This window comes from Zea mays, chromosome 10 (genome assembly GCF_902167145.1).
Source record: "Zea mays cultivar B73 chromosome 10, Zm-B73-REFERENCE-NAM-5.0, whole genome shotgun sequence".
Lineage (NCBI taxonomy): Eukaryota > Viridiplantae > Streptophyta > Magnoliopsida > Poales > Poaceae > Zea > Zea mays.
In genome coordinates, this window is record NC_050105.1 from 65,520,773 (window position 1) to 65,664,951 (window position 144,179).

Below are 144,179 nucleotides of genomic sequence, written 5' to 3' on the forward strand. Positions count from 1 at the left end.
CCGTTTCGCTCCTTCCCATTTTCAAAGCAGTATAACGACTGGTGTCTGTCACGCGTGTAAACAAAAACCTAAGTTGTCATGGGTGTTGCATCATGTTGAAGCATATTTCTTTTTGTCTGATGCTGTGTTTAATCGCACGTCCGTCTCGCCTCGATTCGGATTTTGATTCGCAATTGGATTCCAATCAGTGGTCGCATGTGTTGTGGGCTTCTGTCTCGGCCCACGACCCAGCCCAGCCCGACCTAGCCTAGCGCCTGTAACACCCCGGAATCCACAAACACCCCAGAATGCTACTAAACTACACCTCTAACATTCGTATATAAAATTTTGACAGCATCTCCTTTGAAAATTGTATAAACTGGAAAGCAACAAAGTATAAATAGATATCATGATAAGAAAACATAATCGACATTAATAATCTGCTAGCAATGGGAAGACAACCATAACGGCATGAACTAAATTAACCAGTGCGCACAACTAGTTAGAAACAAACATCCTTTGTCAAAAAGCTTCTAATTAAATCATGACTGCGCCTACGCAGCGTTATTATGAGAGTGAAGGTGGATGTGCTGCTACTTCCCACTTCCCTTGACGAGCAACAAGCACCTGCATTGAGTAATGCAAGAGTGAGATGAAACATCTCAGCAAGCGAATTGTTTTGACAAGATATTTAAATCACAAATTGAATTAATCAACATTTTAAAAGAATCACAATTAAGATCAGAAATACTTGTAGATATAGAACTTAGTAGTCCCAATATAACCAATACCATCTCATTTCCTCGAACAACCACAATAGGTTCTATAACACTTCCCTGCGTCAACAACACCTGCAAATTTCACTTCACTGTATGCATAGGAATGCAATGTGTAGGTACTCTGTCTTTATACCTCTGAGGGTATAAAACCACATCATCTGCAAATATCACTTCAATGAATGCATATGAATGCAATGCATATGTCCTCTGCCTTCATACCTCTAAGGGTATGAAGCCGCATCGTACCCCTCCTCGGGCAACGTACGATGCTAAATTGTACCGGTACGGTCGGACCATAGGTCACGACAAAACTTCAGATGCAAATGAGTCATGCAATGTATATGGCATGCTACATTTATCAATAAACTTCACTTCCTTCAGATACAACACAAACCTCAAATAATACTTCATTTACCTTCAGATACAATACCAACCTCAAATAATACTTCATTTACCTTCAGGGGTGTGAATTAATCTCATGAGTCATACTCGAATCATAATCATCATCAATATATGATTGAGCATCAGTACAATGCAAGCAAGTAAAGCATCACCATAGAGTCCAATTATGAAAGAATCCAATACTTCTGAATATTAGATTGTAGACAATAGAAATAACAGGTCAGAACGGAAGCAACCACCGCTACATTCACTTGCCTTCAACGAAGAAGAAGAAATGTACTAGGCATGATCTGGAGTGTAGCCACCTGCTAGCGGGCATAAAACTTAGTACAAATATTTCACAAACATTTGCCAACAATCAATAAATCGCTCCTACACTTGAAACCAAGACCTGGTGGTAAGCCTCCCACCCTGAACCACATGCCATACAGCAGTAGCGCTGTTTGTTAATTTTGTATCTTTAAAATTATAACAGTGGTGATATCAAACAAATAATCTAGGAGTATCTACACAAAATACCCTACAACTTTGGTATTCAATGGATAATTAAATTCTGCCATCTATAAGTTCTAAAACATCTGACAAGATAACTGACTGAATCTGCTTCAGACAGCAGCGTAGTTAACTTGAAAATTCGATATCTCACAAACCACTGAACCAAAAATCATGAAATTCTACTGGAAGTAAGTACTTTAATCCCTCTACAGAAATCTCCATAGTTGGAACAGCCAATTCGGCCATTTACCTGATGAAACCTACCAGTGAACAGACCCGCTCATTTTGGTCAGGCAAACAGAAACAGCCACAGTAAAACAAACATAACTGGAGTTTCATAATTCATATGAATGCACTTTTTAACAATATGGAAAGCTTACGAAATTATCTACAACTTTTATTACAAACCCAAGGTTGAATTCTGTTTATAAAATTGCCTAAATCTTAAGAGAACAGATTCTGCACAGAATTATGAGACAGAAAAACTGCTATAATAAAACTGCAATAACTTTCTGATCTAATGTCCGATTGAGGTGTTCTTTGCGGCCACGGAAAGATCTACAAATTATCTACGGCTCATATATAGACTTTTTATTTTTTTGAGGCCACTAAGACTATGGAAAACAGGAATGAACAGAAACGGTCGAATCTGCCATTCCGCAGAAAACTAAATTCGAGATCAAAACCTAACCCCACATCTAATCCAACCTCTAATCCTTTAATCCCCATGATCCACAACCTCCAAAAGCACATAATTACAGGGAGGAACAAGGATTTCAACATACCTAGGGTTTTCCCCAAGAAAATCTTCAATAAGAGATGGGGAAGAACATCTCCTTGATCCTCTCTTCCTCTTCAATTCAACGTGCCCCTCCTCTTCTCGATCCTTGCTGCGTGGGGGGGATCTAGAGGGAGGAGGGAGCCATGGAGAGGGTAGGGGGCGGCTGCCAATGGGGAGGAGAGCAAGAGAGGGAGGGGGCGGCTGCAACCCAATTGGGGAGAAGGAGAGGGGGGCGGCTAGGGTTGGGGAGGAGAGGGGGGGCTCCCATCCACCGGATCGAGATCAATGGCCCAAACTCGCTCTCCCCTTTGAGCTCCCAACCCCAGCGGAAAAAAATGCCAAAAGATCTACTGTTTTCTGAGGAATGCCTCCTAAAACTCTAAACCCCAATGCCACAGAACATCAAAGAAAAGAGAAAAATAAGTTTAACTTCTTTTAAGAAAATTGGGGTATCACACTCTACCCCCCTTAAAAAGAATTCGTCCTCGAATTCGACCACTCCACAATACATCCAAGGTACCCCATATAGCAGCACCATGCAAAACATGGGTCCATTATTGGTCTTAATTAACATAAGAACTTCTACATCGACTAATTATCTAAGGAAACTACAGCACCTAACATCAAGCAAGAACCAACATGTAATGAAGCTCAAACCAAGTCATAGATGCAATCAACACTACGATTTCACAACATCGAATTTGGATGCAGCCATACATCAGTATCAATGTCTTAAAACGACACTCTTTTATGAAGGGGTAATACGCACTAAGCACAACCTTTATCAACTTTAACAATTAATTTTAATTCAATGGTGAAACATCCACACCAGATGAATGTATAAGAAGATCAAACACCTCTCCTCACAGCACCACGAAACAAGTAGTTCTATTGAAACAAAACTCCTAATCTTCCTAAACCTTGTTCTTGCCATAATGAAAAGATAATCATGTAATCTGACATACATTGCACCCCACCAAAAGGGAGAAAATCTACAGAACTAATGGGGCAAATAAGCCAACAAGAAGCCAATAACATCTTGCGCGGCACAGTTCATTGAAGAAATGCCAAAAACTCTACATAGAGCACGGACAGCCCAACAACAACACAATACTTGCTTAACCAATGTCACTATACTTCATTCAACATCTCAACTAAGAAAAATATCCAACTAGTATGGTTAACCTACACATAATATAAGTCTTCATCTACTGTAGTTTCAGAAACTTACATTTCATTCTATCATATGATGCACTCAAAGTACCAGACCTAAAGGGTCAATACTAACCCCGTAATCCTTCACACATTTGGCAAACATCTCAAGCTTATGTAAAAACCACATCATTTAGGAATAGGTGACTAACCACACACTACCAACTCTAGGCTAGGCAATGACTTCATTCAAACCAATAAATAAGTGGTCCAACAATGGCTCCACAAACATGCATCGGGGAGAGAACCATCAGATCCTCAACGTATTAATACATAATCAATGGATCAAGAAAATCAAAGATTTTATTCTACAATTAGCATGACTAACATGCAACCACTTTAAACCACATCTAGGCTTTGTGTGTACTAAAACACACGATAGAAGAGAGACATGTAAGCCATTCTGGCTATGTAAAGACTTCCCCCAAAATCCATATAAAAGTACCAATATTCATTTCTTTCAGAACTGGTTTCTCGACATAAACAATCATTCTTTGCAAAGATAGATGGAGCTATCCACCAACCGCCCAACAAATTAAATTCAAATTAATGGTTACCTTGTAACCCAAAACATGCAATTCACACTCCTCTTAAAAACATCCTCAATCAAGCATATATAACAATATTATTGTAATAAAACTCAACCATGAAAAACATGTTGAAAACAACATAGGCATACCTGTATATCACCAGCATAATAGCAACTTCAATCTCACAAAAGACCAGCGATATCAATCGCATTAATAAAACAATATCAAAATTTAGAAATGAATTATATCAGGCATTAAGTCATAAACACTTACCATATCACCGTAAAGGATTAGGGAGGGTGAAATTATTTCATCTGCACTATAAAGACATTAACATATATCAAAGATATTTGAACCCATACCCTTCCTATATGTGCAAGTGTATCAAATTTATCTTCAAATTGCCAAGAATCTAAAGCCTATGCTTTGATACCAACTGTAACACCCCGGAATCCACAAACACCCCAGAATGCTACTAAACTACACCTCTAACATTCGTATATAAAATTTTGACAGCATCTCCTTTGAAAATTGTATAAACTGGGAAGCAACAAAGTATAAATAGATATCATGATGAGAAAACATAATCGACATTAATAATCTGCTAGCAATGGGAAGACAACCATAACGGCATGAACTAAATTAACCAGTGCGCACAACTAGTTAGAAACAAACATCCTTTGTCAAAAAGCTTCTAATTAAATCATGATTGCGCCTACGCAGCGTTATTATGAGAGTGAAGGTGGATGTGCTGCTACTTCCCACTTCCCTTGACGAGCAACAAGCACCTGCATTGAGTAATGCAAGAGTGAGATGAAACATCTCAGCAAGCGAATTGTTTTGACAAGATATTTAAACCACAAATTGAATTAATCAACACTTTAAAAGAATCACAATTAAGATCAGAAATACTTGTAGATATAGAACTTAGTAGTCCCAATATAACCAATACCATCTCATTTCCTCGAACAACCACAATAGGTTCTATAACACTTCCCTGCGTCAACAACACCTGCAAATTTCACTTCACTGTATGCATAGGAATGCAATGTGTAGGTACTCTGTCTTTATACCTCTGAGGGTATAAAACCACATCATCTGCAAATATCACTTCAATGAATGCATATGAATGCAATGCATATGTCCTCTGCCTTCATACCTCTAAGGGTATGAAGCCGCATCGTACCCCTCCTCGGGCAACGTACGATGCTAAATTGTACCGGTACGGTCGGACCATAGGTCACGACAAAACTTCAGATGCAAATGAGTCATGCAATGTATATGGCATGCTACATTTATCAATAAACTTCACTTCCTTTAGATACAACACAAACCTCAAATAATACTTCATTTACCTTCAGGGGTGTGAATTAATCTCATGAGTCATACTCGAATCATAATCATCATCAATATATGATTGAGCATCAGTACAATGCAAGAAAGTAAAGCATCACCATAGAGTCCAATTATGAAAGAATCCAATACTTCTGAATATTAGATTGTAGACAATAGAAATAACAGGTCAGAACGGAAGCAACCACCGCTACATTCACTTGCCTTCAACGAAGAAGAAGAAATGTACTAGGCATGATCTGGAGTGTAGCCACCTGCTAGCGGGCATAAAACTTAGTAGAAATATTTCACAAACATTTGCCAACAATCAATAAATCGCTCCTACACTTGAAACCAAGACCTGGTGGTAAGCCTCCCACCCTGAACCACATGCCATACAGCAGTAGCGTTGTTTGTTAATTTTGTATCTTTAAAATTATAACAGTGGTGATATCAAACAAATAATCTAGGAGTATCTACACAAATACCCTACAACTTTGGTATTCAATGGATAATTAAATTCTGCCATTTATAAGTTCTAAAACATCTGACAATATAACTGACTGAATCTGCTTCAGACAGCAGCGTAGTTAACTTGAAAATTCGATATCTCACAAACCACTAAACCAAAAATCATGAAATTCTACTGGAAGTAAGAAATTTAATCCCTCTACAGAAATCTCCATAGTTGGAAGAGCCAATTCGGCCATTTACCTGATGAAACCTACCAGTGAACAGACCCGCTCATTTTGGTCAGGCAAACAGAAACAGCCACAGTAAAACAAACATAACTGGAGTTTCATAATTCATATGAATGCACGTTTTAACAATCTGGAAAGCTTATGAAATTATCTACAACTTTTATTACAAACCCAAGGTTGAATTCTGTTTATAAAATTGCCTAAATCTTAAGAGAACAGATTCTGCACAGAATTATGAGACAGAAAAACTGCTATAATAAAACTGCAATAACTTTCTGATCTAATGTCCGATTAAGGTGTTCTTCACGGCCACGGAAAGATCTACAAATTATCTACGACTCATATATAGACTTTTTATTTTTTTGAGGCCAGTAAGACTACGGAAAACAGGAATGAACAGAAACGGTCGAATCTGCCATTCCGCAGAAAACTAAATTCGAGATCAAAACCTAACCCCACATCTAATCCAACCTCTAATCCTTTAATCCCCATGATCCACAACCTCCAAAAGCACATAATTACAGGGAGGAACAAGGATTTCAACATACCTAGGGTTTTCCCCAAGAAAATCTTCAAGAAGAGATGGGGAAGAACATCTCCTTGATCCTCTCTTCCTCTTCAATTCAACGTGCCCCTCCTCTTCTCGATCCTTGCTGCGTGGGGGGGGATCTAGAGGGAGGAGGGAGCCATGGAGAGGGTAGGGGGCGGCTGCCAATGGGGAGGAGAGCAAGAGAGGGAGGGGGCGGCTGCAACCCAATTGGGGAGAAGGAGAGGGGGGCGGCTAGGGTTGGGGAGGAGAGGGGGGGCTCCCATCCACCGGATCGAGGTCAATGGCCCAAACTCGCTCTCCCCTTTGAGCTCCCAACCCCAGCGGAAAAAATGCCAAAAGATCTACTGTTTTCTGAGGAATGCCTCCTAAAACTCTAAACCCCAATGCCACAGAACATCAAAGAAAAGAGAAAAATAAGTTTAACTTCTTTTAAGAAAATTAGGGTATCACAGCGCCCCCCATGCGTGCCCCCCTCCCTATCTCCCTCTCATTTGATTTCCCCACGCAGTAACTCCCTCTCCCTTTCTTCCACCTATCTCTCCCACTTCGTGCCCTAGCTGATCCGGTGATGGTTATCACAAGATTTTGGATCCCTAAGGTGAGCTCCCCTCTCCCTCTCTCTCTCCCTCTCTCTCTCTCTCTCCCTCTCCCTCTCCCTCCCTTTTCCCCCTCCCCGCGTGTCCCTGGCCCCCTGCACGACCTCAGCCCCGGTGGTGCGGCCCCGGCTTCCCTGGCGGTGCGGCCCCTAGCCCCCCCTCGCGGCGCGGCCCCAGCTCCCTATGGCGCACCCAGCCTCCCCCGCGGTGCAGCCCCAGCCCCCCACGCGTGCGTCCTCGGCCTCCTCGACAGCGCGGCCCTAGCCCCCTAGAGCGCATGGCCCTTGCCCTCCCGGCGCGCGGCCCCGGCCTCCCCGGCACGCGGCCCATGGCCCTCTAGGCGGCGTGGCTTCTGGCCCCGGTGCGTGCGGCCTCTGGCCCTTGACAGCGCGGCCCCTCGCGGCTCGCCCAGCGCGTTCCCGCGCGCGCAGCCCCAGTGCGCGCGGTGATCAAGTTTCGATTTAATTAGTTTTGAAGTTGGTTTAATTAACGTGCTGCGTCGCACTTCGTCGCGCGATGAATTAGTTTAATTTCAGATTTATTAGTGTGTTGTGTCGCACGCTTGGTCGCGCGACGATTCAGTTTAATTTTAGATTATCTAGTGTGCTGTGTCGCGTGCTTCGTCGCGCGGCGATTTATTTAATTTCAGATTTTATTAATGTGTTGTCGCGTGCTTCGTTGCGCGACGATTCAATTTAAGTTTAGGATATTTAATGTGTGACGTTGCGCGTTTAGTCACGCGACATCATGTTCTAATTTCAGTTTAAGTGGCGTATGCTGTCGTGCGCTTCGTCGTGCGACGCTTGACGTTATTTTCTATAATTAATTCAAGTGTCTCATTGCACGCTTCATCGCGCGACGATTCGTTTTAATTCAGTTCAGTTTAAGTGTTGGGTCGTGCGCTTCGCCGCGCGACGACTCAATTTATTCTCAGTTTAGTTCGTATGTGCCGTCATGCGTTTTGTTGCGCGACAATCCTTTTAAACTTACTTTGAATTGTTGATAATAATTAAACATGTAGCATGACTTTATCCTATGCATAACGCGATTGCCAAATTAATACTATTATGCTTAGACGAGTACTTTAATCTATAATCGTCTAACGTGATCGCTCTTCGACCCTAACCTCGGTCGTTGCTTTCTCTTTCTCGCTTAGTCGTAGGTGCGAGCCCTGCGCTGAGCGTCTGCTTATTTGTTATATTCTACTGCATGGTCTACTGTTCTTTTCGTATTAAATTTATGGAATGTATGTTTGAACTCGTATAGATAACGGTCAGTTGGCGGAGACCGAAGGAGTTGCAGGTGAAGACCCTGAGCAGCAGCTGGTTGGTGAAGGCAAGTGTCCCTTGACCTATCTATGTCCTACTCATTTCATAATTCACTTCCCGCATTTACATAGTTTATACCTAAGGATTGACTAGCCTTTGTTTATCTTGTCCTTGTTTACCTATTTGGGATGGGTTATTTTGGTTTAGCTTTATGCTAGTGCTTTACATTAATCAATGAACATGATGAGATTATCTATGATACGTTGTTTTCCCTTTTGATTATGATGATGATACTTGTGGCATTTAAGGGGACTCGAGTAGTTTCTCGAGTGCCTCTTCGTAAGGACTGGTTCATTGGATGACCGCCTGAGAAAACAGTGCAACCATGAGGGTGGAATGGGACGCCCTTAGCTGAATAATTAGAGGAACTGAGGTGTAGTTCGCTTCGCCGTCGTGGCGTCAATGGGGCTCGGTGTATGCGGCTCGCTCTGCCAAGGGTGGGTTGCCCCTTGGGGAGGAGTGCGATACATTTAGGAAACCTAACGGGCAGCTATAGCCTCAGGGAATCTTTGTAAAGGCTACGTAGTGAAACCCTGCCTGTTCACCTTGGTAGTGTTTAAGGGTTTGATCTGCTCAAGGCAAGATGGAATCACGGCTTGTGGGTAAAGTGCGCAACCTCTGCAGAGTGTTATGAAACTGATATATCAGCCATGCTCTCGGTTATGAGCGGCCAAGGGAGCTCCATTGATTAGAGATACTTTGATCAGAGATGTTTGGTTTTCAGGTGGTGACGAGGATGATGGTTTGATTATGCTTATGGTAAAGTTTCTGGTATTCTTTCCGTTTGGAAAGGGTACTTTTGGGTTAACAACTTGGATAAATGCTAAAACCTGGCTCTCTACTAGTAATAATAACTTGACCAACTAAAAGTAATCGCTGGACTTTAACCCCACATAAAGCTAGTCCACTACAGCCAGACAAGACAATTGTTGAGTATGTTGATCTGTACTCACCCTTGATTTACACACCAACCCCCCTAGGTTGTCCACATTGCAACCACTGCTCAAGAGAAGATGAAGTCGTGGAGGAAGACTTCCAGGAGTTCCAAGAGTATGATGAGTTCTAGGCGTGGGTTAGTGGCATACCCCTAGTCGGCTGCCTATGAAGGTCGTGTGTATCTACGTTTCTTTCCGCACTTTGATAACTGTTAATGACTATGTGGATGTCTCGGACATCATGATGTAATCGACTATTACCCTCTTTTATGTTATTATTTGAGCACTGTGTGATGATGTCCAGTTATGTAACTGCTGTGTACGTGAATTGCTGATCCTGGCACGTACATGGTTCGCATTTGGTTTGCCTTCTAAAACCGGGTGTGACAAATACCCACCAATGAAGCTCAAGCCGTGACCTCTATACGGTCGACTGAAGAGACTAAGAGGATTAATCTGGGGTTCTCTGATGAGCGCAGGACTGCCATCATCAGTTCTAGCCTTTATGATAAATAGGAAAGCGCGCTTGTCTGATTCCTGTAAGATAACCAAAACGTATTCGCATGGCAACCTGCGGATATGCTGGGAGTCCTGAGAGAACTGGTCGAGCACAAATTGAAGGTGTATCCTCAAGCAAGGCCGATTCGACAGAAGCTACGTCGTTTCGCGCCTCACAAAAGGGAAGCCATTCGCGCCGAGTTAGCCCGCTTAGTGTCAGCAGGGTTCATTAGGGAAGTACTGCACCCTAAGTGGCTAGCGAATCCTGTTCTTGTACTAAAAATAATAAAGTTGATTGGCGCATGTGCATCGACTATATTGATCTAAACAATCGTTGTCCGAAGAATCCCTTTGGGCTCCCTAGAATAGATCAGGTAGTTGACTCGAATGCTGGCTATTCTATGTTCTCCTTCCTAGACTGCTACTCCGGATATCATCAGACCAGTCTGGCAAAAGAAGATGAGGAGAAGACTACTTTCATCACCCCATTTGGAGCTTTCTGCTATACCTCCATGTCGTTCAGCCTCAAGAACGCTAGAGCGACTTACCAGAGAGCCATCCAAACATGCTTAGTCGATCACTTGGGCAAGCGGGTGGAAGCCTACGTCGATGATGTGGTTATCAAGACAGAAAACTCAGAAAACTTCATCGAAGATTTGCAGCTGGTCTTCAACAGCCTGAGGCGCTACCGGTGGAAGCTGAACCCAGAAAAGTGTGTTTTCGGAGTACCAGCCGAGAAACTGCTTGGATTCATTGTCAGCCACCAAGGAATTGAAGCGAATCTGGAGAAGATCGAGGCCATCATGATAATGGAAGCGCCACGGTCACAGAAAAAGGTGCAAAGGCTTACTAGATGCATGGCAGCTCTGAGCAGGTTCATATCAAGGCTAGGCGAGAAAGGGATGGCATTTTATAAATTACTCAAGAAGGTGGACAAGTTGCAGTGGACCACAAGGGCACAGGAGGCTCTAAAGGCACTGAAGAAGTTCTTGACCACACCACCAGTACTCAACCGCCGCGCCAAGCTGAAAGTCGCCTAGAGGGGGGTGGATAGGCGGAATCTGAAATTTATAAACTAAAGCACACGCTACAAGCCAGGGTTAGCGTTAGAATTAAATCCGAGTTCGAAAGAGAGGGAAAACAAATCAACCAAGAAATAAAGCGGATGAACACGGTGATTTGTTTTACCGAGGTTCGGTTCCAAAGAACCTAGTCCCCGTTGAGGTGGTCACCAAGACCGGGTCTCTTTCAACCCTTTCCCTCTATCAAACGGTCACCTAGACCGAGTGAGCTTTCTCCTTAATCAAATGGGTCACTTAGACCCCACAAGGACCACCACAACCTTGGTGTCTCTTGCTTTGATTACAAGTCACTTAGAGAACAAGGATGAGGAAGAAGAAAGCGATCCAAGAACAAGAGCTCAAAGAACACGAACAAAAACTCTCTCTCTCTAGTCACTAGAAGTTTGGAGTGAATTTGGGACATGGAGAGGCTTTGATTCTTTTGAATTGTGTCTTGTATTGATTGCACTAGCTCTTGTATTGAATGAGATGTCTGAAAAACTTGGATACATGGAGTGGTGGTGGTTCGGGGGTATTTATAGCCCTCAACCACCACATAGCCGTTGGGGAGGCTGTCTATCGATGGGCGCACCGGACAGTCCGGTGCGCCAGCCACGTCACCCAACTGTTAGGGTTCTGACGGTTTCGACCGTTGGAGCTCTGACTTCTTGGGGCACCGGACAGTCCGGTGCCTCACCAGACATGCACTGTTCACTGTCCGGTGCGACTTCTAGCGCTGCTCTGACTCTACGCGAACTGTTCGTGCACTGTTCACGTTGCAGGCGACCGTTGGAGTTGACTGTTGCGCTCGATAGCCGTTGCTCCGGTGGCACACCGGACAGTCCAATGAATTATAACGGAGCAGCTCTCCATAAACCCGAAGGTGGCAAGTTTGAGTCGATCGCCCCTGGTGCAGCGGACACTGTCCGGTGGCACACCGGACAGTCCGATGCGCCAGACCAGGGTTCTCTTCGGTTTCTTTTTGCTTCTTTCTTTTGAACCCTAACTTGATCTTTTTATTGGTTTGTGTTGAACCTTTGGCACCTGTAGAATATATGATCTAGAGCAAACTAGTTAGTCCAATTATTTGTGTTGGGTATTCAACCACCAAAATCATTTAGGAAAAGGTTAAAGCCTATTTCCCTTTCAATCTCCCCCTTTTTCGTGATTGATGCCAGCACAAACCAAAGCAAATATATAAGTGCAGAATTGAACTAATTTATAAAATGTAAGTGCAAAGATTGTTTGGAATTAAACCAATATATACTTTTACTAGATATGCATGGATTGCTTTCTTTTATTTAACATTTTGGACCACATTTGCACCACTTGTTTTGTTTTTGCAAATTCTTTTGGAAAATCTTTTTAAAGTCTTTTTGCAAATAGTCAAAGGTATATGAATATGATTTCGAGAAGCATTTTCAAGATTTGAATTTTCTCCCCCTGTTTCAAATGCTTTTCCTTTGTCTTAAACAAAACTCCCCTTGAATAAATTCTCCTCTTAGTTTTCAAGAGGGTTTTAATAGATACCAACTGGAACTTATACTTTAGATACTAGTTTTGAAATTATACCAATTTGGAATATATCAAACAAGATACCAATTGAAAACTTAATTTCGAAAATTTTGAAATTTTGGGTGGTGATGTGGTCCTTTTGCTTTGGGCTAATACTCTCTCCCCCTTTGGCATCGCCAAAAACGGAGACTTTGCGAGCCCTTTTTACTTTCTCCCCCATTGGTACAGGTAAACGAGTGAAAGATTATACCAAAGTGAGAGTGATGTGGAGTGATGGCGAAGGGTAAATGATACCGGTAGAGTGGAGTGGAAGCCTTGTCTTCGCCGAAGACTCCATTTCCCTTTCAATCTACGACTTAGTATACAAATACACTTGAAAACACATTAGTCATAGTCATGAAAGAGATATGATCAAAAGTATATAAATGAGCTATGTGTGCAAAGTGTCAATCAAAGTTCCGAGAATCAATTAAATTTAGCTCATTCCTAAGTTTGGCAAAGGTTTTCTCATCTAATAGTTTGGTAAAGATATCAGCTAATTGATCTTTGGTGCTAACATAAGCAATCTCGATATCCCCCCTTTGTTGGTGATCCCTCAAAAAGTGATACTGAATGGCTATGTGTTTAGTGTGGCTGTGTTCAATGGGATTTTCCGCCATGCGGATTGCACTCTCATTATCACATAGAAGAGGGACTTTGCTCAGTTTGTAGCCATAGTCCCTGAGGGTTTGCCTCATCCAAAGCAATTGCGCGCAACAATGACCTGCGGCAATATACTCGGCTTCGGCGGTAGAAAGAGCTACTGAGTTTTGTTTCTTTGAAGCCCAAGACACCAGGGATCTCCCTAGAAACTGACAAGTCCCTGATGTGCTCTTCCTATCAATTTTACACCCTACCCAATCGGCATCTGAATATCCTATTAAATCAAAGGTGGATCCCTTGGGGTACCAAAGACCAAACTTAGGAGTATAAACTAAATATCTCATGATTCTTTTCACGGCCCTAAGGTGAACTTCCTTAGGATCGGCTTGGAACCTTGCACACATGCATACGGAAAGCATAATATCCGGTCGAGATGCACATAAATAGAGTAAGGATCCTATCATCGACCGGTATACCTTTTGATCTACGGATTTACCTCCTGTGTCGAGGTCGAGATGCCCATTAGTTCCCATGGGTGTCTTGATGGGCTTGGCATCCTTCATTCCAAACTTGGTAAGTATGTCTTGAATGTACTTTGTTTGGCTGATGAAGGTGCCTTCTTGGAGTTGCTTGACTTGAAATCCTAGAAAGTACTTCAACTCCCCCATCATAGACATCTCGAATTTTGAATCATGATCCTACTAAACTCTTCACATGTAGATTTGTTAGTAGACCCAAATATGATATCATCAACATAAATTTGGCATACAAACAAATCCTTTGCAATTGTTTTAGTAAAGAGTGTAGGATCGGCTTTTCCGATTTTGAAGCCATTAGTTATAAGGAAATCTCTCAGGCATTCATACCATGCTCTTGGGGCTTGCTTGAGCCCATAAAGCGCCTTTGAGAGTTTATAAACATGGTTAGGGTACTCACTATCTTCAAAGCCGGGAGGTTGCTCAACATAGACCTCTTCCTTGGTTGGTCCATTGAGGAAGGCACTTTTCACGTCCATTTGATAAAGCTTAAAGCCATGGTAAGTAGCATAGGCAAGTAATATATGAATTGACTCAAGCTTAGCTACGAGTGCATAGGTTTCACCGAAATCCAAACCTTCGACTTGTGAATACCCCTTGGCCACAAGTCGAGCCTTGTTCCTTGTCACCACACCATGCTCATCTTGCTTGTTGCGGAATACCCATTTGGTACCTACAACATTTTGATTAGGACGTGGAACCAAGTGCCATACCTCATTCCTCATGAAGTTGTTGAGCTCCTCTTGCATTGCCAACACCCAATCCGAATCTTTTAGTGCATCCTCCACCCTGTATGGCTCAATAGAGGACACAAAAGAGTAATGTTCACAAAAATGAGCAACTCGAGATCGAGTGGTTACCCCCTTATGAATATCGCCGAGGATGAATTTCACGGGTGATCTCTTTGAATCGCTTGATGGACTCTTGGGTGTGGCGGTCTTTGATCCTGTTCTTCTTGATCATCTTCCTTGTCTTGATCATTGGCATCTCCCCTTGATCATTGTCCTCCTCTTGAGGTGACTCATCTTCTTGATCTTCTTCTTCTTTGTCTTGAGCCTGATCCTTATCTTGAGTTGGTGGAGATGCTTGATTTGAAGATGATGATTGATCTTGTGCTTGTGGAAGCTCTTTGGATTCCTTAGGACACACATCCCCAATTGACATGTTCCTTAGCGCAACGCACGGAGCCTCTTCATCATCTAGTTCATCAAGATCAACTTGCTCTACTTGAGAGCCATTAGTCTCATCAAACACAATGTCACAAGAAACCTCAACTAATCCTGTGGATTTGTTGAAGACTCTATATGCCCTTGTGTTTGAGTCATAACCAAGTAAAAAGCCTTCTACAGCCTTAGGAGCAAATTTAGATTTTCTACCTCTTTTAATAAGAATAAAACATTTGCTACCAAAGACTATAAAATATGAAACATTGGGCTTTTTACCGGTGAGGAGTTCATAAGATGTCTTCTTGAGGATTCGATGAAGATATAACCGGTTGATAGAGTAGCAAGCAGTGTTGATTGCTTCCGCCCAAAACTGGTCCGGTGTCTTGTACTCATCAAGCATGTCCTTGCCATGTCTAGTAGAGTTCTATTCTTCCTCTCCACTACACCATTTTGTTGAGGTGTGTAGGGAGAAGAGAACTCATGCTTGATGCCCTCCTCCTCAAGAAAGGCTTCTATTTGTGAGTTCTTGAACTCCGTCCCATTGTCGCTTCTTATCTTCTTGATTCTTAATCCGAACTCATTTTGAGCCCGTCTCAAGAATCCCTTTAAAGTCTCTTGGGTTTGTGATTTTTCCTGTAAAAAGAACACCCAAGTGAAGCGAGGATAATCATCCACAATTACAAGACAGTACTTACTCCTGTCGATGCTTATGTAAGCTATCGGGCTGAATAAATCCATGTGGAGTAACTCCAGTGGCCTTTCCGTTGTCATGATGTTTTTGTGTGGATGATGGGTTCCAACTTGCTTTCATGCTTGGCATGCACTACAAACCCTGTCTTTCTTAAAATTAACATTTGTTAGTCCCAAAATGTGCTCTCCCTTTAGAAGCTTGTGAAGATTCTTCATCCCAACATGGGCTAGTCGGCGATGCTAGATCCAACCCATATTAGTCTTAGCAATTAAGCAAGTATCGAGTTCAGCTCTATTAAAATCAACTAAGTATAGCTGACCCTCTAATATTCCCTTAAAAGCTACTGAATCATCACTTCTTCTAAAGACAGTAACACCTATATCTGTAAAAAGATAGTTGTAGCCCATTTTGCATAATTGAGATACTGCAAGCAAGTTATAATCTAAAGAATCTACAAGAAAAACATTGGAAATAGAATGGTCACGTGATATAGCAATTTTACCAAGTCCTTTGACCAAACCTTGATTTCCATCCCCGAATGTAATAGCTCGTTGGGGATCTTCGTTTTTCTCATAGGAGGAGAACATGCTTTTCTCCCTAGTCATGTGGTTTGTGCACCCACTATCAATAATCCAACTTGAGCCCCCGGATGCATAAACCTGCAAAACAATTTAGGCCTTGTTCTTAGGTACCCAAACGGTCTTGGGTCCTTTCACATTAGAAACAAGCACCTTGGGTACCCAAACACAAGTCCTGGAGCCCTTGTGTTTGCCCCCAACATATTTGGCAACTATTTTGCCTGATTTGTTAGTAAGCACATATGAAGCATCAAAGGTCTTAAATGAAACATTAGGTTTATTTGATGCAGTAGGAGTTTTCTTTTTAGGCAATTTAACATGGGTTGATTGCCTAGAGCTAGAAGCCTCATTTTTATACATAAAAGCATGATGTGAAACATTATAAGGTTTCCTAGCATGAATTCTCCTAATCTTATGCTCAGGATAACCAGCAGGATATAAAATGTAACCCTCGTTATCCTGAGCCATGGGAGCCTTGCCCTTAACAAATCTAGACAATTTCTTAGGGCCATTAAGCTTGACATTGCTTCCCTGTTGGAAACCAATGCCATCCTTAATGCCAGGGCATCTCCCACTATAGAGCATGCTTCTAGCAAATTTAAATTTTTCATTCTCTATCTCATGCTCATTAATTTTAGCAGTTAGTTTAGCTATGTGATCATTTTGTTGTTTAATTAAAGCAAGGTGATCATGGATAGCATCAACATTTACATCTCTACATCTAGTACAAATAGAGACATGACTAACAGTAGATGTAGAGGGTTTGCAAGCATTTAATTCATCAACCTTAGCATGTAAAATAGCATTCTCATTTCTAAGATTGGAAATAGCATCATTGCAAACATTTAAATCTTTAGCCTTACAAATTAATCTTGCATTCTCAGTTTTAAGGCTAGAAATTGATTCATTCAATTTATCAATCTTAGCAATTAAACTAGCATTTTCATTTTTAAGATTGGCAATTGAATCGTCACAAACATTTAACTTCTCAACCTTAGCAATCAAATTAGCATTCTCAATTCTAAGGTTGGAGACAGTGTCATGACAAATGCTAAGCTCCCTAGTCAAATTTTCATTTTTCTCTATCTCCTGAGCATAAGCATTCTTTATCTTAACATGCTTTTTGTTTTCCTTTATAAGGAATTCCTCTTGGATATACAAGAGTTCATCCTTCTCATGAATAGCACCTATCAATTCATTTAGTTTTTCCTTTTGTTGCATGCTAAGGTTGGCAAAAAGACTAAGCAAATCATCCCCATCTTCACTAGAGCTACCCTCGTCACTAGATGTTGTATATTTAGTGGAGGCTCTAGATTTTACCTTCTTCTTTTTGTCGTCCTTTGCCATGAGACACTTGTGGCCGACATTGGGGAAGAGGAGGCCCTTGTTGACGGCGATGTTGGCGGCATCCTCGTCGGAGGATGCGTCGGTGGAGCTCTCGTCGGAGTCCCATTCCCGACATACGTGGGCATCACCGCCCTTCTTCTTGTAGTACTTATTCTTTTCCTTCCTCTTTCCCTTCTTCTCGTCGCCCCGTTCATTTTGCAATAAAGTGAACGGGCTTACCACACTTGTAGCACACCTTCTTGGAACGGGGTTTGTAGTCTCTCCCCTTCCTTTGCTTGAGGATTTGGCGAAAGCTCTTGATGATGAGCGCCATTTCCTCGTTGTCGAGCTTGGAGGCGTCGATGGGGAGCCTACTTGATGTAGACTCTTCTTTCTTCTCCTCCGTTGCTTTGAATGCGATGGGTTGCACCTCGGGTGTGGAGGTGCTGCCTTGCTCAACGATTTGTTTGGAACCTTTGATCATCAACTCAAAGCTCACAAACTTTCCTATAACTTCCTCGAGAGACATTAGCTTATATCTAGGATCACCACGAATTAATTGAACTTGTGTAGGATTACAAAAAACAAGTGATCTTAGAATAACCTTAACCATTTTATGGTCATCCCATTTGGTGCTGCCAAGGTTGCGCACTTGGTTCACCAAGGTCTTGAGCCGGTTGTACATGGCTTGTGGCTCCTCTCCTTGGTTGAGGATGAATCGATCGAGCTCCCCCTCGATTGTCTCCCGCTTGGTGATCTTGGTGACCTCATCCCCTTCGTGTGCGGTCTTTAGCATGTCCCAAATCTCCTTGGCACTCTTCAACCCTTGCACCTTATTATACTCCTCTCGACATAGAGAGGCGAGGAGTATAGTAGTGGCTTGGGAGTTGAAGTGCCGGATTTGGGTGACCTCGTCCGAGTCGTAGCCTTCATCCCCCACGGATGGTACCTGCGCTCCAAACTCAACAATGTCCCAAATGCTAGCATGGAGTGAGGTTAGATGATGCCTCATTTTATCACTCCACATACAATAATCTTCACCGTAAAAAACTGGTGGTTTGCCTAATGGGACGGAAAGTAAAGGAGTGCGTTTAGAAATGCGGGGGTAGCGTAGGGGGATCTTACTAAACTTCTTGCGCTCATAGCGCTTAGAAGTGACGGATGGAGCGTCAGAGTCGGAGGTGGATGGAGACGAAGAGTCGGTCTCATAGTAGACCACTTTCTTCATATTCTTCTTTTTGTCGCCACTCCGATGCGACTTGACGCGGGGAGGTGATTCCTCCCTTCCCTTGGCGTCGAACTCCCTTGATGGAGCCTTCCCATTGCTTGTGCCCGTTTCCATCTCCCTCTTGGCGGATCATCCCAACATCACTTCGAGTGGTTAAACTCTAAATGAATTACCAGGCTCTGATACCAATTGAAAGTCGCCTAGAGGGGGGTGGATAGGCGGAATCCAAAATTTACAAACTTAAGCACACGCTACAAGCCAGGGTTAGCGTTAGAACTAAATCCGAGTCCGAAAGAGAGGGAAAACAAATCAACCAAGAAATAAAGCGGATGAACAAGGTGATTTGTTTTACCGAGGTTCGGTTCCAAAGAACCTAGTCCCCGTTGAGGTGGTCACCAAGACTGGGTCTCTTTCAACCCTTTCCCTCTCTCAAACGGTCACCTAGACCGAGTGAGCTTTCTCCTTAATCAAACGGGTCACTTAGACCCCACAAGGACCACCACAACCTTGGTGTCTCTTGTTTTGATTACAAGTCACTTAGAGAACAAGAATGAGGAAGAAGAAAGCGATCGAAGAACAAGAGCTCAAAGAACACGAACAAAAACTCTCTCTCTAGTCACTAGAAGTTTGGAGTGAATTTGGGACTTGGAGAGGCTTTGATTCTTTTGAATTGTGTCTTGTATTGATTGCACTAGCTCTTGTATTGAATGAGATGTCTAAAAAACTTGGATACTTGGAGTGGTGGTGGTTGGGGGGTATTTATAGCCCTCAACCACCACATAGCCGTTGGGGATGTTGTCTGTCGATGGGCGGACAGTCCGGTGCGCCACCGGACACTGTTCGGTGCGCCAGCCACGTCACCCAATCATTAGGGTTTCGACGGTTTCGACGGTTGGAGCTCTGACTTCTTGGGGCACTGGATAGTCCGGTGCCGCACCGGACAGGCACTGTTCACTGTCCGGTGCGCCTTCTGGCGCTGCTCTAACTCTGCACGAACCGTCCGCGCACTGTTCACGTTGCAGGCGACCGTTGGAGTTGACCGTTGCGTTCGATAGCCGTTGCTCCGTTGGCACACAGGACAGTCCGGTGGCACACCGGACAGTCCGATGAATTATAGCGAAGCATCTCTCCAGAAACCCGAAGGTGGCAAGTTTGAGTCGATCGCCCCTGGTGCATCGGACACTGTCCGGTGGCACACTGGACAGTCCGGTGTGCCAGACCAGGGTTATCTTCGGTTTCTTTTTGCTCCTTTCTTTTGAACCCTAACTTGATCTTTTTATTGGTTTGTGCTGAACCTTTGGCACTTGTAGAATATATGATCTAAAGCAAACAAGTTAGTCCAATTATTTGTGTTGGGCATTCAACCACCAAAATCATTTAGGAAAAGGTTAAACACTATTTTCCTTTCACAGCTATGCCTGGTCAGCCGGCAGAAGATCTGCTCCTATATATCTCCTGCATGACTCACGTGATAAGCATCGCGTTAGTAGTCAAGCAGGCGGAGGAAGGACATGCATACCCGGTGCAGCATCTAGTTTACTTCATCAGCGAAGTCCTCGGGCCCTCAAAAATAAGGTATCCTCAAGTACAGAAGCTGTTGTATGTGGTACTTCTAACCGCTCGCAAGCTTCTGCACTATTTTGATGACCACAAAGTCATAGTAGTCACATGATTTTCGATAGGTGACATTCTCCATAATAAAGAAGCTATTGGAAGGATAGCCAAGTGGGCATGTGAACTCGGGGCTCATGACATAGAGTTCCGGCCCCGCACGGTGATAAAAACTCAGGCACTGGTCGACTTCATATTAGAATGGACTGAGCACCAGGACCCAGATAGCCCAGAAGATGCTGAAGTGTGGAGAATGTACTTTGATGGCTCGCTGAAGCTGCAAGGAGCAGGTGCAGGGATTCTTTTTATTGCTCCCGGAGGTGAACAACTTAAGTACGCACTCTAGTTGTTGTTTCCAGCATCAAATAATGCAGCAGAGTATGAAGCAGTGGTCCATGGGCTGAACATCGCGGTATCGCTCGGCATCAAGAAGCTGATGGTATATGGCGACTTGCTGGTGGTCATAAGCCAAATAAACAAAGATTGGGACTGCTCGACCGACTCAATGGGAAAATATTGTGTAGCTGTGCGAAAACTAGAAGACAAGTTCGAAGGGTTGGAATTCCATCACATGAAAAGGGATCGCAATGCAGCAGCAAATGCATTGTCAAAGCTGGGATCCAGTCGGGCCCAAGCTCCACCTGGGATCTTCGTCCAAGAAATATCACAGCCAAGCATCATCACGGACCAAATGGAAGAATGCAACACCTTGAGTTAGCCAGAGACAGACCCCAACGACTGGAGAGAGCCTATCATTAGTACATAAAAAATGAAGAAGAGTCGGATGACAAGGCTGCGGTAGAGCGCATTGCAAGGCAGTCAGCCCACTATACCATCATAGGGGGCTTGCTGTACAGAAGAGGCACAGGAGAAGTCTTCATGAAATGCATCCACTCGGCCACCAGGAGACAGTTATTAGTTGAAATTCATGCTGGGCAGTGTGGTGTGCATGCCGCATCAAGTACTTTGGTAGGAAAGGCTTTCAGATCCGGTTTCTACTAGCCAACTGCGAAGAGTGACGCTGCCGAGTTAGTCCAGAAGTGCGTGGCGTGCCAATTCTTGTCGAAGCAACAACACTTGCCCGCGGAGCAGCTGCAGACCATTCCTGTAACCTGGTCGTTTGGATGTTGGGGCCTGGACATGATCAGACCTTTCAAGAAAGCTCAAGGAGGTTATATTCATGTACTGGTTGCCATTGACAAATTCACAAAATGGATAGAGTACAAGCCAATTGCTTCCTTGACCTCAGCAAAAGTAGTGGAGTTTATCCAGGAGATAATGTTGAGGTGCGGAATACCGAATAGTATCATCACTGACCTGAGATCCAACTTCACCAGCTCGGAGTTCTTCGATTTCTGCGAGCAAATAAGCATCTAGATTAAGTACGCATCAGTGGCACATCCAAGAGCTAATGGCCAGGTGGAAAGAGCCAACGGTATGAAACTGGATGCACTCAGAAAAAAGGTATTCGACAAGAGCGAAAAGCTTGCAGGGAAGTGGATCAGAGAGCTGCCATACGTGGTCTAGAGCCTGCGAACTCATCCCAGCCAAGCTCTACATGGAAATACCCCATTCTTCATGGTGTATGGGTCGGAGGCAGTGCTGCCTGCTGATATGATCTTTGGGGCACCTAGGCTGACCTTTGAAAGCATAGCTAAGGCAGAAGCAACCAGGCTAGAAGACATTGATGTGCTGGAGGAGGAACGATTGAACATGGTAATTCAGTCGCTAGGTACCAGTAGACCTTGAGGCGCTACCACGACAAAGTTGTGCGGCATTGATCCTTTGTAGTGGGAGACTTGGTCCTCCGCCGAGTGCTAACGGGGGAGGGACGACACAAGATGTCACCACCATGGGAAGGACCATTCATCATAGCAGAATTCACATGGCCGGGATCCTATCGGCTTACTCAAATGGATGGCACAGAAGTGGGGAACTCATGGAATATTTAGCACCTCAGAAAGTTCTACCCTTAGCGATGCCTCAAAAGTCTCGAAGGAAAGTTGTACTATGTAACTAGAAGGTTTCATCATCAATAAAGCTTTCATTTTCCAAAGGTGTTCAAACTCTTGATTGACAACTGACTTAGATTGGGCTCGACTCGAAATCGACATGACATGACTTAGGGTGATCACTATGCCCTACTAATGGAGCAATCGGCTTAAGTCGGAAATGCCTTAAGTCGGTCTGACATGCTCACGCTTACTTGACTTAGGGTGATCACTATGCCCTACTAACGGAGCAATCGATTTAAGTTGGAAATGCCTTAAGTCGGTGCGACATGCTCACGCTTACTTGACTTAGGGTGATCACTATGCCCTACTAACGGAGCAATCGGCTTAAGTCGGAAACGCCTTAAGTCGGTGCGACATGCTCATGCTTACTTGACTTAGGGTGATCACTATGCCCTACTAACGGAGCAATCGACTTAAGCCAGAAATGCCTTAAGTCGGTGCGACATGCTCACGCTTACTTGACTTAGGGTGATCACTATGCCCTACTAACAGAGCAATCGACTTAAGTCGGAAACGCCTTAAGTCGGTGCGACATGCTCACGCTCACATGATTTAGGGTGATCACTATACCCTAGTAGCAAAATAGTCAACTCAAATCGAGTGTACTTTGAAAAAAGAAATATTTCGCATATAGTGCAAGGGGTGTTTTTCGGCACCCTACCTGCGGAACAATCGGTTCAAACATAACTGTTGTGCACATACAGAACTCACATTACACTTTTTTCTCTAAAAGATGCTAACTCAATAAAACAAGTGTCTTTCAGGCAAGTCATTGCGCTGAATTATCCCTGCAGGCGGCATCTTTTGCAGGAGCAATAGAGGAAGATGGACGGCTTGCGGCGTCAGGCGCGGCCATGACATCAGTGATGATATCATCATGCACCATGACACCGGGTCTCCTCATCAAGATCCGCCCAGCGCGAACGTGCTTATCCATGGCCTTGTCGCGCTGAGCCTTCAAGATGACACAGTCATCCTCCAAGGCCTTGACAGTGAGACGGGCGGCCTCCAGCTCCTGCATGACAAGCTTCTTGGAAGCACGCAGCTCCTTGATGGTGGAATCCTTGGTGGACAACAACTTGCCGAGTCGAGAGACTTCATCCTGAAACACCCGCAGTTCATCGCGATGATGGTCCAAGTCAGCATAGTAAAGCGATGGCTCCTCTCCAGGATGGTCAAGGAGTTACTAGCATCACGATACAGCCTGTCTAGATCACAAGATGCAACGAGTGCTTGTTCCTCCTCCTGCAAGCAAGAACAACACTAAACATTGAAGCAAGGAGAGCAAAGCAGAAGCAGCCAAGGAAATTTACCTCGTGTGCCATCTTCTCAGAGTCGAGTTGTGCATTCAGAAAGGAGTTTAGGGAGCGAGCACCGTCCAGGAAAGCAGAAGTTTCAATTAAGTCGGCCTGGCTCTGAGAATACTTCTCTTCAATATCAGAGCACCGCCGAGCCAAATCTGATAAAGCAGGAGAAGAAGAGCGCAAGACTTAGAATAAGCTGAGTAAAGAAAGCAAATAAGGAAACTGTGGGTTCACTAACCAATATTTGACGCCTTCAGGTCATCTATTTGTTTTTGGAGCAGTAGAGGGTTCCACTGCATCAGAGACGAAACTAGATCGGGGACGGGAGCACCGTAGGATCTCAGTTGGGCAGATACACCACCAAGAACATCCTATGATCACGAAAAGATAAGCAAAAAAGGTAGTTTGCCAGTAAGAACAGTAAAAAGCAAAAGTTGACTCACCTGAAGATTGGAGAGGAACAGAGGAAGACCGAAAGCAGGAAGAGTTGATATATTACTTGATGAAGGGAGATCGGCAGCAACGATATCAAAGGCGCGACTCGAAGGAACTTGGGCCCCATCAGCAGGTGGCAGGCTCCTAGCGTGTGGTTCACTAGCCTCTAAAGAGGCCAGACCAGCGAGAGACGTAGAAAGATGTGTCACCACAGCCTCCTCAGACCGGACTGGTGGCGATCCAACGTGGACGTCCATAGAAGCAGCAGAGGGGGAGCCTGCTCCAACACCCTTGGGGGCTGGGCCCTCCACAGCAGCCACCTCTAGGGCTAAAGATTCCTCAGCCACGTCCATAGGAGCCGGGTGACTCGGATCAGTGTTCTCGCGAGGAAGACCGCCCTCTAAGGTCGACGAGGCACGGTAAACTACCCGGGTTATCTCTTGCCCGACAAAATCATGCGACAGAAGACCATCATCTAGGACCTCTGAATAGATAGTGGGATTGTCAGCTTCAGGAGGCTCTGATAGAATGTCTTCAGGGATGACCTCTTCCATCACTTGGTCAAAATCAGATATTGACAACCCTTGAAGGCTGACAAGAGCTGACAAGGCTTGCGCGGGAATATCGCTGCCCTTGTGGTGACAACTATTCTTGCGGATCAGCGGAATTTCTTCTTCTTCCTCCTCTTCTTCCTCATCAAGCACACCGCCAGCAGCCTGAGCATCATCACAACCTCCAGAATTGTCCTCGGGGAAGGCGCTCGCCGGGCCATCGCCAAGGAATAATGTGGAAGGGCTAGCGTCTTGTTCCAGGCATGACAACCAACGGATTCGCATTTTCTTCTTTGTCTCCTCGACAGGTGCAGATGGGTGGTTCACTCGGCGTGAATGTTTCCGACGGGCACCCTCGGGTTTCTGGATTTCCTCGTCTTCGCTAAACTCTTGCCCAGTCGCAACTGCCATCGGCTCAGTGCGGGCAGAGTCAGATGATTCTCCGGCCAGCATACTAAGTACAACATCCATTTAATCATCATCGGTACTAGATGGCATCTCGAAGTGAGTTTGCTTCTCAGCCTTGGGAAGATCTCGAAGGGGAGCAATCAAGGCCTCAATATCCTCTGGGAGGGCCGCACTCTATGGCCCGGGCTACCATATTGAGCAGGAGGATTGGAGACAAAGTCAGAGAAGGGACTATGCGGAGGCAGATTCCATGCAGAGTAAGATAAGGGAGCACCAGCATTCGAAACCCTGCCCCTCAGTATCATGTCAAGTTGGCTTAGCATGTCTTCATTGGGAATTTGCCTGTTAGTGACTCGGGTAGAATCGTTGATGCTAGTGTACAAATAAGTAGGGTAGACTCTTTCCTTCAAAGGTTGAATGTTCTTAAAGACAAAGTCGACAACCATGTCTTCAGCAGTCAGGCCTCTGTCCTTCAGTGAGCAAATTTCAGCAAGCAGCACCTTAGCTTCGGCTGCCTCTGAATAAGTAGGGTACTCCACCCAACTGGGCGTGCGAACATCGAGCTGCCTTCCTGATCGAGGGGGAGGTATTTATTGTGATTCTCCATGTTGAACCACTCGAGGCGCCATCCCTTGATGCTGTCCTTGAGGGGAATGTCAATGTATTCCACTTTCCTCCCACGGCGAAGTTCCAAACTTGCGCCACCGATGAGCTGATGTTGTCCTCCAGCCATGCGGGTCGACAGTGGTCAAGATACCTCCAGAGTCCAAAATGGGGGAGAATTCCAAGAAAAGCCTCGCACAGGTGTACGAAAATGGCAACTTGAAGAATAGAGTTAGGGTTTAAATGTGTAAGATTTAAATCATAGAAGTCGAGGAGACTGCGAAAAAAGGGAGAAATGAGAAGAGCAAGTCCGCGGATAAGGAACGGTATATAAACAACGGATTCGTGGGTGTCCTTTGTCGGAACAGTGACCCCGCGCCAGATTCGCCAAGAACACAGTCCTTTCGGTGGCAAAACCCCAGCCTCAACAAGATGCAAAAGATCTGATTCAGAAATTATGGACATGTGATTACCAGCGAATGGAAGCTGGCTATTGGGATCGATGGGTGGAATGACCGGAACAATGGTGCTCTGTCTCTTCCGCTTGGGAGCCATCGCAATCTCTCGGGCGGAACGAGCGGGCTCAAGAATTCGGAAAGCGGAGAAGCGCTAGAGGAAAAAGTAAGAGTTAGGGTTCAGAACTCAAGAAGGCACGTTGACATGAGTATAAGTTGGCTCCTTGGGTCAGGTATTACATCTAAAGTGCCACATCACAACTCGGAAAACTAAAGACCACAATCGTCACTCGGGCATTACCTCTAAAATGCCATCACTGTCAAGCGCACGGACAAACTTTCAAACGCACAAATGAAAAGCAAGCAGCGATGATTATGTGGAGTAACTTCATCCTTCATTCGTAATAGGGGAAGTAATACAAACTCGAAGCCGACTCATTATGAGTCAGCCTCTTCTACCCTTGTCACTACATTACACTACATTACATTACCCTACTACTTACACTACACTACGCTACTAACTAACACTACCTTATTCTACTGCTACTTACTACTACTACTATCTACCTATCCATATTAATATTTAAACCATTGACATTATGCCACTGGCCTTGCCGTCGCCGTCGTCGCCCTCGCCACTACTACAGCCGTCGCCTCTGCCGCCGTCATCATCGCCACTGCCGCCGTTGCCCTTGTCGCCACCGCTGCCGTCACCGTCGCCCTGCTGCTGTCGCCCTTGCTGCCGCCATCCCTGCTGTCGTCGCCCCTGCCGCCATCGCCCTTGCCACCGTCGTCGTTGATGTCGTCAGCATCGCCCTTGCTGTCGCCGCTGCTGCCATCACCGTCACCCTTGCTGCTGTCGCTCACGCCGTCGTTGTCGCCACTACTGTCGTCGCCCTCGTCATCACCATCGTCGTCGCTCCACTCCTCGGAGGAGTCGGAGGAGTCCACCTCATCCGAGGAGACCCCCGACTCATCCGACCCACCGAGCCCGACACGCTCGATGGAGCGCCAGTATGCCCGGGCCGTGGTGGATAGCCCCATGGAGTCATCCGAGTCCTCGGATGACACTAGGGGAGAAGCCGGAGCGGGCGAACGATCAGACTCGGAGGAGGCCTCCTTCGAGTACTCCGAGTCACCGAAGTCCTCTGAGGGAGGACTCGGAGCGCGCTTGTGCTTGCCGTCGGTGCGGCGAGGCCAGCCACTACCCCTCCTACCCCTGCCCCATGGTTGGTTGGAAAGGGAGGGAAGGACGAAGAAGAAGAAAGCAGATGATCAAAGAACGAGTGAAGAGAACAGCCGGGGCAAGCAGGCTATTTATAAAGGCCGGGGTGATCGTCCACTTGCTACCACGCTCGCCGAACAGTCGCAAGAATTCAATAAGCATATCAAGCCGCCTAAAATGAGTCAGGCAACAGGCGCCGCTTCGCATAACACGACACCAGTTGGACCTAAGTCAACTACTCAGGCAAATGATTACACCTCTCGGTCACATCAAGTTACTACTCCAGGATAGAGCGGTAAACACTTTGCATACCAAGACACCCCTTGGGCACACCCATTTGGTGTGTCGCTCATAATTTTCAAAGATTTTCTGAAGAAGACATATCCACAAAATATACGCAATGAATGTACCACGACAAAAGGAGGTGATCAGCTGAGATGGAAGGAAGTCCAAATGTAACTACTGAAGCGCAAGTCTAATCAACAGAAGCATTGAAGCACAGAGCGAGGTGATGTCCAGCTTAGAACCATCTGCCTCAACTAGCCAGACGTCTAATCTATCACTAATCAAATTGATTTCAGACCTAACAAGGCATGGACAGATGGCATCGTTTGAATTTCTAGAGTACAAGAGAAAGACCTTTGAATGGATTCTTTCTAAAATCCACTCAAAGCTCGGGGGCTACACCCATTGGGTGCACCTTTGGTGCACCCAATAGATTTTTAGTCCCATAAAGATAAAATGCTGATTTCTAAAGCATAAAATGAAGACCTTTGAATGGATTGTTTTCAAAATCCACTCAAAGCTCGGGGGCTACACCCATTGGGTGCATCTTCAGTGCACCCAATAGGTTTTTAGTCCCATGAAGACAAAATGCTGATTTCTAAAGCATAAAATGAAGACCTTTGAATGGATTATTTCTAAAATCCACTCAAAGCTCGGGGGCTACACTCATTCGGTGCACCCAATAGATTCTTAGTCTGATGAAAACAAAATGCTGATTTCTAAAGCATAAAATGAAGACCTTTGGATGGATTATTTCTAAAATCTACTCAAAGCTCAGAGGCTACACCCATTGGATGCACCTTCGGTGCACCCAATAGATTTTTAGTCCCATGAAGACGAAATGCTGATTTCTCAAGCATAAAATGAAGACCTTTGAATGGATTGCTTTCAAAATCCACTCAAAGCTCGGGGGCTAAACCCAATGGGTGCACCTTCGGTGCACCCATCAGCGGAACAAAAATCAGGCCACATAACAAACCCATAAGCCGGACCAAGAATCTTTGGGCTGATTATTTTAAAATCAACTCAAAGATTGGGGCTTTTGGGGGACAGATATCCCCCAGGTCCACTAGAAGGCAAGAAGGCCTCGCGCGGGGCCACGGACCAGTTACCCCGCAAGGCCATCCCTTCATGGGCCAAACTAGAGCTGCTAGCAGAATGGGCCGACTTGAGAGGGCAACGGACTCAAGCCCAAACAATTTGTCGGCTCGTGTGCTATCCACAGAAACCACCCGACTTTCCCGCGCATGGCGTCCTCAAATATCGGGGCAGATTGGGGATAAGTCGGCAAGATTGTAGAGAGATCAGTTCAGTCGGTTCACTATTATTTAGGAGACATATGATCCTCATGTACGTATGGAGTGCCCCACGGTCGTGTATATAAGGCCCAGGGGGTACCCCATCATTTCCATCAAGCATCTACCTATCTCATTAGCTTTTCTCCATCCAGGAGATCTCACTTATAACCCACCACATATAGGTCCATCTCAGGAAGTAGGGTATTACACTCCTCTAAGCGGTCCGAACCTGCAGAAAATTGTCTGGCCCTCTCTCGTGCGTCCAGCACAAACCATTGAGTTACAATCAACAACACCGTCCTACCCAAAATCACTGCAAGGGGTAACCCTGGGTTGCGGTCGGACTCTAAACACCGACACTGGCGGCCTGGGGTCTTTTTATAGCCGTTTGCACCTGGTGCGGCTGAATCAGATGGCACCGTTGAGCCAGGGTTTCCTCTAGTTATTGAAAACTCAGGACACCAGATATACAAACTCTATATATATAGGGCTGGAAACGAGCCGAGCCGAGCTGAGCTCGGCTCGGTGTGGCTCGGTCAGTGGCCGAGCTCGGCTCACTTACTCAACGTGCTATAAAAGAAGGCTCAGCTCGCGAGCTACACCTTGAAAACTAATATTGCATTGTATAGTGAATTAATAGTCTATAAATGTGATATAAATAATTATAACATGACATTACAAGTAATCTAAATTATAATTGTCATATATCCATCATTAAAGACTAAAAATTGAGTCAAATATCTATAAAATTATCCAATATTCATTATTATTGTGTAGGTTGATTAATTTTGTGCAGCTCGCGAGCCGGCTCGCTCGGCTCGTTGGCTCAACGAGCTCGAAAACCTGGTTCGTCTCGGCTCGCTCGAGGCTCGCGAGCTTCGAGCTTTTTTCTAGCCCTATATATATGTGTGTGTTGTGTGAAGGGGCACGACCGATTAACGCGTAACTCGATCAATCCAAATCAATTTATTATCATTATGCTTACATTTATTGTCCTAGGAGTTGCAGTAATTTTGTCTAGATTAGTCTTTGTCACTCTCAATGTTCACCTCTCCTCGACTCCACGTCGTTTAGAGGTGCCTTGGGTAGGACTGTGCGTTCGGGTTACCCGAAAAATTCAGGTCAGGTAATTCAGGTAATCAAAATTTCGGGTTCTTGGAATTGTTACCTAAAATTACACTGGGTTTTATACTATCTAGAAATTCTGGTATCCGAAAATTCGGGTTCGAGTATCGGGTACTCCCGAAGTACAAACTGATTTTGCTTATTTTATCCACATTGATTGCCTATTTAAAGTGGAAGAATATCAAGCACAAAAATGACAGAGGAGATAGAGAGTCCGAGCAAGGACAATAGCTCTGTGTTGCTTGCTTCCTTTCAAACATGCTGTAGCCCGCATACGGCTCATTTTTAACAAAGGACAAAAGCATGGTCCAAGGTGCATGCATCCACGTGATATCTGCACTACTTGTTGCACAAACAGTTACAAAACAGATTATAGTATGATGCATTCAGCCACAGCAGCACTCATGAAGTGCAGCCGAGCAGGCCAGACTGGATGCAGCCGAGCAAGTGCTAGACTGCTAGTGCTACATCGCTAGCCTGGTGACCGGTGTACGGACGACGGGTCGGGGGTTTGGGAGTTCGGGTACCGGAATGTAGTACCGAATTACCCTAAAAATATTCAGGGTTTACAAGTTACTACCTGAAATTCTCAAATAAAATTCGAGTTCCTAGTATTATAGATTTGGGTTACAAAGTTTTTATCTAAGAATAGCCTTGGGATGCCTATTGATTCTAAGTCAACCATAGAATCTTTTCTCCCTGACAGGGTCTCTCTCAGGAGGCGACAACCAGGTGATGAAGGAGATCCTAAAGCCCTCTGCACACACATAGGTGGTCTGCTGTTATATCGCGAACGGTCTGCACGCTCAAAGAGAAGACGGTTGCCCCTCTACAGTCATGGACGGTCCGGTCGTTCATTGTGGATGGTTCACATCCCTACAGAGAGGAGAGAGGACCCTAAGGTCCCGCGTGCCTTACATCGAGCCTAAGATTTGTTTGGTGATTGGCCCTAAAGCGAGATAATAGATGTCAAGTCAAAGCTTGAGAGGCTCGCAGGAGGCAGAAGTCGATTCTATGAGTACCATAGCTCGGACGAACGCTTGTGCAGTCTTCTATACCATACTACATAGAGTAACATCATATATATACAACATCGTATATATATCATCTATATATTATACATATATATATATATATATATATGAAGGGTAGAGGCATGTGGAACAAGGAGCCTATTCGGTTATTCCAATTTCATGTGGATTCAAATGTATTGGAATGAATGGGATTGTATTTTAATTTAATATGGATTTAAACCGACTTAATACCACAAAAATCCACATGGATTAAGGGTGAAACAAACAAGACTATCTATAGCAGTATAAAACAATGTTTTGTACGTCCATTTTCACGGCCTGCTTGAGTTGGTGTAAGACCGACACTGTCTAAATATAAAGTATTATCTAGATATTCAATGAAAAATATACATTAAAAAACTTAAATAATTTATAATTTAGAACCGAGAGGATGCAGCAACCAAATGATAGAGGGAAAATAAAAAAATGCTGCATCATATCTCGTTTTACGGCAACAACAATAAAAGCATCCAACTTCCATAACATGCATGGGAAGGCAATCCTCGCGAACTACGTTTACGTCTGCCTTAGCTAAAATATTATCACTGACACAGAAAAAAAAGGACGCGGTTCATCGTATAAAGCCGACAGGGCACAACAAGCAGCAGCAGTAGAGGTGTCGCCGGCGTTTTAGGTCTGATCACTCTGAATTCTTGAGGGTGTTGCCGATGTCGATGACGAAGCGGTACCTGACGTCAGCCTTGGCCAGGCGCTCCATGGCCGTGTTCACGTAGTCCGCGGCCACCAGTTCTATGTCCGCCGTCACGCCGTGCTTGGCCGCCACGTTGATCATCTCCTGCGTGTCCCTCATGCCGCCGATGCAGCTCCCGGCCAGGGTCTTGTTCCCTGCAAAGTTTTTTATTATTATTATTATTATTATTATTATTATTATTATTATTATTATTATTATTATTATTATTATTATTATTATTATTATTATTATTATTATTATTATTATTATTATTATTATTATTATTTACACGTATACAACGATTATTATTTGACGGTTTCTGAAAAAAATGATTTGGTGCTACGTACCAATGATGAGATCAAAGGGCGGGATCTCGAGAGGCTTGGTGGGCAGGCCGACCATGATCATCTTGCCGTTGGGCTTGAGCAGGCCCATGTACGGGGCCAAGGTGAGGTTCGCCGACACCGTGTTGATGATGCCGTCCATGGTGCTCGCAGCCGCCTTCATTTCTTCGGCGTCCTTGCTGACGACGAAGGCGTCGGCGCCAAGCCGGTCGAGCGCCTCCTGCTTCTTCCCAGGCGACGTGCTGATGACCGTGACCTTGGCCCCGAACGCCTTGGCGAACTTGACGGCGACGTGGCCCAGGCCTCCCAGCCCCATCACGCCGACGTGCTTCCCCGGCACGTTCAGGCCGTGGTACTTCATGGGGCTGTACACTGTGATGCCCGCGCACAGCAGCGGCGCCCCCCGATCCAGCGGCATCGCGTCGGGGAACCGGACCACGAAGCGCTCGTGCACCACCACGCTGCTGGAGTAGCCGCCGTAGGTGACGGTGCCGTCGCGGTCGACGGAGTTGTAGGTGAAGATGACGGCCCGGCAGCTGTTCTCGAAGTCCTCGTCGCAGCTGCCGCACGACTGGCACGAGTTCACCATGCAGCCCACGCCGACGCGGTCCCCGGCCTTGAAGCTGGTCACGTTCTTGCCCACCTCCGTCACCACTCCGGCGATCTCGTGACTGCATGCATGCGATGTGTACGTACGTGTTCAGTGTTCAGAATGACAATAATACGAGATCGAGGTACAGATATATAGGCATATATGCATGGAATTATTAGTGACGACGCACCCAGGGACCATGGGGTACGTGGCGTTGTGCCACTCGTTCTTGATGCTGTGAAGGTCAGAGTGACACATCCCACAGTACAGGATCTTTATCGCTACATCGTCGTCCCCGGTGCTCCTGCATGTGTGTGACAGAAGTGACACATGCTCATAATATATAGTCACGGAATGGTCTATATTCAATTCAAACAAAAGACGATCTACATCATCTTGTCAATTGTCATGTTATCGGCCGATGAATTAACTAGAAAAAACTAAATTATTCTGAAAAGACTGTAGGCACCGGAAAGCCACCATACATTAAATATTATATAAATTTAGTAAAAGGATAAAACGAATTTTAATTTAGAACGAAGGGAGTAAGTAACAAGCGGGTGGACTTCCAAACATGAGATCAATTTCATCCAACGGCGGCCCCTTGTAACAGTTGGCGCATGAAAACACATCTGTTTTCGAATACATATAGTTCAATAGTTTATTTTTAAACTAAAATATAACCAATAAAAAAAGTAGGGAGTGAGTATTGTATGATTCAGAAGGCAAGGTAAGAAGGGACGAAGTCAGCGGTGGGGCGAGCGGGCCTCCAACCCCTCCTAACGCTGCTGAGTCAGCCGCACTAGAGCCTCTTTTAAAATTTTTAGCGTACATATATAATATAGAAATGACTTTTATATTACAGTTGTTTAGTTCAGCTCTTCTTAAAAAAAATTCTGGCTTTGTCCCCGGCGGTAAGGGCATGCCGGCCGGGAGAGGCATGCATGCCGTATACGTTGGCCTGCGCCAATCAGATCAAGCCGAGCGGCTCGCAGTCCGGTCGGCAGGTCGATCGGCGAGGACGGTGGCGACTGGCGAGACCCAGGCCGGGGCGTCCGCGCGCTGGACATTTCGGATGCCTCTCGACCGGCACGGCGCATGCATGCATGGGATCTAGAACGTTCTAGAAGGGCATCATCGCGCGTACGATGGACGTTCCCTATATATATAAATATGCCACAGATGCCGAACAAACAAGGCGGGGCACGCACCTGCGGGTGATGGTGAGCGGCGCGAGGTGGCCGGACGAGTCGTGCGCGGCGAGCGCCACCGCCGCCGCCGTGTGAGTGGGAGTGGGAGCCATCGGGACGGGATCCGATCCGGTGGGAGCGCGGAGCCCTTGTGTCCGTGCAAGGATCTGTATCGCTGGCGGCGGCCGCGCCGAGCGCGCGCCTGGAAAATGGCGAGAGAGGCGAGGCTGCGGATTTCGCTTTGGGGAATCGAATGATTCTACTTCTGGCAGGCACGGAACATTCGGGCAGGGGCCGGACCGCGCTTTATAGCCGCGTGGGAGAGGGAGCCAGTGAGGCTAGGTGGGGCCGGACGTGTCAGTGTGTGGGCCTCGGGGTGCAGTGCAGGGCTCCGTACTTCTGGCGTTCGATTCGATCCCCCGCTCGCGTATCGCATCGCATCGCGTATCGCTTTATAGTCGCAGGCAGCGAGCGAATGAAGGCGGCTTGCAATTCGTGTGCTCTGTTCTAGTGCCTGTGATGCGATGCGCGCGTGACTACTCGTAGTCGTAGCGCGGGTACACTGCGATGTGATTCGTCTGCTCCAGCGCCGGCATCTCGCTCCAGTTCGGGCTCCAGCGTGCCGCTCCCTGCGACCAGCTGTAGCTCTAGGCACCACGCAAGGTACGCCCACCGAAGGCACGACGACAACCAGCAAAGAATCCTCCAATGTAATGTAATCCGGACTTCTCATTTGCATGCAAATACAAATGCTGCTGCCAGCTTGCTGTTCCAATTTGCATGCAAATATGAATATGTCCTTGCAAACTCGCAAATGTTGCTTAGAGCATTGATGTATATATGAATGTTGTTCCAAATATGAATGTTGTTCCAATGTTGCTTAAGGACTTCTCATTTGCAGATGGCACAACCAGAAGAGAGAATGCCTCAACTAGAATTAATTGAGAATGTTCCGATGCCAGAGAACCTAACTGAAGAGCCTGTGAAGAGCCTGAAAAAGAGATTGCAGAAGCAACTGAAGAGAAAGAGGCGAAGAAAAAGAAAATTCTAGTGTTGTGAAGGAAGCAAGGCGCAACTGTTGCAAGATTATTATCGAGCATGAGGCAAAAAGTCAATGATATATATGCATTATTGTAAAGCCCTAAAAAAATTAGTGTAATAAAAAAAATATAAAAATAAATAAATGCATATATTGATATAAAAGTGTTTGGAATTGTGGAGCCTTTGGAGATTTATTAGGTTCTCTTTCTTTGTGCATAATCAATTAATAGGAATTATAAGGGTCAAACAACAAATAAATAAATACAGAAATATTCATCTCATTCTTGTATTATTGCATTTGTATCCAAGTTCGTGAAACCAGCTTGAAAATGAAAAAAGGATTTACTCTTACATTAGAATTATATTTGAAAGCTGAAATCATAAAATTCAAACAGGGTTTTGAATTTGAATTGGATTTTTGAAACTTCAAATAGGAAGCTTGAATTTAATTTGAATTTTAAGCACAAAACTTGATGTGAAATGAGAAATAGAAAAAAAAGGAGACACCCGCTCTTGGGCCACCTCTGCTCCGCGATAGCCAAAGTCCCTGCCTCGGCCCAACACGGCTTCTCCCTCTCGCGCCCACGTTCTCCACATCCCGCACCGGCCCAATAGCCTGGCCGCTTCTCTTTGGGTCTGTGACGCGTGGACCCAGCATGTCAGTCGGTTGACTCTGTGTACCAGCTGAGACCGCATCGTGTCCGCTGTCGCTGCCGCATGGGGCCCGCGGTCAGGGAGGTCTTCCACCTGGTCCTTGCATTATCCACGGCGCTGGCTTCAAACAGTATGGCGAAAACTTCGCCCGGAGCTGTCCTCCACCGAGTTCATCGCAAGTCCGCAACAGACCACCTCCAATCCCGCGCTGATCTCGGAGTCGGGCCGACCATTGGCGTACCATCCCTGGCTATAAAACCATGCCGTGAACCCTGTTTTCCCCACCATCAGGAACGGAATAGAGAGAGGACGGAGTGTCGCCGCGCTTGGATCTAGTCTCCACCGCCGGTTCGGCCTCGGGAACTCGACCAGGGTGGAGCGCGGTGCGCATGGAAGATGTTGTGGGCACCCTTCAAGCATATGGTGCTGGGGGTAAGTCGCAATTTCTCGTCGGTGTACCACACCGCCCCAAAATCCACACTTCGCCGCGGCCAAGGCTTATGACTGGATGATTCATAGTCTGCCACCCAACCGCTAGTTCACAAGGTTGCCCGCTCCCTATTTCCCTAATCGGTTTCGAGTTTGGAGACTTTATGCTCGGGATTGACATTGTAGGTCATGGCGCCGCCGCACTGGCGCTGTGCGCCGCCGTGTTGACAGCCAGGGAAAGAAGATGGTGCTGCCACCATCGATCTGTTTGTGGACGGCTAGATCTGTGAGTCAGGTACCGCTTCGGCCGGGCGCGTTTCGGGGCGTTGATATCCCATCGGACGATATGCGTGTATCACACGTCTCATTAATCGTGCGCCGTGGGATCTGGATCCTGTGGCCGTAAACGCGTACCGGTTCACCCAAAGGAGTAGATCTAATCGGGGCCATAGATTGATGATCGGGTAGATGGGATTCCTCGATACCCCCTTCAGCCCCTGTGTTTTACCAAAGAGACCCTGTCTTTTTCCCGATTCAACCCGCGGTCCATACAAGTTCAAAAACCCATTCAGATCAGTCCTGGCATTTACAGAGCGCACCCCGATCTTTCAGTAATTAGTAGCCGCAGCCCAAGAATTAATAAAATAGGTAAAGTTAATAAAGAAAATTGGTTTTTAGTATCCAAATAAATCTAAAACTTGTTTAATTCATATTTAATTCGTTTTAACTCTGATTTGACCCGTTCAAGTTGCTATAGTTTTGTGATAAAATTATCTACGCAGTAGTAGCATTCATTGAGTCATATCACACACTTTTATAATTAGAATTTTGTTTACCCTTTTGAGCAGCAGAATTATTTTACTAACCAAGGTTGATATATCTATAACTATGATTTTATTATGATGTGATTTCCAAAATAAAGTTATAAGCTATATTAAAGATAAATTAATTATTTAGAGTATATTTTCTCATATGATGTATATTAACTAATTTTTAATATAGTTTAATAGTTAACCACGTGGATCTTCGGGAAGAACCCTAACTTTATAACTGTAGCTCCGATTTTAGTGATTCTCGAACCCACGATCTCGTAAGCGACGCGTATATTACTATCATTCAGTTTTGTTCATATGTTTGGTGTGATGTTAATTTTGCCCATACCATGTTTGTTTGTATTGCTACGATTAGCGCGAGGTTACGCGTCATCCGAAGAGCAAGTGGTACCTGGATTCTCAAGTCCCAGGCAAGTTGTGCCCTTGATCACTTCTTTTTACCTACTCATGTTCTAATTAATCATAATGATCTGCATAGGTTAATTTTGATGGGACCCAATAGGTTACCCTAGATTGTTTATCTCATTACCTTGTTTACCCCTGAATCACTTGGGTAGTTTGCTATTGCTTTACATGGATTTGGGATAATTATTTATCATATCTATGTTCCAATTATTTTGTTATTCTATTTATGTTCATGTCAAGATCATTAATGTTAATTGGAACATAGAGCTTAACTTGAGAAACACGTGCCACCACAAGGGTTTATGGACGCCCTTGGCTGATTAATTAGGAAAGCTAGTGGAGGACTACCTTACCCGAAAGGGGCAAGGGCAGTAGGGGAGTGGTCAGTGTAGGGAGGTCCTTGCTTGATTTTGCTGCGATGGCGGTCTGGCAAGAACCCTGCAATGGAGCTTCCTATAAACTGTAGCGGGTTTTCTAAAGCTAGTGGAACTTTGTAAAGGCCTCGTAGTGTTACCCTGCCTCGCCTCCTCGGTAGAGGTGTATGGGAAGTCGCGATCCCTTGGCAGATGGGTAACATGACTTGTGGGTAAAGGGTACCACCTCTGCAGAGTGTAAAACTGGTATACTAGCCGAGCTCACGGTCATGAGCAGCTCAGGACTCTCTGATGATTAACTTATGGAACTAAATTCAATTTGTCATATGCATTGCATCGCAGGTGATGTTGTTACTTTTGTTCTACTACTTAATTGGGTTGGTATTTACTTATACTTAGTAATTGCTAATAAAATTTTGACAAACTTTAAAAGCAATGCTCAGCTCTAACCATCCTCTTTGGTAAGCCTTACACTTCACGTGAGCTCCCACCTTGGGCGAGTTCATGCACATTATTCCCCACAACTTGTTGAGCGATGAACGTATGTGAGCTCACTCTTGCTGTCTCACACCCCCCACAGGTCAAGAACAGGTACCACAGGATGAGGCGCATGGAGAATGCTGCGATGAGTTCGTGAGAGAGATCTAGGCCGTCGTCTCCCAGTCAACTTTGGGTTGCTGGACCGTTGTCTCCTTATAATGTAATTATTTATTTATTTTGTATAGAACTCCTGTTATGTAGTAAAGATGTGACATTCGATCCTGTGCCATGATTCATCATATGTGTGAGACTTGGTCCCAGCACACCTGGTGATTATGTTCGCGCCCGGGCTTTGGACCCCTAAAAACCCGGGTGTGACAATTATGCAAGCACTTGAAGGTATGCAAAACAAATCCCAATAAGATCAATGATGACAAGTAGCCTATTTTGCAAGCATGTAGTGAAGATGGTAGTAGAGGTCTAGCATCACTACTTGGAGGTTTGATCCAGAAATACTCATTTTTTGTTTCGTTAAAGAAGCCACAAAGGCACGTGAAAGTCGCCTAAAGGGGGTGAATAGGCGAAACCTGAAATTTATAAATTTAAACACACATTACAAGCCGGAGTTAGCGTTAGAGTTAAATTCAAGTCGGAAAGAGAGGGAAAACAAATCAACCAAGAAATAAGGCGAGTGAACACGGTGATTTGTTTTACCGAGGTTCGGTTCCAAAGAACTTAGTCCCCGTTGAGCAGGTCACAAAGACCGGGTCTATTTCAACCCTTTTCCTCTCTCAAATGGTCACTTAGACCGAGTGAGCCTTCTTCCTTAATCTCACGGGTCACTAAGACCCCGCAAGGACCACCACACACTTGGTGTCTCTTGCCTCGCTTACAAAGCACTTGAGAATAAGATTGGGAAAAGAAAAAGTCCAAGCCAAGCAACAAGAGCAACAAAAGAACACAAGAACACCCTCTCTCAAGTTTCTAATGGAATTGAGTTGATTTGGAGGCTTAGAGAGGATTCAAACTATTTGATGTTTCTTGGAGTGGAGTCTTGTATTGAATGAGATATTTGGAATGCTTGGATGATTATGAATGAGGTGGTTGTAGATATTTATAGCCCCCCAACCACTTCCATAGTCGTTGGGGAGGCTACTGGCGATGGGCACACCGGACAGTCCGGTGCGCCACCAGACAGGTACTGTGCGTTGTCTGGTGCGCCGCCACGTCACCTAACCATTAGGGTTCGGAGCGAAGTCGACCGTTGGAGCTTTGTCTTCTCACCAGACAGTCCGGTGCCCCACCGGTCAGTCTGGTGCCCTCTGACTTCACGGCTCTGACTTCTGCCACCGCACTGTTCATGCGGCAAGTACATTTGCAGTCGACCGTTGGCGCTGGTTAGCCGTTGCCTGCTGTCTCACCGGTCAGTCCGGTGAATTATGGCGGAGCGCGCCTTCGTTTTTCCGAGAGTGGTTGGTTGACACCTGAACGGCCCTGGTGCACCGGACATTGTTCGGTGGCACACCGGACAGTCCGGTACGCCATTCTTCAGCACACTCAAGTCCTTTTTGCCCCGTTTCAAATGAGTCCCTAACTTGAATATTTTATTGGTTTATGTTGAACCTTATGCACCTATAATACATGAGTTCTAGACAAACTAGTTAGTCCATGTGTTTGTGTTGACGATAAACCACAAAAATTAATTATGGGAAAAGGTTAACCCTATTTTCCTTTCAATCTTCCCCTTTTTGGTAATTGATGCCAACACAAACCAAAGCAAATAATAAGTGCAGAAATGTAACTAGTTTGCGTTTAGAATGTGCATATGTTACTTGGAGTTACACCATTTGGAAATCTCACTAGATATGAATGGATTGCTTTTTCTTTTATTTAACATTTTGGACCACATTTGCACCACTTGTTTTGTTTTTGCAAATCCTTTTGGAAAATCTTTTCAAAGTCTTTTTGTAAATAGTCAAAGGTATATAAATAAGATTGCAAGAAGCATTTTCAAGATTTGAAATTTCTCCCTTGTTTCAAATGCTTTTTCTTTGACTAAATAAACTCCCCCTGAATTAAATTCTCCTCTTAGCTTTCAAGAGGGTTTTGAAATAGATACCAATTTAAAGATTGACTTTTAAAGATACCAATTGAAGGATTAATTGTAAATTAGATACCACTTTGAAACATACCAATTAAAACTTCATTTCGAAAATTTTTGAAATTTGGTGGTGGTGCGGTCCTTTTGTTTTGGGCTTAATATTTTCTACCCTGTTGGCATTAATCGCCAAAACGGAGACATCGAGAGCCCTCCGCATCTTTCTCCCAAATGGTAATATAAATATGAGTGAAGGGTCATACCATTGAGAGTTTGTGGAGTAACAACAAAGGGTAAATGATACCGTCAGAGTGTTGAGTGGAAGCCTTGTCTTTGCCAAATACTCCATTTCCCTTTCAATCTATCACTTAGTATAGAAAGATACTTGAAAACACATTAGTTGTAGCCTTGGCATAAGAATAATAAGAAATATGTATTTGCATCAAAGGAAAGAGACATGATCAAAGGTATATAAATGAGCTATGTGTGCAATGTTTCAATCAAAGTTCCGAGAATCATGTATATTTAGCTCATTCCTAAGTTTGCTAAAGGTTTTCTCATCTAGTGGCTTGGTAAAGATATCGGCTAATTGGTTTTGGGTATTAACATAAGCAATTTTGATATCTCTCTTTTGTTGGTGATCCCTCAGAAAGTGATACCGAATGTCTATGTGCTTAGTGCGGCTATGTTCAACGGGATTATCCGCCATGCGGATTGCACTCTCATTGTCACATAAGAGAGGGACTTTGCTCAATTTGTAGCCATAGTCCTTGAAGGTTTGCCTCATCCAAAGTAATTGCGCACAGCAATGGCCTGCGACAATATACTTGGCTTCGGTGGTGGAAAGAGCTACTGAGTTTTGTTTCTTTGAAGCCCATGACACCAGGGATCTCCCTAAAAACTGACAAGTCCCTGATGTGCTCTTCCTATCAATTTTACACCATGCACAATCGGCATCGGAATATCCTATTAAATCAAAAGTGGGTCCCTTGGGGTACCAAAGCCCAAACTTAGGAGTGTAAATTAAATATCTCATGATTCTCTTCACGGCCCTAAGGTGAACTTCCTTAGGATCGGCCTAGAACCTTGCACACATGCATACAGAAAGCATAATATTCGACGAGATGCACATAAGTTGTGGAAAGATCCTATCATCGATCGGTATACCTTTTGATCTACGAATTTACCTCCCGTGTTGAGGTCGAGATGCCCATTGGTTCCCATGGGTGTCTTGATGGGTTTGCCATCCTTCATTCCAAACTTCTTAAGTATGTCTTGAATATACTTTGTTTGGCTGATGAAGGTGCTTTCTTGGAGTTGCTTGATTTGAAATCCTAGGAAATACTTCAACTCCCTCATCATAGACATTTTGAATTTCTGTATCATGATCCTGCTAAACTCTTCACAAGTTGACTTGTTAGTAGACCCAAAAATAATATCGTCAACATAAATTTGGCATACAAACAAGTCTTTTGCAATAGTTTTGGTAAAGAGTGTAGGATCGGCTTTACCGACTTTGAAGCCATTAGTGATAAGAAAATCTTGCAGGAATTCATACCATGCTCTTAGGGCTTGCTTGAGCCCATAAAGCGCCTTTGAGAGTTTGTAAACATGGTTAGGATACTCACTATCTTCAAAGCCAGGAGGTTGCTCAACATAGACATCTTCCTTGATAGGTCCATTGAGGAAGGCACTTTTCACATCCATTTGATAGAGCTTAAAGCCATGGTAAGTAGCATAGGCAAGTAATATGCTGTCACACCCGGTTTTAGAAGGTAAACCGAATGCGACCATGTACGTGCCAGGATCAGAAACTCACTACCAGGGTGTCTAGAGTATGCTATCTCATGAGCTTCCTTAAGAAACAGTTCCTAGATCGATTTGATGCTGGGAACACACAGTTTATCCTTGAACCATACCACTCCTTCTGCATCTTCATGGAAATCCTTGCCTTTCCCATCTATGATCAGCTACCGGATCTCATTGATTTTCTCATCATCCTTCTGACCTTTCCTGATGTCTTGCTCTAAAGTGGGTTCCAACTCGATTGTCACTCCTTGGGTGTTGTTCAGAAATCTAAGACTCAACCTGTCGAACTCCTTCGCTAGCTCATACGGCATCGGGTGAGCGACCAACATATTGACTTGACTCTTCCTGCTAAGAGCATCTGCAACCACATTTGCTTTGCCTGGGTGATAATGAATCTCCAGCTCATAATCTTTGATCAACTCTAGCCATCTTCATTGTCTCATGTTTAACTCTGATTGAGTGAATATGTACTTGAGGCTCTTGTGATCCGTGTAGATATCACACTTCTGCCCATAAAGATAATGCCTCCAGGTCTTCAATGCATGAACCACGACTGCTAATTCCAGATCATGAGTAGGATAATTCTTCTCATGAATCTTCAACTGTCGGGACGAGTATGCCACTACTCTCCCTTCCTGCATTAACACACATCCCAGTCCGGTTACGAAGCATCGCAATATACTGAGAATGGCTTGTGAACATCTGGCAGAATCAGTATTGGTGCCGTTGTCAACTTCTCCTTCAATGTCTCAAAGGACTTCTGGCATGCTGGGGTCCATTTGAACTCAACCTTCTTTGCCAACAAGGCTGTCATTGGCCTGGCAATCTTGGAGAAACCTTCAATGAAACGCCGATAATAACCGGCCATTCTGATGAAACTCTTGATTCCTCGGACATCTTTTGGTGCTTTCTAGTCCAAGATAGCTGTTACCTTCTCCGGATCTACAGCCAATACCTCTCGGTTTATAATGTGACCCAATAACAGGACTTCACTGATCCAAAACTCGCACTTGCTAAGCTTGGCATACAGCTGACAATCTCGTAGCCTCTGAAGTACTTTCCTCAAATGCTCCTCATGCTCTTGCTCATTCTAGGAATATATAAGAATGTCATCAATAAACACCACCACGAACTTGTCGAGGTAGTCCATGAACACACTGTTCATCAAGTACATGAAGTAAGCTGGCGCATTCGTCAAACCGAATGACATGACCGTGAACTCAAACAGTCCATACTTGGTGATGAATGCTGTCTTCGGTATATCTGAGGGTCAGATTCTAAGCTGATGGTAGCCTGCCCTCAGATTTATCTTCGAGAACACACTAGCTCCTCTCAACTGGTCGAATAAATCTTCAATTCTGGGCAGGGGGTACTTGTTCTTGATAGTAACCTCATTCAAGGCTCGGTAATTAATGCACATCCTCTTCGTGCCATCCTTCTTTTCCACAAACAGCACTAGGGCTGCCCAAGGCGAGGTACTCGGTCTGATGTAGCCCTTCTCCGACAACTCATCAATCTGCTTCTTGAGTTCCACCAACTCTGGTCCGGACACTCGATAGGCTCTCTTGGAAATAGGGGCGGTGCCTGGTATAAGCTCTATGGCAAATTCAACTTTCCTTTCAGGTGGCATACCCGGTAACTCCTTGGGAAACACATTTGAGAATTCTGATACTACATTGATAGCCTCTGATGGTTTAATCTCCTCAATATGGGCGGTGACTTGGTGACAACTCCCTTTTCTTGGTCCAGACAAGACCAACTCCACTAACACTTCTTCTCCTGATAAGGACACTAACTTCACCATTCTCTTATCACAGCTAAGACTGGCTTGATACTTGGTCAGCCAATTCATCCCTAGGATGACATCTATAGTTGTATCATGGTTACCCATGACTATTAAATCAGCGGGGAACGCTATCCCTCTTATTTGAACTCTTGCACTAGGGCAAAATCTATCCGTTTAGGTCCTTCCACCAACTGAACTAACTCTCATAGGTGGATACATAGGTGCTACTAGTATATTATGTGATTCTACCCATGATACAGTCACAAAAGAATGTGTTGCTATAGTATCAAATAACACATTTGCAGAATGGTACTCGACTAAAAACGTACCTAGTGCCACTCCTAGAGTCTCCTGGACTGTGTCGGCTTCCAAGTGGTTCACCTTTCCATATTGGGCACGAGGCTGCCCATGGTTGTTGCCTCCTTGTTGCATTGCATTCTGCCTGACTGGGGCATTGGGAGCTGGCTGCTGCTGAGCTACTTTCTTTGGGAAATGATTCACCCAATGGCCTTGTTCCCCATAGTGGAAACACGCACGACTTCCTCCTTTGCGCTGGCGCTGCTTGGTTGTTCTGGTTGGTTGCTAGGGCAAGAAGACGGGCTGCCTGGTTGCTCTGACGCTGGTATTGATTTCCTCCCTGTTGGTTATTCTGACGGTACTGCTGCTGCTAAGGAAACTGCCTCTGGTACTACTACTGCTGGTTCTGACGCTGATGCTGGTGCTGGTGCTGGTGACCTTGCTTGAATGGCTGAGGTGGGTTGCCTGGGTAGCGAGGACGACTGCTACTCCCGACCTGAGATCCACCAATCTTGCATTTCCTGTTCTCCATCTCCCGACGCTTCCTTTCCGTCATGATTGCTCTATCAATCAGATGCTGGAAGGTAGGGAAGGTGTGGTTCATCAGCTGATAGTGGAGGGGGTCAACCAATCCTCTCAGGAAGTGGTTGTTGGGGCGAAGGCAAAGACGCCACCCTTCGCTCGTCGCCCTTCGCCGCAGTCGCTGGTCTGACAAAGACAAAACGGGCAGGGACACCCTTCGCTTCATTCAGCACCAGACGAAGGCCTGCGGTGACGTCTCCCCGCAGCACGGCCTCGTCCTGCTTTGAGGCCCACGCGTGATCTGGCCCATTGTAACGGGCCCCGCGTGGCCGCCTTTGTGTTACGGGCCTAGTTTGTAAAGGCATTCTTGTAATTACAGCTTGTAACCCTGCTTTATGGGAATATTCTGGGGATAAACTAGGTGTCTGAGGGCACATGCGTCCTTAACACAAGGCACTGGGCACTCAGATACCTATAAATACCCCCGCACAGTGCCCGTGAGAGGCTAGATTAACAGAGCTATTGCCCCCGAGCACGTAACCCTGTTGTCACCACCGTTCACCCTTGTTGGCCTCCTTGCTGCTGAGAGCAAGTTCCAACATTTGGCGCCCACCGTTCGTGCTACGACAAGACCACCCGCGATGGCACCCAAGAGAGCTAACCTGAAGGCTGACGAGGCTGCGAAGGCAGCACTGCTGGCCGCAAGAAAGGGCAAGGCCCTCGCCCTCACCCAATCCACCCACCAAGAGCCCACTGAAGACAATATTCCCCGCACCTGCGAAGACGACACCTTCCGCACCTGCGGGCCCGAAGGACAATCGCAGCCGCCCCCAGGCTTCGCCCCACTGGAGGGCGCGGATCTCACCGAGGACGGCGAGGTCCTCGGCGTCTCAACAGAAGAACAGTTACAGCTGCGCGCCCTGCGCCTCAAGAACCGCAATCTCCAGAGGCAGAAAGAGATACTGGAAGCCAAGCGCCAGCGTGTGTCCGCACTAGCCAAGGTGCGACAAATGATACGCGACGAGGAGCAGAAGGCCCAAGACCTCGAGCGCGAGATCGCGCTGATGCAGCGCGAAGGCCACCTCGGTCTACAACAAGAACCATCCCTCCAGCAGCGCGCACAACTGGAAGACACGCGCGAAGGCCACCTCGGCCTGCAGCATGGCCCACCCCTGCAACACCGGGCGCAGCCGGAGAACCCGCGTTTCCCCCAGCATGACTACGCCTTCCAGCACGGCGCGCCATTCCAAGGGGTCAACTACCTCGACGAGCGAAGTCCCCTGGCGCCACACCTGCAAGTGACGCCTTGGCCAGCTAACTTCTGAGCAGGGGCATATCCCAAGTACAACGGCAGCACCGATCCGGCGCAATACATAATGAGTTATCAAGTCGCCGTTGCATCCGCCGGAGGGGACGACGCCACAATGGCGAAGTCTTTCATCATCGCCCTAGAGGGCCCAGCACTCACCTGGTTCACCAGATTGCCTCCGCTGTCCATCGATTCGTGGAGAAGTCTCAGGGACAAGTTCCTTCTCAACTTCCAAGGGTACCGTCCAGACACCGATGCTTTGGCTGAGCTCTCGCTCTGCAAACAGCTGGAAAAGGAGATTCTGCGGGAGTATTACCGCAAATTCTTAACGCTCAAGTCACAGCTGCCCTCCGTCGATGATCAGATCGCTATCCACTACGCCATCAGTGGCCTTCGGGCCGGCGTCCTCTACAGCCACTGTATCAGAGATCCACCCAAGAACCTTCAGGAGCTATATCAGCTCTTTGAAAAATATGCCAAATCCGAAGAGCTCCACCAGCGCAAAGTTGAGTCACAGCGGAAGCCCAAAGATGCCCCGCAGTCCAGCCGCACATGGACGAGGACTCCGCAACCAGACTCCGGTCGAGATGGCCGCAGTCAACAGCAAGTGCACACCATCGCAAACCAGCAGCCTGCTGCTGACCCCCTCGTCGCCAGGAATATCCCCCCCAAGGCCACGGAAACGGAACTCATGGCAGGGGCCGAGGGCGCGCGCAGCCGCCGCGCCGGTTCTACTGCCTTTTCCACGGCGAAGACTGCGCCCACCAAACCAAAGACTGCCCCGAAACGAAGGCCACCAGAGACAGAATGGCGCGGGCGCAGCCAGCCGACAATCCCAGAATTGTCGCGCATAATTACCAGCCACCCCCTCCACCATATATCCACGCTCCCGCTCCGCATCCACCGCACCACGCTTACCAACACCATCAGGAAGTACAAATCGTACCTCCTCCACCCCCACCACCACACCAGCAACACCAAAACATCCCCCATGCCCCAAAGCAGGAAGACTTCGCCGATCAACCATATCGCGGAGTCATTCACATGATAACAGGGGGGTCCAGCACTGACTTTGACACCAAGCGGCAGAAGCGGGACCACTACCGCAGCATCAACCATGTCGCGGTCACCGGCCCAGTCGTGCAGACGAAGTGGTCCCACATACCGCTAACCTTCGATGCACGAGACGTCGACCTGCGCAGCGCCCCCACATCGACGCTATGGTCATCAATTGCAGCGTGGCAGGCTGGGACCTGCACAAAGTCCTAGTCGACAACGGCAGTCAGGCGGACATCATCTTCCTCCACGCCTTCGACCGCATGGGTATAAGCCATAGCCTGCTCAAGCCTTCGGACAATCCGTTGTATGGCTTCGGCGGCAAAGGCACCTTTCCCGTTGGCAAAATAGAGCTTCCCCTCTCCTTCGGTGTAGCACCCAATGCCCGAAGTGAGCAAGTAACCTTCGACATTGTCGACATGGTATATCCGTACAACGCCATCATGGGCCGGGGCTCCATCAATAAGTTCGAAGCTGCCATCCATGGACTGTACCTATGTATGAAGATACCAGGTCCGCTAGGCGCCATCACGATCTACGGCAACCAGCAGACGGCGCGCAACATAGAGCGGGACTTCGTGCCTGGTCAGAGGAACGTACACTGTCTCACGACCCAGCGCGAGGTCCCCGCGCCCGCCAGCCCAACCGACAAGCAGCACGAGAAGGCACAGTTGCAGAGCCAAGACGGAACCAGGACTGTTCCCCTTGATCAGGCCACGCCCAAGCAGACAGTCACTATCAGCGAAGACCTTACGTCACATGAAGAAGAGAGGCTTCTCTGCTGCTTGGCCAAAAATAAAGATGTCTTCGCCTGGTCCGCCCTAGACCTGGTCGGAGTCAGCCGATCCATAATTGAGCACAGCTTGGGAATTGACCCTTCGGTGCGACCAAAAAAGCAAAGGCTCCGCAAAATGTCCGACGAAAAGACAGAGGCCGCCAAGGCGGAAGTGCACCGCCTCCTAGAAGCTAAATTCATCGAGCCAGTGGCTTACCCCACGTGGCTCTCCAATGTCGTAATGGTGCAGAAAAAAAGCGGGAAATGGCGAATGTGCATAGACTTCACCAGTCTCAATAAGGCCTGCCCAAAGGACAATTTCCCGTTGCCGCGGATCGACAAAATAGTCGATAGCGCGGCCGGATGCGAGGTCATGTCACTCCTCGACTGCTTCTCCGGCTATCACCAGATATACATGAAGGAGGAAGACAAGACTAGCACCAGCTTTATAACACCCTTCGGCACTTATTGCTTCATCAGGATGCCGGAGGGACTCAAGAATGCGGGGTCCACCTTCTCCAGACTCACCAAAACAGTACTCGAAGGGCAGGTCGGCAGAAACATATTTACATATGTGGACGACATCGTCGTCGCCAGCAAGAATAAGGAGGACCATCTCGCCGACCTCGCCGAGACATTCGCGAACATGCGAGAGGCACGACTCCGCCTGAACCCGGAAAAGTGCGTCTTCGGTGTTCGCCAGGGCAAGATATTGGGTTACCTGGTGTCACACCGCGGCATCGAGGCCAACCCAACCAAGATCCAGGCCATCGTCGACATGTCGCCTCCGCAGTCCGTCAGGGACGTCCAGCGTCTGAGAGGCAGATTGGTGTAACGCCCTGAATTTGGGGGTAGAATTTTTTCTTCTTGTCTCTCACCAAATTCAGGCGTTACCCCTTTTCTTTTCTCGTTCCCTCGCTAAACCTTGATATTTTTCCAAAGTTATAGCGGGGTTTGGCTTGGATTTCCCGTGTAAAGAAAAAAACCTAAATTACTTTATTTTGTGTGAAGCATCATGCCGAACCATGCATTTTTTTGGGTGTTTAAAATGTGAAAGCATTCATCCCGAGAAAATTAGATTTTAGAAAAAGAAAACCTTTTTCTTTTTCTCTCCCTCCCTCTCTTTCCCATTTCGGCCCAGCCCCCCCTTCGGCCGGCCCAGCCGCCCCCTCCCCCCCTCCCCTCCCGCGTGGGCCCCGGCCGGCCCAGCCGCGCGCGCCCCCCCCTTCCCCCACTTTGGGCCCATCCGGCCCAGCCGCCCCCCCACCCTTTTCTTTTTTTTTCCCAACCCCCCCCCCCCCCCCCCCCGCGGGCCCCGCCCGTCATTCTCTCGCTCTCTCTCTCCCCAAACCCTAACCGCGCCGCCCTTGCCCTAGCGCCGCCGCGGCGGCGCCGGGGAGGCCGCCCCCCTCCGGTGAGGCCCCCCTCCTCCCCTCTCCTTCCCCCCTTCTCCCTCCTCCTCTCTCGCCCGCCCGGCCACCCGGTTCGGCCGCCCCCGCCCCGGCGTCCCGCGTCCGACCTCCCCCGCGCCGTCCTCGGCCGGCGCCGCCGCGCCCGCCCCGCCTCGGCGAGCCGCCCCCGCCCCGTCCGCCCCGGCGTCCCGCGTCCGACCTCCCCCGGCTCGGCCCCGCCCGCGCCGCCTCTCCTCCGGTTGCCCGCGGCCTCCCGCGCCCGGCCGCCCTCGCCCTCGTCCGCCCGACCCCGGCGACCCCGGCCGCCCGGCCCGTCCCCGCCCCCGGCCGCTCGGCTCGGCTGCTCCGGCGAGCCCGCCCTCGCCTCGCCCCGGCGCGCCCCGCCTCGCCGCCCCGGCCGCCCCCGGCGAGCCGCCCGGCCCGTCCCCGACCCCGGCCCTTCCCCGCCCCGGCCGCCCTCGCCCGTCCCCGGCGAGCTTGGCTGCCCCGCGCCGCCCGCGCCCGGCCGCTCCGGCGAGCCCCCGCCCCGTCCCGCGCTCGGCCGCGCCCCTCGGCCCCGCCCCCGGCTTGGCCGCCCTCGGCTGCCTCGCCCCTGGCGAGCCCCGCGCCCGCGTCGGCCCCGCCTCGCCGCCCTCCGGCGAGCCGCCCTCGCCCGGCCCCGCTCGGCCCCGCCCTCGCGCCCGCTCCGGCGAGCCGCCCGCGCGCGCCCGCCTCCCGGCGAGCTCGGCGCCCCCCCCCCCCCCCGGTTCAACCGCCCCGTGCCCCGGCTCGGCCGCCCGTCCCCGCGCTCGGCCTCGTCCGGCCGCGTCCTCGCTCGCTCGCGCTCGCTGGCCCCGGCGTGCTTGCCCGCCCGCCCCGACGTGCGTACGGTTAGTCCGTGGCGTGTGCATGCGGCCTCGCGTGCGTGCCCGCGTAGTGCGCGTGCCTTGGCACGACTCGTCGTGCCTCATCTACCCCCCTAACCCCTCATCTACCCCCCTAACCCCTCGTCTACCCCCCTAACCCCTCGTCTACCCCCCCCCCCCCCCCCGTCTCCTATATGCGCTAATCACGTCGTTTATATTAATAAGGTAGGAGTCTTAACTTGGAAATTGGCTACGATAGTTAATTTGTATATTCAATCGTCTATCTTATTCTATGTTAATCTATTAAAAGTGATCGCGTTTACAGTAGTGCATGTAGCTAATTCTTTTGTTAGAACTGATTAAAACTAGAGCACGTGACGTCTAGTCTTTCATTTACCCGTAGTGTCCCTCGAGCATAAGCCTCAACCCTTGCGAGACTTTCCCTCGTTTCTTTCTAACCAAGGTAAATTCATTATCATATGTGGTATTCTGTGCATATTTGCTTTACTTGTTCTCTTGTATGGTGTACTGTTGGTTTCCTAATTTCAATGGATGGATGTATGTATGTTTGCACCCGCTTAGAGAACGATCCGGTTGAAGAGCCCGAGGAACTCGCAGGAGAAGCCCCTGAGCAGCAGTCGGTTGGTGGAGGCAAGTGTCCCTTGACCTATCCATGTCCTACTCATTATTTAATTCACCTCCCGCTTTACACATTTATGCCTAAGGATTGACTAGTTTTGTTATCCATGTCCTTGTTTACCTATTTGGGTTGGATTATTACTTTTTAGCTTTATGCTATTGCTCAACTATAATCAATGAACATGATGAGATTATCTATGATACGCTGTTTTCCCTTCTCTTATTATGATGTTGTACTTGTGGCCTCAAGGGGGCTCGAGCGGTTTCTCGAGTGCCTCTCCGTAAGGACCTGTTCTATGGATGACCGCCTGGGAAAACAGTGCAACCATGAGGGTGGAATGGGGTGCCCTTAGCTGAATAATTAGAGGATCCGGGGTGTAGTTCACTTAGCCGTCGTGCCGTCAATGGGGCTCGGTGTATGCGGCTCGCTCTGCCAAGGTTGATTTGTCCCTTGGGGAGGAGTGCGGTACATTTAGGAAACCTAACGGGTGGCTACAGCCCCGGGGAATCTTTGTAAAGGCTACGTAGTGATGCCCTGCTGGGTCACCTTGGTAGTGATCAATGGAGAGTCATGATCTCCGGGCAGAATGGGAATCACGGCTTGTGGGTAAAGTGCACAACCTCTGCAGAGTGTTTGAAAACTGATATATCAGCCGTGCTCGCGGTTATGAGCGGCCAAGGGAGCTCCAGTGATTAGTGGTACTTGATCAGAGACATTGTGGTACAGGTGGCTATGAGAATCGATGGTTTTGGTTATGACTATGGTGCTGGTAAGTGGTATTCTTTCCGTTTGGAAAGGGTACATCGGGTTAATAACTTGGGTAATGCTAAAACTTGGCTTTCTACTAGTAAGTAATAATCTGACCAACTAAAAGCAACTGCTTGACTTATCCCCACATAAAGCTAGTCCACTACAGCCAAACAGGATACTTGCTGAGTATGTTGATGTGTACTCACCCTTGCTCTACACACCAAAACCCCCCCCTCCCCAGGTTGTCAGCATTGCAACCACTGCTCAGGCGAAGATGAAGCTGTGGAAGGAGACTTCCAGGAGTTCCAAGACTACGACGAGTTCTAGGAGTGGGTTAGCGGCAACCCCCAGTCGGCTGCCTGTGAAGGCCGCGGTTATCTACGTTTCTTTTCCGCACTTTGATTTATTGTAAGAACTATATGGACGTCTCAGACGTATGATGTAATCGACTATTTCCCTTATTAATACTATTTTGAGCACTGTGTGATGATGTCCATGTTATGTAACTGCTGTGTACGTGAATAACTGATCCTGACACGTACATGGTTCGCATTCGGTTTGCCTTCTAAAACCGGGTGTGACATAAGTGGTATCAAAGCCGTGCTGACTGTAGGACCGCTAGCCTAGAGTAGAATGGCCGTTCTAAGGACTATAGACCTCTGTCCCTTCCTTGACTTTGATATCCCTTCAAAAGTTGGTCATACCGACCAAACCTATGTTCTACTATATATTATGCCTTGCTGAAAATCATGTTTTATTCTAATCCTTCATTCACTTATGATTCATTACTTGCTGGTCATATTGATTCTGTTCTTACCCTTTTGCTGGCGATGTCTTTTGTAGATGGCTTGACTTAGACACACTGCACGAAAGTCCGTCATCCCTTTCTTACCCTCCCGCCTTGCTGAGCGTCCGCTTCGCCGTCCCGTGGCCAGACAGTCCAGCCACTTGGAGAGACTGCACCACCGCCTGCATGAGGAGCAGGAACGTCGACGACAGGAGCAGGAGCAGCAGGGCTCTTCCTTCTCGCTCCACCAGGAGATAGAGTCTGTGAGGAGCTGCTCCCCTGTGCTTCCTCTGGAGGCGCCCCCTGCACCACCACAGGGCGCCCCAGCCTCCGGAGCAGCTGCTGGAGGAGATCCAGACGACGAAGGTGGCGATGACAGCTCGAGCCACGACACCGACTTCTCTGCTAACCCTGAGCTGGAAGGATGGTTTGCTCGATCCATCACTCGCGACGCTGCTCGCGGGTGCCACTTCCACGATGCGCTCGACACCCTGCTACGTCGGGCATTTGACCGACATACTTGGTCCGTCGAGTATCGCTGTGTGGTCTACCAGCACAGTCGCGGGGTCTACCCGGACCGCTGGGAGGCAACCTGCTTGGTGCGCCGTCCGGAGAACAGTCTCCAGGGTGCAGAGGCCTGCTCAGAGCACTATTCTATTTCTGAGCGGGACTCAGCTGAGGCAGCCATGCAAGATGCTGCACGACGTGCGCTTTCGCACTACTGCTCGGTTTTCGGTGGGGTAGCTGACGGTCTTGACCTGAAGTATTACCCCCGCCGTCCATCTGGCAGCACAGGAGGCGTGATTGTCTCACCTGTCGGTGAGGGCAATCCTAGGTTGAGCAGCACAGTCAACCTAGCCGCCGTGCTAAACACGGAGCTGGACCATGCATTAGACGAGCTGAGTAGGGCTCGTGCTGAGATCGCCCTGCTGCGGGCTGAGCGCGCGGAACGTCGTCACTTGGATGGTGGTTCCCCCGCTCCCGTCGGGACTCAGCACCCGTACCGCTCACCTCAGCGTGGACACCAGTCTTATGGCAATCCCGCCTGCAAGACCAAGATAACTCTAGAACCATAGATCGTTAGAGTTGGATCTTGTATGTAATACGATATATATACATAGAAGCTTCAGTCTTAGCGTTAGTCTCGGTCTTAGTTAGTCTTAGTTAGACAGGGTAGTTTGCTATATCCTGTGCATTTTATGTTTGTCATGATGAACTATGTTTGGTTTGGATCTTTGTAATGATTGTCACCAGAGTGTGGGTATCCCCTGCATTTTGGTTTACCTATTATGTTAATGGAGTTAGTTATATAGTTGGGAAACATTTTATTCCACTTTCCTCTTTATCTGAGAAGCTGTGTGGTCTGTGTTGGAGATCAGTGAAGATGCTCATCTGTTCAGTGCTGTTGAAGAATCCTCTACTCTTTTCTTATGCTGCAAGATTTGCCAGATCAGTTCTGATGTGTGGTTGCATTCTGCAGATGTCAGAGAACAGGCGCAGAGGAGGAAGGCGTGCTCAGCAGGAGCGAGCCGCTCAACAGGAGGAGGTGCCCCAGCAGCAGCACCTGCCGCCCCCGTCCCCGATGTCCATCGAGCAGATGTTTCTGATGCAGACTCAGGCAGTTCAAGCCATCGGTCAGACTTTGGCCGCCATTCAGCAGCAGCAGCAGCAGCAGGCCCCACCTCAGCCTCAGATGCCTCAGATGCCCAGAGACAAGCGTGCTGAATTCATGAGAAGTCATCCACCAACGTTCGCTCATTCTTCTGACCCTATGGATGCTGAAGATTGGCTGCGCACTGTGGAGCGGGAGTTGCATACCGCTCAGTGCGATGACATGGAGAAAGTTCTGTATGGTCCCCGTCTGTTGAGAGGAGCAGCCCAGTCATGGTGGGAGTCTTACCTCGCCACCCATGCCCACCCTGACGCTATCACTTGGGAAGAGTTCAGAGGAAGCTTTCGTCAGTACCATGTCCCTGCAGGTCTGATGACAGTGAAGAAGGAGGAGTTCCTGGCTCTCAAGCAAGGGCCATTGTCTGTCAGTGAGTACCGAGACAGATTTCTGCAGCTGTCTCGCTATGCTCCTGAAGATGTCAACACCGACTCCAAGCGGCAGTATCGTTTCCAGAGAGGCTTGGTTGACCCTCTGCAGTACCAACTGATGAATCACACCTTCCCAACATTCCAGCACCTGATTGACAGAGCAATCATGACGGAGAGAAAGCGCAAGGAGATGGAAGATCGTAAGCGCAAGATCAGTGGACCCCAGCCTGGAAGCAGCAGTCGTCCTCGTTTCTCAAGCAATCAACCTCAGCAGTTCAGGCAGAACCAGCGTCCACCTCAGCAGCATCAGCAGTTCCAAAGGCAGTATCCTCAGCACCAGTACCAGAATCGTCAAAGCAATCAGTCAGGAGGTCAGTTTCAGAGGCAGAATCAGCAGGCACCTCGTCTTCCTGCCCCAGCAGCCCAGCAGAACAGTCAGGCAGCACCAGCTCAGGTTGGAAACAGAGCATGTTTCCACTGTGGAGAGCAAGGCCACTGGGTGATGCAATGTCCGAAGAAGGCAGCCCAGCAGCAGTCAGGCCCCAATGCCCCAGCAAAGCAGAATGTGCCTCAGCCTGGAGCAGGCAACCGCTCTCAGCCGCGCTATAATCATGGAAGGCTGAACCACTTGGAGGCTGAAGCAGTTCAGGAGACCCCCGACATGATAGTAGGTATGTTCCCAGTCGACTCCCATATTGCAGAAGTGTTATTTGATACTGGAGCAACGCATTCTTTCATTACTGCATCATGGGTAGAAGCACATAATCTTCCAATTACTACCATGTCAACCCCCATTCAAATTGACTCAGCCGGTGGTAGAATTCGAGCCGATAGCATTTGTTTGAATATAAGTGTGGAAATAAGGGGGATAGCGTTTCCCGCCAACCTTATAGTAATGGGTACTCAGGGAATAGATGTCATCCTAGGGATGAATTGGCTAGATAAGTATCAGGCAGTTATCAGTTGTGATAAAAGGACCATCAAGTTGGTGTCCCCACTAGGAGAGGAAGTGGTGACTGAGTTAGTCCCGCCTGAGCCAAAGAAAGGAAGTTGTTATCAGATAGCTGTTGATAGCAGTGAAGCAGACCCAATCGAGAGTATCAAGGTTGTGTCTGAGTTCCCAGGTGTGTTTCCAAAGGACTTACTTGGTATGCCACCAGAGCGGAAAGTTGAGTTTGCCATAGAGCTTCTTCCTGGAACCGCCCCTATCTTCAAGAGAGCTTACAGAATATCTGGACCAAAGTTGGATGAACTTAAGGAGCAGATTGACGAGCTGTCAGAGAAAGGTTACATTCGGCCAAGCACCTCGCCTTGGGCCGCCCCTGTCCTATTTGTGGAGAAGAAAGATGGCACCAAGAGGATGTGTATCGATTATCGAGCTTTGAATGAGGTCACGATCAAGAACAAGTATCCCTTGCACAGAATAGAAGATCTGTTCGACCAGTTGAGAGGAGCCAGTGTGTTCTCCAAGATTGATCTGAGGTCAGGTTATCATCAGCTCAGGATCCGACCTTCGGACATTCCGAAGACGGCATTCATTTCCAAGTATGGTTTGTATGAGTTCACAGTGATGTCTTTTGGTTTGACCAATGCGCCAGCATTCTTCATGAACTTGATGAACAATGTATTCATGGATTACCTTGATAAGTTTGTGGTGGTATTCATTGATGACATTCTGGTTTATTCTCAAAGCGAAGAAGAGCACGCAGATCATTTGAGGATGGTGTTGCAGAGATTGCGAGAGCACCAGTTGTATGCAAAGTTGAGCAAGTGTGAGTTCTGGATCAGTGAAGTCCTGTTCTTGGGTCACATAATCAACAAAGAAGGATTGGCTGTGGATCTGAAGAAAGTGGCAGACATTTTGAACTGGAAAGCGCCAACAGATGCTCGAGGAATCAAGAGCTTCATTGGAATGGCCGGATATTATCGGCGATTCATTGAAGGGTTTTCGAAGATTGCGAAACCAATGACGGCGTTGCTAGGCAACAAAGTTGAGTTCAAGTGGACCCAGAAATGTCAAGAGGCCTTTGAAGCGCTGAAGGAAAAATTGACTACAGCGCCTGTCCTAGTCTTGCCTGATGTGCACAAGCCCTTTTCGGTGTATTGCGATGCTTGTTACACAGGCTTGGGATGTGTGTTGATGCAAGAGGGAAGAGTTGTGGCTTACTCGTCCCGACAGTTGAAGGTTCATGAGAAGAATTACCCAATCCATGATCTAGAGTTGGCAGCAGTGGTTCACGCACTGAAGACATGGAGGCACTATTTGTATGGACAGAAATGCGATGTTTACACAGATCACAAGAGTCTGAAGTACATATTCACTCAGTCAGAGTTGAGCATGAGGCAACGAAGATGGTTGGAGTTGATCAAAGATTATGAGTTGGAGATCCATTACCATCCAGGCAAAGCAAACGTAGTGGCAGATGCTTTGAGCAGAAAGAGTCAAGTCAATCTGATGGTCGCTCGTCCGATGCCTTATGAGTTGGCCAAGGAGTTTGACAGGTTGAGTCTCAGATTTCTGAACAATTCGCGAGGAGTCACAGTTGAGTTGGAACCTACCTTGGAGCGCGAAATCAAAGAAGCGCAGAAGAATGATGAAAAGATCAGTGAGATTCGGCGACTGATTCTAGATGGCAGAGGCAAAGATTTTCGAAAGGATGCAGAAGGCGTGATATGGTTCAAAGACCGCTTGTGTGTTCCCAATGTCCAGTCTATTCGAGAGTTGATTCTTAAGGAAGCTCATGAGACAGCCTATTCGATTCACCCTGGCAGTGAGAAGATGTATCAGGATCTGAAGAAGAAATTCTGGTGGTACGGAATGAAGAGGGAAATCGCAGAGCATGTGGCTATGTGTGATAGTTGCCGAAGAATTAAGGCAGAACACCAGAAACCTGCTGGATTGTTGCAACCGTTGCAGATCCCTCAGTGGAAATGGGATGAAATCGGTATGGATTTCATAGTCGGATTGCCTCGCACTCGAGCCGGCTACGATTCCATTTGGGTAGTAGTGGACCGCTTGACCAAGTCAGCCCACTTCATACCTGTCAAGACCAACTATAGCAGTGCCGTATTGGCAGAATTGTATATGTCTCGGATCGTTTGTCTTCATGGTGTGCCAAAGAAGATAGTGTCAGACAGAGGAACGCAGTTCACCTCTCACTTCTGGCAGCAGTTGCATGAAGCCTTGGGCACGCATCTGAATTTCAGTTCAGCTTATCATCCGCAGACAGATGGCCAGACCGAAAGGACCAATCAAATTCTTGAAGATATGTTGAGAGCCTGTGCGTTGCAAGATCAGTCCGGATGGGATAAGAGATTGCCTTATGCAGAGTTTTCCTATAACAACAGTTACCAGGCCAGTTTGAAGATGTCACCATTTCAGGCGCTTTATGGAAGGAGTTGTAGAACTCCGTTGCAATGGGATCAGCCTGGAGAGAAGCAAGTGTTTGGGCCAGACATTTTGCTTGAGGCCGAAGAGAACATCAAGATGGTCCGAGAGAATCTGAAGATAGCGCAATCGAGGCAGCGAAGCTATGCAGACACAAGAAGAAGAGAGCTGAGTTTCGAAGTCGGAGACTTTGTCTATCTGAAAGTGTCACCGATCAGAGGAGTCAGAAGGTTCGAAGTGAAAGGCAAGCTAGCACCCCGCTACATTGGTCCGTATCAGATTCTTGTAAGACGTGGAGAAGTGGCCTATCAGCTCAGTCTACCAGAGAATTTGTCTGCTGTGCATGATGTCTTTCATGTGTCTCAGTTGAAGAAGTGCTTGCGTGTGCCAGAAGAGCAGTTGCCAGTGGAAGGTCTTGAAGTCCAGGAGGACTTGACCTACGTTGAGAAGCCAGTGCAAATCCTTGAGGTTGCAGACAGAGTCACCCGAAGGAAGACCATCAGAATGTGCAAAGTCAGATGGGGTCACCACTCAGAGGAAGAAGCAACCTGGGAGCGTGAAGATGATCTGATGGCTAAATACCCTGAGCTCTTTGCTAGCCAACCCTGAATCTCGAGGGCGAGATTCTTTTAAGGGGGATAGGTTTGTAACACCCTGAATTTGGGGGTAGAATTTTTTCTTCTTGTCTCTCACCAAATTCAGGCGTTACCCCTTTTCTTTTCTCGTTCCCTTGCTAAACCTTGATATTTTTCCAAAGTTATAGCGGGGTTTGGCTTGGATTTCCCGTGTAAAGAAAAAAACCTAAATTACTTTATTTTGTGTGAAGCATCATGCCGAACCATGCATTTTTTTGGGTGTTTAAAATGTGAAAGCATTCATCCCGAGAAAATTAGATTTTAGAAAAAGAAAACCTTTTTCTTTTTCTCTACCTCCCTCTCTTTCCCATTTCGGCCCAGCCCCCCCCTTCGGCCGGCCCAGCCGCCCCCTCCCCCCTCCCCTCCCGCGTGGGCCCCGGCCGGCCCAGCCGCGCGCCCCCCCCTTCCCCCACTTTGGGCCCATCCGTCCCAGCCGCCCCCCACCCTTTTCTTTTTTTTCCCAAACCCCCCCCCCCCGCGGGCCCCGCCCGTCATTCTCTCGCTCTCTCTCTCCCCAAACCCTAACCGCGCCGCCCTTGCCCTAGCACCCCCGCCGCCGTCGCCTCTCCCCTCCCCGGCGCCACCGCCGCGCCGCCCCCCTCTGGTGAGGCCCCCCTCCTCCCCTCTCCTTCCCCCCTTCTCCCTCCTCCTCTCTCGCCCGCCCGGCCACCTGGTTCGGCCGCCCCCGCCCCGGCGTCCCGCGTCCGACCTCCCCCGCGCCGTCCTCGGCCGGCGCCGCCGCGCCCGCCCCGCCTCGGCGAGCCGCCCCCGCCCCGTCCGCCCCGGCGTCCCGCGTCCGACCTCCCCCGACTCGGCCCCGCCCGCGCCGCCTCTCCTCCGGTTGCCCGCGGCCTCCCGCGCCCAGCCGCCCTCGCCCTCGTCCGCCCGACCCCGGCGACCCCGGCCGCCCGGCCCGTCCCCGCCCCCGGCCGCTCGGCTCGGCTGCTCCGGCGAGCCCGCCCTCGCCTCGCCCCGGCGTGCCCCGCCTCGCTGCCCCGGCCGCCCCCGGCGAGCCGCCCGGCCCGTCCCCGACCCCGGCCCTTCCCCGCCCCGGCCGCCCTCGCCCGTCCCCGGCGAGCTTGGCTGCCCCGCGCCGCCCGCGCCCGGCCGCTCCGGCGAGCCCGCGCCCGGCCGCTCCGGCGAGCCCCCGCCCCATCCCGCGCTCGGCCGCGCCCCTCGGCCCCGCCCCCGGCTTGGCCGCCCTCGGCTGCCTCGCCCCCGGCGAGCCCCGCGCCCTCGTCGGCCCCGCCTCGCCGCCCTCCGGCGAGCCGCCCTCGCCCGGCCCCGCTCGGCCCCGCCCTCGCGCCCGCTCCGGCGAGCCGCCCGCGCGCGCCCGCCTCCCGGCGAGCTCGGCGCCCCCCCCCGGTTCAACCGCCCCGTGCCCCGGCTCGGCCGCCCGTCCCCGCGCTCGGCCTCGTCCGGCCGCGTCCTCGCTCGCTCGCGCTCGCTGGCCCCGGCGTGCTTGCCCGCCCGCCCCGACGTGCGTACGGTTAGTCCGTGGCGTGTGCATGCGGCCTCGCGTGCGTGCCCGCGTAGTGCGCGTGCCTTGGCACGACTCGTCGTGCCTCGTCTACCCCCCTAACCCCTCGTCTACCCCCCTAACCCCTCGTCTACCCCCCTAACCCCTCGTCTACCCCCCCCCCCCCCCGTCTCCTATATGCGCTAATCACGTCGTTTATATTAATAAGGTAGGAGTCTTAACTTGGAAATTGGCTACGATAGTTAATTTGTATATTCAATCGTCTATCTTATTCTATGTTAATCTACTAAAAGTGATCGCGTTTACAGTAGTGCATGTAGCTTATTCTTTTGTTAGAACTGATTAAAACTAGAGCACGTGACGTCTAGTCTTTCATTTACCCGTAGTGTCCCTCGAGCATAAGCCTCAACCCTTGCGAGACTTTCCCTCGTTTCTTTCTAACCAAGGTAAATTCATTATCGTATGTGGTATTCTGTGCATATTTGCTTTACTTGTTCTCTTGTATGGTGTACTGTTGGTTTCCTAATTTCAATGGATGGATGTATGTATGTTTGCACCCGCTTAGAGAACGATCCGGTTGAAGAGCCCGAGGAACTCGCAGGAGAAGCCCCTGAGCAGCAGTCGGTTGGTGGAGGCAAGTGTCCCTTGACCTATCCATGTCCTACTCATTATTTAATTCACCTCCCGCTTTACACATTTATGCCTAAGGATTGACTAGTTTTGTTATCCATGTCCTTGTTTACCTATTTGGGTTGGATTATTACTGTTTAGCTTTATGCTATTGCTCAACTATAATCAATGAACATGATGAGATTATCTATGATACGCTGTTTTCCCTTCTCTTATTATGATGTTGTACTTGTGGCCTCAAGGGGGCTCGAGCGGTTTCTCGAGTGCCTCTCCGTAAGGACCTGTTCTATGGATGACCGCCCGGGAAAACAGTGCAACCATGAGGGTGGAATGGGGTGCCCTTAGCTGAATAATTAGAGGATCCGGGGTGTAGTTCACTTAGCCGTCGTGCCGTCAATGGGGCTCGGTGTATGCGGCTCGCTCTGCCAAGGTTGATTTGTCCCTTGGGGAGGAGTGCGGTACATTTAGGAAACCTAACGGGTGGCTACAGCCCCGGGGAATCTTTGTAAAGGCTACGTAGTGATGCCCTGCTGGGTCACCTTGGTAGTGATCAATGGAGAGTCATGATCTCCGGGCAGAATGGGAATCACGGCTTGTGGGTAAAGTGCACAACCTCTGCAGAGTGTTTGAAAACTGATATATCAGTCGTGCTCGCGGTTATGAGCGGCCAAGGGAGCTCCAGTGATTAGTGGTACTTGATCAGAGACATTGTAGTACAGGTGGCTATGAGAATCGATGGTTTTGGTTATGACTATGGTGCTGGTAAGTGGTATTCTTTCCGTTTGGAAAGGGTACATCGGGTTAATAACTTGGGTAATGCTAAAACTTGGCTTTCTACTAGTAAGTAATAATCTGACCAACTAAAAGCAACTGCTTGACTTATCCCCACATAAAGCTAGTCCACTACAGCCAAACAGGATACTTGCTGAGTATGTTGATGTGTACTCACCCTTGCTCTACACACCAAACCCCCCCCCCCTCCCCAGGTTGTCAGCATTGCAACCACTGCTCAGGCGAAGATGAAGCTGTGGAAGGAGACTTCCAGGAGTTCCAAGACTACGACGAGTTCTAGGAGTGGGTTAGCGGCAACCCCCAGTCGGCTGCCTGTGAAGGCCGCGGTTATCTACGTTTCTTTTCCGCACTTTGATTTATTGTAAGAACTATATGGACGTCTCAGACGTATGATGTAATAGACTATTTCCCTTATTAATACTATTTTGAGCACTGTGTGATGATGTCCATGTTATGTAACTGCTGTGTACGTGAATAACTGATCCTGGCACGTACATGGTTCGCATTCGGTTTGCCTTCTAAAACCGGGTGTGACAATTGGCCGCTCTCAACAGATTCATCTCCAGGTCCGCCGAGCGAAGTCTCCCCTTCCTCAAAACACTTCGCGGTGCGAAAGACTTCGCCTGGGGGCCAGAGCAAGCAGCGGCCTTTGCCTCATTAAAACAGTACTTATCGGAGCTGGCCATCCTCGCAAGCCCCGACTCCTCGCTCCCCCTATTGCTCTATGTCGCGGCTTCGCCGCACGCGGTCAGCGCGGCACTAGTGCAGGAGCAGACTATTGAAGGCACAGTCAGACAGTGCCCTATTTACTATGTCTCCGAAGTCCTGACACCGTCCAAATGCAACATGACAGAGCTGGAGAAGATCGCCTACGCAGTTGTTATGTCCTCGCGCAAACTGCGCCATTACTTTGAAGCATTCAAGGTCCGAGTCACCTCTGACAGGGGGCTCGGCGAACTATTCAGAAACCCGGAGGCATCGGTGAGGATTGCCAAGTGGGCAGCCGAACTCTCCGGCTACCACATCAGCTTCGAGCCCAGGACAGCCATCAAGTCGCAAGTCCTGGCAGACTTCATCGTCGACTGGACTGGGCCAGTAGCACAGCCGGACCCGTCCACAGAAAAGGTCTGGACCATCCATTGCGACGGCGCATGGTGCCATGCGGGGGCAGGCGTCGCTGCAATCGTCACCTCACCAACCGGAGTCAAACACAGATATGCAGCACGCCTCAGCTTCGCTCTGGAATCCGACAGATGCACAAACAACATCGCAGAGTATGAAGCGGTTATCCTCGGCCTCCACAAGCTAAGGGCCCTCGGAGTCACCACATGTATCATCAAGACAGACTCCAAGATAGTTGCCGGCCAGATCGAGAAAGACTATGCAGCAAAGGACCCCACGCTCATGCAATACCTCGCGGCTATCCGAAGTCTCGAGAGACAGTTCAAGGGATTCACCTTGCAGCATGTGGATAGGGCCAAGAACGAGGAGGCCGACACATTGGCCAAGGCTGCCGCCAGGGGCGAGCCCTTGCCCTCCGACGTGTTCTTTCACACCATCGGCACGCCTGCCGTCCGGAGCCCCGAAGGGCTCCAAATAACTAATGATAGCGAGGGCCACCGTATAGTCAACCTAATCATGATCGAAGACTGGCGGGCACCAATAACCCTGTTCCTACAGGGGTACTATCATCCAACTGACGTCAGTGAGGCAAAGCGCCTCAGACATCGAAGCCGCGACTTCGCACTGATTGAGGGCCAATTATACAAGAAAGGGGTCAGTCAGCCAATGCTCAAATGCGTCACCGAAACCGAAGGCATGCAGATCCTACGCGAAGTCCACAGTGGCACGTGCGGCTCGCACGCAGGGCTAAGGGCCCTGGCTGCCAAGGTGATCCGACAAGGGTTTTACTGGCCCGCAATGATCTGCGCCGCAAATCGGGTCACGAGGTCCTGCGAAGCCTGCCAGAAGTTCTCTCCTCGGTCAGGCAACCCCTCGCAATATACAAAGCTGATTGCCCATACATGGCCTCTCCAGCGCTGGGGCCTGGACATCGTCGGGCCCCTGCCCACCGCTCAGGGGAACCTTAAGTTCGCCTTCGTAGCCGTCGAATACTTCACCAAATGGATTGAAGCGAGGGCAGTTTCCACAATCACATCAAAGACTGCCCAAAAATTCTTCTGGCAGAACATCGTTTGCCGCTTCGGAGTACCATCCGAACTAACAGTTGACAACGGCAAGCAGTTCGACAGCCAAGATTTCAAGGATTTTTGTTTCTCCATCGGCACCAAGCTTGCCTTCGCTTCAGTCTATCATCCGCAGTCCAACGGGGTCGTGGAGCGCGCCAATGGGAAAATATTCACAGCTGTCAAAAAGATGCTCCTCGATGAAAGAAAAGGCAGATGGACCAATTTATTACCGGAGGCAGTCTGGGCGCTAAACACAACTGAGTGCAGGGCGACCGGGTTCACTCCTTTCCGCCTTCTATACGGATCGGAGGCAATGACCCCGCAAGAAATAAAGCATGGGTCCCCGCGTACAATTCCGTCAGCCGTCCCCGACGTGGATGAGCCAACTTCAAAAGATCTCATTGACGGAGACCGGGTCTTCGCCCTACAGGCCCTAAACAAATACCAAGCCCAGACCAAAGCATGGCGCGACCACGTAGTCATCCCGAGGGAGTTCAGCGAAGGGGACCTCGTACTCGCCCGAACAGCTCGGACGGAGTCCAAGGGCAAGTTGGAGCCCAAGTGGGAGGGCCCCTTCATAGTCAAGTCAAAAGCTTCCCCCAGCGCTTACAGGCTCACAACGCCAAACGGCGAGGACCTGGAGCACTCCTGGAACATCGACAACCTTCGCAAATTTTTTGTTTGACCCATTTAGGGCTGATTTCGCCCTTGTAATTCGCCGCAAACAATCTTGTACCGGCCCGCACTCTTTTCCTCCCGGGGGGTGAGGTTTTTAACGAGGCGGAGCCATGTAATATATGTGAGAAAAATCCCCCGCAAAAACATGTGTCGAAACAAGACCGCGACGACGGTCTTCGGCATTCGACCAATTCGAAGTCACCGCGAGGCTAAGTGCTAGCCACCCTCGCGTGCGACAAATCCGCGCAGAAGTCGCCTAAGGGTGCAGCCGGACTAAGCACAACAAGTGCGAAAAAATCCGATGTCTATCGCGAAGACTATCCGCGCAGAAGTCGCCTAAGGGTGCAGCCGGACTAAGCACAACAAGTGTGAAAAAATCCGATGTCTATCGCGAAGACTATCCGCGCAGAAGTCGCCTAAGGGTGCAGCCAGACTAAGCACAACAAGTGCGAAAAAATCCGATGTCTATCACGAAGACTATCCGCGCAGAAGTCGCCTAAGGGTGCAGCCGGACCAAGCACAACAAGTGCGAAAAAATCCGATGTCTATCGCGAAGACTATCCGCGCAGAAGTCGTCTAAGGGTGCAGCCGGACTAAGCACAACAAGTGCGAAAAAATCCGATGTCTATCACGAAGACTATCCGCGCAGAAGTCGCCTAAGGGTGCAGCCGGACTAAGCACAACAAGTGCGAAAAAATCCGATGTCTATCGCGAAGACTATCCGCGCAGAAGTCGCCTAAGGGTGCAGCCGGACCAAGCACAACAAGTGCGAAAAAATCCGATGTCTATCGCAAAGACTATCCGCGCAGAAGTCACCTAAGGGTGCAGCCGGACTAAGCACAACAAGTGCGAAAAAACCCCGAAGTCTATTGCAAAAACTCCGTGCAGAAGCCGCCTAAGGGCGCAGCCGAACTAGTACAACAAAAGCAGAAACGATAGCATCAAACCATCCGTGCTACGAACGACTATAATCACAACAGCACAGCATAACCAACCATACCAGACAAAGGCACACAGCGTCCTCGCAGGCACAGGCACGCGAGGGCACACAACTTCATCGTACAAACCCCTACACATATACAAGCGAGGGCACCACACTCTACATCGGCTCAACCTTAGGAATAAGTCCCATCTCTTTATAATTAAATAACATTATCCTAAGCTCCTCACCCGCAAAAAGACTTCGCAGTTCCCTTTCCCCTGTACTCGCAGCGGCCGGCAAAGACATAAGTTCCTGACGACCAGCCCTACTCACACGAAGCCGAGCCCCTCCTCCGCGCTAACCCTACGTTTTGCAACCGCCCTTCGTCGTCGGCGCCCGGTGCTAGGGCCTGGCACGTATGGCGCGTCCGCGGCGTGTGGCGAAGCCTCCGCCGCAGCCACGTCCAAGGCCGCCAAATAATCCAAGTCCTCCTCCGACGACTCCTCAGTCCACTCAACCGAGCTCCCAAAGTCAGTAAAATCAAAAAACTCAGACACAGACCCACCATATTCATTCCCACCTTCCGCGGTCGAAGCCGCCAAAAACTCAGTAGTAGCGGTTGCGTGCGCAGGCCCAAAATCTTGAACCTGCGCAGCAACCAAAATTCAGCACAGCATCCAAAAATTCCCCAACCCTACACACCTACTACGCCACCTGCGAAGGCCCTGACGCTGACTCCGCCGCTGACTCCGCCCTTGGCTCCGCCGCCACCGCCGCGGGATCTTCAGCACTCGGCACAGCAGCAGCGGGGGCATCAGGGGCGCCTTCGGCCACCGTCGGGGGCAGGTCTTCGCCGGCCACAGCGGTTGTGGGGGCGGCCGTCGCGATCGCTGCGGTCCCCGGGGTTGGTTCCAGGGCGACACCAGTCACAGCCTCCGCGAGGGTCGACTCCGGGTCTGGCAGCGCGCTGTTCAGGGCCCCGAAGTCGTCCACCCGCTCGCCGCGCTCCGCCTAAGACAAGACACACAGATTCAGCAAACACACGCACAGCCTGCATTCAGCAACCGCCAAACAAACAACAACGTTACCTGAGCCCTCGCAGTCTCGGCCCGCTCCCTGACCACCTCACGACCGTACAGACCCCACATCCGGTCATAAAGGGCCCCGGCGGATTCCTTCACAACGGGGTCTTCGACCTTATAGATATCTCGATCAAATTCTTCATCCGCCTGGTCGAAGGCCTCGAAGTGCCGGCACCCTTCGCGGGAGAGAGCGTTCATCGCCCCCTCGCAGGTGACCAAGGAGGCGTACGACATCAACCCCCCCACGACGGCTGGAAGTTCCAGCAGCTCCTCCTGCACCCACTGCAGACAGCGAAGCCCGGGCTCTCGGTCCGGCACCTCGAAGTCACCGGTCCGCGCACCCAGCTCACGATATGTATCCATAAGTTGCGTGCGCGTCCGTTCGGCCTCCGCATGCATCGCGGCCTCGGCCTCCTTCGCGCGGCTCTCCAGGGCGGTGAGCCGCTCGTGCAGATGTTCGGCGAGCTCCTTGGCAAGATTGCCCTCCGCCCGCGCCAGCTTGGCCTCCGCCTGCGCAGCCTGCCCCTTGGCGACGGCCTCGTTGGCTTCCCTCCTCTCCGCCGCCAGCTGGCGCCGGAGGTCAGCCTTCTCCCTCTCCAGGGCAGCCACCCTGTCCGTCAGCTTACGGCACTTGCTGTCGGAGGCCGACTTCTCACGGACAGCGTCTGCATGTTGCGTCCGAAGTCTCTCGACTTCGGCAGACACAGCTGCCGTGAGGGCCCCCGATGCAGTACGGCTGGCGAAGTCAGCCACCTGCAGAGCACACGTAAGGCCGTTGCCCCAAAAGAAAGAGGTGGGGGGAGAAAGTATAACTCAGCGGACCTGACTCAGCGCCTCCGTCGCCTGACTCAGCGCCTCCGTCACTCCCTTCAGCCGGCGTGTCGCTGCGCTCGCCTCGTCCCTAACCACCGCGAGGGCCGACACCTCGCCTCCGGCGCCAAGGGCCTCGCCCCTCGTCCTCGGCACTATGGCCGCCGTCGCAGTCTCCGCGCCAGGCGCAACCATAGCAAGCTGCCCCTCGTCCGACCCTGCAACACATCTTTGAATTTTAAAAATATATATATATATATAATAATAATAATAATAATAATAATAATAATAATAATAATAATAATAATAATAACAGGCCAAAGACTTACCACCAAGATAGTCGTCTACAGTAATATCGGTGCCGAAGTCGGCAACGCGCTTGCCCGACAACGGCAACGCTCGGGCCGCCTTCGAGGCCTCCGCCACTCCGCTGGCCGGCGGCACCACCTTCGTTGACTTGGAGCCTCCAGCGCCCGCCGTTGCCTCCGGCGCCTTGCTGGGTGCAGAGGCGCCCGCCTTCGCCGCCAGCGGCGGCTTGCCTCCGCCGGAGGCCGCAGCCTTCGGAGCCCCCCGTTGCCTCTTCGGCCTAGCTTCATGCAGCCGGACAGTCGCCTGGCGTTTTTGCACCGCACCTTGGCGATCCTTGTCCATCACTGCCCACACAACAGCACCGATATTTCGCCCGTAAGGAAAAACTCTCCACCGATGAACCATACGAGATGTAAAACAGTCCTCCTCAGCCGCGCAGGGGATAGGAACATTTCTAGGCCAGCAGCCCCCGGTAACCCTCAGCATCCGAGCTGAAGACTCCCGAAGCTCGGGCGAAGATATCCTTTCCCCCGGGGCCGCACACGTCCTCGTCAACTCTCTAGCAAAACTGTCAGACACCCCAAGTCCTCCAATCGCAGTACCTAATTTTCTCTTTTTCGAGGAAGGGGCGGCCGCCGGCGCAGGGTCGTCTCTAGTCTCCACCGCCGGTTTCTTCCCACGGCGGTCCGCTTCGTCTTGACCGGGATAGCCGTCGTACGGCAATTGATTTAATTCGAAGACCCTGTTCAAGCGGTCATTTGACCCGCGGATATCAAAGCTGCGCTGGCCTTCCGTCCTCGGCACGTAACGTCCCACGAGCCGAACCGCCAAGTCCTCCGCATCACGCACAAAGGCGGCCGGGTCACGGTTTCGCAAATTCAGTGCGAAGGCAGGACTTCGCACCACCCTTCCTCCGTGAAAAGGCATCTGGCGAGGGCACACTTCGCCCAACGCCCAGCCGTGCGCCAAGGGCCAGACCCCGTACGCCACGAACTCTTCAACTAAATCACGCCCACTGCTCTGACCCGCGGCGCACCGAAGGGCCCCTTCGTCTGCATCCTCTTCTGCCACTTCGAAGGGCGGATACGCAGAGTAATAATGAGAGCACATCTCAGACACGGGGAGTCCCACATGGCCTTCGACAGCACCCTCAGCAACGTAAAACCAAAATTCATTCCAATTGCCCCACTTGTTGCGGGCGCACGGAACCAACTCCACTACTGGCATTGTGGTCTTGCCGGTCTTCGGCGTGAATGTGCATGACCCGAACTGGGCAACTCCGTCCCCAACCATCCTCTTCTGCCAATGCAAACAATAATTCTTCGCAAAAACTTCAACCGACGGCTGTCCGCCGTACGAAGTCGTCGCCCAGACATACTTCGCCAGCGCCACCATGGCATTCGGTGTCAGCTGATGTATTTGAACATTGAATCTACGCAGGACTTCGCCAACAAACCGGTGCGCAGGCAAGCGGAGACCGGCGGCAAAGAACGCCTCGAAAACGACCAACTCACCCTCCGGCTCGGGGACTTCCTCCGTCCCCGGAGCACGAGCAACTCCGCCGCCAAAGTAGCCCAACCGCTGCATATCTTCAACGCGGGCTGACGTCATCCGTGACACACCAAAATCAACAGTGTCGCCGGCACGCAACTCCTCCACCATCAAGCTACTCAACGTCTCCTCAGACGAGGCGGCCGGCGGCGGCGTGGTGTCGGCGGAAGAAGAAGAGGACGGCATTGCTACGTACCGTCGGCGGCGGCGGGCGGTCTGCTTCACTCGAGCCATATCTCCGGCGATCAAGAGACGGCGGGCAGACGAGCAGCAAGACGGCGGGCGGCTAGGGTTTTCGCGGAGCGCGGAAGGCAAAGTTCAAAAAGCACCGACCCCCGCCCCCTTTTATAGGCAGGGCGTGGCTCTTCGGGAAACTCGCAATCCGACAGGGCGCGGCGCTTCGGGAAACCCGCAATCCAACAGTATGCCGTCCATCAACGGTCACATCGAAAACCCCCGCGGAACCACTTCGAGCGAGGGCAGCGTCTCCGCCATCTAGCGACGTCTTCGGCACCAGGTGACTTTGTCGAACTGGTCCCTCGGAGGGCAAATGTTGGGGCGAAGGCAAAGACGCCACCCTTCGCTCGTCGCCCTTCGCCGCAGTCGCTGGTCTGACAAAGACAAAACGGGCAGGGACACCCTTCGCTTCATTCAGCACCAGACGAAGGCCTGCGGTGACGTCTCCCCGCAGCACGGCCTCGTCCTGCTTTGAGGCCCACGCGTGATCTGGCCCATTGTAACGGGCCCCGCGTGGCCGCCTTTGTGTTACGGGCCTAGTTTGTAAAGGCATTCTTGTAATTACAGCTTGTAACCCTGCTTTATGGGAATATTCTGGGGATAAACTAGGTGTCTGAGGGCACATGCGTCCTTAACACAAGGCGCTGGGCACTCAGATACCTATAAATACCCCCGCACAGTGCCCGTGAGAGGCTAGATTAACAGAGCTATTGCCCCCGAGCACGTAACCCTGTTGTCACCACCGTTCACCCTTGTTGGCCTCCTTGCTGCTGAGAGCAAGTTCCAACAGTGGTACTGCCTCTTGGCATCCGTGTTGACATCTTCTGGGGAATAACGTGACAGCTGCAGAAACTTGTCCCTGTACTCGCTGACAGACAGGGGACCTTGCTTCAAGGCAAGAAACTCCTCCTTCCTCACTATCATCAGTCCCTCGAGCACATGGTAGCGACAGAAGTTGTCCCTGAATTCTTCCCAAGTGATGGCTTCAGGGTTGGCATGGGTGGCGAGGTAAGACTCCCACCAAGACTGGGCTGCTCCCCTCAGCTGTCGGGGATCGTACAACACCTTCTCACGATTGTTGCACTGGGCAGTGTGCAACTCACGTTCCACGGTACGCAGCCAATCTTCAGCGTCCATGGGATCAACAGAATGGGCAAAGACTGGGGGATGGCCCCTCATGAACTCTGCCCGCTTATCTCTGGGCACTTGTGGCATCTAGACTTGCACCTAAGGCTGAGGCAGTGGTGGCTGCTGCTGCACTTGCTGCATCGCTGCTAGGGTCTGACCAATTGCCTGGACTGCTTGAGTCTGCATCAGAAACATTTAATCTATGGTCATCGGGGGTGGCGATGGCAAATGCTGCTGCGGGGCTGCCTCCTCTTGGGGATGAAAGCTCTCTTGTGGGTTTTGGTGTTTGGATGACAACCCAATTAAAGGACTAACAAGTGTGCTAAGTGTTGAACAGGTGCTTAATGCAAAGCTAACAGGTTCAACACAAGTGAACAAGTGTGATGGTCCAAAGACTGAATTATATATAGATAATGAACACTGCTTAAGTGAGACTCGGTGTGCGTAACTCAAAGACAACCGATCAAGCCAAGGATGGAGGCAAGAAGAGCTTCGAGGTACCGAGTGCATGGGAGAAGGTCAAGGAGACCAGGAACCCAAAGCCAGGGGTGAAGAAGAAGACTTGCAAAGTCAAGGTTGATCGAGTTAAGAGTTATGGTGCATCAAGGATCACTACATAAGGACATGACTTACAACCAATGAGGTAACATCTATAGTTATGTGGTGTAAGTCATAAGGCTCAAGATCAAGCTCGAGAAATGAACAAGGGAGTTGGAGCTCAGATATGTCAATCTAGATCAAGTCAAGTTGACTTAATGGTTTAGAGTCCAACATCAACCTCAAACATGCCAAATTGGGTAAAACAATGAAAAATGTTAAGTATGTAAGGTTTGACTGTTCAACCATGTTGCATACACCTCTTACTACAAGTTTGGTGCTTTGGTTTGCTCTCTAACTCTTTCTGTAGAGATAGTACCATTCTGAGCTCTGCTGGAGGAGAAACAGAAAAGCTAGGAGAAGAACAAGAAAGATGTAAGTTTCTAGGACTAAATCAATTGGATTATACTCTAAATGTGTTTGTTTAAGTCTCAGGAAAATCCTCCCAAATGTTGAAGTCAAACGGAGAAAGAACGGAGAAAAAAATCACTTAGTGTGTTTTTGGCTGGTGCACAGGACAGTGAATAGTAGCTGTCCGGTGCACAGGACAGTGAATAGTAACTCTGTCCGGTGCACAGGACAGTGAATAGTGACCTATCTGGTGCACAGGACAGTGAATAGTAGCTGTGTCCGGTGCACAGGACAGTGAATAGTAGCTGTGTCCGGTGCACGGGACAGTGAATAGTTACCTGTCTGGTGCACAGGACAGGGAATAGTAACCTATTCGGTGCACCAACGCTAGCTGTTCCAGAGAAGGAAACTGTCGATCAGATCTGTTACTGTTCACTGTTCGGTGCACCCGCAACCAGGGAAGGCTGGGAGCTTCCAAATGAAGCTCCAACGGCTCCTAGGCCCTTTAGGGCTATAAAAGGGACCCCTAGGCGCTTCAAAGTAGTACACAAGTGCAGCCAACAAGTGCATACATCATTTGGATCAATTCTCTCTCTCCCTCTCTTGTGTATCTCTCTAGTTTGTGTAGAGGCGAAGTTATAAGCCTTTAGAGAGAGGGGAAGTGCTGCTGAGAGCTAGAGCAATATCTTGAGCGTATTGTTACTCTGCCGGAGTGCTGTCGAGAAGATTGTAAGCATCCACGACATCGTTGCAACTGTTATCAACATAGTGGAAGGCTCTATCTGTCGCACTGACAGATCTGAGCAAACGGAGGAAGGAGTTGAAATAGACTCCAAGCCAAGGTGTGGTTAACTCCAACGAGGACTAGGCAAGTATTTCAGGCTTGGCCGAACCTCGGGATAAATCCCTGTGTCTGTGTGCTCTGCTCTATGCTGTGTGCTGTTTCTCTGTCTTATTTGCTGTTTATACTTGCACTTCAATATTTATATGTGGTTCAAGCTATCTTCGAAGTGCAGGGTATTTTAAGACAGTGACTTCTATTCCGCTGCAACCTACTCGAAGGGTCTTTCATTCCACTGCAATCCATCCTTCGAGTAGAGTAAGAATTTTCAGTTTTAAAGTGATAATTTTTGTCCGCCTATTCACCCCCCTCTAGGCAACATCCAGATCCTGTTCCCGGGCATAGGGAACTTTCAATTGGTATTGGAGCTAGGCCTCTCGAGTGTGGGCTTAGCCGTCCGGAGATGACGATGTCGTCACAAGAGGTAACTCTAGAACTTCTTCTAGGCGATGGTTCTAATTATAAATCTTGGACTGTCTCTATTTATAATGCTTTCATGCATATTAATCCTGATTTGAGACAGATCTTTAGTAGAAGTATTTTTCCCTCTGATATTAGTAAAAAAACTTCTAATGCTGAACTAAGATGTTTATCTCTCAATCACCATGCTTGCAACATCTTAGTTGACTCTCTTTCTAGAGGTGCTTATTTTGCCATCATGAGTAGTGATAGTGATTTATTTGTTGATGCTCATGATCTATGGACTAAAATTAAGTTGAAATTTTTTAAGTCCATACGCACTGCTTCTGCTCCCTCTATTGCTGGTGGTACTAACTTGTCCAAGGGAGAAGAACAAGAACGATGGACACCAAGTGATGGATCCACCTCACCGACAGGTTCATCTCCCACTAGTTATACATGTCTTGTTGCTAACGATGATAGTGGAAACGAAAGTGACGATGAGGATGAGTCTTCATCACTACAAGGTACATGTTCTTGTATTGCTTCCACTGATAATAATGACAGGGAAAGTGAGACCGACGATGTGGAAGAAGTGGATATTCGCCGGTTCTACACCCATCTCAACAAAGAAGACAAAGTGCTCTTGGTTAAGCTGTTGAGGAGAAACAAGGAACAAGGCGAGACGCTTCTCAGGCTAGAGGAGACTCTCATCAAAACCAACGACAGCCTAGAGAAGATGACCAAAGAACATGAGGAGCTAAAGTGCTCTCATGATAATTTGGTCCAACAGTATGAATTTGTTTTATTTGAGCAAAGAAATAATCATGATGTATTATCTGATGTTGCTCAACTTAAAACTGAGAATTCTATGCTTAAGAGTCCAGTAGAAATGATAAATTTAGAAAAACTTGCTCTAAGTGAAAAATATGATATGCTATCTTATTCTCATAATGAATTAGTTTATGACCATATCATGCTTGATGTTGCTCATGAGGTTGTAATTGCGAACTTAAATTCATGTGAACCTCATTCTTGCACACGTGCGCATTTAGATAATATATCACCATGTGCTAACCCCTGTTGCTCAAAAGAAAGCCAATTTTTGAATGAGCATCAAGCTGCAGGATCAAAAGTAAAGTTGCTCATCAATAAAGAAAGGAACAAGAAAGCAAAGCAACTAAGTAGAAGACGCATTGCTCAACCTCCTCAAGATATCCACGGACGCGTGGTGAAGAAGCTTGAGACGGGAGAAACCGCAGCAAGTGTTAAACTCCATAAGAAGGATGTTCCTAAAGCAATAAATGAAGAAATCAACATGAACAAGGAAAAAGGTAAAAATTCAATTAGTCATGTTGTTTGCACTGATCATCTCTCTATGTCATCCAAGAACAAAAAGGGAAGAGGAAAAAGGAGGTGCTTCAAGTGCAAGGAATTAGGTCACTTCATTGCGTCTTGTCCACACAAAGACAAGGATGAAGGAATGAGGAGATGTTTTGGATGCAACGATAAGGACCATATGATCACTTCATGTCCGCTCATGAAGAATCAAAGACGTGTACCCTCCAAGATGACCCTCAATAAGAAAAAGACAAACAACAAGTGTCATGTCAGGTTGAGCGACCCTTCTGCTACATGTGTGGTGAGCATGGTCATCTACCTAAGGTATGTAAGAAGGGTAAGATTCCTAAACAAGTAAATTTATCTCGATCTTATTCGCTTAGGAGACCCAAATCATACACTTGTGCTACATCAGTAATGAGATCACCTAGAACTAGCACAATTGCTATTTGGGTACCAAAGGCCCTTTTAGATGAACGTTATGGACCCATCTCAAGATGGGTACCAAACAGTGCCAACTAGACCATGCAGGTGCCTCGAGATGGACTAGAGACCCTGGGAGATCTTAAGATGGTTAATTCAAACTCTATGCTTAAGCTGTCAATTTAATTGTCTTTATTGACCCAAGGTTGAATTATTGTGCAATACTAATCCCATGTTCATCTCGAGTTAAATAAGTTGTAGAGGTCCTTAATCATTATTGGTGAATCAAGCAAAGGACTTTGATGAGAATCTGCAACTTGCTCTCCAAAGGACGATACCCGTGTATCTTAAGTGCATTATTTCTAATCAGCATTGCTTTTAAGTTGGATTGTCGTGCTATACCTATCCTTGGAGTAGTTATGCTTTTGAGATTGCTTGTGTTGAATATCTTTCAATTAATGATCCATGATTTCCAAGATCATAATCATGCTTGCTTAATCGTGACTGTGTGCTTTATAGGTTATATCTCTTGAATCATTCAATGGGTAGCTGTTCATTTGATATATCCACCATGATTAACTCTCTTGGTGTATGTGGATAAACCTGTATCTTTTTGTAAGTCATGCTATGTGGTTTTTAATGATTAACCAATGTGCAAGCATGATAGTTTTGTTTAGTCCATGTTCACATGATTACTTTGTCTTGGTACTCTGTGTATACCAAAACAAGAAATCCATGTTGTGTCTCTAATGCACCCTCTCGAGCTATGAGGTGCATGAGCAAAAGGAGCCCTAAATGGGTGACAATAGGTGCTCTCACTCCACACTACCTAAAAGAATGAATCTCATGCATTCAGGTAAAAGGCGAAGATATGGAGAATGGAACTATGCAATTTCATTGAATATCTTGAAGTTCCGTTTATTGTGATCATAGCTATGTTCTTGCCTTTCAATTGGTAGTATCTTGGCTTAGGTGCCTTATGCTTTAAAATGTTTTTTCCTTTGGTGTACCTAAGAAAATACTTCTTAATCATGGTGTGCTTAGACATTATGCTTTATATGCATGATCTTGTCATTTTCAATTATTATATGTGTTGCAATGATCATCATGTGTGAAGCGTGCCTAGGTTGCTTTTAAAATGTTATATATCTTGAGGCATGCATTGTTTCCACTAGTCATAAGTTGTATTATGTCATCTATTCAATTGGTATCTTTTTGTGATGCAATTGATATATTATGCCTAGACCAAGGTATGTTGTGATCCCCTCTAGTTCTGAGGACGCTACAATGTGCAAGATGCAAGTCATTCGAATTCTTGATGCACAACTTTAGGGGGAGCACACATAACTTGTGTCTTTTGAGATTAACTGTTTCTTGAGTGATCCTATATAGTCTCAAGGTGGAAAAGGGAAGATGAGCAAGAAATGGAGCAATCAGGACTTGGGTACCTCCACAAGTTGAGTAATTGGTATCTAAAGTTGTGAGTAATTGGTATCTAAAGTTGTGAGTAATTGCGTATTTAAAGATTGCTCATGCTCTATAATAGTTGGTGATCCTAGATGCTTACCTTTAAATATCATGGAGCTATGACAGTGATGATCTTTTCAATTAGTAGCCTTGGTAGTGTGCTTCAATTGGTATCTTTTGGTAATAACTAGAATAGAAGCTTCATCTTGTGCCACAATACTATAACTTGTTCTATGTTTGGTGTCTTAGCAACAAGAAAAGGTCAGGATAAAGGATCAGGCACAAGTGTGAAGGAGCTCCCTAGAGATAAAACTTTCAAGATGGAAATCTTAAATATATGGCAAAAGGAACTCCGCCTACTTAGATGGAAAGTACACCATAACATGGTAAAGGTACAAAAGGAGGTATTGACCTTTTGCATATTTGTATCTTAGTTTTCCTCCAATGCTTGTGTTGCATATGTTTAATGTGTAAGGGGGAGTAATGTTAGTGTGTTGCATTTTACCTGCTTAATACTCTGCTGTCCCTTGACATCATCCTATGTTCTTGCTTGAATATGGTTTTGGTGTTTGATGTCAAAGGGGGAGAATTTGTGCATTAAAGCTTACCTCGACCTGAGAGGAAAGCTTATCTTAAGTGTGAAGAGGGTGAAGATTAATTTTTGTGTGTGCTAAAGGACTCAAAGGGGTTTCCTTGAGGTCCTATGATCTTAAGGAAGAATGTGTTAGTTTTTGTTGATAATACTGATCATATGCTTCTTGTTGTACTATATGGTGATAATACATAATTAGTGCTTCCAATGATATGAATCAATTGGTAAGAATGTGTTAGTTTTTTTGATAATACTGATCATATGCTTCTTGTTGTATTATATGGTGATAATACATAATTAGTGCTTCCGATGATATGAATCAATTGGTATCTATTGTGTTTGTCCTGTAATAGATATCCATTTGGTTCTGGTGCTTTAAATTGGTATCTTAATGGTGAATAGTGGTAGGTTGATATTCCTGTGGTATATCCATTTAATTGGTGTTTAACTCTGATTCTGTGCATTTGTGAGTTATATGCATCCAGTTTAATTATTGACACAATGCATCCCACGAGTGCTAAGGTGTAGTAATGCTTGGAATTAGCCTAAGTATGTGCAATTTGGCATATAAGGCCAAAGTTAAGATTTTAATGTAAGCACATATTTAGGGGGAGCATTCTATAAACTTAGAATTCAAAATTTGTGCTTTAAATCTTATTCCTGTGTAAGCTTTAATTGTGTTGTCATCAATCACCAAAAAGGGGGAGATTGAAAGCTCTCTTGTGGGTTTTGGTGTTTGGATGACAACCCAAATAAAGGACTAACAAGTGTGCTAAGTGTTGAACAGGTGCTTAATGCAAAGCTAACAGGTTCAACACAAGTGAACAAGTGTGATGGTCCAAATACTGAATTATATATAGATAATGAATACTGCTTAAGTGAGACTCGGTGTGCGTAACTCAGAGACAACCGATCAAGCCAAGGATGGAGACAAGAAGAGCTTCAAGGTACCAAGTGCACGGGAGAAGGTCAAGGAGACCAGGAACCTAAAGCTAGGGGTGAAGAAGAAGACTTGCAAAGTCAAGGTTGATCGAGTTAAGAGTTATGGTGCATCAAGGATCACTACATAAGGACATGACTTACAACCAATGAGGTAACATCTACAGTTATGTGGTGTAAGTCATAAGGCTCAAGATCAAGCTCGAGAAATGAACAAGAGAGTTGGAGCTCAGATATGTCAATCTAGATCAAGTCAAGTTGACTTAATGGTTTAGACTCCAACATCGACCTCAAACATGCCAAATTGGGTAAAACGATGAAAAATGTTAAGTATGTAAGGTTTGAGTGTTCAACCATGTTACATACACCTCTTACTACAAGTTTGGTGCTTTGGTTTGCTCTCTAACTCTTTCTGTAGAGAAAGTACCATTCTGAGCTCTGCTGGAGGAGAAACAGAAAAGCTAGGAGAAGAACAAGAAAGATGTAAGTTTCTAGGACTAAATCAATTGGATTATACTCTAAATGTGTTTGTTTAAGTCCCAGGAAAATCCTCCCTAAAGTTGAAGTCAAACGGAGAAAGAACGGAGGAAAAATCACTTAGTGTGTTGTTGGCTAGTGCACAGGATAGTGAATAATAGCTGTCTGGTGCACAGGACAGTGAATAGTAACTCTGTCCGGTACACAGGACAGTGAATAGTGACCTGTCTGGTGCACAGGCCAGTGAATAGTAGCTGTGTCCGGTGCACATGACAGTGAATAGTGACATGTCTGGTGCACAAGACAGTGAATAGTAACCTGTCCGGTGCACCAACGGCTAGCTGTTCCAGAGAAGGAAACTGTCAATTAGATCTGTTACTGTTCACTGTCCTGTGCACCGAACAGGTCACTATTCACTGTCCTGTTCCGCTGCAACCTACTCAAAGGGTCTTTCATTCCACTGCAATCCATCCTTCGAGTAGAGTAAGAATATTCAGTTTTAAAGTGATAATTATTATCCGCCTATTCACCCCCCTATAGGCGACATCTAGATCATGTTCCCGGGCATAGGGAACTTTTAGGGGTGCTTGCTGTTCTGGTTGAGCATGCCTCGCACCTCTGCGCCTGTTCTCAGACATCTGTAGAAATCACACACATATATCAAATCTGACTCTGCAGTCTTTCAGCATAAGAAAAGATGTATAGAAAATCTTCATAGCACTGAACAAATGACCATCTTCACTGACAGCTTCTCAGATAAAGAGGAAAGTGGAAATAAATGGATTACCCAACTATATAACTGACTTTATTAATAATTACACCAAGTTACAGGGGATACCCACACCTTGGTGACAATCATTACAAAGATCCAACTTCAGTACATGTCCATCATAACAAGAATCCAACATATGATAAGCAAACTAACTCTAACTAAAACTGACTAGACTAAGACACTAAACTAAGCATTATTACAGACTCTAACTCTGTCGATCTAGGGATCCACATCTATCCGGGTCCTGCAGTCTGGGGTACCATAGTCGAAGCGACCACGGGGCAGTGAACGGTAAGGGTGCTGAATCCCGACAGGGGCGGGAGAACCACCATCTAGATAGTGGCGTGCTGCGCACTCAGCACGCAATTCCGCAACCTCCGCCCGAACCTTGCCCAACTCGTCAAGGGTGTGGTCCAACTCTGTGTTGAGCACGACAGTCAGGTTGACCATGCTGTTCAGCCTAGGATTGCCCTCACCCACTGGTGAGACAATCACACCTCCAGCACTGTCGGTCGAACGATGAGGGTAGTACTTCAGGTCGAGGCCATCAGCTACCCTGCTGAACAACGAGCAATACTGAGAAAGTGCCCGTCGTGCTGCATCTTGCATGACTGCCTTGGCAGTATCCCTCTCAGTAATAGAATAGTGTTTTGAGAAGGCCTCTGCACCCCGGAGATCATCGTCCGGACGGCGCACCAAGCAAGTAGCCTCCCACTGGTTCGGGTATAACCCGCGAAATTGTTGGTAGACTACACAACGGTACTCGATGGACCAAGTGTGTCGGTCGAAGGCCCGACGCAGCAGGATGTCGAGAGTGTCGTGGAAGTGACACCCACGAGCGACGTCGGTAGTGATGGGTCTAGCGATCCATCCCTCCGGCTTTGGCTCCTCCGAGAGCTCCATGTCGTGGCTCGAATTGCCACCGGCGTCGTCGTCATCTCCGTCTCCGTCAGGGTCTCCTCCAACAGTCGGGATGCCCTGTGGTGGTGCAGGGGGCATCTCTGGCTGAGGTGCAGGGGAAGGCAGTCTCTCAGACTCCACCTCCTGCTGAGGCAAGGGGGAGGAGTCCTGCTGCTCCAGCTCCTAGCGTCGGCGCTCCTGCTCCTCGTGCAGGCGACGATGCAGTCTCTCCAGGTGACTGGACTTACCTGGCACCGTGCGACGCAGTGCACGCTCCGCCAGGCGAGAAGGCAAAAAGGGGATCACAGACTTACGTGCAGTGCACCTGATACGGACCATCTACAAAAGACATCGTAAGCACAAGAGTAAGAGTAGAACTATGAGACCAGAAAGTAAACAGAAAGAAAAGTGAGACAAACCTTTTTGAGATAAGTAGATAACATAGAGTTGGTCAAGATGACCAACTTTTGAAAGGACACTAAGGTCAAGGTAAGAGTAGGGGTCTACAGTCCTTAGGTCGACCATTCTAGTCTAGGTTAGCGGTCCTACAGTCAGCAAGGCTTTGGTACCACTTATGTCACACCCGGTTTTAGAAGGTAAACCGAATGCGAACCATGTACGTGCCAGGATCAGAAACTCACGTACACAACAATTACATGATTGGACATCATCACACAATGCTTGAAATAAATAGCGGAAAGGTACTTAATTACATCAAGATGTCCAAGACATCCACAGAGTCTATTACATAACCATTGTCTTTAGCATAAATATCAAAGTGCGGAGAAACAAAACGTAGATGATAAGCCTACACAGGCACCTGACTGGGAGTTTGCCACTAAGAAGAAACTAGAACTTGTCATAATCCTGGAACTCCTCGAAGTCCTCCATGTTGCCAGCATCACCTCCTAAGCACTGAGTACAATGGGGACAACCTGGGGTGGGGTGGTTCGTAAAGCAAGGGTGAGTACACATCAACATACTCAGCAAATGTCCCATTTGGCTAAAGTGGACTAGTTGTATGTGGGGTTGAGGTTAAGCAGTTGCTTTTAGTTGGTCAAGTATTTATTATTAGTAGTAGAGCCAAGTTTTAGTAATAAACCCAGTTATTACCCAAAAGTACTCCCTCAAAAGAGGAAAATACCAGAGATCAGATTTATAACATCATTGTTAACCATCATCATAAAAGTATCCAAAGTTCTTCTAATCAAAGAGGATCCCAAGGCTGCTCTTAACCGTGAGCTCGGCTGATATACCAGTTTCTAACACTCTGCAGAGGTTGCACACTTTACCCACGAGTCGTGATCCCTTTCTAGCCTGGGTTGTACAGACTCGATCTTCACTACCAAGGTGAATGGCTAGGGATACACTATGTAGCCTTTACAAAGACTCCCCTGGTGCATAGCTGCTCGTTAGGTTTCGCCAGTCGTACAAACGCAGTACACCTCCCCAAGGTGGGTGACTAACAAAACCAAATCGAATGAACCTCAGCACCCCCCCTTGGCAGAGCGAGCACTACGCCCTATCCCCATTGACGACCCTCTGGCAAAGCCAACTACACCCCCAGGTTCATCTAATTAATCAACTAAGGGCATCCCATTCCACCCTCATGGCTGCACTATTATCACGGGTGGTCACTCCATGAATAGGTCCTTACGGAGAGGTACTCAAGAAAAAGGCCCGAGCCCCCTAAAGTATCACAAGATCATCAACATAATTAAGATAACAGTATCGTATCATAAATGTTCACATCATGTTCATTGATTGAGTTAAGGCAATAGCAAAATGCTAACCATGATAACCCAAAAGGTAAACAAGGATAAGGTAAATACAAAGCTAGTCAATCCTTAGGTTTCATAAAGTAATGCGAGACAGTGAAACATAAAGTATGTAGGACATAATAGGTTAGAGGACACTTGCCTTCACTAGGTTGTTGCTCAGGGCGGTCTCCAACAACACACTCAGGAACCTCGGACTGCTCGTTGACTAAACAAAGCGAGCATGCATTCAATACATTTGGAAAGTACAAATGAATAGCACACCAAACATGTACAAATATAGGAACACATCTTAAAAAGACACAATGATAAATAAGGAATAATGGGATCAAAGTATAACATGAAATAACTATCTTTAGAATTGGATTATTATTTCTTTAAGTATTGCCCACAAATACATAACCTAGTTCAATTTATTTTATTGTGACCTAAAAGTTAGACCAGACATGAATTCATGCCATACACATTATTAATCTCACAAGGTTAAACACACTTTAACCTCTAGGGTTTTCCTTTTATTTATTTTATTAAATAACTAAATCTACACCTATACTACTTCATAATTAACCATAAAAATTAGATGTGCAGACAGTAACTGAAACTAATTTATCTAAATAGAGAATAATCCTATGCACATTTTGCAATTTGAATCACTAAATTTAGAGTTCATATGCAAAAGATATGAAATAAACAAGTTCGGGAATTCAAAATATGAAATTAGGTCTAATTCTATGAATATTTAAAAGTCTAGGGTTCAATCTGCAAGATAACAGGGGCCTGCGCGCGAAAGCCAGGGATGGCGGGTTGATTCTGAACAAACTGAGGGTCTCTTTAATAAAACTACCATGTGAAGAGGTATCGGGTGATTCAAACCGTTAGATCAGCAACCGACGGCCGAGATTAGATCTGCGGCCGAGGGCGCGCGCGTGGACGAGCGAGCGCTGACAGGCGAGCCAGAGGGTGTCACCGACCGAGGGGGAGAGCGCACTGACCGAGCGGGCCCAGTGCCAGGGGACACAGGCGCTGACAGGCGGGCCAGTGGCACAGGGCGCGCGTGCGCGAAGTGGTATCCGGAATTGAGCAGAGAGGGAGAGAATGACACGACGAACTCAGTGGCGGGGAAAAGGCCTCGAATCCGAGGTCAGAGAGGGGAGAACGGCAGAAAGAAGGCCTCGGGCGGGTCGGAGTGACTCCGGTGAGGGATTTCGGCCACGGGGAGGGGGCTTGAGGCGCGCTAAGGCCTGGGATAGCTTCAGCGGAGGGAGGGGTACCTTAGGGACCAAAGTCGGGGCACTAGGCCGGGCTAATTTGGCCGGTCACCGCGCGGGCGTGGCAGACCACCACGGCCGAACTCTGGCGAAGCCGAAATTGGCCGACCACAGAGCGAAATTGGGGAAACTGAGCACGGGCATAGGTGTCTCACCTCGGGGCAGAGCTCGGGGTGACTTGGCGCGGTCTCCGGCGAGCTAGATGGTCGGGGAGGCGGGCGCGGGTCTCCGGCGAGCTCTAACGGCGTGAGTAGAGCGCGAGCGAGGGTGGGAATGCGTGAAATGAGGCGGGGGAGTGAGTGCGGGCATGGGCGGGGGCTCAAAAGGAACTGGGGCGTGGGCAAAGCGACGTGGCCGAGGATCCCGGCGACGTGCGCGAGTGCGCGCTCGCTGGTCCACGGCGGGCACGGGGAGGACAGAGCTGACAGGGAAGGCCCACGGCACAGAGAGAGAGAGAGAAGGGCCATGCGGGGCAACGACTCGGTGTCTGGCAGAATGGGCCCGCGAGGCAAAGAGGGAAGAGGAGTGCGGGGGGGGGGGGGGGGGGGGGGGGGGTGGGGGGTGGGGAAGCAACTGGTGCCGAAAAGTTGGCCCCACTGGGTAGAGAGAGGGAGGGGGAAGCGCGTGGGGCAGAAACCGTCGATGACAAGTGGCGCCCACCTGTCGGTGGTGCGGGCGCGCTGGCGCGCGACCTGGCTGGGCCGAGCTGGGCCGGCTGAGTTGCTTTGCCTTTTTCTTTTTCTCTGGATTTTCTAATTGCTTTTCCATTTCTTTTCTCTAGGGTTTTCAATCCAAATTCAATCCAAGTTTCAAATTCAAACTAATTCAAACATGTGCAACAATTCAAAGAATATTTAAACTCAGCATGATGCAACATGTCATGACCAATAGTGTTTTGGCAAAAATAAATAATTAACCTCCACTAACTTAAGCTAATTCTACTTAAAAGGGGTAGAAGGGAGAGAGAATCTAGAGAGAGATAGAACCTTGGGTGAGAGAGAGAAGAGTAACATATGAATTTGGTTGATCATTAGAAAGAAGTTTTATACCCCCCCAAATTCAGGGAGTTACATATGCGAATTGACTCAAGCCTAGCTATGGGTGCATAAGTTTCATCAAAGTCCAAACCTTCGACTTGTGAATAACCCTTGGCCACAAGTCGGGCTTTGTTTCTTGTCACCACACCATGCTCATCTTGCTTGTTGCGGAATACCCATTTGGTACCTACAACATTTTGATTAGGATGTGGAACTAAATGTCATACCTCATTCTTTGTGAAGTTGTTGAGTTCCTCTTGCATTGCCAGCACCCAATCCGGATCTCTTAGTGCATCCTCTACCCTGTATGGCTCAATAGAGAAAATAAAAGAGTAATGTTCACAGAAGTGTGCAACTCGAGATCTAGTAGTTACCCCCTTATGAATGTCACCAAGGATGGAGTTGACGGGATGATCTCGTTGAATTGGTTGGTGGACTCTTGGGTGTGGCGGTCTTTGACCCTGAATTTCTTGGTCATCTTCCTTCTCTTCATTATCTTAATCTCCCCCTTGATCATTGTCCTCCTCTTGGGGTGGCTCATCCTCTTTATCTTTATCTTCATCTTCTTGAGCTTGATCCTCATCTTGAGTTAGTGGAGATGCTTGGTTGGAAGATGATGGTTGATCTTGTGCTTGTGGAGGCTCTTCGGATTCCTTAGGACACACATCCCTAATGGACATGTTCCTTAGCGCGACACATGGAGCCTCTTCATCATCTAGCTCATCAAGATCAACTTGCTCCACTTGGTAGCCATTAGTCTCATCAAACACAATGTCACAAGAAACCTCAACTAATCCAGTGGATTTGTTGAAGACTCTATATGCCCTTGTGTTTGAGTCCTATCCAAGTAAAAAGCCTTCTATAGCCTTAGGAGTAAATTTAGATTTTTCTACTTCTTTTAATAAGAATAAAGCATTTACTCCCAAATACTCTAAAATATGAAACATTGGGCTTTTTACCAGTGAGGAGTTCATATGATGTCTTTTTGAGGATTCGGTGAAGGTAGAGCCAGTTGATGGAGTAGCAAGCAGTGTTGATTGCTTCCGCCCAAAACCGGTCTGTTGTCTTGTACTCCTCAAGCATGGTCCTTGCCATATCCAGTAGAGTTCTATTCTTCCTCTCCACTACACCATTTTTTTGTGGTGTGTAGGGAGAAGAAAATCATGCTTGATGCCCTCATCCTCAAGAAATCCTTCAATTTGAGAATTCTTGAACTCCGTCCCATTATCGCTTCTTATCTTTTTGATCCTTAATTCGAACTCGTTTTGAGCCCGTCTTAAGAATCCTTTTAAGGTCTCTTGGGTTTGAGAATTTTCCTGCAAAAAGAATACCCAAGTGAAGCGATAATAATCATCCACAATAACTAGATAGTACTTACTCCCGCCGATGCTTATGTAAGCGATCGGGCCGAATAAATCCATGTGGACTAGCTCGAGTGGCCTGTCAGTCATCATTATGTTCTTGTGTGGATGGTGTGCTCCAACCTGCTTTCCTGCTTGACATGCACTACAAATCCTGTCTTTCTCAAAATGAACATTTGTTAGTCCTAAAATGTGTTCTCCCTTTAGAAGTTTGTGAAGATTCTTCATTCCAACATGTGCAAGTCGGCGATGCCATAGCCAATCAATATTAGTCTTAGCAATTAAGCAAGTGTTAAGTTCAGCTTTGTTTTCATTAAAATCAACTAAATATAGCTGACCTTCTAACATTCCCTTAAATGCTATTGAATCACTACTCCTTCTAAAGACAGTAACACCTATATCTGTAAATAGACAGTTGTAGCCCATTTTGCATAATTGAGAAACAGAAAGCAAATTCTAATCTAAAGAATCTACAAGAAAAACATTGGAAATAGAATGGTCAGGTGATATAGCTATTTTACCCAAATCTTTGACCAAGCCTTGATTTCCGTCCCCAAATGTGATAGCTTGTTGGGGATCTTCATTTTTCTCATAGGAGGAGAACATTATTTTCTCCCCTGTCATGTGGTTTGTGCACCCGCTATCGATTATCCAACTTGAACCACCGGATGCATAAACCTACAAAACAAATTTAGGCCTTGTTCTTAGGTACCCAAACAGTCTTGGGTCCTTTGACGTTAGAAACAAGCACCTTGGGTACCCAAACACAAGTCTTTGGACTCTTGTGTTTGCCCCCAACATATTTGGCAACTACTTTGCCTGATTTGTTAGTTAAAACATATGATGCATCAAAAGTATTAAAAGAAACATTATGTTCATTTGATGCAACAGGGATTTTCTTTCTATGCATTTTAACATGTGTGGTATGCCTAGAGCTAGAAGCCTCATTTTTGTACATAAATGCATGGTGAGAAACATTATGATGTTTCCTAGCATGAATCTTCCTAATCTTATGTTCGAGATAGTTTGCAGGATATAAAATGTAACCCTCACTATCCTGAACCATGGGAGCCTTGCCTTTTACAAAGTTAGATAGTTTCTTAGGTGCATTAAGCTTGACATTGCTCCCCTATTGGAAGCCAATGTCATCCTTAATGCCAGGGCGTCTCCCATTATAAAGCATGCTACGAGCAAATTTAATTTTTTCATTTTCGAGCTCATGCTCGGCAATTTTAGCATTAAATTTAGCTATGTGATCATTTTGTTGTTTAATCATGGCAAGGTGATCATCCATAGCTTCTACATTAACATCTCTACATCTAGTACAAATATAAATATGCTCAACAGTAGATGTAGAAGGTTTGCAAACATTTAGTTCTTCTATCTTAGCATTTAATCTAACATTCTCATCTCTAAGACAGGAAATAGAATCATTGCAAACATTTAAATCTTTAACCATAGAAACTAAGCTAGCATTTTCACTTCTAAGGCTATAAATTGAATCAAGACAAATGCTAAGCTCCTTAGATAAGTTTTCACATTTCTCTACTTTCTGAGCATAAGCATTTTTCAATTTAACAAACTTTTTTTTTCTTTAATAAGGAAGTCATCTTGGCTATCCAAGAGTTCATCCTTCTCATTAATGGCCTCTATTAATTCATTCAATTTTTTCTTTTGGTCCATGTTAAGGTTGGCAAAGAGAGACATTAAATTATTTTCACTATCACTAGAACTACCCTCATCACTAGATGTTGTGTATTTGGGGGTGGCTCTAGAGTGTACCTTCTTCTTCTTGCCGTCCTTAGCCATGAGACACTTGTGGCCGATGTTGGGGAAGAGAAGGCCCTTGTTGACGGCGATGTTGACGGCATCCTCATCGGAGGAGGAGTCGGTGGAGCTCTCATCGGAGTCCCATTCCCGACATATGTGGGCATCGCTGCCCTTCTTCTTGTAGTATCTCTTCTTCTCCTTCTTCTTCCCTTTCTTGTCGTCGTCCCTGTCACTTCCACTAGAAATAGGACATTTAGCAATAAAGTGACCGGACTTACCACACCGGTAGCATACCTTCTTGGAGCGGGATTTGTAATCCTTCTCTCTCCTTTGCTTGAGAATTTGGCGGAAGCTCTTGATGATGAGCGTCATTTCCTCATTGTCGAGCTTGGAGGCGTCGATTGGAAGCCTACTTGATGTAGACTCCTTCTTCTCTTCTTCCATCGCTTTGAATGCGACGGGTTGCACCTCGGGTGTGGAGGTGGCGCCTTGCTCCAAGTTGACGATGTGTTTAGAGTCTTTGATCATTAACTCAAAGCTCACAAACTTCCCAATCACTTCCTCGGGAGGCATTAGTTTATATCTAGGATCCCCACGTATTAATTGAACTTGAATAGGATTATGAAATACGAGGGATCTAAGAATAACCTTGACCATTTCATGGTCATCCCACTTGGTGCTCCCGAGGTTGCGAACTTGGTTGACCATTGTCTTGAGCTGGTTGTACATAGCTTGTGGCTCTTCCCCTTTGTTGAGGACGAATCGACCGAGCTCCCCCTCGATCGTCTGGCCTTGGTGATCTTGGTCACCTCGTCCCCTTTGTCCGCGGTTTTGAGGACGTCCCAAATTTCTTTGGCGCTCTTTAACCCTTGCACCTTGTTATACTCCTCTCGACATAGAGAAGCGAGGAGTATAGAAGTTGCTTGGGAGTTAAAGTGTCGTATTTGGGCGGCCTCGTCCGAGTCATAGTCTTTATCCCCTACTTGAGGTACCTACGCTCCATACTCAATAATATCCCAAATACTTTCATGGAGTGAGGTTAGATGGTGTCTCATTTTATCACTCCACATACAATAATCCTCACCATCAAAATATGGTAGTTTACCTAGGGGTATGGAAAGTAATGGAGCGCGCTTTGAAATACGGGGATAGCGAAGAGGCATCTTACTATACTTCTTACACTCATGGCGCTTAGAAGTGATGGATGACTCGAAGGTTGATGTGGAGGGTGACGAAGAGTCGGTCTCATAGTAGACCACCTTTTTCATCTTCTTCTTCTTGTCGTCTTTTCGATGCGACTTGATGGAGGAAGAGGATTCCTCCTTGTGTTTGTTGCCGGACTCCCTTGAGAGAGTCCCCCCCCGAGCTTGCGGACTTGTCGCCGGTCATAATCTCCCTCTTGGTGTGATCTCCCGACATCAGTTTGAGTTGTTAGACTCTAATGAAGTACTGGGCTCTGATACCAATTGAAAGTCGCCTAGAGGGGGGGTGAATAGGCGAAACCTGAAATTTATAACTTTAAACACACACTACAAGCCGAGGTTAGCATTAGAGTTAAATTCAAGTCGGAAAGAGAGGGAAAACAAATCAACCAAGAAATAAGGCGAGTGAACACGGTGATTTGTTTTACCGAGGTTCGGTTCCAAACAACCTAGTCCCCATTGAGGAGGTCACAAAGATGGGTCTATTTCAACCCTTTCCCTCTCTCAAACGGTCACTTAGACCGAGTGAGCCTTCTTCCTTAATCTCACGGGTCACTAAGACCCCGCAAGGACCACCACACACTTGGTGTCTCTTGCCTCGCTTACAAAGCACTTGAGAAAAGAATGGGAAAAGAAAAAGACCAAGCCAAGCAACAAGAGCAACAAAAGAACACAAGAACACCCTCTCCCAAGTCCCTAATGGAATTGAGTTGATTTGGAGGCTTATAGAGGATTCAAACTATTTGATGTGTCTTTGAGTGGAGTCTTTTGCTCTTGTATTGAATGAGATGTTTGGAATGCTTGGATGGTTATGAATGAGGTGGTTGGGGGTATTTATAGCCCCCAACCACTTCCATAGCCGTTGGGGAGGTTGCTAGCGATGGGCGCACCGGACAGTCTGGTGCACCACCGGATAGTCCGGTGCGCCACCGGACAGGTACTGTGCGTTGTCCGGTGTGCCGCCACGTCACCCAACCGTTAGAGTTCGGAGCGAAGTCGACCGTTGGAGCTTTGTCTTCTTGCGGCATCGGACAGTCTGGTGCCACACCGGACAGTCTGGTGCCCTCTGACTTCACGACTCTGACTTCTGCCGTGGCACTATTCACGTGGCAGGTACTTTTGCAGTCGACCGTTGGCGCTGGTTAGCCATTGCCCGCTGGCTCACCGGACAGTCCGGTGGCACATCGGACAGTCCGGTGAATTATAGCAGAGCGCGCCTTCGTTTTCTCGAGAGTGGCTGGTTGACACCTGAACGGCCCTGGGGCACCGGACAGTCCGGTGCGTCATTCTTCAGCACACTCAAGTCCTTTTTGCTCCGTTTCAATCGAGTCCCTAACTTGAATATTTTATTGGTTTGTGTTGAACCTTATTCACCTGAAATACATGAGTTCTAGACAAACTAGTTTGTCCATGTGTTTGTGTTGATGATCAACCACCAAAATTAATTATGGGAAAAGGTTAACACTATTTCCCTTTCAGCATGCTCAGCCATGAGTCCCTGGATCGGCTTTGAGTATAAAAGACAGTTAAGGGCTTGTTTAGATTTGGATATGTAGTGCTAAAGTTTAGCACTATACTTTGAGTTAAACTTAGCAATTGGAGATCTAAACTGGAGTGCTAAAGGATGCTAAAAGTGAAGTGTTAAACTTTAGCACCCAACAGCAGTTAACTCCTCAAGGTGTGCTAAACTTTTGCACCCTACTAAAGTTTAGCGTGTGGAATCCAAACAGAACCTAAGACTGTACAAAAATTAGTCACACTATAAACATAGTTAAGATTTAATATAGAGAGTCATGTAGAAACGAGATCTTCGTAAGGAGACCGTTTATTATATTTTTTATTTAATCTTTTAGAAGCCTCTTAAAAGACCTCATATAAGGGTCTATTTCGTTTTCAAAACAGAGGGATAAAATCACAAAGTTAAAAAACGAGATGTAAAATCGCAATTACAATGATGGAGAAGGATATAATCACAATTCCCCTTTCACTATGTGCACTAGAAAGTTGTTTTACTATTTTTCTAGTCAGTAAATTTAAAGCTAGAAAAATTGTTCTATCGAAGAAACTGGGACTAAAGCTATTTTTATTTTTGGTAGGTGTTGTTCTATCAAAAAAAATCTAGTAATAAAATTATGGGTTCAGATGTAGCTGCTACCAGATGGGTCCTAGAACATGTCGGTATCAACCGCTTGAGTGGCATGGCTGGTAGTCGGTACCTGCTGGCGTGGCTCCATCACTTGTTGGTTACGTTATGCGATCGATTCGGCTGCGGACCGAACATTACGGTCGGCACTAGCCACGTTGGATTCGTACCGATCGGTCGATATCGACCTCATCACTAGAGAGTCGGTCGGTACCGACGACCTGTTAACATGTGGTGTATTTTGATTGGTTCACATTATTTTGAACTTATTTAAAAAAAATAAAATCTATTTTTTAAAAAAAATCCTGAAATACGATCTCTATATAAAGGCAGAGTGTTCGAACTCATTCACACATCTCACACTTTAAATTTCTCTACCACCTCATACTCCTCACATCCTCATTTTATTCAAGTAACCATTGTTGAGATGCCTTCGTGGAATTCATACATTGACACGGCTAAAGACACAGTGATTGAGTTGTTGCAACAAACTATAATGGATGGGGCGTCAAAGCGTACCTCCGAGTCTTCCACATCAAGAAGCCGAAGGACACAGCATCAGAGCTACATCAATCCGGACCATGAAGTCGCCCACGACTGGTTGATACTAGACCACTTTAACGACCAATGCATCTACCTGCTGCTCTACTTTTGTTGAAGGTTTCACATGTGAAGGAGTTTATTTCTTCAAATCTTAGGAATGTTGGGTGGGTATTCCCCTAGTTCACTCTTAGAACCAATGCACTCAACTCCAGCAATTTCTCCCCACCACCAGAAATGCACCGCTGCCCTACACATGCTTGCCTACAACAATGTTGCTAACTCCATTGATGAGTACAAGAATATAGGGAAAAGTTCTGCCTCATAGTACCTCAAACTATTCTACGGAGGTGTTCTTGCATGTTTCGGTGAGGAGTATATTCGTTGTCCCAGTGTTGACAATCTCAAACGACTGCTAGATAAGGGGGAGAAATTTGGGTTCGTTGGAATGACTGGGAGTACAAATTGCAGGCATTAGAAGTGGTGGAACTATCCCATTAGATGGAGAGGACAGTTTACAAGAGGTACATTGGATCCCCTCCATCATGCTTTAGGCGATTGCCTTGTATGACTTGTAGATTCAACATGCTTTTTTTGGTGGCGAGGTTTCAAACAACGATGTCAACGTGTTAACCAGTCATCGTTGTTCACTAACGTGTTCAAGGGTGAAGCATCAAATGTGAACTTTATGGTGAATGGTCACAAGTACAACTATGGGTACTACCTTGCCGATGGTATCTACACTCGGTTAGTGTTTGTGAAGACAATTCTCCTCCTACAGTCTTCAAAGTAGAGAATGTTTGCTTCATGCCAGGAGGACATACAAATGGACGTAGGGAGAGCATGATCAGGTCTAAAATAATTTAATAGGGTATATTGGATCTGTATCATGAGAGTTAGATTTTTTATGAATTATGTACTTTTTTAAGTAGTAATTTTTATTTGTTTTATTATTTATGTAATTTTTATTTTGTCAAGTAATATAATTTTAATTTGTTTTATGAATTAAACACCTTTTTGTATTTGTATATGTGTTTGATGAATTTTCTTTTAATAGAACACAGTACCTCATTTGCAATACAAATATATATATAAAAAACTGATGCCGCATTGAGGTGGTTATAGACTGTCTACTATAATGCTATGACAGATAAGGTCTGATGACGATTGATACCGCGAAAGATATTGTGATCTGTAGCTTACGACGGTATGCATGGTACAGGCGTACAGCTAACTTCTATCTATCGTAACACAGTAGCCCCTTTAATTGCATTGGTGCATAGCGACGGAGGTGTCCCATGATCGGGACTTGTGCGGTTGGGGTAGTAGCGACTACACGCCCCGGCCCGCGCAGATGAAAAACAACGAAGGATGCGACTGTCCTCGCTGCTGTACATGCACATGGCCTGTTTGAGTTTACTAGTTAATTAGCTGTAAGTCAGAGACATCTAAATAATCAAACTAACAGTTTAGCTATTAGCTACTCTTAGTTAGGACTCGTTTGGTAGGGCTCTGGCTTACCCAAAAACAGCTTTAGCTCTAGTTTTTTCTTTCTAAAAAGCAGTTTTTCTGTTAGAGTTGAAGCTATTGTCCAAATCGTCTGATAGAAACGGTTTATACTAGAGCTAGAGCTATTTTCCTATAAAGTGCTAGAGCCAAAGCCAAAGCAGGTGAAGCTACCATTTGTGGCCTGTTCTGCGTAGTAAAAAATGGCTCTGGATTTTAGGTGTTTTTCGTATTAAGCCGTTTTAAAAAAAATGATGTTTAGTAGAGCTCTGATTTTTTTCAGCCTTGCCAAACAGACTCCTAGAGACATACAAACACCACGTTCTAATAGTCTATCTAATTGTTAGCTATAGCCTAAACAACCCATTATTAGTTGGTTCAACCCAGCTAAAATTAGCTAATAATTAATCCGTTATTTGTTACTCAGTTAATTCTATCAGTAACTTTCTAATCAACTAATCATTAGCTCTAGTATATTCAGAGGGTTTCCACATACACGTGCGCGTGGTTTCAAAACGACACGTCTCTATCGCTCGCTTGTCTACGCGCACACGCTTCGTTGCTCAGTTCTTGGACATGTCTAGAGATGGCAATGGAAAACTGATGCCCGATTTCTCGTGCAGAATTTTTTTCATTAGGATTGATTTGGTGACAAGGGGATTGTTGGATACCAAAATGAGCGGACGGTCCGACCCTTGGGCCCGGACGGTCCGTGTGTCCCGAGATTAGATTAACTCGGATGTTTATCCTTATCTCGTGCGTGGTTATCCATCTAATCACGTGGGAGTTTGTTGGCTATCTCTTAGGAAAAGGTCCAGACCTCTTCCCCTATAAATATAAAGGGGTACGGCCGATTGAGAACCCCCGAACACATTCCAATCGAACCAATTACCTTATTTACTTTTCCTGCCCTAGGAGTAGATGTAGCATAGTTCTAGTTGTAGCCTTCCGCATATCCACCTCCACCCCTAGTCGACTCTACGTCGTCTAGATCCGTCTTGGGTGGCCTGCCAATCCCAAGACGACCCTAGGATCTCACCCCTCCCGGGGGGCAAGATCTAGTTGTCCGTCCAAGACCTCTTCCTCGATTTGATCTCTTAATTCCTAGGCGACTCCACGTCGTCTGGGGACGACCCGGGTGACCTGTCGACCTGGAGCACCTTAAGATCTTTTCCCCCTCAGGGGACGAGATCTAGATTCCAGCAAGGAGGAGGAAGACGACCCTGTCACCAGGTCGCGGACCGTCCGGCCCAGAGCTGCGGACCGTCCGGTGTGACGCAGGGAAGACACCGCTCCTGTGCCCAGGTCGCGGACCGTCCGGCCCAAGGCCGCGGACCGTCCGCGCCGTCGCAGAGGGCACTACCAGGCGATCCGGCGACCTGTCGCAGGCCGCCACTACCGCTCACCTTGCGGAGCCGAACCCAAGGTGCCAAGTACCGCCAAGCGGTTCATTATAGTGTTTGGTGACCAAAAAGGCACCAACATACTTTTGGCGACTCCGCTGGGGACGAGGTTGCAGATCTACAAAATCAGGCTTACATGGCCGATTCTAAAGATCTCAACAGTGCTTCTCCAAACAGCGACACAAGGCTGACTAATTTATCGGCCGCAGAGCATGAAAACTTAGAAGATGACATGAAGAAGATGGATGAGGAGATCCAACGACAACAAGATCAGATGCTCAAGGTGGCAGAAAAGTGGTACCTCTCGCACTTCAAGGTAGATCGCCACCAGAAGGTCGTAAAGGAGAGGGAAATAGACGCCGATTACATGTCATCCGTGCTGCAACAGCTCCCCACGATAGGTGATGCCAGGTCAGTCGATGATATTCCATCTATTAAAACTTCTTTTGGTAATCGGATTAAAAGTATCACAGAGGATATAGAAAGGATGGCGCATGCATTAGGAAAAACTCACATGCCTAGTTTTTTATCATATAAATTAGGCGCCAAAACAACTGCGCCAAACACATCGGCAACAAATGGGTTTACCCAGCCATATTCTGGTATGCCGATGGACTCATATCCAGGACGACCATCACCACCATCTTCGCTAAATGGTGAGTCAACTCTGAGCACGGCCGGACCGTCCGCACACAATCGCGAACCGTCCGGCCCTCCGTCAGACCGTCCGGCACCCTACGCCGGACAGTCCGGAATCACACAGAGCCCACCGCAAGGGTCGCAGGCGTTGCCCAACGCGGCCGGAGAGTCCGAAAATAGTACCGGACCGTCCGGTCCACTCACAGACCGTCCGACTGCACAGGTCGGACCGTCCGGAGCACCTGAAATCACCTGTGATCCCCCTAGTGCGAAAGGCCAGTATAAAGATAGTCGGCCATCCATGCCCCAAGAACCAAAAAAGTCACACGTCCCTGAGCTTGTTTGGCCCACTAAGGCCAAACCTTCTGTTCGCTCTCACCCGCACTCGACACAAAAGGAAAAGGTTAAGTTCACATTTAATATTACTAAATGTGATAAAATATTTGATGAGTTGCTTAAACATGGTAATATTAAATTGTCACATGTAATTCCTCCGGTTGAACAATTAAAAGGGCGTGTTTATTGCAAATGGCATGGCTCCTTTCTCCATAACACCAATGATTGTGCTGTCTTCCGTCGGCAAATACAATCGGCTATAAACGAAGGCCGGTTGAGGTTTCAAAAAGAGGTGAAAATTGACAGGCCACCTGTTCCTGTCACCACATTAGAGCCAACGAGCAAAAGGCCATAATTCGGCCTTGTGCGGCCGATAAAAGTAAAAATAAAAATATCGTCATTGGCGATCCTCGCACACCAAATATGTCACGCAAAATGGTTACTCTGAAGGCTCCGGACAAAAGAAAGACCGGAGGCACCGGGGGGCAAGCACGATCGGACACCCGATCACGGTCACCTGTCCTGCGTACGCCGGACGATCCGGGTACTAAGGCCGAACAGTCCGAGACAGGCGCGAACAGTCCGGCTATGATGGCCGGACGATCCGCAGATGGTCAGAAGCAGCAACCTGAGACCATTGGACCACAACGTTCCAACACAAGTGTTAGCAAACAAAACACTACTAAGACGTCTGGACGACTCAGTAGAGTCGTCCCTACTTTTGGTCAGTTGCTTGCCAAATATATGAAGAAGGCCGTTCCACACAACCGGCCAATAAAACAAACGAAGTCAAAAGGGCGTGTAGGAAACGGGTGACGCCTAAGAGGGGGGGGGGGTGAATTAGGACTTCTAAAACTTTCGCTAAACTAGGCCACAATTAAATCCCTAGAGCAAAACCTATGCAAATAATCAAAACTAGAATGTGCAAACTCGGTTTTGTCTAAGTGTTGCTATCTCTACCGCAAAGGCTAAGTTTCAATCTACACTAAATAAGTATGACAATAAGATTGAAACTTAAATGCTTAATATAAATGCGGAATGTAAAGAGCTAAGTAGAGAAGCAAACTCTCGTGGAAGACGCCGGTATTTTTACTGAGGTATCCGGAACCACGCAAGGTCCCGACTAATCCTCGTTGGTGCCCCTACGCAAAGGGAAGCCCACGCGAGGGCCAAGCACCACGGTCGAGTAACTCCGTAGAGAGCCGCGGGCCTTCTCCACGCGCCAGTGGTGCTCCGCTTCCGGCTCCTCTCGGACGCTCCCCGCCGTCTCCACTATCGAGCTTCCGGCCGAAACGCCGCGGGCCTCGTTCCCTCCGGTACACGGTGGCGGCCGTGACACAAACGCGGTTGTCACGGTCTCGCAAGACTCTCGCCCCACTCGGTACAATTACAATGGCCCATGCAAGAGCCGAGGGGTTGTGTGGTTTGTCTAAACTCACTCAACAAACTAGGATTCACCTAGAGCAAGCGCTAATGCGGTCTAACTAACCTAAGCACTTCGCAAAGCACCTACGCTAATCACCGAGTGATTCTATTAAGCACTTGGGTGTTTGAGCACTTGGAAATGTCTACAATATGTCTTGGTATGTTGCTTGGGCTCCCACACCTGAGAATGGCCGGTTGGGGTGGTATTTATAGCCTCCACACCCACAACTAGCCGTTGGACAGAAAGCAGCAGCTTTCTGTCGTCGGGTGCACCGGACAGTCCGGTGCACCACCGGACACTGAACAGTAGATGTCCGGTGCACGCCACGTCAGCCGACCGTTGGCGCCTGTAGCAGTCGACCGTTGGATCCGACCGTTGCCTTCTGCCCGTTGGCACACCGGACAGTCCGGTGCACACCGGACAGTCCGGTGCTATAGCCAGAGAGCGCCTATCTGCGGCCTCTCTGCGCAGACTGTCCGGTGCCTCACCGGACAGTCCGGTGCACACCGGACACCAATGTCCGGTGCGCCACCAGGCGCTGGCTGACAGCCCTTATCTTGGATTTCTTTGCTGATTTCTTCGGGCTTCTTTGTTCTTGAGTATTGGACTCCTATGCATCTTTTTATGTCTTCTTTTGAGGTGTTGCATCCTCATTGCCTTGGTCCAATTCTCTTCGCATCCTGTGAACTATAATTATAAACACTAGCAAACATATTAGTCCACAAGTTGTGTTAATCATCAAACACCAAAACTCAATTAGCCAAATGGCCCGGGGTCCATTTTCCTTACAATCTCCCCCTTTTTGGTGATTGATGACAACACAACCAAAGCAAGCAAATAATACAAGTATTTGAATTAAAATGTGCAATCTACTTGCTAAGATGCATGATTGTCCCCACAATGTGATATTATGGACTTAAGCCTCCCCCTAACTCCATAATTCACTTACTTCCTATTTTTGGACCAAATAACCAAAACCACTTGAAAAGCCATTTGTAGATATAAAATTTTAAATTAGTGGTGTTTGGTGTTTGATAAAGTTTTCATTGCTTTGGTCCCTAAACTTCTCCCCCTTTGGCATCAACCACCGAAAAGGAAGACATTAAAAGCATGTAGGAAGTAAATAAAAGCTTGCCCTCAACAAGAATTGTATCAAATGATATCACTAGAAGGATATTAAAATAAACCATATGAATGATACCAGTTGAAAGGAACTCCCCCTAAATGAGTGTTCTCTTTAGAAAGAAGTTTCTCCCCCTTTTTTAGAGATGAAGAAATACTCCCCCTGACAGAGATCCTCTACTTAGGAAAAAGCATGTGAAAAATTAGAGGTGCAAGACATGGTTTGAAAAGACTAACTTCCCTTATGCATAGGTAACAGAATATGAGTTAACTACTTATGCATTTTTAGCAACATGGAAGCATATGATATGAAATATAGTCTAATCAAATATTGGAGAAGACATGTAAATGATACTGAATGTAGTCTCAAAAGATACCAATTGAAGATCAATGGCGAGCTTGAGAGACATGAGAGTTCTTGGAGATTTCGCAGTGGAAGATTGTTGTCTTTCTCCGGGGACTTCATTTAACTTACAATGAGACTATCACATGAAATAGACTTGAAAAGGTGTTAGTCTCAAAGTGTTAGATTATAGAGTAACCTCCCCCTAAAGGTGTGCATACAAGTTTTGAATACTTGTAGGAGACATGCACTTTGATTTGACATCAAGAGGGGCAAATTATCCATAATCCAAACTTTGGCACATATAAGTTAAATGATACACTTTGTAGAAATCAAAATTTTCAATTGATGCATCATTTACTATGGAGTGATATTAAAAGCTATGTGTCGTGCTTTAACTAAACATTTTAAGCCATGTAGGTTTGCTTAAGTATATGAATTTAAAAACTAGCAATCCTACCATATGATTTACCTAGTATGCATGATTTTGAACAAAAGTACATAACAAATGTAATACTAGGCAAGAAAGGTAAACTAGATAAAAGATAAATAGATACGCATATCTAAAAACGAGAAATACAATAAAACTAGTTACCTTAGTCATGGGTGGGAAATTTGGGTCCAAAATTTTCACTAACCCACTTGGCAATAAACTTGATCCAATATGATGTATCCCATGATATACATCCCAATTTAGCCAAGTCTCCAAATTTCCCGAGGACCTTCGGTCCACTCACTTCCCTTTCGGGATCCAAACCTTCTTGATGCTTTTCATGGTTGAAATTATCTCCTTTGGCACCCAGATGCGTTTGGCCCCCTTTCCTTTGTTGGCTTGCTTGTTGGCCTTGATTGCTATCACCTTTTCGTTATTTTTCTTCTTGATCAAATATGGTGTAGCATCCTTTTTGTTCACCTTTTTGATGTAGGTGTTTGAGATTTTGCTTGATGGCTTTTGCTTGAGCTTTTGTCTTTGTTTATCCCCGGTCATCGCCTTGCATTGGAAAGACTTGTGGCCTTCCTTGTGGCATAGCCTACAAATTACAGTTTCTCCCTCCATAGGCTTGTTCACTCCCGCAGTGGTGTTATCCTGTGGAGGTTGGATTTGTTTGGCTTTGCCTTTCTTGTCATACAAAGCCTTGCCAAGGCGAGCCACTTCTTGCTTTAATTGTTCATTTTCCTTTGCAACCTCATCCGTACATGTCTCTACAACAATATTCTCAACAACGACTTGGTTGCAGGGGTTAGAATCATCAATTAAATCAAAGCAGGAAGTAGAGGCATCTTTCTTAATTATTTCAGGTATTTCAACTAAAGATGCTGCTTGGGTGCTACCAATGTTTTCTAGCTTAGTAGTTAGCTCATTGTTGTGTATGCTAAGAATTTCCATTTTCTTTAGCAAATTTTCAATAGCTTCTTGGGAGCTAGCTAACTTAGCCTTAAGTTTTTCATTCTTTTTAATAAGGCTATCATCGGTAGCAGTGGATGGAGCACTAGATTCTAATAGCTCAATTTTAGTTGATAGCTCACTATTTAAGTTTGCAAAAGTTTCAAATTTTTCTAGCAAACCTTTGTAATCATTTTGAGAGCTAACCAACTTATTTTTCAAAGTTTTAAGTTGAGCTTTTTGCTTAGTGCAAACATCCTGGAAAAATTCTACGGCTTCCGCAAGCACATCTGGAGAGGGCTTTCCCTCACCTTCATCATCACTACTACTTTCATCACTAGAGGATGGAATGCTTTTGTTACCTCTTGCCATAAGGCATTTGTGTGATGACCGTGATGATCGTGACGAGGACCGGTGGCTGCGCGTCCTTGGAGGTTCATCTTCACTTGAAGAATCATCCCAAGTTCTAACACTTGTTAGCGCCTTGCCTTTGCTCCTCTCCTTTTTGGGCTTGGCCATATTTGGACAGTTGTCCCTGAAGTGGCCCTTCTCCCCACATGCGAAGCATCCTCTCTTCCTTTGCTTTTTCCTGTCAATGTTAAAGAGAAGATCCTCGACCTGCAGGGGCACACCCATTAGATTAATCTTGCGGATCATCCTCATTACCTTTCCGACGCGTCGGATTGTTTCTTCGTCCTCGGAGGATGATGTGCATGGTTGATTATCTTCATCATCATCACTTTCTTCTTCTTCCTCTTCTTCACTTGAGGAACTTGGAGTGGGAGCCTTCTTTTTGCCCTTCCTTTCATCACATGCAAAAGCATATGGCCTTGAGGAAGTTGGCTCCTCTCCTCGACTCATTTTTCGCGACATCTCAAAGGCTGCAATTTTCCCAATCACAATGGTCGGGGTCATGTTGCTCAAATCCTCCATGTTGTGAAGGATGGTGATGATGCTCCCATATCTTTGTTGTGGTAGCAGGGAGATGATCTTCCTCACAATGTCTGCATCACCTAGCTTATTAATGCCAATAGAATTGAGCTCATTGATAATTAGATTCAAACGAGAATACATGTCTCTAACAAGCTCATCATCTTTCATAGCAAAAGAATTATACTCATTCAAGACTAGGCAATGTTTTTGCTCACGGACATTGGATGTGCCATCATGGAGCTCATGCAATTTTAGCCAAATCTCATTAGCAGTTCTCAAGGTAAATACTTGATTAAAAATATCCATGCTAAGAGATTCATACAAGCAATTTTTGGCTCTAGCATTTAAATGAATTTCTTTTTCCTCACTCGTGGTGGGTTTCTCGGGATTCTTGAGAGGTTTCATCCCGTCACGAGTGACTCTCCAAACACCTAGATCAACGGCCTCTAGGTAACAAGCCATTCTAGCACTATAATATGGGAAGTTAGTGCCGTCGAAGTGTGGTGGCCTATGGGTATCCATCCCTTCCTCTAAAAGCGTCGGCTCTTTTTAGCGGTGAAGCTAAAGCGTTTCAAATGAGCCAAACCGGCCTCTGATACCACTTGTAGGAAACGGGTGACGCCTAAGAGGGGGGGGGGGTGAATTAGGACTTCTAAAACTTTCGCTAAACTAGGCCACAATTAAATCCCTAGAGCAAAACCTATGCAAATAATCAAAACTAGAATGTGCAAACTCGGTTTTGTCTAAGTGTTGCTATCTCTACCACAAAGGCTAAGTTTCAATCTACACTAAATAAGTATGACAATAAGATTGAAACTTAAATGCTTAATATAAATGCGGAATGTAAAGAGCTAAGTAGAGAAGCAAACTCTCGTGGAAGACGCCGGTATTTTTACCGAGGTATCCGGAACCACGCAAGGTCCCGACTAATCCTCGTTGGTGCCCCTACGCAAAGGGAAGCCCACGCGAGGGCCAAGCACCACGGTCGAGTAACTCCGTAGAGAGCCGCGGGCCTTCTCCACGCGCCAGTGGTGCTCCGCTTCCGGCTCCTCTCGGACGCTCCCCGCCGTCTCCACTATCGAGCTTCCGGCCGAAACGCCGCGGGCCTCGTTCCCTCCGGTACACGGTGGCGGCCGTGACACAAACGCGGTTGTCACGGTCTCGCAAGACTCTCGCCCCACTCGGTACAATTACAATGGCCCATGCAAGAGCCGAGGGGTTGTGTGGTTTGTCTAAACTCACTCAACAAACTAGGATTCACCTAGAGCAAGCGCTAATGCGGTCTAACTAACCTAAGCACTTCGCAAAGCACCTACGCTAATCACCGAGTGATTCTATTAAGCACTTGGGTGTTTGAGCACTTGGAAATGTCTACAATATGTCTTGGTATGTTGCTTGGGCTCCCACACCTGAGAATGGCCGGTTGGGGTGGTATTTATAGCCTCCACACCCACAACTAGCTGTTGGACAGAAAGCAGCAGCTTTCTGTCGTCGGGTGCACCGGACAGTCCGGTGCACCACCGGACACGGAACAGTAGATGTCCGGTGCACGCCACGTCAGCCGACCGTTGGCGCCTGTAGCAGTCGACCGTTGGATCCGACCGTTGCCTTCTGCCCGTTGGCACACCGGACAGTCCGGTGCACACCGGACAGTCCGGTGCTATAGCCAGAGAGCGCCTATCTGCGGCCTCTCTGCGCAGACTGTCCGGTGCCTCACCGGACAGTCCGGTGCACACCGGACACCAATGTCCGGTGCGCCACCAGGCGCTGGCTGACAGCCCTTATCTTGGATTTCTTTGCTGATTTCTTCGGGCTTCTTTGTTCTTGAGTATTGGACTCCTATGCATCTTTTTATGTCTTCTTTTGAGGTGTTGTATCCTCATTGCCTTGGTCCAATTCTCTTCGCATTCTGTGAACTATAATTATAAACACTAGCAAACATATTAGTCCACAAGTTGTGCTAATCATCAAACACCAAAACTCAATTAGCCAAATGGCCAAGGGTCCATTTTCCTTACAGGGCGACCTGTGCGAAAGCAAAAGCCGACTAAACGGACCCAAAGGGTAGCACAACCAAGATTGCCTTGTCATCCTCCTCCAGGGATAGCATGGTGCGTCCCGTTCTATCCATCGCCGATGTGTTGTCCTGCTCATGTGTGGGGTGGTACGGCGATGAATTCGTATTACTGGCCCAATCCGTTTGCTTATTTGGGCTGGGGGGCACCACAATTTTTGCCTATTAACAGGTTGATCAGGTAGACATGGCCGAAGAGGATGCGATCCGAAACGGTCTCTGTGCATTAAAGTCCCATCAAGTATTTATATTATCTGATCGCAAGAGCCGATGACTTGCATCGAGCTGAGTCCTTACTTCGGGAACAAAACCTCATGAGGTCAATTGTTTCCGAAGTTTTCGCTGATGCTTTTGGTTCGCCAAGCTCCACCAAAAGGCAGGGGGCATATGTTGGACACCAAAATGAGCGGACGGTCCGACCCATGGGCCCGGACGGTCCGTGTGTCCCGAGATTAGATTAACTCGGATGTTTATCCTTATCTCGTGCGTGGTTATCCATCTAATCACATGGGAGTTTGTTGGCTATCTCTTAGGAAAAGGTCCAGACCTCCTCCCCTATAAATATAAAGGGGTACGGCCGATTGAGAACCCCCGAACACATTCCAATCGAACCAATTACCTTATTTACTTTTCCTGCCCTAGGAGTAGATGTAGCATAGTTCTAGTTGTAGCCTTCCGCATATCCACCTCCACCCCTAGTCGACTCTACGTCGTCTAGATCCGTCTTGGGTGGCCTGCCAATCCCAAGACGACCCTAGGATCACACCCCTCCCGGGGGCAAGATCTAGTTGTCCGTCCAAGACCTCTTCCTCGATTTGATCTCTTAATTCCTAGGCGACTCCACGTCGTCTGGGGACGCCCCGGGTGACCTGTCGACCCGGAGCACCTTAAGATCTTTTCCCCCTCAGGGGACGAGATCTAGATTCCAGCAAGGAGGAGGAAGACGACCCTGTCGCCAGGTCGCGGACCGTCCGGCCCAGAGCTGCGGACCGTCCGGTGTGACGCAGGGAAGACACCGCTCCTGCGCCCAGGTCGTGGACCGTCCGGCCCAAGGCCGCGGACCGTCCGCGCCGTCGCAGAGGGCACTACCAGGCGATCCGGCGACCTGTCGCAGGCCGCCACTACCGCTCACCTTGCGGAGCCGAACCCAAGGTGCCAAGTACCGCCAAGCGGTTCATTATAGTGTTTGGTGACCAAAAAGGCACCAACAGGGATCACGGGGGGATTGGAGGGGATTGAGGGAGAAATAAACTAATTTTCTCCTCAATCCGCTCAAATTCTCCTGTGATCCCTGGTCACCAAATCAGCCCTTAGGAGTTGAGAATGGGGAGTTCCTTCCCCGCGGGGATGTAAACAGGAAAAAAAAAATTCTCTCTTGACGGGTAAACATGGACGGAGATGAGAAGCATTTCTCATCCTCGTTCACTACCAAAATCGCGTTCTTTGCCACGGCAAAGGTTATTTTACACTCGGCAAAGCCTTTGCCAAGTGTAACACTCGGCAAATATTTTATCGGCAAATGATTCTTTGATGAGTACTTTTTTTTGACACTCGGCAAAGACTTTGCCGAGTGTCGAAAAGCACTCGACAAATTAAGAATCGAAAAAAATCCAAAAAAACAGAAACATTTTTTAAATTATAGGAACAACTCTCTCCAACCCTACCAATTACCTTACTCATCGCTCTATCATTTTTCACTATTATTTTGAATCAAATTTACATGTTTTGTAAATGGTGAGATTCGAACTCGCAACCTCTCTCTCGCGCATACCCTTCTATACCACTACACCAATTACATTTATATTACGTTTTCAATCCTCATGTACTATAACAAACCGAGAGTAATTTGATTATTTAAGGCACTAAATGAATTTATTTGAAAATGTGACCAACTATAAAGTTGTATAACTTTTTGAGATCTACAAATTCTATTTTATTAGTTTCTACATCCGAGGCCGTTTACAAAATTTGAATTTTAAATTTGAAAAATTCACACGAATTTTTCAATGATAAGATGATTTTAAATCAAAAATTGTCAATTAAAAAGTTTTATTACATTTTAATACCTACAACTTTTATTTTGGTGATTTTTTCATCCGAGGTAGTTTGAAAAATTCAAATTTCAAAATTCAAACATAGTTTTGCATGGCAAGATGATTTCAAACCAAAACATTGTCAACTACAAAGTTTTATAACTCTTTAATACCTACAACTTTCATGTTGGTGGTTTTTTCTTTCGAGGTCCTTTTCAAAAATCAAATTTTAAATTTTTTAAATTCAGACGTAGTTTTCGTTGACAATATGACTTCAAATGAAAAAGTTGTCAACTACAAACTTCTATAACTTCTCAAGATCTACAAAGCTTATTTTGGTTGTTTGATCATTTGTTCATCTCACATGATGGTTCTAACAATATGCACAAATTCTATACATCTCTATCGTAGTTTTATAAACTACAAAAAGATATAGGTTTTATGAACAAATTTATTTTTAGTTTGTCATATGAAGAAATGTTCAAAATATAAAATGTACATCATGATGAGTTATACAAATGTGTAGTTGAAAACTTGTTTATTTCAATTAATTTACTGCTTTAAAATGTGATTTTTAAATTGTCGGAAAAAAACACTCGTCAAAGAGCTCTTTGCCGAGTGTTATATTTTTAACACTCGCCAAAGAAGCTCTTTGCCGAGTGTCAAAAATAAAACACTCGGCAAAGAGCTTATTTGCCGAGTGTTTTATTTTACCGAGAGTTTTTTGTGTGGCACTCGGCAAAAAGCTTTTTTGCCGAATGCCCAAAAAAACGCTCGACAAAGTATTTGGTACTCGGCAAAGAGAGAAATTCCAGTAGTGGTTGCCTGCAGAGACACATTAAACTTGCGCATGACGATATTTTGATGTAATAGTTAATGATAAAAATAAATAATTATATTGACAAGAGATCACTTATTATACAAATGTGTTTATTTTGATGTACACATAATAGTTTTTTAGATCTGATAACATGTATAAGTGACAATATTTTATATTAATAACTATGGAATACGTTTTAATTATAATTTAAATAGGCCGGGACGAGAATCCCTTGTGCGGATTTATCGTCACGGAGAATGAGAATGAGAAAGAAATATTCCTGCAGATGTTTGTGGGGATTTCCATGGAATTCTTTTCGTCGCGGAATGGGTGAACTAAAATCTGATGGGGAATCTCGTGTTGCCATCCTAGACGTGACGTATGACGCGCGAGCGTGATTCACGACTCACGAGTATTGTCGCGCTCACTGCTTGACGGATGCTTGACAACTCACAAGCGTGTGGTCAAGTGCTGGTGAGAGGCTACGTTAGCCTTCAATATGTTCAAACCTGACCTGTAAGTTGTGACATCTAATTAAGTTCTGATGATCGGGACTTTAAGCTAGTATCCTTTTAAAGTAGTGTGCAAGCTATACTCGTGTTTCCCTTTAGGGATACGTCGTGTCATGTCATGTCATGTCATATGGTTATTTGTAGTCCTAGAGATGCGCTTCAGCTTCGGCTGTGCGGCAGCTTCGACACTAGAGCAGCACCAAACGGGACGAATTTTTTGTTTTTTAAACTTTTTTCATAAAAAATTACATTTAGATTCACTTATTTCAAGTTTTAAACCTTTTACTCGGCACCATAGGTTATGGCGACGAACTCTAACGTGGCTTCGGCGGCCAGCGGCGGCCAGGGTTGCCGTGACGATGACGTGGCTTTCTAGCTCGGCGCCACAGATCTTGGCGCCGAGCTAGTAAGTCCTATAAATCGATCGTTCTCTTGGCCGAGAGCTGCACCCACCTCTTCTTTCTACTTTCTCTCCATTTCAATTTTCTTAAAAACGACCAATTCACATCAGAATCGTTGTATTCGAGTTGGAAAACTTTGTAGACCAATATATGATGTCTCACTGATTCGTTTGTTTTGTATATTGAGTTGTATTGTTTCGATTATTAGTTTTGATTATTGCTCCTAGGATATATAGTTCATATGATAACTACAGTTTATTAGATAGTTTGTGAAATACGTGTATTTATAACTTAAAATCATTTCTGCTATTTGCATATAGTTGTGTTAATATATAATCATTGTGGCAGAAGAGAGGTTGTCCTCAGGAGTTATATCCGAATGTATCTAGTAAGGATGCTCCTGTTTCTCCTGATCTTCCTGTGCCTAACTATGACCGTGGCAGACTAGCTTGGGTACGTCAATCCAAACATCCAGACACGGCTGCTCGCTGCTTCTACCTTTGTGGCGGTTTTAACGTACGTAGCTTATGACTTGTGTGTTATTATTCTTTACTAGATGTGTACTAATGCTTCGTTCCATTTTTGTAGGAGCACCTGAGGTGTTTTTTTCAGCGGATCGACGGTCCTGATAAATTTGACCCTCGATATCTTATTTTCGCTAATTGGTTGTACGGAAGGAGTAGTCATGAGTGTTTTAAGCGTTGGGTGCCTGCTCCCCCGAATCCTCCACCAAGGACGGATGCGGAGAAGGACGTAGCAACAAAAAGACGTCTGGAGTCGCCGCCTCGATGCCATTGTGGAGATCGTGCTGTCATCGACGAGGACACTGCAAAGTACTTCGTGTGTCCGAACATTGATTATGTGAGTGCATTACAAATGTCCAAACTTGTGTTATTTTTTGCACAAATTTACTAATTTATTCTCCTGCAGCCATACGGTTGGCGTAAGTGTCATTTCTTAGAGTGGTTGTATGGTCCTATGTCCCATTGGCCAGAGCCAGAGGCAAAGGAAAAGAAAACAAATGAGTGGGCGGAAGAATTGAAGTATGATCCAGTACTATGCAAATGTGGCATGAAGCTAAGTATGGATTAGTTCCTTTCGAGCTTAATGTTGGCTATATTTGTGGACATATGGTAGATTACGATGAGGTTGGTATTTATTTTTTGTTTGCATCAGTTGCAATGTTGCACTCGTACTTACTGTCTTTTGTGTAGGAGATGAGAAAATGCAGTTGGGAGAGATACGACGAGAAAGAAGAGGTGATGCATACAATAAAGTCCAAGAGACTAATGTGACAGAAGATGCATTGTGGATCTCAGCTCGACGATTTGTACATTAAAGATTGCAGACAGGACATGCGTAGATTCGCGAAATCAATGTGGTTTGACAGCCCGATGCGTGCAGAGGAGATTGAAGGCAGCAAATGAGTAGAGAGCACATTATGCAAGGGAATGGGAGGCGGCTAGAGTCGAGAAACAGATGTTGGGGAATCTTGCTGGTCGTCTGAGTGGAAGTGAGTGAGAAAAAAGACTTGTTAGTTTCTCTTGTACAATTTATTTATCCTGACTTTGCAAACTTATTTGTCCCATTACATTTGCAGAGATTGGATGTGCTGTGAACTATCTCGCAGATGAGGCTCGTGCAAGATACGTTCAGGAAAAAATGGTGACGGTGGAGCCGATGGAGGAGGAGGACACATCAAGGTTGAGTGAGCTTATCGCTCTCGCTGATGTAGGATTACACGGGGAAGAGGAGGATGACACATCAAGGTTGAGTGAGCTCATCGCACTAGCTGAGGCAGGATTACATGCTCAAGAGGAGGAGGACGAGTTTATGTCTCAGGCCACCAAAGAAGTAGAGGCCGCTTATTACAAGCAGAAGTGTGATGAGGCTGAGGTAGAGGACCAGCTATTCTCCCCAGCTATAGATGAATAAGAAGCCAGTTATTACAAGAGAAAGGCGGAAAAGTGTGATGCAGAACAATGCAGCAAGTGGAATGAGGTTGTCGTTGAGGATTGCACGACAGATGACTCTAATGATGAGTTACTTATAGATTGTGATTCTGATTGAACAAGCTAGTAGTGCGTTATGTAGTACTTTTATATCCAAAATGTTTCAGAACCATAATGTTTCAGATTCATAATGTTTCTATTGCATTGTCATGTTTTTTTTCATTTCACCAAAAAAATCATAAGATCTTCCCTTGTTTTATTAACAACCACAGGTGAAATAATCACATATGATAAGATATCACCACATTTCAGCATATAATACATCACAATAAACACAGAATATCACAAAGTTCACATAATTCACATCACAATTATTATATCGTCCACATCACATAGTCCATAATACATATTCCACATAACATAGTCCATAATACAAAGTTCACATCACAAAGTTGACATCACAAAGTTCATATCACATAGTCTGCATCACATAGTACTTACTCACTTACTCCTAGTCTTACCCTTACCTTCGGCCCCAAGAGCATCGGTGCCTAGAGTGTAGGGGTTACGTGGACGCCGTCTACGTGGTATGAGCTGTGACGGGCTGACGGCTGAGTTATCGGAGCGTCCTATAGCTAGGACGATCCAATAACGTCCTGACTTGTGGCCTCAATGTTCTCCTCCCCCTGGTCGTCATTGTCGTCGTCATCGTCGTCATCATCATCGTCGTCATCGTCAACGTGTCTGAAGTCCTCCGTGAGATAAACTCAAGTTCACCCACAGATACCAGCATAGAGTTTCCCAATGCACAAATTAAAACATTAGGATGCACAAAACAAAACATAAGACATCAAATTAAGAAAAATAAATTGAGTAAACAACTTGGTATGACTCTGTCTAGGATTGGAGCAGCCTCGATTTGAGACCCTAGCCGAGTAGCTATGTCGAACGAAGTGTCTTCGTCGTCTGATGACCCTTGCTCTGCATAGTCTGCAGCTAACCACTGGCCCTTAAGTGTCTTCGTCGTCTAACGACTCTTGCTCTGCATAGTCTAACTCCACATAGGCACGCTGGTGTCGTGTGAAGGGCTCTTGGACCTGGTCCCAACAGAAGGTAGCCGTGGGCCTCAGGCGCTGCCCAGCTACGACGAACCACTCATGAGGAGCGATCTTTCTTAGGCGACCGACAGGTATGTGTGACCACATCCACAACTGGAGTAGGTACACATAACCACCTAAGCTCGTGGTCCTTGATGATCGACGATAGGCTTCGCAGAGTTGCATGTAGAGGAAAGCCAACACTCCAGACGCCCAGCTGTAACCTCCTGTCGTGTTCCAGTCAGTAAGGCAGGGTAGAAACATCCATGATGCGCTGTAACCCATCGCGTCTGGAAAAAGAACTGAGACAAAAAGGTGGAGGATCCAAGCACGACAATGGTAGCCAACCTTCTGCTCGTCTGCTCTAGGTGGACAAATCCCAAAAGCCTGCCTAAGCTAGGTGAGTGAGATTCTGGTGGTGTGGCTACCTCGTAGGTCATCAGGAAGCAGTCTCCCAAGGAAGGCCTTGACCCTCTGCCTCTAACCACCAGGTGCTGCCTGATCAGTCACTGGAAGACCACGAATGTTGAGACCAAGAAACTTCTGGCAGTCTTCCAGAGTCAAGGTCATCTCGCCGCAGGGCAGGTGGAAAGTGTGAGTCTCTGGCCGCCACCTATTGGAACACAAATGAATAAAAACTCAGAAGTATGAAAAAAGATGCAATGACTGTACAAGTTAAAAAATGTGGAAGTCGTTACCTGTCGACCATAGCCGTCAATGCCGCAGGGTTGAATGTCGGCAACCCACGGTGAACCTAGAATGATACAACGTCCAAGCCAGCCCTCTCTAGGAGAGGAGTGTACCTGTCATCGTACCACATCTCCTCCAGAAACCGGTCGTGGGTCCGGATCCGCAGAACGAGCAACACCTAACAATCATAGTAATTTCATTAGTCAAATATACGTTGCATTTACTAATTTAAAATTTTAATATATATGCAAAAAATTACCTCTCTCTCTGTGGTGAGACGACCCCTGTGGTGCTCGTCGTAGTGAGGGTCCAGCAAGTGAAACTGCGCCATCCTACAAATTAAGAAAAATAAAGTTAGTAAAAATATTAAAATGTAACAACAACAATGGCATAGTAGAATAACAGATGTGTACTCTGCGTGTGAGGTAAACATTGTATCACACCTGACTATGTGTCCAAATGCATGTACGTGAGTTGTGGCCAAGTCTGCCGCATTTTCCCCATTCGTTCTACTCTGGGTCCACGAGAAAGGGGGACACTCAACCTCTCCTAGTGCGACCGGAAACCTGATCCATGACCGTGTTGCACCGGCTCCTTTTCCTAGTACCACGTTTGTCCCAATGATGCACTGGATCAACAATGTATGTTGGACCGGTGTATGTTGGCCACTGTGACTCATCAAGAAGTGGCTCAAAACGAGGGCTCCAGGTACATAGTAAGCTCTCCACACTGAACTCCCAAGGGATCCTGCTCTCGAATGCAAAGTTGCGATGACGTGCGACGATAACATAATGAGAACATGGAAAGTGGTAATGTCTAGGTTTACCACAACAACACAAGAATGCATCAAGTAACACGACATGTGTCCTCAAAGGCCGCACCTCACCGTCGAAAGTTGTGCCACCCATCGTTGTTACCTCGTATTTCCCAACTCCTCATCAAAGCATTGTACCTTATGTCTATTGGCACGTTCCTTTGCATTGTTAAGATGTGTTGTTGGTTTAGGTGCCCATCTCTGACCTCGCATCTGCATTGCCTTGGCCTGTGCGTGTCTCTCATTAAACCACGCCATGAGCCTATAGAAAGTGAATGTTACTATAGCATTGACTAACATGCCACGTATACCCTTCAGCACACTATTAAATGACTCGTCCATGTACCTTCATCGTAGGCCCTTGTCCACTTCTGGGGTTCCCTCAGCAATCCATTTTTTACCTTCAACATTTGTTGCATCTTTTAGTTCCTTCAACTTGTCCTCGAAGAACGAAACCTTCAACTACCTACAGACCTCCTCAAAAAAGGGGGAAACTATCCTTGGTACGATCCTTTCGAAGAAGATTTTCTGCTAGATGTCGAGTGCACCATTTGTGGTGCATGGGTGCATAACCAGGAATCTGCTCTAGCACTGCATTAAGAATACCCTGGTGTCTGTCAGATAAGACACCAACCTCCCGACCAGGGCCCACGACAAGGATCCGAACAAGTCGCAAGAACCAAGACCAACTATCTCTGTTCTCCCTCTCCACCAAAGCAAATGTCAAAGGAACCAATGCGTTGTCCGCATCACATGAAATGGCAACCAACAATGTGCCCTTATACTTCCCAAGCAGAAAAGTACTATCAATAGAGAGCATGGGATGACAATGCTTGAAGGCCTCTACGCATTGTGAGAAACACCAGAAAGCATGAAAGAAGATTTCGCTGCCATTCCTCCATTCGTTAGGTATAGGGATGTACTCGTAATGCATGCCTGGGTTTTTTTGCTTTCATTGCATTGAACAATGTTGGCAACTTCTCGTAAACCTCCTCCCAATCCTCGTATATCATCTTCCATGCTTGTTGCTTTGCCCTTCTTGCTTTCCCGTACTTGATCCTATAACCAAACAGCTCCCAAGTCATGGTCATAATTGACTTCACCTTCAAGTTTGGTTGACCCTTCAATGTCCCCAATAGCCTTTTCGTAATTAGGGTAGATGTCAACTGACGATGCTTAGAGCTCAGCTCTGTCTGGGCATAAGTGTGTGGACCTACGGTTTTTGTGATCTTAAACTTTCCAGTTTCCTTCTGCTTGCGAGCACATACCCTCCAATTACAATCCGACACCTCGCACACAACTATGTATCGTCGCTGTGCATATGAGTGTCTCACCTTGAATGACCTATTACAGTTCACAGAATATTCCTGTAGCCATAGTCTCTGTAGGACCGGTAATGCGACCAGAGGGGGGGGTGAATGGGAGCCAATCAGATTTTTGTCTCCAAACACTGAAAATTAACACTTTGCTTCAATTGAGATGAAGCAAGTGCTCAAACCATAAACACATCTGCGAACGAGTGATCTCATGATTACAAAACGTTCCTAATACTCACATGAGACCAGCAAAACAAATGGACTGCAAATTGGACACCAAAAAGTCCAAAACGGTCCAATACATTATCGTCAACAAGTGTTGTTTTCAGTAGTACGAAATTCTGTTCTTGAGTTCAAAACTGAACTAAACAAACTCCGATTGATATGAAATTTTACACACATCTGAGCAAATACGTTTTCAAGATCTCCCTAAATTTTGAGCTCAATCCAACTTGTGACTCACCCGCAGATTTAAAAATACAGCAGAAATTAGGGGTTTTGTTGGGGTTTTCTAGAACGAGTTCAAACTGAGTTTTTCTCAAATCGCGACCAAAATCTGCAACAACTAGGTGTATGTAGGAGTGCAACTCACCACCAATCAATCCCCAAACCAAATCCTCTCAAAGGAATCAAAGGGTTTTCACCAACAACACAAGAATGGGGAAAAAGGAGAAACCAAAACTATAAAACTTCATAAATTTTAGCAAGGGTACAAACTCAGATTTGAAGCCAAAGAACCCTGTGGGCCGGACCGGCGACCCTTCCTCTGATTAAACTTGAAAATCAAGAACACAGTGGAAGTACAAAATCACTGCGGAACCCTCGGCTCAACTGGTGTCTACCTAGAGAGAAAACTAGGAGCTCTAGAATGAATTCTCAAAACAAATGGCAGCCAAGGGATACTGAACCAACCAGCCCTCCCCTCTATTTATAGAGGGTCATTCTCACTTCCTAAAGTACCCCTATTTATATAGAGCCTAACCACTCCACAGGGGGCGAAATGGACCAACTCCTAGGTTTTTTATCCGACAGCCACGTCCTTCACACGGAGTTGCTTCGCCTTGACGCACCCTCTGCGATCACACCCCGTGCCGCCACCGGTTCCCTCCGGAACGGCCATCGCCGAGTTTTGAGGCCCAAACTCAGCAAAACCAGGCATCTGTAGCGCTGAGTGGTTTTGAGGCCCAAACCACCAAACCTGTCGTGAGCACCGCACCTCGTGCATGTCTTCCACGATCAGACGCGTGTCCCGCTAGTCCTCGACCACGCCGGCAACACGGTCCACTCCACCACGTCCTCGCACAAGTGCGTGTCCCAGGTGTCATCCACCACAGTTGGTCACCAGTCTGCTCTGATTTGTCAGTCAAGACCTAGCATTTGCCCTTCACCACTCCCGGTCCATCAGCACGAGCACACATGACCTTCACCTCAGCCATCGACCACCATTCCTGTGCTCCACACCTGCACACCACAATTCGACCAACATGGTTGCACAAGCATAATCTCACACTTTGGTTAGTCCACTGACTACCCTAGAGTGCTACCCATTGACAATCACTCATCATCAACCCGAACCACAAGGGACAAGTCAACCTTGTGTTCGTAGTCTCATTGTAGGCAAGTCCTTGAAAATTAAGACTGCCTTAATCTCAATGTTGTCGACGTTATTCAGAGCCTCTAGTAGTTCATCATCTCGTCCTTCTACGTATGCACCATTGGAATGACTTAGACTGCTAAATTCAAGTACTGCAGGGTCACGCTCCGGACACAGACGTCTGATGACTTCAATTTCTTGTTCGGTCAATTCTTGAACCGGAGGGTCATCATCAGAATCTAAGGCTCGTGCAGCCTCATATGGCTCCTCCTCATCCTCAATCTAAACATCAACACTATTTGAGGCCTGCATATGTGGTCCATATTGGATGATAGGGGCACATGAAGATAAGCACCATTATCTAGTTGTGGAACTCCTCCATCGCGTCGAAGGAGCAAATACTACATTAAAGTCTAATCAAACGAATTAATGATGCATATAAATAGCGTGTTAAAGAAACTTGCTAGGATGATCCTGGGTTGGATCCTAGGTCAATGGGATCTCCTGGGGGGTACCACCATATTTGAGGCCCCATAAATGCCACGAACTGGACAAGATATCTCAACCTCGTTGGGGCCGATTGAGCATCTGGCACAACAACCACTTCTTCCATAAGCTCAGGCAAAGGAGCTTCACTAGAAGATGCATTTGGTATTTGTGGAGATAACCCGACTGGAGCATCGCAATGATTAAAGGATAACTTTCGAACGACCACATCCACACATGGAGGAACAATTGTCTTCACAATTTTGACATATTTCACCCAGTCATCTTCGGAGCCAAAAGAGATCAACCATCGGAACAGTGTCCCAGATGCAACATGGGACAATAAACCCTCAATTGATATGCTAGGGTCGTTTAAATTGCAACTAATCTCCTCACAAGCTCGAGCGAAAATCTGGCCAAAAGAGGGTCTTTCATCAAACATCACAATCACCTTCTTCATTCCATAAAAACTAACATTTCCATAAACATCTTCCTCCACGCTTCCTCCATGGTATAGTGTCACTAGGGTGTCCATCTATTGCAAACACAGATTAATAACTCAATAACCATTAAATATGGTACCTGACTAACACTATCAACTAATTCCTAACTTATTACTATCCCTATCTACTAATCTCCTAAACCCTAAATACTAACTTAACATATTACTCCTAGTAAAAAATGGGAAACATCTCCCCTATACGGTCAGGTTTCTAAAACATGAAGACAAACAAATAGCACGATGGCTGACATGCACATTCAACAACTGAGAGAACACCAAGATGGCTAACATATAAAAGGACTAAACATACTAACATGTAAATGGCTAGCTAACTATATATACTAAATACTAAAATGCTAAAAACTACATACTAAATACTAAACTAAGTAAATAATAACTAAACGCTAAACACTAACTAACCACTAACTCCTAAGTTAAGTAAATACCAACTAAATACAAAAAACTATTAAGTAATAATTAAAAAAATCGTTACCTTGTGCGGCGGGGGTGTCACACCCAGGTTTAAGGGGTTGTGAATCATCTAGGCCCCTTAGTGATGTTTTGGTAATTAATGACAACTATTTGTGGACTAACAGTTCTTAGAGAAATAAGAATGCAGGTTGGACCATAGAGAATAGAAAATCTTGGAGACTTATAAGCATTGGTTGTGGATCAAGTGAAGGCAAAGGTATAATATAGGTTTTTGCCGGTCTCCAGGAGTTTAGAGAAGACATTTGACCGGATTAGTAGGCTAGATGGCCGTACTATTAAGAGGGGTCAATGACTTTGGTCTGTGTAAAACTTAGTGCCTCATAGAGCATCAAGTGGTTGCATTTGCATGAGGTCTAACAACGCTTCCGGTTTCGAGAGTTAAAAAAATCTTTTCGAAAGCGTGTTTGAAAAGTTGCTAAGTCATGGGGTTGGCGGACCGTCCGGGCCAAGTGGCCGGGCCGTCCCGCGATCTATCCAAAGGGGTCCGAAGTATGTTCACTTCGGACTGGTCCTGTATGTTTTGTATTGCGGACCGTCCGAGCCTTGGGGCCGGACCGTCCGAGCCTTGGGGCCGGACCGTCCGTAGTCCTGACCAAAGAGGGTCGCCCTCTGCACAGTCCCTGTATAATTGTGCGGACTGTCCGGCTGGGGCCGGCGGACCGTCCGCAGGTGCCAAATTAGTTTGGGCAGGGACTGTGTGTTTTTGGGCACTTGTACTACGGACTGTCCGGGGCCTAAGCCTAGACAATACTAACTCCCAGGTCGCGGACCGTCCGGCCTTGTATGGCGGACAGTCTGTGTGTGTTAGCTCATCATGGCCAGAGCTCTGGTGCTCCATGTTGCCAGGTTTCGGATGGTCCGACCAAGGTTGGCGGACTGTCCGGACTTTGCTTTTTCTGACAGCTCTGACATATTTCAAACGGGAAATCTAGCCGTTACTTGTACGACGGACCGTCCAGCCTAAGGGCGCGGACCGTCCGCGTGTGCGCAGAAGTTGTGCTAGTTGCACATAACGGTTAGAAATGTGAAGTGGGCTATAAATAGAAGAGGAGCTCGTGTGTGAGGGCTCTCTTTGCCATTCCTTGCACACTTTGAGCACATTTGTGATCCTCCCACTCATTCTCTCACACTCCTTGCTTGAGATTGCATTCTAGTGAGAGATTGAGAGCTCCCAGTGCATTTGCATCCATTGGTGATTCTTGAGGCACTAGGGGGTACACCGGGCAAGCGTCATCGACTTGTTACTCTTGGAGGTTGCCGCCTCCTAGACGGCTCGGGTGTTGTCTCCGTCGAGCTCTCCAAGAAGATTGTGGAGGAGCCGCGGTGTCGATTGTGAGGGGTTCGCGCCTACCTCGCCGGAGCGGCAAAGGCGACGCTAGTGGAAACGAGGTATTGAGAGATTTCTTGTCCACTTGGCTCAAAGATCAAGCCGCGTCTTGATAGAGGAGCAAGTGAGAGCTTGAAGTCCACCTCAACGTGGATTGGGGGTGATCGGCAAATCACCGATACCACAGGATAAAATCCGGTGTCTTTCTCTTCTCGCATTACTTACTATCATGCAAGTAATTAGTATTTCGTGTATTGTCTCTCTTGTATACAATTACCATAGTTGTTTCTCATAGATTGCTTACTTGTTGTCACTAGAGAATTTATACCTCTTGTCATATTGATTAAATTTGTCTAGTGTTTTTTTATTTTAGTCAAAACCGTCTATTCACCCCCCTCTAGCCAGTGTCCTAGATCCTACAGGGGCAAACCCAGACGCGAATCAAATGTGTGCTAGGATCAAGTCTCACACATATGATGACTCATGGTACAGAAACAAATGTCACATATTTACTATATAACGGAGTTCTGTACAAAATAGTTAAATAATTACATCATACGAAGACAATGATCCAGCAACCATAGTTGACTGGGAGACGACGGCCTAGACCTCTCACGAACTCATCACGATATCCTTCATGCTACTTATCTTGTGGTACCTGTCCTTGACCTGGGGGGATGTGAGTATAGCAAGGGTGAGCTCACATACATTCATCGCTCAACAAGTTGTGGGGAATAATGTGCATGAGCTCACTTACATTGGGGCTCATGTGAAGTGTAAGGCTTACCAAAAGAGATGATTAAAGATGAGCATTGCTTTTAAAGTTGGTCAAAGTTTTATTAGCAGTTACTAAGTATAAGTAGATACCAACCCAAATTAATAAGAGATCACAATTAATAATAACACCCATAATGCAATGCAAATGACAAATTAGGTTTAGTTCCATAAATTACTCATGTGAGGGTCCGAGCTGCTTTTGACCGTGAGCAAGGCTGATATACCAATTTTATACTATGTAGAGGTTGTGCATCTTTACCCACAAGTTGTGTTACCCATTTTCCAAGGGATCGCGACTTCCCATTCATCTCTGTCGAGGAGATGAGGTAGAGTAGCACTACGAGGCCTTTACAAAGTTCCACTAGCTTCAGAAAACCCGCTACGGTTTCTGAGAAGGGAAATGTAGGAATCCCTCGTCCAAAAAGCCACGCAGCATGATCAACCCGAGAACCCGATGAACGTATGTGAGCTCACCTTTGCTGTACTCACCCCCAGGTCAAGGGCAGGCACTGCAAGATAATGAGCACGAAGGATGTTGCTACGAGCTCGTGAGAGGTCTAGGCCGTCGTCTCCCACTCAACTTTGGTTGTGGAGGATCGTTGTCTTCATGTGTTGTAATAATTTAGCTATTTTGTGTAGAACGCCTATTAAGTAATAAAGATCTGACATTCATTTATATACCATGTGTCATCATATGTGTGAGACTTGATCCTAGCACACATTTGATTCGCGCCCGGGTTTTCCCTTAAATCTGGGTGTGACAGGTTCCACCTCACTTTCACCAGCTTACAGAATGTAAGGCTGATCTTCCCGATTCTATCACTGATCATCGGTGTTACTTGTTGTTTGATGACCTGAAGATCCTTATCCCAGCTGACTTGTCCTTCACCTTCTCGACTGATGGATTCAACTTATGATGGGGGATGTGGAAGTCTCATGCTTTCTGGAGGGCCTTGGGGCCATTGTTGTAGCAGAGTGATGCCGAATACAAGGTCCTTGATGGGGTCATATTGCTCTTGGCCATGTCTTCATGATCCTTTACGCCTCCTCATTGTTAACTTCATTTGTCCTTTTGCAGCAGAAGGAAGGACCAGAACCTTTAAATGATGATGGTGTCTCCTCTCGGTTCCTCGAGGCTACTATCGTGGCCTTTTCCATAAGCATGCCCCTCCTATGAAGAAACTTATACTGCAGCGCCAGCCCGACTCTCCAAAATCGATTCCAAAGAGAAGTCGATCTTCAGAAAGTGTTGCCCCCTAGACCCAAACAAAAGTGAGGAAAGTGGCCGCCAAAAGAATTTCAAAAGAGACAAAATCATCTTCAGTTTGCGAAGCCTTGACCACTTCTCAAGTATACCTTCTCCCTGCACCCAACTCTTGATGTTCACACAAGGCTCACAAATGGGACACACTAGAGATAGTAAACTAAAAAGATGAGACGGACACCCAGCTGGATCTCTATAACAAACAGATACTTGGGAGCTCGCCCGCACATGCATGGCGGACGGGTGAAAGTCGCCCGAAAGCGCTCCCTTATCAAAGAAAAAATCGTTGAAACGAACAGGTGTCAAGGGGACCCAAAACCCATGAGCCTAAAACAAACAAACAAACGTAACAACGAGATATCTGAACTAGAAGGAAGAGAGAAGGCCACAATCTAACAAATCGGCTACGGTAAACGATGGATTATATCCTCCACTGATACCTCCCCAAGCACAACATTTGTGGTGACATCAAAGTCATCTGTCAAATGGTCTAGATATTCCACCATTGCTCCCTCTAGCAAGCCAACACCATTGCAGAGTTCACCACCAAAATGCAATTATGCGATGGCCAAAGCCACTACCGCGCCACGATGAATCTCGAACTCTATGGCTTCATGAACATGATCCGGGATATCAAGGAGGCGCAAATAGCAATTTCTGCCTCAAGCATGGAGGAACCCTGTGGTATGATCTGCACACAAGCAAAGGCTTAGAACATCAAGTTCTAGCTCTGAAAATATAGAAAATCGCAAACCCTTAGTATTGCGCGAAACAAGTCTAGTAGAAACCCTAAACATAGCCACTCGAGTTATCAGCTATCGAGTGGTTAAGAGTCGCCAGACACATTTATAGACGCTAGACCTCAGCATTGGATGCACTAGTAGCGGAGCGGGCTTTGACAAGGTCCCTCCAAAGATCCTCCACTAATGCCCCCAAATGGACCGATGGTTTAATCAGCCGAGGCGAAGGACTGAGATCCCCCTACGCCCTGGAACGATGGATCCTCATTCTAAAGAGGAACCGAGAAAGGTCAAAAGGATGAGGAAACAAGTAAACCTAGCAAACCCAAAAATGCTTGTATCATCACCCCTGAGAACGGTTTCCAGAAAGCTCCCCCACGGGAAGGAGCTCGTCCCTCAACGATCCACTCCAGTCCATGGCTAAGAGCGAGAGTCATGGGAGAGCAAAAGTCGTGAGAACATCTTATCTATTTAAAAGTATAGCCAGAGGCCTACATTTTTCAAAAGAGCAACTACTAGACGCCTCGCAACAAATCTGACAAGGCGAGCCCGCAAGCCCCTAAAGGAAAAACTGTCGAGGGCCTACATGTGACCCTCAGGATTACAAAGCATGACCCCACATATACACACGTGTGGAGAGTCAGAAAGCAATACAAAAAGTTAATCCTTGTTTTTTAGCCAGAGGAACAGCTCTGACCTGTTAAGACAAAAAATAATAATATAGAAAAAACTAGGGGTCACCAAGCCTTGCGAACGATATCATCCATAGATAGACTGGCCACAACACGACTTGCTGCCTTGTCGTAGCCCACCAGCACATCCTCTAGTACATCATCCGGGATGTCTTGAGGAACACCGACAATGTCTTGGATACCACAACCAGAGCATAGCTCCTCAACAACCAAGGCTACGATCGCCCATCGATGAACGCTAAAATCAACGGCATGTGATATTGTCTAAGCGCTCCACCGAGGAGGAACCATGAGCCCCAACGTACTTAGCAACTTGGCTTGCCCGATGACAGATCTTCTCCAACTCAACCTCCAAGACTAAAAAATAAGGGAAAACACACGAAGGGATTAGAGTAATGAAAGGAGTGGGAGGCGTAGAGAGGGAACGTTTCCCGCCACACGGCCGTCAGATTCATTGAGTTGGTCTCAGAGAAGGCCCACCTCGGTGTCAGCTACATCTAGGGTCGCTCGGGAGGCAGGAGACTCCCCTCTAACTCGAAAGATTGCGAGGCAGGATCCCATGGACCCGACCACGATGACCTGATAGGAGGAGGCATATCCAGGCTGTGAAAACCGGAGGCCGCGTTATAGCAAGAAACTAGGTGTTCAAAGGTTGCAAAGAAAATAAAAATAGATCCTTAGGCCAAAGCCTTACTCTGACCTCAAAGCGACGTGACCTCTTCCTTGATGAAGATTTGATGACTGACCGACTGACCACAGGGACCCATCCGAGCAGGATGAGAGGTAGAAGGCACGAAGGAACAACAGAAAATATCGACCCCTCTCCCACACTTATAAACAACGAGGAAAAAGCAACACCCGCAGGTATGGAGGGATCAATGCGTAGGCACCTCCTTGGCTCTTAGTAGATTAATGCCACAACCCATTTACAAAGAAGAAACGACCCCTTGGGAATATGTAAAAGTGACGGACCAAAGCTCAAAACATGCGAAGACAATTGTGGAAGCTTGGATGTATATAATGGAGGTGGTTGGGGTGGTATTTACAGCCACCAACCACTTCCTAGTCATTGCCACTTTTCTACCACATGTGGATGGTTCACGCTCATGGTCTGGATGGTCTGCCTCTACAAGATCAACGGCTAGATCACAATGGTTAGTACAACGACAATATCAACTGTTGGGGACTTGTTCTCAAATGCTATGAATTAAAAACAAGGCAACACAAAAATAGGTTAATGGTTAATGTCCTTCGTCCTTCGAAGCATCATTTCCCCAAGGATATAATGATCTTCGAACGAAGGTTATGAAGGACGTACCTTCATCATCACAGTATATATCAATGAAAGACGAAGCATATGAAACATGGGAAATAACATGGATAACTATATGACATCATAATATGTCCTTTTTTATATAATTATAAATGAATAAGAGCAATATTGAATTACATTTGTACCTTCGGCTTGACAGAAGATAGAAAGTACAAGCGTGTTGCACAAGTGAGTACAAGTCAGCGTGAACAGTACAAGGGTACTGTTCATCTATTTATAGGCACAGGGCGCATCCTATGTGGATTTACATTCATGTCCTTTATAACTGGTTACAATCATGACACAAATTATCATGGGCCGATCGGTCTTTTCATCTTTAAGTCGGTGCCACCCTTCGCCTCAAGGCGTGTCAATATGCCGAAGCTCCCCGGATAGTAGCTTCGGCGTTGCTTCTGTGTTGATCTTCCGAAGGTGTTTCTTCTTACAGGACCTTCGGCGACGAAGCAGACCCCCAACAGTAGCCCCTTCGCGGTGCTAGATCGTTTTTCGTAATGATCTTGATCCATGAGAAATCATCCTAGGCTTCGGAATGCCAAAGGTCCGAAAACACTTTCCCTGAGCTCGTTGCCGAGAAACGATTAAAATATTCCGAGCGCGAGGTGGCCCCACCATGCGGCGGGTACGCGCGATCTGGCTATTCGTCTCCCACGCTCCGTGGTCCACCGTTCAGTGGGTGCGGGAGACTGTTGAGCGGGTGCGGGCGACTTGACGATTCACCTTCACACCTGCAGCACTATATAAACAGACAGGTAGGTGTGAAGTTACCACAACATTCATTGCTATTGCACTGTTGTGCTGCTAAAAAATTTAACCATAGCCGAAGCTTTCTCATCGCATTCTCAAGCAAAGCATCATTTTGATCTAGCTTCGGCATAAGAGGGAACTTCGTCAAAACTATAAAAATCATCAACATTCGTAAGAACTGCAAGGAATTCAACACCTGATGGCCAGAGTACGTTCAACTGCTAGGGTGACCCATGACGGAGAGGAGACCGAAGCTACAAAGACTACCCCAATCTCTGAAGTGATGAGACAATCGGGACTGGTTGTGACAGAGGGAGCTACTGACGAAAGTGCACCTGCTGCCGAAGCTGAACAAGCTGACGTCGAAGAAGATGATGTTGATGAAGAATAGGACTCTTATGCCAGCCAAACCCAGCCACTTGTACTTTGGAGAATCTACTGTTTCTAAGGCTGATATGCCCATGATGATAAAGCTAGGCTACTTTGGAGAAGCTGAGAAGAAGATGATTCGTTTTGCCGGGGAAGAAACCACTCCGACACCGGAAAATGATGAGGTGGTAGTTTTCAGGAGTTTCTTCAGAGCGGGATTGAGGTTTCCTTTGAACGAGATGATTGGGGAAGTTTTGGAAAATTTTGAAATCTATCTTCATTAGCTGACTCCTAACGCTATCGTTAGGCTCAGCGTCTTCATCTGGGCACTCCGAAGCCAAGGAATAGACCCGAATGCCGAAGCTTTTTGCCGAGTGCATGAGCTTCATTATCAGACGAAGGCCAGAGAAGATGGGCTTCATGAGAATTTTGGTTGTTACAACTTCGCTTACAGCAAAGATATGAAGGCTCCGGTGGTTAGCTATCACACCAAGTGGCCAACTGGTTGGAAAAATGAGTGGTTCTATGTTAAGGCCGATGAAAAGAAGAGGGAGAAGCTAAAGACGCTAGTACTGAGCCCGCTGAGCTTAAGCTTCGAGTTGACTAGGCCATTGTGCCGCATGACGTCGGGGTCACCGTGACAACAAGCTATGGCAGAATTCAGGGTGGTAGCCGAGCAGATCAGCACCAGAGATCTAGTCCAAGAATATCTGGCCTATAAGGTGTTCCCGATGCTAAGTGAATGGAATATGCCGAAGCTAAAGGGGACAAAGGAAAAGAATGAACTTGTGCGACTGCCTTATCGGTTCAAATTTGAGAAACAGTTCAAAGGGCCATGCCAAGAATGGTTAGAAATGAAAGAAACTATGTGCAACGAAATTTTGGGTAATTACACTAAAAAAGAAGATCAGCTGATGACTGCAGCCTTCGGCACCCGACCAAAACGAAGGTTGAATCGGGTGATGGATGCCTTGAACTTTGAATATCCTGACTATGAGCAATTGAACAAGGGTGCCGAAGGGCAAAAGAGAAAAAGGATTGTTAGTGTTCTGAGCAGACAAGCTGCTAGGATGGTGAAAGAAGATGAAGAAACTCTGAAAAAGAAAAAATCCAACCCTGAGCCGAAGGTGGCTGCTCCGAAGAAGAGGAAGGCTGCAGCTCCAAAGCCAAAAACAACTGAGATAGAGGAAGAGACTCCTTCAACACCTTCTGCTGCTGACGTAGAAGAAATTCTAAAGGTAATGACTGAATCCTTACCTATCAATCTAAGTCCACTAGGGCCGCATATGACGAAGCTTTTACAGAAGAAGGAGGAGCCTTCGGCAGCCAAGAAGTCTGCTGGACCAAAAAGACGGAGGATTATTACTGTAATTGAAGCAATTGAAGAAACGCCACCACCGGCCTCAGTGTCAAAAATAACACCGGCTGCCGAAATTGCTACAGCTACCGAAGCTGCTCCCACCGAAGCTACAACTACCGAAGCTACAACGGCCGAAGCCACGAATCTGGAGAGCACATTATCTAATATTGACAAAATACTCTTGGATATGACCGCAGAAGAAGCTGCTGCAGCTGCTGAAGAAACCCTAGCCATAGTGCCTGGAAAAGGGAAGGAGATCGCCAAAGATATTTTGGAGGAAAAGGACTTCAATTTTCAAAATTTAATTTGTCAATAGTTATCTAAGGCTGAGAAAGAGGAGCTGCAGGATTATGCTATATCCTGTGGCTACCAGCCAGGGGCGTTGCTCTTCGGTGGCATTAATGAAGAAAGCTTAGGATGCATCCGAGATCGAACTGGAGCGAAAGTTATCAGTACTCTATCGAAGAGTGTTGGTTTCCCGAAGCTCGAAGCAGACATCAGTCGCTACCGACGACAACATATCGTCGATAGTTTATTCTATTCTAATTTCAAGGTAAAATTTTTTCCTTCGCCTTTTTATTGTTTTACGATGAAGGTAATTGTTGATGAAGGTTATTTTGCACAGAGTATGCTATTAAGTAAAGCCTTGAGGATGCAACAAGACCTCGAAGATAAAAAATGAGGTTATAATTGAAGGCTTGGAAAGCAAAATTAAAGATCATGAAGCTGCTCTTGAGAAGAAAGATTTTGTTCTTCAGACGATGGAGGGTTCACTGACAGAAGCCCAAGCCGAGATTGCCAGATTAAACAGTGAACTCCTCCTGAAATCAGAAAGCTTCGAGCGAGAAAAGAAGGATTTCGATACGCAGCTTAAAGCCAAAGTCAAAAAGAGTTCAAATTTGCAAAAATCCTTGAAAGAACTTCAAGACAAATGCCTAAGCTTCGGCAACCGGTGCGTGCAACGGCTGAAGCAGGTCTTCAACTCAGTTGGAGCCAGTTCTGAAAAATTTGAACCTTCGGTTGAAGACCTGCCAGGCACCCTCGATCATATTGAGGGCGAAGTTGATGCACTTGACGAAGTTATAGTTAGGCACAGTGACTTCTGTGTCCTGCTAGCTTCTTGGGGCACAACTGTTGCTTTCATGAAGACTGGTTGCACGCATGGGAAGATCGTGAACAGGCCAAACTTCAGCCTGTCACCCTCAGATTTAACTGAAATCCCTAGTCTAGACCGAAGCATTGGAAATAGATTCATAACTCAAATCTGGACGAAGGGTGGGCGAGACTTAGCTTGTGACGAAGCTCGAAGTCATCTCAAGCCGGTAATACACTTGTACCTATTGCTTACCTTGTCCTTGAGATTTGTGTTTACCTTATACCGCTTCGTTATATATAGGATGCCGAAGCCGAAGAGCAATGATCCGAAGCTTGGCGGATAGTGATGAAGTGATGAAGCTAAAGACACTGTTGCAAAAAAGCTCTAGAGAAATTTTTGAATTAACCTTGTAAAAGATACTGTAATTTAGGAATCAAACACTACTCTATAAATTTGTTCGTACCTTGTAATATATTTTTACCTTTCCATCCATGTATGAACCGCTTTGATGTGGACGAAACTTGTATTTTTTGAGACGAAGGCAAAAAACACCTTCCCTTCTTTTCGTACACAACGAAGCATAAAATTTGCTTCTTTTGTACTCATTGAAGCCTTATCATTAGAGCCGAAGTAACTATCTGTACACAATGATATGATGATGATGATCCTACGAATGTCTGAATGAATATGCATGAATGCAATGAATGATGTGATGTAATGTGCAAATGAATGTCCAAACACACGCTTACGAAGCCACACCCAGACTCTGCATCCCCTTAGGAACGACTTTGGAGTCTTCTTCACCGTTTATTTTTCGGTGTTCACCGTTGACTTTTCGGTGTAAGTTCTACATCCCCTTAGGAACGTCTTTTGAACTTATTCGCCTTATATTTCGACAGTATAAGTTCTGCATCCCCTTAGGAACGTCTTTTGAACTTCTTCGCCTTATATTTCGGCAGTATTTGGCTCTTCATCCCCTTAGGAACGACTTTTGAGCAGAAAACTTATGCTGCGCTCCGTTGGGAACGACTTTTTGTAGCTTCGTCGTGCTCTGCATCCCCTTAGGGACGACTTTTGAGCTTCTCCCTTGTTTTTTTCTTTTCTGCACTCGATGGTGCATGCTCAGATTTTACATTTACATCTTTTTGGGGGATTTTTCTCTTGTAGAGCTAAATAAGAAGGAAAAATTACAAGTTATGGCCCCATTAAAAACCTTTCTCCCCCTTTGGAAAGGAAAATGGTGCCATAGTAAAAAATATAAAAAGATTACATCAAATTACACATAATATCGTCGAAGCTCATCTGCGTTCCAAGATCTAGGAATGTCGTTGCCATCCATATCCTTCAATCTGTAAGAACCGGGCCTTGACGAAGATACCACCAGAAAAGGTCCTTCCCACTTCAGCTATGTTTTGCCTACTGTGTCCGGATTGGCCACTCTCCGAAGCACCAAATGTCCTGGCTTAATATTTTTCAATCGAACTTTTCTATCGCGCCATTTTATTGTTTTGGCTTGATATTTATTGATATTCTCCACAGCCTGAAGTCTGGTTCCTTCTATAGTATCTTTTGCCATGTGATAATCAGCTTCGTCTTCTGCCGAAGCTGCTGTTCTTATTGACCCTGCTTTAGCTTCTTCTGGGGTTATTGCTTCGTCACCAAATAATAATTTGAACAGTGTAAAACCTGTCGATCTTGATATGGTTGTATTGTGGCTCCACACCACTTTAATCAACTCATCTGGCCACTTTCCTCTGGGCTGATTGAAGATTAGCTTCATTATTCCCGTCATTATAATGCCATTTGCTCTTTCGACCAACCCGTTTGACTACGGGTGCCTAACTGATGCAAAATGAATCTTTGTGCCAATCTGATCACATAAATCCTTGAAAGTTTCGGCATCAAACTGTGTTCCATTGTCCACAGTTATAGCCTTCGGCACGCCGAAGCGACAAACAATATTCTGCCAGAAGAATTTTTGGACTGTGACCGAAGTTATTATTGCCAAAGTCTTCGCTTCAATCCACTTAGAAAAATATTCTACAGCCACCACAACATATCTCAAATTGCCTTGCGCTGGTGGAAGTGGGCCTAGCAAATCCAGGCCCCATCTTTGTAACGACCAGGTGGGCTATATTAACTGAGTGAGAGATGAAGGTTGTTTATGGTCTCTTGCACATTTTTGACAATTTTCACATTTTTGAACTAACTCTGCTGCATCCGATGCTGCCTTCGGCCAGTAGAATCCTTGTCTAAACACTTTTCCCAGCAATGGCCTAGACCCAATATGAGATCCACACAGACCTGCATGTATCTCCTTCATTAATTCAACACCTTCAGCTCTTGATAAACACTTGAGAAGTGGAGAACAGACTCCATATTTATATATTCCCCTTCTATTATCACATACGGTCTTGTCCTTGCCTCCATCCTCTTATTATAAGCTTCATCATCTGAAAGGCAATTACCTTGAAGGAAAGATATAATTTTAGTCCTCCAATCTTCACTATGTACTGGAGAAATAGTAAGCACTGCTCTCTCCATGAGTTCAACAGAAGGTGCCTTTATTGTTTCAAAAAATACTTCCGAAGGTATAGGGAGCCCCTGAGCCGCTGATTTGGCTAGCAAATCTGCATGCTCATTTTCACCTCTTGGAATATTCTTGACAGTAAACCCTTCGAAGGAAGCCTCCAATCTTCGGACTGTATCCATATATTTTTCAAGCTTCGGGTCTCTGGCCTTGCTACTTTTGTCTACATGGCCAGAAATGACTTGAGAATCAGTTTTCAGGATGGCCCTTCTTATGCCCATTGCTCTCAACTTCCGAAGCCCCAACAGAAGTGCTTCGTACTCAACAATATTATTTGTGCAACTGAAGTCAAGCTTGGCTGCATAACATGTTCTAACTTTCAAAGGTGCCACTAGGACAGCAGCCGCTCCTGCACCGAAGGTTCCCTATGATCCATCGCAGAACACCGTCCAAGCTTCAGCGTCTTTGTTTATTTCTTCTTCTTGAGCCCCTGGCGTCCAATCAACAATGAAGTCTGCTAACGCCTAAGACTGAATTGAGGATCTATACACATAGTAAATGGTGAATTCATTAAGTTCTGCAGCCCATTTCCCAATCCTTCCAGTAGCTTCTCTGTTCCTCATAATGTCCTTCAGAGGCTGTGACGAAGGAACAATTATGCGATATGCTTGAAAATAATGCCGAAGCTTTCTGGAAGCCATTAACACAGCATATAGCACCTTCTCCAATTCTGTATAATTTTTCTTTGACAGACTTAAAACTTCGGAGATGAAGTATACTAGAGCTTGCTTTTTGACTTGGCCATCTAGCTTCTCCTGCACAAGTGCCGCACTTACTGCAGAATGCGAAGCTGCAACATATAAGAGCAATGAAGCCCCTGGCGAAGGTGAAGTTAATGTTGTTAAATCAATCAAATATTGCTTCAATTCTTCGAAGGCTTTTTGCTGAGCCGGGCCCCATCGAAAGACTTCGGCTGAATTCAGTATTTCAAAGAATGGCAAATTTCTTTCTGCTGATCTGGATATGAATCTGTTTAATGATGCTAATCTACCTGCCAGCAGTTGAGCCCCTTCCTTTATACTTGGTGGTTCTATCCGAAGGATAGCTTCAATCTTGCTTGGGTTGGCTTTCCCTTCGTTGATACCAGACAGCCAAGGAACTTGCCCTTCTTTACCCCAAAAACACACTTTTCTGGATTTAGCTTCAAACCAGCTTGCCTGAAATTGGTGAATGCCTCTTGCAAATCAGCAATGTGATTTTCTTGCTTCGTGCTTTTAACTATGATATCATCAACATAGGTCAGCACATTCCTGCCTATTTGAGGATGAAGGACTCTGGATGTCATTCTGCTGAAGCTTCCTCTAGCATTTTTAAGCCCCTCAGGCATCCGAAGATAGCAATATGTAGCACTGGGGGTTATGAAGCTAGTCTTCGGCTCATCTTCCTTCTTCATCCAGATTTGGTGGTAGCCTGAGTAACAATCTAGTAGACTCATGAGCTCTGACGAAGCTGCTGCATCTACTAGAGAATCTATTCTTGGTAATGGAAACTCATCCTTTGGACAAGCCTTGTTAAGATCTGTAAAATCAATGCACATTCTCCATTTACCGTTGGCCTTCTTCACTATAACAATGTTGGCTAACCACTCTGCGTACTTTACCTCTCTGATAACGCCAGCACTAAGAAGCCTCTTTCCTTCGTTCCGAGCACCTTCAGCTTTGTCGTCAGACATTTTCCGAAGCCTTTGTTTTCTTGGCCTGAAAGATAGATCCACATTGAGCGAATGTTCAATGACATCTCTGTTGACACCACAAAGATCATTGGCTGACCAAGCAAAGACATCTTTGTTGTTGAATAAAAATCTTAGCAAATTCTTCTCCTGCTATTCAGATAACTAAGACCCAGTAGTACCTTTTGTTCTGCTATATCTTCACACAGAAGCACAGGCTTCGGCTGATCCGCCGAAGTAGCCTTCTCCCTTTTGTATCTATACTGTTCACAGGCTTCAGCGCCATCTATATTATGGATTGCCTTTGAATATGTCCAGTTTCCTTCGGCCTTTCTGGCAGCTTCTTGACTCCCATGGATAGCAATGAGCCCTTGTTCCGAAGGTATTTTCATGCATAGATATGCTAGATGAAGTATTGCTTCGAAAGCATTAAGTGTTCCACGACCAATGATTGCATTATAGGGGTATTCCATGTCAACAATGTCAAATACGACCTGTTCAGTCCTTGTGTTATGAACGAAGCCGAAGGTTACTGGCATTGTGATTTTGCCGAGTGCTACAATCTGCCTTCCTCTGAAGCCACATAGAGGATGTGTAGCATCATGAATCTTATCCTCTGGTTCTTGCATCTGTCTGAAGGCCTTAGCAAATATGATATCCGTTGCGCTGCCTGTATCAACCAGAACATTATGGACCAGAAATCCCTTGATGACACAAGATATGACCATAGCATCATTGTGAGGGTAATCTTTGAGCTGAAGGTCATCCTAGGAGAAGGTGATTGGGATATGGGACCATTTTGATTTGATGAAGGGTCCCTGCACTCCAACATGTTGTACCCTTCTCTGTGCTTCTTTCTTTTGCTTCTTGTTAGCTGGCTCTGAACCTGAACCGCCTGTTATTGGAAGCACCAGCTTCGTAGCCGAAGGTACTTCGGCTTGGTTGTTGAACGAAGCCACCAACTCGAAAGTGGAAGTGAGTCCACCAGAGGTGGGCGCCATTGTTGGGGACTTGTTCTCAAATGCTATGAATTAAGAATAAGGCAACACAAAAATAGGTTAATGGTTAATGTCCTTCGTCCTTCGAAGCATTATTTCCCGAAGGATATAACGATCTTCGGACGAAGGTTATGAAGGACGTACCTTCATCATCACAGTATATATCAATAAAAGATGAAGCATATAAAACATGGGAAATAACATGGATAACTATATGACATCATAATATTTCCTTTTTATATAATTATAAATGAATAAGAGCAATATTAAATTACACTTGTACCTTCGGCTTGACAGAAGACAAAAAGTACAAGCGTGTTGCACAAGCGAGTACAAGTCAGCGTGAACAGTACGAGGTACTGTTCATCTATTTATAAGCACAGGGCGTAGCCTGTGTGGATTTACATTCATGTCCTTTATAATTGGTTACAATCATGACACATATTATCATGGGCCGATCGGTCTTTTCATCTTTAAGTCGGTGCCACCCTTCGCCTCAAGGCATGTCAATATACCGAAGCTCCCCGGATAGTAGCTTCGGTGTTGCTTCTGTGTTGATCTTTCGAAGGTGTTTCTTCTTATAGGACCTTCAGCGACGAAGCAGACCCCCAACATCAACGGCTATAATCACATTAAATGTATCATTAGATGTTAGATCGAGCCTCTGGACGGTCTGTGTGGACGCTTAAAAATCATTTTTTCGAACCCGAAACCTTCGGGTTTTTTTTGGTTTTCAACGGGTGGACGGTCCGCACATGAGGTCGGATGGTATTCACTTATCTTTCGAGCGGTTTACAGTAGAGATGTGTATTTTGCATAGTTCCTGTCCGAAGTCATCGAGGTGTCACAGACGGTCCAAGCCCATGTGAAATTACCAAAAAAGAGCTCCTGTAGTTCGGACGGTCCGCGCCCCGGATGGTCCGCAGGCTATCATGGACAGTCTAGGATTAGCTCCTTTTCCATGCGTGTTTATCCATCTAAACACTTGGAGTTTGTTGAGAGACGCCTTGGAACGGGTCCATACCTCTCCCTATATATATATATATATATATATATGAAGGGGTACAACTGATTGCGCGCATCACTAATTGAACCAATCAATCTATATTACATTCATTTACTTTCTTGCCCTAGGAGTAAGTAACGTAGCCTAGATTTAGTCTTCTTCCATGTCCATCTTCACCTCTCTTCAACTTTACGTCGTCTGGTGACGTCTTGGGTGGCCTGCCGATCCCAAGACAAAACATAGGATCTCTCCACCCTAACAGGGCGAGATTCAGGTGTTGTTGGCAATCATGTTGCCTCTGCTCGCACGCTGACCGTCTGGTCCTGTGTGTAAACCGTCCGGCTCAACGCAGAGAAGACCCGCTCCTCCTGCAGGGTCGCCGACTGTCCGGATCGCCATAGAGAGCCCACCAGATGGAACAAACCCTAGTGTTTGGCTCCTATTCAGACCCAACAGATTCCCTGCGGGTAGCTACTACCTTGTTCATCAGCTAGGTTAACTCAAAATATTAATTAAAAAAGAAATCCTGCTTGTTAATCAACACTAATAGAAAAGAGCTCTAAGCTGGGGGCACGCAGAAATTTATACTAGCGGTTTTAGTTACCGCGCGCGAGTGAAAATAAACAGGTGGGCCCGCCGATTCACTTAACTGAACCGCGAGTGGAAAAAAAGAAATCATGCTTGTTAATCCCAAGAACTTGAACGAAGGTGCATTGTGTGGCATAGTTGAAGACCTATGCACATTCATATTGAAAGAGGTCATTCCCGCTGAAGAAAAATATCACGATGCTTCCAGTACATTAGTTATGCCTGAGTTTAGAATACTAACAGAAGTTAGTAGATTACTAGAGCAAAGGTGAAAACTTTTGATGTATAGAATGTGTGAAGCATATATGGTTGTAAATAGAAGAATTTGATGTATAGAATGTATGATAGTATTAATTCAATTTTATTTGAAAATTTATGGTTTTAAACAGAAGAATTTTTGTTAATAAATATAAAATTCAATTTTGTTTGAAAATTTGAAAAAGGCGGAAAAACTTATACTAGCGGGAAATGTTAAGCAAACCGCAACTGGAAGTAACATTTTCACTGACGGTTTTTTAAGTAAACCGCCCGTGAAAATAACATTAGCACTGACGGGTTGCTTAATACAGCCGCCAGTGGAAACAACATTTGCACTGGAGGTTGTATTAAGAAAACCGCCGGTGGAAACAACATTTGCACTGGCGTTTTTCTTAATACATTCGCCTCTGGAAATAACATTAACAATGGCAGGGTGCTTAAGAAAACCGCCAGTGCTAATGTTATTTTCACTTGCGGTTTTCTTAAGCACCCCGCCAATGCTAATATTATTTCCACATGCGACTGTATTAAAAAAAACCGTCAGTGCAAATGTTGTTTCCATTGGCGGTTTTCTTAAGTAACCCGTCAATGTTAATGTTATTTTCACTGGCAGTTGTAAAACAACCGCCAGTGAAAATACTGATTTTGACTGACCCTAGTATTGGCGGCTGTCGGCGTTTCGAGACCGGGGGTCCCTCAGGCCGACGAGTGAGTGCCGCGTGCCCCAGCCCAGATGGGTCGAGCGCGTGGGCGAGCACAAAGGGGGGAGAGAGCGAGGCGGCCGGAGTCCGGCGCGAGAGAGGTGGGAATCCCGTGGCCTTCGTGTTCGTCCCGCGCCCAGGTCGGGTGCGCTTGCAGTAGGGGGTTACAAGCGTCCACGCGGGAGAGGGAAGCGAGCGGCCCCAAGAGAGCGCCTGTCCCGTCCTCGTCCCCGCGCGGTCAACCCTCTCTAGGAGGGCCCTAGTCCTTCCTTTTATAGGCGTAAGGAGAGGATTCAGGTGTACAATGGGGGTGTAGCAGAGTGCTACGTGTCTAGCGGGGGAGAGCTGACGCCCTAAGTACATGCCAATGTGGCAGCCGGAGAGATCTTGGCACCCTGCTGGTGTGATGTCGTGGCCATCGGAGGAGCGACGGTGCCTGGCGGAGGGACAGCTGTTGGAGCGGTCGAGTCCTTACTGACGTCCACCTGCTTCCGTAAGAGAGCTGGGAGCCGCCGTCATCACAGAGCGTGCGGGGCGCCATCATTGCCTATCTGGCGGAGCTGGCCAGATGGGACACCGGTCTTGTTCCCTGCTGCCCGAGTTAGCTTGGGGTAGGGTGATGATGGCGCTTCCCGTTGACGTGGATGGCCTGCGCCCTAGGCTGGGCAATGTGGAGGCTCCTCCGAAGCCGAGGTCGAGTCTGTCTTCCATGGCCGAGGCCGAGTCCGAGCCCCTGGGTCGGGCGAGGAGGAGGTCGTCGGCAGAGGCCAGGGCGGAGTCCTAGCCCTGGGGTCGGGCGGAGCGAAGTTCGTCGTCTTCTGGGGCTGAGCCCGAGTCCGAGCCCTGGGTCGGGCGGAGCAGAGTTCGCCGTCTTCCGGGTCTTAGCCCGAGTCCGAGCCCTGGGTCGGGCAGAGCGGAGTTCGCCGTCTTCCGGGCCTTAGCCCGAGTCCAAGCCCTGGGTCGGGCGGAGCGGAGTTTGCCGTCTTCCGGGCCTTAGCCCGAGTCCAAGCCCTGGGTCGGGCGGAGCGGAGTTTCCTATGGTGCCTTCGGCAGGGCCTGACTGCCTGTCAGTCTCACTCTGTCGAGTGGCACTGTAGTCGGAGTGGCGCAGGCAGCGCTGTCCTTCTGTCAGACCGGTCAGTGGAGCGGTGAAGTGACGGCGGTCACTTCGGCTCTGCCGGAGGGCGCGCGTCAGGATAAAGATGTGAGGCCACCTTTGCATTAAATGCTCCTGCGACTTGGTCGGTCGGTGCGGCGATTTAGTCAGGGTTGCTTCTTAGCGAAGGCAGGGCCTCGGGCGAGCCGGAGATGTGTCTGCCGTTGGAGGGGGGCCTCGGGCGAGACGGAAATCCTCTGGGGTCGGCTGCCCTTGTCCGAGGCTAGGCTTGGGCGAGGCGTGATCGAGTCGCTCGAATGGACCGATCCCTAACTTAATTGCACCCATCAGGCCTTTGCAGCTTTATGCTGATGGGGGTTACCAGCTGAGAATTAGGAGTCTTGAGGGTACCCCTAATTATGGTCCCCGACAGTAGCCCCCGAGCCTCGAAGGGAGTGTTAACACTCGCTTGGAGGCTTTCGTCGCACTTTTTTGCAAGGGGACCAGCCTTTCTCGGTTGCATTTTGTTCCGGTGGGTGCGCGCGAGCGCACCCGCCGGGTGTAGCCCCCGAGGCCTCGGAGGAGTGGTTTCACTCCTTCGAGGTCTTAATACCTTGCGTAACGCTTCGGCTGGTCTGGTTGTTCCCTCATGCGAACTGGCCGTAGCCCGGGTGTACGGTCGGTGCCCAAGTTCTCGGGCTGGTATGTTGACGCTGTCAACGGTTTGGCCGGAGCCGGGTTTGCGAGAGCAGCCCCCGAGCCTCTGCACAGGGCGAGAGGGCGACCAGGGACAGACTCGGCTTTTTTACATACGCCCCTACGTCGCCTTTCCGCAAGGAGGAGGGGGGGAAAGCGCCATGTTACCCTCGATGGGCACCGAACATGGTGTCTCCGGTGAGCTGCAAGCGGGTAATCCGAGTGGACGTCCGTGCCCCGTTCGTTAGGGGTCGGCTAGGGGCCCAGAGGCACGCCCAAAAGTACCTGCGGGTGATCTGCCGGACCCGGTCCCCTGGCAACGGGGTCTGAGGGCTCGATGCCTCCCTCCGATGGGATTCCGTTACAAGATCGCTCCCGCTGGTCTCGGAAATGTCCAAGGGTACCTCGGGAGCGCAGCCCGAGCCTCGGTTATGTATCGAACGTACCCCTGGTCATCCCTCGCTCGGTGTCTGAGGCGACTGTGAACCCTTCGGGGGCCAGCCTTCGAACCCCTGATCAGTAATGGGCGCGGAGCCCGGGTAGCCTGAGGCGGCCGTGGAACCCTTCGGGGGGCCGGCCTTCGAACCTCTGACCAGTAGTGGGTGTAGGGCCCACGCGATCTGAGGCGGCTGTTGAACCCTTCGGGGGGCCAGCCTTCGAACCTCTGATCAGTAAGGAGGCTCGGAGCCTGGTTCCTTCACGGGGAAGGATCCTTTTCGGGGTATCCCCCTTTCCCGGTCCCTGTTGCAAGAGATAGAGAAAGAGGAAAAAACAAAAAGGGATACGGAATCGAAACGACGCGGCGTACCTTTTTCGGCGCGGTTATTTCGGCGAAGGCGAAGCGTTGCCCGCTTCTCCTGCCAGAAACGCCGCCTGTCCTGCCGCGGAGTTAATGCGACAGGGCAGGTGGTTGGCGGGGCGGCCGTTGCGCGTGCGCGAGCCGCTCGAGGAACGGATCACGGGCGCGTCGTCTTCACGCCGTGAGAGGGGGTTCTCTTGCTGCCCCCGGATGGGATGTGAGCCTGGCTGACGATGTAACCGCTGCTCCTGCCCGCCTGCCACCGCCATTACTGCCGGCCCACTTTTGGCCGCGTTTGACCGCCGCGTCAGGCTGGCGCCGCTGGGTCATGCGCTGGGTCGCCTCGAGTCGCGGTACTGGTTCCGCAATCGAGGAGGCGCGGTGGTGGCGCGAGTGGCGGTGCAGTTGCTTGCATGCAGTATCCGGCGCGCCGGTTGTGTGACGCGTGGGCCTGGGCCTCCATGCTGGCGTGTCGGGGGTCGGAGAAGCGCGTCCACTTGGCGCGGTTGCATGCCGCCTGCATGGCTGCCCGCCTCTTTCGCCCGTTGGTTTGGGCAAAAGTGGAGGGTCACTTGTAACCGCTGGGCAGTTGTGTGCACCACGCGCGGCGGTTTGGCTTCTTCTGCTCCGTGCCGGTTTGCATGACAGTTGGGACCCAGCCCCCGCGCCGCAGAGGAGGACCTTGGAGCGTGTTGGAGAAGACTCAGCCCGTGACGGTTGGAGGCGCAAGCAGGGAGAGTGGCCTTTAAAAGGAGGGCGATCCCTTTCGGAAGGCGACCATGTCTTCTCCCTTTCTGATGCATCGCGTCTTTCCACCTTCCAAGCCCCCGGATGGGGGATGCCCGCCGTCTTTTCGCCTTATCGTTGGAAGAACGCAACTCCGTGGGAGTTGGTACCTTTCAGCCATCGTTCGGCTTCAAGGATTTTCATCATGCAGCCCGGCTGCACCCCTCCGCCGGCGGTCACCCAAGATGGTGACCTCCAGCTTGATGGTGGGGGAAAGCGAGCCGGGCTGCGGCCTCTGCCCCTCCCTCAGCCTCAAGGATTTTCATCACCGAGGCTGGGGAGGGGAGTGTGCCGAGTTGGGGTCGGCCCCTGCGTGGGCGGCGGCCCGCTCCTTCACTCAGTGATCGGAGGGAAGGGCGGTCGTCGTCCGTGGCGCCGGCAGCTGCACCGTGCCTGGCTCTCGGACGCGAGTGGCTTCGGAGCCGCTCGCAGCGCCGGCGTCTGTCACGATAGCTGGAAGAGGTTCTTCCGCCGGCGCTGACAGCCAAGGCCGGCCACGGACCGACCTCCAACTCTACGGCCTTCTGCCCGTCCTTGCCTCACGAGTTTGGGCATGGGCGGGGGCCTCCTGGCAGTAGCATCTGCCCTGAGGTCAGTGCTGCCGCTGTTCGGCCCCTCGGGGCAGAAGTCGTCGTTGTTGCCGCTGCTGGAGCAGGTGACGGCGCGCCGTTCGTCGGTCTTCTGTTGCTCCGCAGGCCCACCCCAATCGAGTGGGGTTGTTCGTACCTGTGGAGGGGGGAACCAGAGTTCCGTTTGTAATGGCACTTCGAATGCCAGTGTTTTGTTCATTATGGCTTTCAGGGCCTGAACATGTATGTAATTTTGGCACGGAGCCGTGTTTTTTCCTCATTTTTGAGCACTAAGACTCGCCTGTTGATTATCTGAACCGCTTCACCAAGCATGAGTCGCCCCGTGTCAAGGTGACGAGTGAGGTATCCGTATCCCGGAGGCGTAGGAGTCCCTCGGCTCGGTCGGCCTTGTTGTCTGAGGCTCCTCTAGCTTAGTTAAAGGGACCCCTTGGCCGCTCTTCGACGAGCCGAGGCCAGGGGTAGCGGTATCAGCATGAACAGAGGCGGAGTTGGCTCGAAAACGAAACCTGGTTGGCCGGAGCCTAGCTGGGTTGTCCGTCAGCGGGACCGACGCCGGAGTCGATCAGCCGAGGCCTCGAGTCGGGCTGGCGCCCTTGGAAGATGGTTGGTCGAGGCCTCAGGGGTAACCGGGCGAGCCGCCTGCTCGGGCCGGATTCCCGAAGAAGTCCCTAGCGGCGGTTGCTCTGGCGTGATGATGATGTCGTCCTCCAGAGCGGAGAGCCTCAGACCGCGTCGCCGTCCGAGGCTTGGTCGGACCTCGCCGAAGGTGTCGTCGATGCCGAGGGTGTTGCTGCCCCCTTCCAGTGCCAAGACCTGAGCCTGCAGGATCAGAGTGTCTTGTTGCGTGTGCCTTCTGCGGCCATCGAGGCCAGAATACACACCCTCGCTGTGTTGTAAAGCTGTGTCTCCTTTCCTCTTGTTTTGAGTATCTAGACTTTTTTGTCGGTAACAGGGATGTTTGTGCGGGCGAGAGTTGCTTCTCGCGGAAGGTGACGAGTGAGGTATCCGTATCCCTGAGGCGTAGGAGTCCCTCGGCTCGGTCAGCCTTGCCGCTTACGCGCACCTTTACCCGTCCATGAGGCCCTGTCACCGACTCAGTCGAGAAGGCTCGAAAGATCGCTTCGGCAGAAGAGCTTCCGAACGTAAAGACTTGTTCGGTCCGCGGAGTCACTTTATCCGAACGCGAGTTACTTCTCGCAGAAGGTGATGAGTGAGGTATCCGTATCCCGGAGGCGTAGGAGTCCCTCGGCTCGGTCAGCCTTGGCTGCTTACGTGTACTCCGTCGTTTTCAGGATCCATTTTTCGAAGTAGCCAAAAAGCACGAAAGATGTTCTGGCAGAAGAGATCTTTTTCCGAGGAAAATTTCAACGCAGAGGGGGTTCCCCCCCTTTTAGCCCCCAAGGCAGGGTCGGGCTTTGCCGAGGCGAGGCCGACCCTTCCTTGATGACTAAACTTTGCGTGGGTGCGGGGTATATGAATAACTTGAAAACATCTTAAGGGTAGAAACGACGTAGCTGCTGGATGTTCCAAGCGTTGCCGTAGACCTCGCCTTGGCTGTTGGCCAGCTTGTACGTTCCGGGCTTCAGAACTTTGGCGATGACGAATGGCCCCTCCCAGGGGGCGTGAGCTTGTGCCTCCCTCGGGCGTCTTGCCGCAGTCGAAGCACCAGGTCGCCCACCTGGAGGTCTCGGGGCCGGACCCCTCGGGCGTGGTAGCGTCGCAGGGACTGCTGATACCGCGCCGAGTGTAGTAAGGCCTTGTCCCGAGCCTCTTCCAGCTGGTCCAGCGAGTCTTCTCGGCTAGCTTGGTTGCTTTGATCGTCGTAGGCCCTCGTCCTCGGGGAGCCGTATTCCAGGTCAGTGGGCAAGACGGCCTCGTCCCCGTAGACCAGGAAGAATGGCGTGAAACCCGTGGCTCGGCTCGGCGTTGTCCTCAGGCTCCAGACCACCGAGGGGAGTTCCTTCATCCACCGCTTGCCGAACTTGTTGAGATCGTTGTAGATCCGAGGCTTAAGCCTTTGTAGAATCATGCCGTTGGCACGCTCTACTTGCCCATTCGTCATGGGATGAGCCACGGCAGCCCAGTCCACCCGGATGTGGTGATCCTCGCAGAAATCCAAGAATTTTCTATCGGTGAACTGGGTACCGTTGTCGGTGATGATGGAGTTCGGGACCCCGAAGCGATGGATGATGTTGGTGAAGAACGCCACCGCCTGCTCGGACCTGATGCTGTTCAGAGGTCGGACCTCGACCCACTTGGAGAATTTGTCGATGGCGACCAGCAGGTGCGTGTAGCCCCCGGGCGCCTTCTGCAAGGGGCCGACGAGGTCCAGACCCCACACAGCAAAGGGCTAGGTGATGGGTATCGTCTGCAGAGCCTGAGCTGGCAGGTGGGTCTGCTTCGCATAGAATTGACACCCTTCGCAGGTGCGGACAATCCTAGTGGCGTCCGCCACCGCCGTTGGCCAGTAGAAGCCTTGCCGGAAAGCATTCCCGACAAGGGCTCGCGGCGCTGCGTGATGGCCGCAAGCCACCGAGTGTATCTCTTGAAGGAGTTCCTGACCTTCGGCGACGGAGATGCATCGCTGGAGGATGCCTGAGGGACTGCGGTGGTAGAGCTCCTTCTCATCGCCCAGCAAGACGAATGACTTGGCGCGTCGTGCCACCCGCCGAGCCTCGGCTCGGTCGAGGGGTAGCTCTCCTTGGCGGAGATATTGCAGGTACGGGGTCTGCCAATTTCGATCAGGCGTGGCCCCGCTCCGCTCCCCCTCGATGCGCAGTGCCTCGCCCTCGGAGGCCGAGGGTACCTCGGGCTGAACCGAGGGCGCCTCGGGCCGAGCCGAGGGTGCCCCAGGCTGTGCCGAGGTTACCTCGGGCTGGACCGAGGGCGCCTCGGGCTGGACCGAGGGCGCCTCGGGCTGGACCGAGGGCGCCTCGGGCTCGGGCGAGTGCGCCTCGGGCTCGGGCGAGTCGTCGATCTTGACGGAGGGCTGATGCAGATCCCGGGAGAAGACGTCTGGGGGAACCATTGTTCGCCCCGAGGCTATTTTTGCCAGCTCGTCCGCAGTCTCGTTGTAGCGCCGAGCGATGTGGTTGAGCTCGAGCCCGTAGAACTTGTCTTCCAGGCGCCGAACCTCATCGCAGTAGGCCTCCATCTTCGGGTCGCGGCAGTGGGAGTTCTTCATGACTTGGTCGATGACGAGCTGCGAGTCACCGCGAGCGTCGAGGCGTCGGACCCCTAGCTCGATTGCGATCCGCAACCCGTTGACCAGAGCCTCGTACTCAGCCACATTGTTGGACGCCGGGAAACGGAGGCGTAGCACGTAGCGTAGGTGCTTCCCGAGGGGCGAGATGAAGAGGAGGCCCGCGCCGGCTCCCGTCTTCATCAGCGACCCGTCGAAAAACATGGTCCAGAGCTCCGGTTGGATCGGAGCCGTCGGTAGCTGGGTGTCAACCCATTCGGCTACGAAGTCCGCCAAGACCTGGGACTTGATGGCCTTCCGAGGGGCGAACGAGATTGTCTCGCCCATGATTTACACTGCCCACTTTGCGATCCTGCCTAAGGCCTCTCGGCACTGGGTGATCTCCCCTAGGGGGAAGGATGACACCACAGTTACCGGATGAGACTCGAAGTAGTGTCGCAACTTCCGCCTCGTCAGGATCACAGCATACAGCAGCTTCTGAACTTGTGGGTAGCGGATCTTAGTTTCGGACAGTACCTCGCTGACGAAGTAGACTGGCCTCTGAACGGGCAATGCATGCCCCTCTTCTTGCCTCTCGACCACAATCGCGGCGCTAACCACCTAGGTGGTCGCGGCGACGTAGACCAAGAGGGCTTCTCCGTCAGCTGGAGGCACCAAGATAGGCGCCTTTGTGAGGAGCGCCTTCAGGTTCCCAAGAGCTTCCTCGGCCTCAGGGGTCCAAGCGAAGCACTCGGCCTTCCTTAAGAGGCGGTACAGAGGCAGACCTCTTTCGCCGAGGCGTGAGATGAAGCGGCTCAGGGCCGCGAGACATCCCATGACCCTCTGTACGCTTTTTAAGTCCTTGATGGGCCCCATGCTGGTGATGGCTGCGATCTTCTTCGGGTTGGCTTCGATGCCCCGCTCGGAGACGATGAACCCCAAGAGCATGCCCCGGGGCACTCCGAAGACACACTTCTCGGGATTGAGCTTGACGCCTTTCGCCTTGAGGCATCGGAATGTCACTTCAAGGTCGGAAAGGAGGTCGGAGGCCTTCCTCGTCTTGACTACGATGTCATCGACGTAGGCCTCGACCGTGCGGCCAATGTGTTCGCCGAACACATGGTTCATGCACCGCTGGTACGTCGCACCCGCATTCCTCAAACCGAACGGCATGGTGACATAGCAGTACATGCCGAAGGGTGTGATGAAAGAAGTCGCGAGCTGGTCGGACTCTTTCATCCTGATTTGATGATACCCTGAGTAGGCATCGAGGAAAGACAGGGTTTCGCACCCAGCAGTGGAATCCACGATTTGATCGATGCGAGGCAGAGGGTAGGGAACCTTCGGACATGCTTTGTTGAGACCAGTGTAGTCCACACACATCCGCCATTTCCCCCCTTTCTTTCTCACAAGCACAGGGTTGGCAAGCCATTCGGGATGGAATACCTCTTTGATGAACCCTGCCGCCATTAGCTTGTGGATCTCTTCGCCTATCGCTCTGCGCTTCTCCTCGTCGAATCGGCGCAGAGGCTGCTTGACGGGTCGGGCTCCGGCCCGAATATCCAGCGAGTGCTCGGCGACATCCCTCGGTATGCCGGGCATGTCCGAGGGACTCCACGCGAAGACGTCGGCGTTCGCGCGGAGAAAGTCGACGAGCACTGCTTCCTATTTGGGGTCGAGCCCGGAACCGATCCGGATCTGCTTGGAGGTGTCGCCACTGGGGTCGAGGGGGACGGCCTTAACCGTCTCCGCTGGCTCGAAGTTGCCGGCATGACGTTTCACGTCTGGCACCTCTTTGGAGAGGCTTTCCAGGCTGGCGATGAGGGCCTCGGACTCGGCGAGGGCCTCGGCGTACTCCACGCACTCCACGTCGCATTCGAACGCGTGTTTGTATGTGGGGCCGACAGTGATGACCCCGTTGGGGCCCGACATCTTGAGCTTCAGGTAGGTGTAGTTGGGGACGGCCATGAACTTCGCGTAGCATGGCCTCCCCAGTACCGCGTGGTAGGTTCCTCGGAACCCGACCACCTTGAACGTCAGGGTCTCCCTTCGGAAGTTGGAGGGAGTTCCAAAGCAGACGGGGAGGTCGAGTCATCCGAGGGGCTGGACGCGCTTCCCAGGAATGATCCCGTGGAAGGGCGCAGCGCCTGCTCGGACGGAGGACAGATCGACGCGCAGGAGCCCGAGGGTCTCGGCGTAGATGATGTTGAGGCTGCTGCCCCCGTCCATAAGGACCTTGGTGAGCCTGACGTTGCCGACGACGGGGTCGACGACGAGCGGGTATTTCCCTGGGCTCGGCACGTAGTCGGGGTGGTCGGCTTGGTCGAAAGTGATGGGCTTGTCGGACCAGTCTAGGTAGACTGGCGCCGCCACCTTCACCGAGCAGACCTCCCGGCGCTCTTGCTTGCGATGCCGAGCCGAGGCATTCGCCGCATGCCCGCCATAGATCATGAAGCAGTCGCGGACCTCGGGGAACTCTCCTGCTTGGTGATCTTCCTTTTTGTCGTCGTCGCGGGCCCTGCCACCCTCCGCGAGTGGCCCGGCCCTGTGGAAGTGGCGCCGAAGCATGACACACTCCTCCAGGGTGTGCTTGACGGGCCCCTGATGATAGGGGCACGGTTCTTTGAGCATCTTGTCGAAGAGGTTGGCACCTCCGGGGGGCTTCCGAGGGTTCTTGTACTCGGCGGCGGCGACAAGGTCCGCGTCGGCGGCGTCGCGTTTCGCTTGCGACTTCTTCTTGCCTTTCTTCTTGGCGCCGCGTGGAGTAGACACCTCGGGAGCCTCTTCCGATGGACGGCCCTGGGGCTGCTTGTCCTTTCGGAAGATAGCCTCGACCGCCTCCTCGCCAGAGGAGAACTTGGTGGCGATGTCCATCAGCTCGCTCGCCCTGGAGGGGGTCTTGCGACCCAACTTGCTCACAAGGTCGCGGCAGGTGGTGCCGGCAAGGAACGCGCCGATGACATCTGAGTCGGTGATGTTGGGCAGCTCGGTGCGCTGCTTCGAGAATCGCCGGATGTAGTCCCGGAGAGAATCTCCCGGCTGCTGCCGGCAGCTTCGGAGGTCCCAGGAATTTCCGGGGCGCACGTACGTGCCCTAGAAATTCCCGGCGAAGGATTGAACCAAGTCATCCCAGTTGGAGATCTGCCCCGGAGGCAGGTGCTCCAACCAGGCGCGAGCGGTGTCGGAGAGGAACAGGGGGAGGTTGCGGATGATGAGGTTGTCATCGTCCGTTCCACCCAGTTGGCAGGCCAGGCGGTAGTCCGCGAGCCACAGTTTCGGTCTCGTCTCCCCCGAGTACTTTGTGATAGTAGTCGGGGGTCGGAACCGGGTCGGGAACGGCGCCCGTCGGATGGCCCGGCTGAAGGCCTGCGGACCGGGTGGTTCGGGCGAGGGACTCCGATCCTCCCCGCTGTCGTAGCGTCCCCCACGCCTGGGGTGATAGCCTCGGCGCACCCTCTCGTCGAGGTGGGCCCGACGGTCGCGATGAGGGTGCTCGTTGCCGAGGCGGCCCGGGGCCGCAGGCGCGGTGTTGCGCGTGCGCCCGGTATAGACCGAGGCTTCCCGCATGAATCGGGAAGTCGCGGCATGAGGTTCCGAGGGGTATCCTTGCCTTCGGGAGGCAGTGCTCTCGGCCCGTCGGACCGCGGCGCCTTCCAGGAGATTCTTGAGCTCCCCCTGGATTCGTCGACCCTCGGTGGTTGATGGCTCCGGCATCGCGCGGAGGAGCATCGCTGCTGCGGCCAGGTTCTAACCGACCCCACTGGATGCGGGTGGTGGCCTGACCCTGACGTCATCGGCGACGCGGTGCTGGAGACCCTGGGGCAGGTGACGTATTTCTCCGGCCGGGGGTTGGCCCGCCCATACCTGCCCGACGTCCCGGCGGATCGGCTCAAGCGCTCCTGCTCCCTCGTCGAGCCTGGCCTGCGCCCCGCGGACTTGCTCGAGCTGTGGGTCGTAACCCCCCGCCGGAACGGGGACCACAGCTAGCTCCCGCGGGATGTCAGCGCGAGGCACCGGCCTAGGGAGATCGCCGTCCTCCGGCATGCCGAGATGATTGCCTTCGGAGGGACCCCCTAGCTCGACGTGGAAACATTCGCGGCTTGGGCCGCAGTCCTCGTCGTCGAGGCTGCGGCTACCGTCGGAACAGTCGGAGAGGCAGTAGTCGCATGCGGTCATGAAGTCCCGCATGGCACTAGGGTTGCCAAATCCAGAGAAATCCCAACAGATGTCGGGATCGTCATCTTCCTCGGACCCAGAGGGCCCGTAGGTCGAGACGTCCGTCAACCGGTCCCAAGGCGACCGCATGCGAAACCCCAAAGGGTTTGAGCTCGCCTCTACGAGAGCGCCCGCCAAAGCAAGGTCGCTAGGCGGGTTGAGGCTGAGTCCAAATGACGTAGGATGGGAATCGGTCGGTACCTTTTGGTCGTCGAGCGGCGATGAAGTCACGTCGAGGACTGACTGCACCGTCGCCTCAGGTACGAGGGCGACGTCCTGCAAGCTTTTCGCAAGCGCGCTGGCGTCGTCCACTTGCTCGGGTTTGGCGTGTCGCGGGGAGACGGCGCTCGCCTTCGTCTCAAACGCGAGGTTGACGCCCGACGCGCCCCCCGTTGGGGCGCTAGGGACGTCGACTCGCTCGACAGCCGACGAGGCGCGGCCTCCTGCTTGGCCTTGGTTGCCCCGCCTCCTCCTCCGTTGGCGGGGGAGAGGACGGGGCGAGCTCGAAAGTCGTTCTTCCACCACGCGGGGAAGACGTCGTCGATTCCGCCGCCGGAGGGCGGGCTGTCGGCCGCCATTGTCGTTGTCGCACGGCGGTGGAAGGAGTATCATGTCGTAGCTGCCGTCGAAGGACATGAACTCAAGGCTCCCGAAACAGAGCACCGTCCCGGGTTGGAGAGGTTGCTGGAGACTGCCCATCTGGAGCTTGACGGGAAGCTGTTCGTCAACACACAGCAGGCCCCTACCTGGCGCGCCAACTGTCGGCGTTTTGAGACCGGGGGTCCCTAAGGCCGACGAGTGAGTGCCGCGTGCCCCAGCCCAGATGGGTCGAGCGCGTGGGCGAGCACAAAGGGGGGAGAGAGCGAGGCGGCCATAGTCCGGCGCGAGAGAGGTGGGAATCCCGTGGCCTTTGTGTTCGTCCCGCGCCCAGGTCGGGTGCGCTTGCAGTAGGGGGTTACAAGCGTCCACGCGGGAGAGGGAAGCGAGCGGCC

The 144,179-nt window shown here is 48.0% G+C and overlaps 1 protein-coding gene across 1 annotated transcript; it reads right to left on the reverse strand.

The window, feature by feature from the left end:
- Positions 1 to 31,657: 31,657 nt before the first annotated feature.
- On the reverse strand, positions 31,658 to 34,342 carry LOC100281336 (uncharacterized). Its single transcript, NM_001353052.1, has 4 exons — positions 34,088 to 34,342; positions 33,067 to 33,180; positions 32,288 to 32,955; positions 31,658 to 32,095 (listed from the first exon to the last, which is right to left on the reverse strand). Exons 1-4 carry the CDS (start codon positions 34,177 to 34,179, stop codon positions 31,890 to 31,892), a joined length of 1,080 nt encoding a protein of 359 aa, NP_001339981.1. The 5' UTR covers positions 34,180 to 34,342; the 3' UTR covers positions 31,658 to 31,889.
- Between the last annotated feature and the right edge of the window lie 109,837 nt (positions 34,343 to 144,179).

What these genes read in the sequence shown, in the direction of transcription:
- LOC100281336 (NM_001353052.1), bottom strand. Translation starts at nt 34,179, where the DNA reads ATGGCTCCCACTCCCACTCACACGGCGGCGGCGGTGGCGCTCGCCGCG. An exon ending in CCGCTCACCATCACCCGCAG is followed by an intron (nt 33,181 to 34,087) that starts GTGCGTGCCCCG and finishes ACACACATGCAG; the next exon opens with GAGCACCGGGGACGACGATG. An exon ending in GCCCTTTGATCTCATCATTG is followed by an intron (nt 32,096 to 32,287) that starts GTACGTAGCACC and finishes AAAACTTTGCAG; the next exon opens with GGAACAAGACCCTGGCCGGG.